At 40.2% G+C, this 144,179-nt stretch overlaps 1 protein-coding gene across 1 annotated transcript; it reads left to right on the top strand.

Moving 5' to 3' along the window:
• The first annotated feature begins 59,712 nt into the window (after positions 1 to 59,712).
• On the top strand, positions 59,713 to 104,762 carry GPM6A (glycoprotein M6A). Its single transcript, XM_080831008.1, has 6 exons — positions 59,713 to 59,900; positions 77,526 to 77,682; positions 93,076 to 93,229; positions 99,642 to 99,718; positions 100,259 to 100,324; positions 104,003 to 104,762. Exons 1-6 carry the CDS (start codon positions 59,860 to 59,862, stop codon positions 104,153 to 104,155), a joined length of 648 nt encoding a protein of 215 aa, XP_080687134.1. The 5' UTR covers positions 59,713 to 59,859; the 3' UTR covers positions 104,156 to 104,762.
• The last annotated feature ends 39,417 nt before the right edge of the window (positions 104,763 to 144,179 follow it).

The following is a 144,179-nucleotide window of genomic DNA, read 5'->3' as shown; positions in this document are numbered from 1 at the left end:
TTTGTCTCCTCCCGATTCCATCTTGTTTCATTTTTCCCTCCCTTCCCCTTAGGAACCCCGTCCCTGCCTCTCAAATTCCTCATATCAGAGAGATCATGTGATAATTATCTTTCTCTGATTGACTTATTGCACTTAGTATAATACCCTCTAGTTCCATCCACATCATTGCAAAGGGCAAGAGTTCATTTTTTTATGGCTGCATAGTTTTCCATTATATATATATGTGTACATTCACCACATCTCCTTTATCCATTCATCTGTTGATGGACATCTAGGCTCTTTCCATAGTTTGGCTATTGTGGACATTGCTGCTATGAACATTCAGGTGCACGTGCCCCTTCAGATCCCTACATTTGTATCTTTAGGGTAAATACCCAGTAGTGCGATTGCCGGGTCATTGGGTGGCTCTATGAAATAGTTGTCTTTTGATCTCCTATTACTACAGTTTACATTTCACACTCCCAAATGGGCATTCCTCAATCCAGCAGTGCTGTTTTTCTGTATTTTATTTTTAATTCTTCACAGAAAGATCTTGATGTATATCTCTATTGCTATATTTATCATTCTCTCTCTCTCTCTGTACTTTGGTTAATGGCTGAATAATTCACTACTACTGTAGCTATAGTTTTAGAAATACTCCCTAAATTGTCAACTCATATGAATTGTCAAATGTTTATTCTTTTCCTGTAATTTTTCTCTAATTTATAATCTGTATTTGAATTTTGATTTCAGTCTTGAAGCATTTAATATATTTCATCCATTTTAGAGTCTTTGGAATATATTTTTGTAAAATACCCTAGAGCTCTATAATGTGAAAAGATAGGAGAGTAAAATAGTCCCCCAAGACATGTTGTACTTCTTGTTTGTGCATCTTTACTCAGATGTCTTCTTATAGATCTTTGCATTTTGAGTGTCACTAATGTGTCATTGAGAATTACTTGGGAACTGTCAAAAGTTAAAAAATATACACATGGATCAATTTGGTTTGAGGAGAAAGTGGTTTAGATTTGGGTGAAAAACAGCATTCTTATATTCATTTCAGTAATATTCCAAAGAATAAAATCCCTTCCTTCTGAAAACTGGTAACTTCCCTCATTAAAATAAAATTCCTCATATTTTAGTAATAATAAATTTTTTATGACAAAGTGATGTACAATCCTGGTAAAACATCAAACGCTATGGGATGATATAAGACAAAAATTAACAGCCCCATTTCACCCTCCCCAAGCCCCAGTATTCATTTCTGGACAACCATCATTAATAAGTAATAGATTTATATACATCTATAAATTTTCAATTCAAAGGCTAGATAGCAGTTTCTACTCAGAGACTGCCAAGGAGATAGTTTTGGAAGTCATTTTCAAGAAAGGAGGAGACTTAGATTTGCTTCTAAATGAAAGAGATGCACTGTCTGTGAAAATTGACATGGATTTGGAAATAAAACCGATGTCGTGGCAGTTTAACGGGGCTGTATGGAAAGCCGATGGCCTCCTGGACACGGGAGGTGAACGGCCTGGCTTGTGTGTGGAGATTCTGCATATCCTGATCAGCCCCGTGGACGACAGCGGGATGTGCTCATTATCTTGTATTTATATATATGGACCAGCACTTTCCTACTGTTACAACCTCAGGAGCAGTCACCAAAGAACACTCCTTGTTTTTGTAAGTTTTTCCAGTGTTCCTATTAGCACCCGCAAAAATAGTCATTTTTATATTTGTATTATTTGTTTATTTAAAAGATTTTATTTGACAGAGAGAGAGAGCACAAGTAGGCAGAGCAGCAGGCAGAGGGAGAGGGAGAAACAGGCTCTCCACTGAGCAGGAAGCCCTGTGAGGGACTCGATCCCAAGACTTTGGGATCATGAATCTGATCCGCAGGCAGGTGCTTAACCCGATGAGCCACCCAGGCGCCCCCAAAATGGTCATTTTTATTTATTTATTTTATTTTATTTTTATTTTTTAAAGATTTTATTCGTTTATTTCACAGACAGAGGTCACAAGTAGGCAGAGAGGCAGGCACAGAGAGAGGGGGGAGGAAGCAGGCTCCCTGCTGAGCAGAGAGCCCGATGCGGGGCTCAATCCCAGGACCCTGAGATCATGACCTCAGCCGAAGGCAGAGGCTTAACCCACTGAGCCACCCAGGCGCCCCAAAATGGTCATTTTTAGATTTAATTTGCTGTTTACTCCCTCAGCTGATGCCCTCTGCGAGCATCTCCTAAATACAACTTCACGATTCTGCAGAAAGTAATTGTGCTAGAAAGAGACTTCACATGTGCAGTCACATGCACGGAGCTAAACCGGTGAAGCTCGCAGATTTGATTGATTTCCAGCCACATTTTGAGACTTTCCTCAAGTTACTTGCTACTCCGTATTGATTTTCATAAAGATGTTACTGATGAGAAAGCAAAATGTCTCTTTTCTCTTATGTCATTTCTTAGGTTTTTTTCCCCAGTTTTTAAGCAAGAAATGAGGTAAGCAAGAGAAAATATTATTTTTTGTGCATTTTGGTTTTATATCTCAGGCCTGGGCTGGGTCCCTTAAAGTAAATAATCCGTATTATTTAAAACACACAGTAGCTCTTGGAATTCTCCTGGTCTAACAGTTGAGGAAAACAGGTGTGTGGGCAGGTGAGATAGTGAGATGTGTCGCCTCATTCACTCCACTGCTGGGAGGTAGGGGGCCACCACCAGGCTGAGGCCTTCCTCCCATGAACATCACTCCTTCATTGACAGCTGCACTGTGAATTTTTCCGTTCTTTGGCTGTGGTTTAAAATGGAAGATTAGATAATGTGTTTGCAATTACATAATAGAAATTATATTTTATTTTGTTTATTTTATTATATTATCAGGCTTTTAATCTACTTTTTATTCTGTTCCTTGCTAATCTGTTCAAACATCTATAATCTGCAGATTTTCGTATTTATTTTGGTTTTATGAATGGTTCTCTGTTCAGTCAACCGAGTCTTACCTTGCTTCCTTTTTGGATACAGGGTTGCTCGCTCTCTTTGTTTCCGTAGCACTGCTTTCCTATGAGCCTGTATCGTTCTCTCAGATGATTTTTCTTATTTCATCTGTTTTTCGTGAACTTTAAAGTGATGGCATATAAACCAATTTACCCAGTCTCTAGTTGTGTACAGGTAGACATTTTGCTTCCTTGCTAAGAAATAGCCTAGATGGTGGGGATCTGGCATCATGAACATTCATTTTGGACCTGACCCTTACTACAAGCACCCGAAGAACACGGCGCATTGCCTGCTTGTATAATTGATCTGCACAGTGCGTCCTATGTTATTTATCCCTGAATAACAAATTTTAGTGCATAAAACAACAATAAACCTTGTTTTCAAATCCTGTAGTTCCTGCGGGCCAAGCGTGCGGGTGTTGGTTGACCAGACACTTCTGAATCAGGTTCTTTGGTGAGACCGAAGTTGTATGTCAGTCTATGGTCACATGCAAGAATGACAGGACTAGGACTCACTTCTGAGGTGATTCACACAGGCTGGTGCTGCCAAGTTGGTGCTGGCTGTTGGCGGGAAGCCTCCGTTCCTCCCTGAGTGCCTCTTTCTCCTGGACTGCGTGTGTGCCCTCATGGCTCGGCAGATGGCTCCTCTCTTGGTGCCTAGAGCTGCAGTGTCCTATATAAACCAGCCGCACAAGTGACACGCTGTCATGCCCTTCTAGTAACACAGCTAAGACCTGACAGAGTGTTGGGGGAAAGCTGTGTAAGGGCATGAATGCCAGAAACGTCACTGGGAGCCATCTTGGAGGCTGACTCGCACACACCCCAGAGTAAGGCTCCATTATACTTCCCCAAACCTATTGATTGCCCCATATTTGCCTTTATTATTTTGCTGTTGTTTCTTCACCAAATAAATAATATTCTTTTTATTCTCAGTGTTGTTCTCTATGCTATAATCTCAATTTCCTTTAGGAGGCCAGTATCTTATCATAGGAGCAATTTATTTTACTTTTTCTTTTAGTACTTATCACCCAGGGCATATATCCATATCATTTCCACAATGATGTGAATAATTACATTATTATATAGGATATTTCTGCCACACTCGACAGATGTTCCACAAATTCATAAACCTAGCTCTGAGGTTTTTTTCTAGATTACATATTCTTTGCCTATTATGTATCTAATGCTTTGGTATCCCAGAAACAATTCGAATTTATTTTTTCCCGCCTTTTGGTTCTACAAGCTATCCTGTCAAATTCAGTGAATGATTTCAACATATCCTATTCTCATAAGCAAAGAATTGTCATTTATTTGCAATTCTTGTCCTCATATAGAACATGAAACCAGTTACAATGCTTTATGGAGTTTACCTTCTTAATACCTTTCGAGATTGCCATATGTTTCCCATCCCTGTAGCGGTGGCCAAAACTGAAATCTTGTCACCTCTTACCTGGACTATGTCATTAATCTCCTAAATGTTCAGCCTTTTTCCATCTCCATCACAAATCCTCCCTGCAGTGCTCCTGCAGACCGCCCTTCAATGGCTCCTCATGAACTGGCAGCATAAACCCTACGCTCTGTTCTTCTTTAACTCTTACTGCCCCCTTCATCCCATCTCTATCTCCCATACCTTCCAAAACATCCTGGACCCCCATCATCTGAATAACTTGAAATCACCAGGGCACCAGACCTCAGCTCCTGTGATAACACGCTCAATCCTGAAGCTTTTCTCTTCTTAATAACCTTCCCTCATCTACAGAACACCAAGAGCTTACCTCTTCCAGGAAAGCTTTCCTTAACTCACCTTAAAATGGACACCTTCCTTGTTTGTTTTGTTTCTTAAATTCCACATACGAGCAAAATCATATGCTATTTGTCTTTATCTGACTGACTTATTTTGCTTAGCATTGTACTCACTAGCTCCATCCGCTTGGTTGCAAAGGGCAAGATTTCATTTCTTTTTTTATGGCTGAGTAATATTCTGTTGTGTATGTATAGACCTCATCTTCTTTATCCATTCATCAGTCAGTGGATACTTGGGCTGTTGAAACAAAACACATGCACAGAGGGGGAAAAAAAGAGAGAGGGAGGCAAACCAAGAAACAGATCCTAACTATCACGAAACACTGATGGTGACCAGGAGGAAGGTGAGTAGGGGAATAGATTGAACAGACGGTGGGAATGAAGGAGTGCATTTGTTGCGATGAGCCCTGGGTGATGTATGGAAGCGTTGAACCACGATATTATATCCCTGAAACTAATATTATATTGTCTGTTAACTACCTGGAATTTAAATAGCAAGTTAATTTTTTTTTTTAAATTGACACCTTCCTGTCCTTAGTTTTCTCTCACGATAGCCTGAAAACCCATTGAAGTCAAGGATTATGACTAGATTTTTCCAGATCTTCTGAGCTTGCAGTAGTGACTGATAAGAGAGAACTCATCAAGTAAAATGGTAATGAATGGAAAGAGAAATTCATTCCTTTGACCTAGGTAGATGGATTACTAGTCTGTGACTCATTCAGGAGCACTCCATAATTATCTACAATACAGTAGGTTGTGTGTTAATGGTAATTTCAAGAAATTGTTTATTGGGTTTGCAGAGAAGTAAGTACCACTAACATTTGATTGGAAAACACCTATATATACAATTTTGAATTAGTTTCTTTATTACTACATTGAACTTAAGGAAAAAATAAATAAACCTTTTTAGTCCCCTGAACCTCGCTAATTGAAAATGTTAACTATTGGTTATATGGGTCCAAAATTTCATTTTCAAACTGAACATTCTCTTTTGTTTCTTGAAAGCTATAACAGAAATTTTTTGTCTAGTCTTCCTGACTGCATCTGAAACCCCAAATTTTGATTATGTGGCATTCGTGTAATTAGAGGGAAGAAAATAAGAATTTATTTTAGCTAAGAATGCCATATTTGCTTTTTACATTTAAAATATTTTCAGTGCATTTATCACACTGCCCACCAGAAAGCCACATTGTTTTCTGTAGTATCATTATTCTTTTCCCCCCATAACTAGAACAAATTGTATTTTTCTGAATCTTTATGTTGTTACAGAATGAGAGAACTTTGAATTTAAAAAATGTTAAATGTTTTATTTTGCTCTTACAATACTGTAACGTTCTTTTACACAAAAATTTCTTTTTAAGACTTTCTTCCTATGTCTCTATTTCTTGAGACACTATTAAAAGTGCCTAAAAGACAAAAATATGTGTGTACCTGTGTGTGCATGATATATACACCTTATCCTCATCCTTGTTATCCTTATCCTTAGATTTTTTTTTAAATCTTTTATCCTTAGATTGTTTTTTCCCCTTTAGATTCTTATCCTTAGATTTGTTAAATCTTTTCTGCTTAGAAATTACTTTGGTGATTTGAATGGATTGCACTTTCCATGGGACACTTTTCATGGGGGCTAACCTATGCTTTTTAATACCTTGTACCTTCTTCTAAACCAAAGGACCCTGTAATTGTTGTTGCTATTGTCATTTTAACCAACTAACTTGAGCACGTCAAGGAGATTTTGCTTCGCCCACTTTGATTCAGGCACGTATCTATGCCTCTAACCAAACATAGTATTGTTCAGCTGCAGGGCACTGAGTGTTCTGCTTGGAATTAGCAGTGGGTGGGAAAGCTTAGGACAGAAAGAAGTAGTTGAAATATCTGCTTAGTAAGAGATATGGAGAAGTTGTGAGTTGCTAGTAGTTTTAATAGAGAGATTGGATATAGAGCCTTCTAGGGGAAGGAATTGGTGTAAGCAAAACCCCAAGAGGAAAACACACTTGTCTCTTAATAAAAGTGGACCTAACTGGTATTTGGGTATGTGTTGGGGTATAATTGCACAGCTTAGGGAACAATGGGTGATGGGTTACCTAAAAGGTACTTGATGCAAAAGGCAAAACATGACCAGACTGTTGGACATAACATAGGTCCTTGCAAAGTAATATGTGTTTTAGTTGAATCATACACCAAAATAGAAGTAGAATTTTCAGACAGATAGGCACAGTGCATAGGAAAGTAGAGAAAGCAGAATTTGGAAGACCATTTAAGAGCCTGTTAGTTTAGACATGAGAGGGCAAAGAGTTTGCTGTAACATAATGAAGAATTAAGATTTAATTTCCTAAGAGTAAAATTCCTTATTTAGTGAAGGGAATAGGATAATTTGGCCCTTGAATAAGATAATGTATGAAGGCAAAACAAATTGTTTCAGAGTTTATTTGTTCAGGTAAAACTATACACTGGTCAGATTTTCCTTTAAGATGACATTCCTATTTTGGGGCGTCTGGGTGACTCAGTGGGTTAAAGCCTCTGCCTTCCGCTTAGGTCACGATCCCAGAGTCCTGGGATCGAGCCCCACATTGGGCTCTCTGCTCAGCAGGGGGCCTGCTTCCTCCTCTCTCTCTGCCCGCCTCTCTTCCTACTTGTGATCTCTGTCTGTCAAATAAATAAAATCTTAAAAACAAATAAAAAAACCCCTAATCTTACTCCCCAACTTCCCTTTGTTCCTCAGTCCTGATGACAAGTTGTCTGGGAAATAGGAAAATTCTGTAAAACAGGGAATCATTAAAAAAAAAAAAGGCATTCCTATTTCAAAATAAAATAAAAGAAAATGGCATTCCTGCTTTTATCTGTGAAGCATAATTATCTCTAGTCCATTTCACTTTGATATTTTCCATTTGAAATCTGAGATAAAACTATATTGTATCTCTCCAGATACAAATTTTAAGAGCCTGACTGTTATTTTGTTCAAAATCCCTTTCTAATCATTTAGAACAACTTTCTCCTAATAAATGTAAAACATTGCTGGATATTATTTTTAGCATATATAAATATACTTCATGTTAAAATTAATCCCTTTTTATGGTTAGGAATAGCTAGAAGATTCTGAGCATGGAATATCAGGTATTAATGATGTTGAAACTCTCTGGGATTGTTTCATTTAGGAGGATGAAGCCGTGGATGGTAAGTCTGGAAATGAGTTCGTGTCTATGGGTTTTAACTTTGTGTCCCGTGTGAGAAATGCGGACACTACGTTTTAGTCCATGGAAATGCTAATGGAATTGATTAAATGATACTTTCCAAAACTGTCTGTAGTTGTTAGCGCATGGCCAGGCATGATTCTTGCCTTTCTAACCGCTGGTCTGACATGTGCAGATGGACATGTGACATGTGACATGTGTGCGGATGGACCCTTCATACAGCTTCATGAAGTAAGCTGTTGCCTTATCTCATTGTCCAGATGAGGACCTAAATCCATCTGAAGAAAAGAAATATAACCAAGCAGGAAAGGCTGCAGAATACAGTTTATAAAACCAGAAGAGATCTTTGTCCTTTAGGCTTTATTTTCATGTGAGAAATATATAAGCAGGTAGAGGGAGATAGATTTAAGGGCTGTTTTCCTTAATTATAATGTGTCAAAAGTAAATACTCCTGGGAGTTGAGGACTTGAAACCAAACCTCGAATTCTCTCTCTCTCTCTCTTTTTTTTTTTTAAGATTTTATTTATTTGAGAAAGAGAGGGCACAAGCTGGGGGCGGGAGGAGGGCCGAGGGAGAGGGAGAGGCAGACTCCTCAATGAGCAAGGAGCCCAACACAGGCCTCAATCCCAGGACCCTGAGATCTGAGCCAAAGGCAGACACTTAACCGACTGAACCACCTAGGCGCCCCAACTTTCAAACTCTTGGAAAACATCTTTTCTGCCAGGCTGTTTCTTTGGCCTAATCCTTCTTTGTTGGAGCAGACTTTATTAGAGCCTACAGGAAGGATCACTGTATTCTGCTTGAGGAAGCCAGGAGGGCCAAGTGTGACTCATTTTGAAAGACAGGTGGACGTCAATCACACAAGCGTGGGAGAACTCCAGGTAGGGAGGCCGTGTGTGTGAAGGCACAGGCTTGGAAGTAGGCTTATCCAAATCAGGGAACTGTTCAGTATTCTGTCCACTGAATAGTTTAGACTCTGCCCTCGGGATAGCAGGAAGGTCAAGGAGGACACTAAAGAATTTCACAAAGGACATTTGGTATTTGATAATATTTGCCTTTTAAGTCATCATCCTATACTGGTTAGAAGGTAGTTACAACCTGCCTAAGAAATGAGGAGTAAAGAAATGCTCTTCTTCAGCAAGAAATGATCTACACAAATGGCAATGGGGTGGAGAAGCAGGGACAAATCAGGAAGGGTTTCTAGGTAGAACATTGAATGTGGCATGTGGGAGCATCAAAATGAAGGAAAAAAAAAAAAGATGACTACATAGGTTTTAGCAGCTGAGTACTCCCTGGTGCCATTAAGACTGAACCCAGGATAAAATATGCCAGGGAAAGGGCGCGAACATCATAGTGACTCCTGTACCTCTTTATAAATACCTCTCCCCCGTCCTTTCCAAGGCTAACATTTGCTCTTGCCTTTTATTTCTGACATTGGCTAAGTTTAAGAACTTATTCCCCAATTCTGTCTCCTTTCTCCAGTGTTTCTAAATTTTCTCCTTTCCCCCATCTTATAAAATATGAATTCATGGGATGCCTGGGTGGCTCGGTTGGTTGAGTGACTGCCTTCGGCACAGGTCATGATCCCGGAGTCCCGGGATCGAGTTCCATGTCAGGCTCAGCGGGCAGTCTGCTTCTCCCTCTGACCCTCTCCCCTCTCATGCTCTCTCTCTCTCAAGTAAATAAATAAAATCTTAAAAAAAAAATGTGAATCCATTTTCCCTGAAGTGTAAAAAGTAAATGCATTGCCATTTGTAACCGTGGGTCATTGTCCATAGTATAACTATAGGTAAGATTATGTCAGTTCTATTTTCTCCATAAAGATCTCCCTAATTAATACAAATGTTTTTACTATGAACAATACCACTCAACTCTGCAGAGTTTGAAAAATTTGCTGAAGGTAAAGCTGTTCATATTCAGTATAATATTGTTAGCTCATATGGTTAGATTATATGATTGGTGACTGAAAAGAAAGAGGACATTTTTTCTACAGTTTGCTTGGACAATAAAATGCCATTTCCAGGTTTTAAGGGCGAAATTTGAAAACTTAACATTATGTTATTGATTGGCTCTAATTTCCATATGATTCTTATTCCATATTTTCTAAAATGTAATGATTTTATATAATCACTTTATTTGTCATGATAGTGCATCTTCCATGTGCCCTTTGATGCTATATTCTGTCATACTCTCATATTCGTCTCTGACTCATCACAAATTTTTTTCTTATTTTCCTGAATTTAAATTCTGTTAATGTATTCAAGCATTGGAATCAAAATTGTTTGCAAGACAATAGAAAAAGTCTTTTCTTACTCCCCCTGCCAGTCACATCATCTCAAGCCTCCCATTTCCATTTCGTTACAATGTAATCTACTGCTGCTACTCCCAAGAGTGCAATACGTCTATTTCATTTGTGGATCATTGATGAATTTCCCTGAAGATTCTAATCACTATGATATTCCATTCTAGATTTCATTCGAAACCATTTAAAGAGCTTTAATTAAGAAGCTGAACTAGAGAAACACAAGCTCTTAAAATAGTATACGTATGATTTTACAACCTCCTGTATGTTATCATGTTGATTTTGATGCTAGCATTTCTCAAGATCTCCCTTTTTCAATCTAAGAGTGCACCTGTACACATAAAAGTCAGGGCTTCTGGGAGCCATAACTCACATGAAATTTGAGGACCAAGCTTTGGTGTAGAAATAGGCACACCTTTGGATAAAAGTCAGGAGAAGAGTGTTAAGAGGAGTGTAGTTTTAGAATCTGGCCTTTATGCAGACTGAAATGGCCAAGGCTTTGAGAATTCAGTCCATTGGCCAGGTTTCCAGTGGCTCATCCTAGAGAATTTAGTGAGATCAGGAGAAGGCAGAGGGCGTAACAGATATTAGAGCAACTCTTTCATTCTCTGACCACACATGCTGGCATGTTCGTTGCAGGGAAGTGGTCATCAGAACTGTCTCCGATTCTTGCTGCCCTTTCTTCTGCCCCAGCAAGAAGGGTTGTTCCTCTCCAATTGGGGCTATTCAAATTGACACCTGATTTCTTTGCCACAGGTCTTGTCCCAACTTAAATCCATCATCTGCATGGTGGTGTGGGCTCTCTAAACTATAAGTCTGCTGCTGTCACTCTCAGAATAAATAAAACTCAAGCCAGTTAACATGAGGAACCCCTCTGCCACCCCACCTTTGAGTCCCTATCCCCAGCCTTTGATTCCATCTTTGCTCCCTTTGCAGTATGCACCCTGGTCATACGGGAGGTGACGGTATTTCTCTCCATGTAACATGATGTTTCTGGAATGCTTCGTCTTTTTAGTCATTGTGTACTCTCTGCCAATCTCATCTTCCTTCACTTGAAGGAAGTGAAGTGAGTGATAGGAGTAATAATAATGCAGGCATCCCCCCTTTTTTGGTGAATTTTGTGAACTGCACATCCGTGTCATCTTAGAAGGAAGACTGCAGTCTCCCCACCAACTGCACTGAAACTCTTGAGGCAGGGCTTGGTCTTACTCATCATGGTACTTCTAGCTCCCACCCCAGGGCTTGGCACATAGTGTGGGCAACAAATGTTTGTCGAACACAATCAAGGAAAGCTCATGTTTTTGTTTGTTTCCACTTGCTAGTGTGCAAATTAAGCACCCTCAGTACAATGGGAGCTGCAGCTGTTTCATTTATGGAGGAATCAACCCAACAAAACACCCTTCACCTGCTTCATTTTTCAGTAAAATTCCCCAGCTGACTGATGACTAGTAGCCTTGGGTCTCTAAAATGAACCCATTGCCCGTACTCTCAAGCCATGCTGTTTCAGAGGCAAACAATGTATGTCAGAATGGCGGACTGAGCCCCCAGATACTTCGTGTACATTGTAAAGAACCTGGCCTTTCATGTCTTTTCTTATTTTTCATCAAAATACTCTCATGGATGATATCTTTCCTGTCTTCGTCTTTGTGGCTTGGGCAGTAGGTCACACAGAAGGGAAAAGCTCTTTGTGCTTTACTTTCAGAGAAAGGGAATATGGAAAGAATAACTGAAGTCCTGGGAAAAATGCTTATTTTCCTGTCTTTTTCTCTTATGCTGAACAATTCAGAGTTCTCTACAATAAGAATACACAAATTGTTTCAGTTCCTCCTCTTCACTCCCCCTCCCATGCTCAAATGAAAAACTCTGACCAGATCCTTAGACCAAGAAGCAGAGTATATATTCAATTTCAAGGAGAAAGAATTTTCCCCTGAAATGTTTTGTGTTTATGGACAACTTCCCTTCAAGGCTTTGATTCTGTTTTTTAGAGAAAAGTGAATGGGAGAGAAACTACCATCTTTCTAGCACATAGGATGAGCCAGGAACTGTTGATCTCATCTAATAATCAAGGGCTTTTAAAAATAGTACTAGATTTTTCAAAGTTTCTGTTACATTGATTGTGCTTTTTATTATTTCTTTCCTTCTAATTTCTTGGGGTTTCATTTTACATTCTTGTTGTTGGTTTTTAAGCTTCTTGAGATGAATGCTTAGCTCATGGGCCTTCAGTTTTTCTTACATATTTATGACCATAAATTCTCTATGACAGAGATTTCATGCATACTGAAGGTTTTGAGATATGCCCTCTTTCATGATTGTTTATTTCAAAATATATTCCAGTTTCCTTTTTTGTATCTCTTTTGGTACATGGGTGATTTGGAAATATATTGCTTAAATATAACATATTTTGGAACCCACCCCCCCAGTTTTAACACAATCATTTGTAATTTAATCCCACATTGGTTAGAGAACATGTTACATTTCAATTTTTTTGACATTTGATGTAACTTACGTTAGTGCTTACTTTATAGCCTATGGTAGCAAATATTCTGTGTATATTTGATAAGAATGTATCTTCTACAACTTGCGGTTATATTACTAAATATATGTGAAGTTGGTCAATTTGTTAATCATTTTTATATATCCTTCTTAATTTTTTGCCCTTTGGTTCATTCAGTTACAAACATAGGTCTGCTGAACTCTTCAACTATTATTCTATATTTGTTTGTTTTTCCTTTAAGTTCTGTTAGTTATTACATTACCTGTTTGATGCTATTTAATTTGGTGCCTAGAAATTTAGAATTATTTTGTCTTCCTCTTGAATCAAATCTTTATCATGGGGACTTCTGGGTGGCTCAGTCAGTTAAGCGTCTGCCTTCAGCTCAGGTCATGATCTCCAGTTCCACGGGGGCTCCTTGCTCAGCAGGGAGCCTTCCTCTCCCCCGACCTGCCACCCGCAGTTTGTATGCCTTCTCTCTCTCTCTCTATCTGACAAATAAATAAGTGAAATCTTAAAAAAAAAATCTTTATCATGTGAAATGTCCCTCTTTATCTCTAGCAATAACTGTTGCCTTAATATTTACTTTGTCTAACACCAGAATTTCATACAGCTTTCTTTTGTTCAGTACTTTCATGCTATACTTTTTTTCTGCTCTTTTATTTTTCATCTTCTGTGTCCTTATACTTAAAGGATTTTTTAAATTGTAAGCAGCATATCATTTTTTTTCCTGACCTTTGTCTTTAAATCAAAGTATTTAGTCCATTTACATTTATTTTAATTAATAATATATTTAGGTCCAGATTTACCATTTTACTTTTTACTTTCATTTGGCTTTACTTCTCATTCTTTTCTCCTTTTATCTAATTTTATATTAATTATGTTTTTTTAAAAATGTCTTTCATATTAGTTTAATTTTAATTCCTTTTAAAAATTATTTTAGTGGTTCCCTAGAGAGCATAACATGCTTTCTCAAGCTATTTGTGTCTACCTTAGATAAACCTTATACAGATTTTCAGACTTTGTACTATAACTTGTATTACTTTTATTTATTTCACTTCCTTTGTGCTATTGACATTTAATTTAAATGTACTTATATTTTAAATGGCATAAGTTGTTATTTATCTTTAATCAGTCAGTATTCATTTAGATTTATCCACATATGTAGCCTTCCTTCTGCTTGTCCTGCTTCTATCTGGCATCATTTTCCTTCTGTGTTTTTATGTCTTTAAAAAGAAAAAAAAAAACCTCTAGTTTGTTCTCTTTTTTCTGCTTTTGTTCCTGACAAAATTTTCTTTTCTGTTGGCACTTTAATCCCTTAAACAGCTCATGTCTTTGGCTTCCATCACTTATATTGTGAAAACAGCATATTTAGGGCTTTCCTTGATTCCCCTTTCTCTACGATCTTGGATGCCCCCCCCCAACCATGATTGCTTTGATTACTCTTAGAAGCTTTCCCACATATGCTTTCATGTTAGTTTTTATATTTATGTAGCTTTCATGTTGTTTTCTGCAGGTCAGTTATCCTAAGAGCAGTTTTTGTAACTGGAAACTAACATCCAGTTACTCAGTCTTTAATATACATTATCTTACTTGTCTATTTCCTAATGTCCACTTTCATATTCCTTCCTCAATAATGGATTTTGTGAACATAACTTCAATACAAAGAGAACTAAATAATGTAGAGAAAAATAGATAGCATAATCCAGTAGCTTGGAAACAAATATTTTAAAAGTCATTGATAAATCAGTGTATTATTGATGTACATTGCATATCTGTATCTCAGTTTCATTAGTGATTCTGGGTATTTAATTTAAATCTTCAGAAAGTGAGACATGGTGCAAATAGATCTAATCCATGATACAGCAGAGCATTTGCAATCACTCTGGAACAGACAACTCTCCTTGAAGGAGTAGAAAGAATTATTTTATATTGTGGACGTACATGGTTTGACATCAGAAAAACTTCCTATCCACTTCATAGAATGAGGAAAGTGCAACACTAGGATATTATGAGTATTTGGGTACTTATTTGTATAAATACTCTTCCAGTTAAGTCTACTTCAGAGGATAAGTTTTATACATGTGTTGCCCCCACATATTTTATTTTTAAAAACTCTCCAGAATATTTTTAATAAATGATAACTGTAAAATATTTTATCAGTTTCATGAACACATGATGACTATAATTAGAAAAACCTACTGCTTGCCTCTAACTCTCTCTTATTTTTACTGTTTCTTCCATAAATGCTGCAACCCTTATCATCAATTGCCAAGACTTATCACAAATTTACTAATGACTTTTCAGGAAAAAAAATGAAGACTTCTTGCTTTGTTTTATACAATCATTATAAGACAGATATGAGAAACATTAAAATGTGAGATAAATTGTCCATTATAAAATTGACAAGTTATGAAATGTATTAAGTGTCAGCTAAATGCTGGTTAGCATGCTAAGCACTGAAGACAAGCAGATGAATGAGACATACATCCTAACCTGAAAGAGTCTATGGCCTACGTTAGGCATCAGCAGTCAAGCCTATAAATATAGCAATATGATAAGTGCACTGGTTTGGTATGTCTGAAATTCATGGGAGCCTGGTAAAAGATGATGCTGTTAGTGATGAAAGGTCATGCACTCCATATGGAGAAAGTTAGGGATGTCTTCAGTTAGCTGCATCCTCAGATATGTACTTTAAAAGCTAAGAGTGGTGGCACTGTGGAAAATGGATTGGAAGTGAGCCATCAGTTTTATGTTTGAAAGTCATGTAGAGATGCCTGGGTGACTCAGTTAGTTGAGTGTCTGACTCTTGATTTTGGTTCAGGTCATGATCTTGGGGTCTGGTGATCAAGCCCTATATCAGGCTCCATGCTCAGTGGGGAATCTGCTTGAGATTTTCTGCCACTCAGTCTACCCACCCATGGTCTGTCTCTCTCTCTCTCTCTCTCTCTTTCATAAATAAATAAAGAAATCTTTAAAAGTCATGCAGGAGATTCTTTGTAGTCTGAAAAAAGGCTTGTATGAGGAAGAGACAAAACAGACATGGTTTTAAAGGGATTTAGGAAATTCAAATAGAACCTGATGACCGTAGAGATAGGAGATGTAAAAGGACAAAGGGAAAGTTTTTATCTTTTTTAACTTGTGTTTTTGTGTTTGTAAACTGAGTGGTTTTGAGTCCTATCAGTTCTTACAAGGAAGAGCAAAAATAATATGGTTTTGATTATGTTGAATTTAAGGTGCCTGCGGATATGTTGGAGAAGTAGTCCTACAGTCATGATTGTTAGGAGACCACTTAACACTACAGGGCGAAATTTGGGAAGTTAGAGCAAGTGATTTACAAAATTGTGACAGTGGCTGAGGTTGTAGAGGAAAAAGCTGCCCCTGGGACCATGATAAAACATGAGAACCAGCAACTTATGTAATAGAGGAGCAGAAGGGGACATGAGGAAGTGGGGGGGGGGGGATGGAGAACTGGGAAGGAATGGTGCCAGTGAGGAAGGGTGAAGAGAGACCCTCAAGGAAGCATGGTCAGTATGTCTGTATGGTAGGGAATGTCAAGTAAGAGAACTGGAAGGCTTTGTTTAGATCTGGAATGTGAGTGACTATGAGTGACCTCACTGAGAGCCATTTCCACAGAATGACCAGGTGACTGCAGATCTTTTTTTTTTTTTTTTTTTTTGAGATTATTTATTTATTTATTTGGCAAGCAGAGATCACAAGTAGGCAGATAGGCAGGCAGAGAGGGAAGGGGAAGCAGGCTTCCCGCCAAACAGAGAGCCCAATGCAAGGCTCCATCCCAGGACCCTGAGATCATGACCTGAGCTGAAGGCAGAGGCTTAACCCACTGAAACCCACTGAGCCACCCAGGCGCCCCGACTGCAGATCTTGCAGCATCAGATTTGAGAACTGGGACAAGAACGGGAGTAGAAGCAATGAGTGATCTTTCAATAACGTTTATTAAGCAGTTGCATTCCTGACCATGGAGTGAGGATAAACACAGAGTCTGGGCCTTCATGCGTGAATCTGCCCATACTTTTATGCTCTCATACTGTCACATTTGCTAGTGACATTTAGTGGCCTGCTTCTACAGCGCCTTTCACCGTTTCTTTAGTACCACTTAAAATGCTACCCTTCCAGCTTATTTTGGAAGTCCTTCACATTTGACGCCATTTGAAGGAAACACGAGCATGAAGTAAACTCTTCTAAAAGCTAAAACCATAAAATCAGTTATCGTAAAACAACAGAACAAAAATCTTTTCTTCTCTAATAGCTGTTATCTCTCTGCATGGATGTATACATGAAGCAAAATTCAGTCACCTCCGGAATGTTTCTAGGGTTCCAGATATGTCACTTCCAAGTAATATATTAATGTAGTTTTTTCTTCCTATTTAGAGGCATTCATGAGGAATAAATTACAAGGAAACAAAGAATGAGAGATTTTTTTTTCTCCTGGAGATGTTCAGAATGGCACTTAACTTACTGGTCTTTAACACTAGGATCTTCAAAGGAATCCCTTTTAGTGGTTCTAACTAAAAATGCTAAGTTATTTAAATTCTATCCATAATTTGCAGGAAGTGCTGATTCTGCACATATTTAAATAGATATAAGATACCATAAAAATGTGTAGTGGCAGAATCTTATCTATACATTACTTTTGTACATTACTTTTATTACTCAACTAGCAATTTCAGTTTTTCTATTTTAAGTTAAATATATTACTTAATAGAGTGTGGTTCCACTGGCCATTTTTGTAATATTTGAGTATTTGATTACATCAGGTGCATCAAAATATGTTTGACATGGTAACCTAAAATTATTAATGTTCCTTCTTACTTCCCTATTAATGTTCCTTCTTACCTCCTTAAAATTTAACTAACTTAACTAAAAACAAACAAAACTTGTGTTCTAGAGGCAAGATGCTCTATATATTTATCTTAGCACACTATAGATCAAATACTATTTACAATTTTTTAGGCTGTTTTTGAAGTTCTTCACTTTATATCATCAATTTTCTAGCACATTTTTAGGTAATTCTCAGATTCGTTTAAGGAAATAATCAGTAACAAAACTTTTTTATTTTTATGAAAGGAAAATACAAATAATTTAATAATTTCTACAAGTTCAATTCTTCATACACAGAGGGGAATTAACATGTTAAAAGGAAAGGCTTAAGAAACCATGGTGGCCCTAAACTACTAGAACTCATACAGCAATTCAGTAACACGGCAGGATACAAAGTCAATGTACAGAAATCAGTGGCTTTCTTATACACTAACAATGAAAATACAGAAAGGGAAATTAGAGAATCGATTCCATTTACTATAGCACCAAGAACCATAAGATACCTGGGAATAAACCTAACCAAAGAGGTAAAGGATCTGTACTCGAGGAACTACAGAACACTCATGAAAGAAATTGAAGAAGACACAAAAAGATGGAAGACCATTCCATGCTCTTGGATCGGAAGAATAAACATTGTTAAAATGTCTATACTGCCTAGAGCAATCTATACTTTTAATGCCATTCCGATCAAAATTCCACCGGTATTTTTCAAAGAGCTGGAGCAAATAATCCTAAAATTTGTATAGAATCAGAAGAGACCCTGAATTGCTAAGGAAATGTTGAAAAACAAAAATAAAACTGGCAGCATCACGTTACATGATTTCAGGCTTTACTACAAAGCTGTGACCACCAAGACAGCATGGTACTGGCATAAAAACAGACACACAGACCAGTGGAACAGAGTAGAGAGCCCAGATATGGACCCTCAAGTCTATGGTCAAATAATCTTCGACAAAGCAGGAAAAAATATACAGTGGAAAAAAGACAGTCTCTTCAATAGATGGTGCTGGGAAAATTGGACAGCTATATGTAGAAGAATGAAACTCAACCATTCTCTTACACCGTACACAAAGATAAACTCGAAATGGATAAAAGACCTCAACGTGAGATAGGAATCCATCAGAATCCTAGAGGAGAACATAGGCAGTAACCTCTTCGATATCAGCCACAGCAACTTCTTTCAAGATACGTCTCCAAAGCCAAAGGAAACAAAAGCGAAAATGAACTTTTGGGACTTCATTAAGATCAAAAGCTTCTGCACAGCAAAGGAAACAGTCAACAAAACAAAGAGGCAACCCACGGAATGGGAGAAGATATTTGAAAATGACAGTACAGACAAAAGGTTGATATCCAGGATCTATAAAGAACTTCTCAAGCTCAACACACACAAAACAGATAATCATATCAAAAAATGGGCAGAAGACATGAACAGACACTTCTCCAGTGAAGATATACAAATGACTACCAGACACATGAAAAAATGTTCATCATCACTAGCCATTAGGGAGACTCAAATTAAAACCACATTGAGATACCACTTTACACCAGTTAGAATGGCCAAAATTAGCAAGATAGGAAACAACGTGTGTTGGAGAGGATGTGGAGAAAGGGGAACCCTCTTACACTGCTGGTGGGAATGCGAGTTGGTGCAGCCACTTTGGAGAACAGTGTGGAGATTCCTCAAGAAATTAAAAATAGAGCTTCCCTATGACCCTGCAATTGCAGTACTGGGTATTTACCCCAAAGATACAGATGTAGTGAAAAGAAGGGCCATCTGTACCCCAATGTTTATAGCAGCAATGGCCACGGTCGCCAAACTGTGGAAAGAACCAAGATGCCATTGAAGAATGGACGAATGGATAAGGAAGATGTGGTCCATATACACTATGGAGTATTATGCCTCCATCAGAAAGGACGAATACCCAACTTTTGTAGCAACATGGACAGGACTGGAAGAGATTATGCTGAGTGAAATAAGTCAAGCAGAGAGAGTCAATTATCATATGGTTTCACTTATTTGTGGAGCATAACAAATAACATGGAGGACATGGGGAGAAGGAGAGGAGAAGAGAGTTGAGGGAAACTGGAAGGGGAGGTGAACCATAAGAGACTATGGACTCTGAAGAACAACCTGAGGGTTTTGAAGGGGCGGGGGGTGGGAGGTTGGGGGAGCCAGGTGGTAGGTATTAAGGAGGGCACGTATTGCATGGAGCACTGCGTGTGGTGCAAAAACAATGAATACTGTTACGCTGAAAAGAAATAGAAAAGAAAAAGAAAAAAACCATGGTGGCTTCTCACACTGGAAGAAACCCAATGACTCAGGCTTCCAATGGTTCATAAAAGCAGTTTTTAAATACAAATATATTTTAATAGTTTAAATCTTTTTCTACTACCTTAAGAATTAACATGTGATATTAGAGGATTATTTACTTATAAAGAATACAACTCATAAATTGCATTAGCTAAGAAAAAATTTTCTTTATGTTTTCAGAACAGTTGAGCTGTTCTATCAATCTTTGTTTTTCATATATAAAAAATTTCCCCAGTGCATGTAATTAGTACCTTTCAGTAGCACTTGATTCTTAATTATTATTAGTTCTCAAATTGGAAATTGCCAGAATTAAACTTCAGGCATTAGTGATATGCAAGCTTAGAGAGAACATTTGTTTCTAGGAATAGACTGTACTTTTGTGTGTTTATAGAAAATATGGCAAATTTTTATGCCTGAATCATTCTATCTGCCCATAGATATTTGAAAAACTACATCTAATTTGTTATCATTTATAATTGAATATGTATTTTCTTGGCAGAAATACATAGTCCAGATGACTAAATGACATGACATGAAATTTCGGGAGAAAAATGAGGTAAATGAGAAAAACAGCTATACAAATTTTTAAATTCAGGCAAAGAACTTGGAATAATTAGGGATGTATGCTGTCAGATGAAAACTAAAATAAAATATCTTCTATTCAGCACCTTGTCAGCCACAGCTGTACTTTTCTGGAATGCTCGCTTTAGACTTACACCAAATGCTCTTTAGTTTCTTAGAACAAGATATGACCACCTCCACAAATTATGTCAGTGTTGTAGTTAAATGTTTTTTTCACGAACGCCAAGGCTACTAGGCTTCAAAAATAAGCCGTGAGTTTTTAAAACTAAGGTTTTCAAAATCAGTCTGATACCCAATCCACCTATAACTTTGTGTATCCAAAACAAATAGCAGATGGTGTGTGGGGACGGTAGGAGGGTAGAACACATCTGAAATGAAAATTCATGGAATTTCTCGGACTTAATCAAATTATCTGCACATTAAATTATTTACAGTATGCACACACTGCTCCATTTTAAATTGAGAATTGCATTTTTAACAAATTATCTTTGCATTTTATTTATTTACCGAAGGCTACTTGTCTAGCGCAGAAGAAGCTTTTAAAAATTCTTGGATTATTCTCAGAGCCCTCTGTCTTCCCATCCCTTTTGGCTCTGTCTTGCTCTTTTCACTGTCTCCTCCAAACACCTCCAGAGACCCTGTAGGGTAGAGGAGAGCTGAGCCCTTTTTGGCGGGATCGGTGTCTGTATTTTGCTCGTTTGGGATGTTTCAAGGAACGATGTGGAGGAGATTTTCTATGAACAATAAGACGTATTGACAGTTTCAGAAGAGCTGTCAGTGGTTGCCAAAAAGGAGCAATGAACAAAGCAGCTGGGGTTTGAAGTTAGGTGGGCACAGGTACTTCGGCATTTGAAAGCACCACACCAGTGAGCACCTCCTGCCTCATGCCAGGTTCCTGAAATGCTGGGTGCCCAAGGGAGCTCTAGCACTCATACTACTGGCCTACAGTCCTTTAAAACTCTGAAGGATGGTTTCTGACCTTCTGATTAGTGTGCTGTCTCATTTAAGTAGAAACAGAAATACCAGCCTTCTAGAAGTCCTACCAGCTATCCCTGAGAGATCATCATAATCAAATCATGTATTTGCACTATTAAGATTCTTTTATTATATTTAATTGGCTTTAAGATTTCTCTAATATATAATTTAAAAGGGCTTGCATTAAATGTCTCCTCTTTTGGAATTCTTTATGGAATGACTTCTTAATCATATTTGAAAATGAATTTTTCCTTTCTATGGTAGAATTTTCACAAAACAAGAAAGCTGGCACTAAAGAAACAGTGTGTTATTTGTTGTGCAGATTTTAAAATAAAAGGTTTGAAAATTTGTGGTTAAAATAATTGAATAGTAAGTGAACTGTGAGTGTAGCATATCGACCCCCTTAGCCACACTGCTTGAAAATTGCTTTGTAGATCTTGTTATTAAGAAACGGAAATTGACAGCATCTATTTTTAATATTTTCCTAGAAGCAGCATATGCCAATCTTAGAGGCTAAAAGTGAATTTATTTTGTGTTTTGTGCTGTTTTTTTCCCCACCTCAGAAAAAAAAAATCAAAGCAGTTTGGGTTCGTTTATTTCCTAAGTAATATTATATGGGGAATTTGGATTTCAGTGCTCATCCTCCCATGGATGAATTCTAGTTTGCTTATATATGTGTTATTTGCATAATAGTTGAATAAAAGACTACTTTCTGTTGTTTTTCTCATGATGATGGAAAGTCATGAAACTGTAATTTGTCTTAAAACATCAATGCCTCACTTCTCAAAGAGGTACTGTACTGATTTATTTTAAAATAAAATATGTAGAATGATACTTAAACTTAAATATTGAGAATTTGCCAAGATTAAATTCTCACTCATTCGTTCATTAAACATCTGAGATAAAAACATAAATATTTAAAAATATTTAAGAAGGACTGATGTTTGCCCTCAAGCAGTTAAGATTCCATGAATATGAGGGACCAGGGGGAGTATGGGTTCCAGTCCCTGCCGTGCACCCCACTGGGGCTCTGAGACCACAGAAAAGCTACCTAAGTTTTTTGCGGTCCATTACAGTCTGTTCCCCTGATAAAAAACAAGGGGGAGGTAGATGGAGTAGGAGTGAACTTGATCATCTGTACCAGTGTTTCTGACACTGGGAGTTCAGTTTTCATAAGCACAGTTCGATGACCCCTCCTAGTGGAACATACGTTATGGGTAATGATGTGTCTGGAGAACTCTGTGCTCACAAGCTACTTTCATGTTCAGATGGCTTTTAGGAATCGCAGCTGAATTATCTGAAGATTGAGTTGAAAATAGCTTTGGCATGTTTTCCATAGAGCATTTCTTGAATCTTGTCGCTTGGAGCCAAAGTTATTGTTTTGAGCAGCCATTTTGCAGCTGTGAGGGGAAATATGATGGAATAATGAGTATTCCTTGTTTGCATTTGGCCTGATGCAAATTTCAGGTAATGCATATTAATAATACAAGTGTACAAATTGGGGAAATCAGTATCAATGCCAAAGGAGGAGAATAAATTATTTTCTCAATGAGTGGCTGTTGTCAGTTCTTCCTGGCTGGTTTACCTTGTGGAAAGCTGATTGCTTATTTTATTGAATTGCAGTCTTTTATTTTTATGGGGTTTTTTTATATTAAGATGGCTAGTGCTAGCATGAAATATTCATCATAAACAAATAACCTTTTTACAAATGGTACATGAAGATACAGAAATGTCAATAAAAATAAGACAGCACTAAGGTAATACTTAGAAGTAGTAAAATTTAGTAACTTGATTGCTAAAGATGTAGAAGTTAGAGAGTCAGTTACTTCATGATATAATAGAAATTCAGTATAATTTTAAATGAGATGATAAACAGATTCAAATGTATTAAAATTTTACTAACCAATCAGAAATGAATGTCCTAATATTCACAATTTTATTTTCTGTTTCCTCTCACTGTTAGATTTTTCAGAGGCTAATTATTCACACTAACAATTAAAGTGGCTGATCTCACTAACAAATAATGTTGCTTTCTTTGTAGACATTACTTTTGCTTAAAATGATGCTGGTTAACACAAAGTATTGAAGTGCATATGTAAAACTGAAATTAGAAGTCTGCATTATAATGGGAGCTGGAAAACTTTTGCAGACAAGGTTTTATTTCAATTTTAGATATGCTTTTCAAGCTCTCGGTCAACTCTAATGGAGTCTTTTCAGCATTTCCAACTGCTATGAACTCCTGTAAGCCTGTTCTGATCTCTTATATATAAAACATAAATAATGATCACATTTGTTGACTGTTTCCTATATGCCAAGTTCAGGGATAAGGACTTTCATTTATCACATTATTCCCTCATGTAACAACTTCTAAGTTACGTAGCCTTTCATCATACACCCAGTATTTGAAAGACCTGGTTACGTAGCATAGGTCAAAAAGTTGAGGGTCGTATGGTTATATGGTTCTCTTTTTCCACCACCTCTAGGGGGGCAGAAGGGATCTTTCCATTTTAATATAGCCCGGCTAAAATGTCATCGTTGACTTTGTAGGGACAGACTTCCAAATTATTTTTGAAGTGTATCAAAATAGGATGTTTCTCCAAACAAAATTTTTGATAGGGGAGCTTCGTAGGAAAAGAATGTTCTTCTTTTCGTGACCATCAGTGATTACCTACTTCTAGCTAGTCTTGTCAGTTACTGTAGAGTTTAACACCAATGACCAAGGGCAGAGGCTTATAAACTGGTTAGTTCTAAAAGACTGACGTAGTGAGGAACATGACGGTAAAAACATTACCTGGTTGTGTGGTTGTGAGATTGCTAAAGAGACAAGCAGGTCAGATTTCCAAATCTCCAGCATTATATAGCCTCCCGTGTTTTTCCACACTGATTCTCTCTCCCCAGCTCCCGAATCATTGCTGTGTAATGACCTACCTGATACCTCACACGGTTCTCTTATCAATAACACAAATGCAAACATGTCCAAAAAGGGATTCACTCTTTTCTAAAACCTGTCCTGTGCACTGATTTCCCATCTCAGCTGACGGCAAATGCACTCTTCTGTTTGCCCTGGTTAAAACTTTTGGGGGTCACCTTGGAATTTCTTTTTCTTTGTCCTTTCATCTATTCCATAGTGAAATCCTGTAACTCTGCCTTCAGAATGCATCCAGAGGTGACGTCTTCATGCCACCACCAGTTGCCACCACCAGTTGCCACCACCCTGGTCTGATCCACTCTCGTTCTCAACAGCACAGCCAGAGCAATCCTTGTCAAAATTCCGTCAGACGATGTCCCCTCCTGCTCTGTACCTTCCGTTCTCTCCCCTGTTCATGCAAAGTCAATGTCAAGGCTCCTGCAGTGGCTTCAGGGTCACTTGTAATCGGGCGTCCTAACTCCCGGGGCCTCATCTCCTGCTGCTCTCCTAGTCCTGCTCTAGCAACAGCGGCTGGATTGCTCTTCCTTGAATAAGGATTCAGGGCTTGCTGGAACCGCCTCTTCGGCCTGGGGCATTGAATCCTCCAGGGACGCACAGGGCTTAATGACCCGGTCAAGGGTCCAGGTCTGTTCAGCTCTTACGCTCCTTTGGGACCAAAGCTGAGCTCCTGCCCTGGCCACACTGTTTTGTCCTGGGTCCTGCACCTGCCTCACTCTTAGGACCCCACCCTCATGCCACTCTCCTTTGAATTTCTGTCATTGCTCTTGTCACATGTCAACCCGCTTACTGGTTTTTCTTAATTATGTTTTCTTCGTTATCGTTTATCATGTCTTTGCTCCGAGGTAAGATCCATGGATCAGGGATCTCTGTGATATTCAGCAATGGAATCCCAGTGATTAAGATGAGGCCACCGATAAACATTTGCTAAAGGAGTGCAAGAATGTTAGAATGATTTTTTTTTAATATACTTTTGCAGCAGAATCCCACACTCAAATTTTTCAGGAAGCAATGTCAGTAATAATCTGAGAATATTTAGTTGATGTGGTTAAAAATAGTCAATTGGAGGGTTTTCTAGATTGCTTTAGGCAGTCTCAGGGGTAGCAAAGTAGGCTAAATCCCACGTTGTTTGCTCCCTAGAAAACACTATCTCAGGCTACCTGCCAGCATCCTTTCCTCAGAAGCTCCGTTAAAATGTGACCTTCTGTAAAGAGCTCTCCTTTGCCTCCCATCCTGTTAGACCTAACTGTTCCGTGTTGTGCACCAGCTAATGCTAGGGGATAGCAGTGACCAAAAGGAACAAAAATCTGGGCTTCGCTCAAGTTACATGGTGGAGGTAGGAGACAGACAATTAAACAAAGGTCTCTGGAAAGTTAAAAAATTAATCGGAATGGAAGGAGGCGAGATTGTTCCCCAAAGCCAGAAGATACACAGTTTTAATGGGGGGAGGTGTCAGGGCCACTCCCACTGGGAAATCACATTTGCAGGGGACTCGAAGAGCAGGCAGAAATTGGGGTGTTGAAATCCAGGTAGAGGACCTCAAGTGAAAGGGCAAAGGTCCAGTGGGATCGGGTGCCCTGGGCTCAGGCTGGCTCGAGCTGAGGGAGGTGGGGAGCAGATCAGCGCTGCGGGAGCAGGCGGAATGACGGTTTGTTGTGCGTATGTGTGTCTTGCTGAATTAGGAGCACCTTGAAGATAGAATCAAAGGTGGAGAGCTGAGTATTCAGTAAACACTAGGTACTCAGTAAATGCTGTTAAATATTGACTAAAACTTTTCTCTCGTGCTTTCCTTTTCTTGTTTGAAAATTTAAAAATCAAGACAGCATTTGCAATAAATAAGTGTGTAACAGGCACACATCAGTCGTAAAATATTGTCCTTAAAACCATACTTTTTCCTCATTTCACATTCATACCAAAAAAATGCAAAAAAGAATTAACATGACTTTGTGTAAATATAAACAGTAGTGAACATTCAAATTTCTTGAAGTCCATTTTTAGGTAATGTCATTTTGATGAATATTTATAACCATTTTTTGTCATGGAGCCAGGCGCTTGATAATTTTCATTAAGGAAAAATCATTTTCATTTGATGGGCATCACACCTGTAACATTGTTTGACTCTAAAACCCACAAATGTCAGAATTCTCTCCTAACAAAAGAGACTTGCACATTTATCTTGATATTAACGCAACTTGCATATTTATTCTTGTTTTATCTTATTACTACTGGTTGATCGCTCTGTCTTTTTAAAAAGTGATGCTGGGGCACCTGGGTGGCTCAGTCTGCTAAGCGTCCACCTTTGGCTCAGGTCATGATCCCAGGGTCCTGGGATCAAGTCCCACATCGGGCTCCCTGCTCAGTGGGAAGCCTGCTTCTCTGTCTCCCTCTCTTGTTCCCTCTCTGTCTGCTAGTCCCCCTGCTTATTATGCTCTCTGGCTCTCTCTCTCTATATATATAAAATAAATAAATAAAATCTTGTAAAAAGGTGATACCAGTAAAGCTTATTTGTTAAAATAAATCTGAAGACTGCATTTTGCTGGAATCTTTCACTTGGTAAATTTAGCTGTTTAAAGGATATTCAAGATTTGTTTTTATTTCAACAGCAGAAAGCCTGTTTTATAAAGAAAAAAATATCCTATATTAGAGTATTTTAATTATTTTTAAAGAGATTTTTTTTAAAAAGCCTGGTATTATTTTCCCTGTTTGGTGCACCAGGAGACAATCATTTGGTGGAATAACAGTCATTCTGGGAAAATAAGCAAGATGGAGCCTCATAGGTCAAGACTCTCGTTTATTTACGTCTTACAGATGCTTTCTTCTAGAGACCTTTCTGGAGACAACATTCTTTTAGTCTCAAAGAACCTGTGGGTGAAATCCACCAGACTGAAGCTAGAAAGAGATGTGACTGCCCTGATGTTTTTATGCTGATCTATTTTTGAATGATTCTCTGTACACTTGTTTATCTTTCAGACCCATTTGTGTGCTCAGACTCATAAATAGTTCCGATGGCTATTTGGAATATAGGCTCCTAATTTGTATTCCACTTTTGGTTAATGATTTTTATTTGTGAAAAGGCTTACAGTTGGTATCATATATGCATTCATTAGATTCACAGCTTGATTCGTGTATTTGTCCTTCTCGGGGACTAAGAATGGGCCACTTAATAACAATAATTAGGACTAACAACGCCTTCTTCTTGCTTCCCAAATTAGATAGAGTTTAGGACCGAATCTGAATATAGCTACAGTCGATTCTCCCTTTGTATGACCTCTAAGATTTTAAACTCCTAAGATACAGGCCCATCTGTTTTTTCGTTTTCCTGTTTAGCCCACATTCACTTTCACACTGTAAGTGGTTGGAAGATATTTTTTCCAGAAAGACTAAGCATTGCTATTAATTCTAGAAATTCAAAATAGGCTGAAGGAATGGAAAAATCCAAAAGGTTGTACTTTGAAAAATAATTAATTACAAGTTATGCTAAGTGACCCATATAAATATAAAATAGAAACAGTGTTCTGAACAAAGATAAATATTGTTTCATGACATTTATGAAGTAAGTATTCAATAATTGCTTATTGTCTTACTGGAAGGCATATGTAATATGAAAAAGTCCTTATAAAGAAATCATTCTTAAAGATAGAGGTAATGGGGTACCTGGGTGACTCAATTGGTTAAGCGTCTGACTTTGGCTCAGGTCATGATCCCAGGGTCCTGGGATCCAGCCCTGTGGTCATAGGGCTCCCTGCTCAGCAGGGAATCTGCTTCTCCCTCTTCTTCTGTCCCTGCTCTCCCACCCCGCCCTGCTCCTGCCTTTGTTCTCTCTCTCTCTCTCTCTCTCAAATAAATAAATGAAATATTTTTATAAAAAGATAGAAGTTGTAAAGTAAGAAATAGTCTACCCACTGTAAATATTACCACAGTTTTTAAAAGCAAGGGACCAACTACATTTGAAATAATTTAATGTAAATTGAGGAACCTTGAAAACTAGCAAAGAAGATTGACAATCATATGTAAAACCAAAGACCGCTGCACGTTCGTGCATAGGGCAATGACCAATAGAAGGCCATGAAGGGTATCAGTGGATGACTTTGATGTGTATCCGAAAAAGAACAACTAGATGCAAGGGAACAGAATTTGATTCTGAGCCATAAAGCCAAGTAAGAATTCAAGAGTTACAAAGTTAAAATGGAAATGGCAAGGAAATGTTGAATTATAGAAAAAAGATTTGGCAGAAATTAGTAAGATGACCTGGTTTCAGATTGAATATGGACAACAAAAGAGGGATTTAATCAAAATACACTTTACTATTTTTTGCTTGAGATAATGGAAATCAGTTTGAAGGAGATAGTAAAAGTTCGGTGCTGCAAATTTGAGTATGAGAACATCAAACCTGGCACGTCCTATAGGAATTTAGATATTTGGGATGAAGGATTAAGTAGGATTTCCATTAATAGTATTTTGATGAATGACAACATTTTAATCTTCTAAACTTAACACATTCTCAAACTGGAATTAAAATACCATTCTAGAGATAGTTTAAGTTACTTTTTAAGCAAAAATAAGTGCCTGTGCCTTGTCCCCACTACATTCTCAAACATGCAATCAGGCTAAAAAACTATGCAGATCCAAGATTTAGTCTTTAACCTGGATCTTTCTATCCTATTTAGTTCATGGTTACTTTTAAAAATAACTTCAACTGTTTAAATAGCTTGGCTTCTCAGTGTTTTTGTGCCTTTTACAAGCAGCATTTTTTTCATAAAGAGGAGACGTTATACGGTGAAACACCATTTTGCCACTGGGCGGTACGCTTGGAGAGGGAAGTCGCACGTCGGTTTCACTCATCAGTCTCTTGCCTGACCCTGCGTGGGTCTGCCACTTGGTAGATCTGGTTTGTGTTTTAGCTCTGCTAATGTAATCTGTGTGGCCTTAGGCAACTGAGTGCCTCCCTCTGTGGCTCCGTTTCCTCGGGTTACAAAATACAGATAGGAACATTCTCATGTAACAGCTGGCTTCATAGATGGGAAGTCGCTTCAAAATTCAAGCCCATATATATATGTAAATCCTAGCATTACTGCATAGTATTTCTCTGAGAAAGTGACAAATTAATGATGACTTCCAGTTACCAGAGGTTATATTATAGAGAAACCGCAGCAAGCTCTCTGGGTATCTGCTCGTGCAAGGCAACGTTAAATTGCAGCATTAAACGTTTGAGTTAATTACGTAAGGCTAATGTTTTCATGTCAAAGGATTCTCTTTGTGTACGCTTTTAAAACACAGGGTGGAATATTTCTTAACTGAAGTAATATTCGTGCATTCCTTCCTTGAAACTAAAGTAAATTCTCCCAATCTCTTGCCATTTCAGATTCTATAGTTAAGCTTAATGGAAAAATATGCATGTATACACATACCTACGCGTGCACACATGCTCAGGGAAGAATCTGGTCCCCTCTTTTAAAAGGTATGGGCATTATAACATTTGAAAATTCAGGGACGCCTGGGTGGCTCAGTTGGTTAAGCAGCTGCCTTCGGCTCGGGTCATGATCCCGGCGTCCTGGGATCGAGTCCCACATCGGGCTCCTTGCTCCGCGGGGAGCCTGCTTCTCCCTCTGCCACTCTGTCTGCCTGTGCTCTCTCTCTCTGACAAATAAATAAATAAAATCTTTAAAAAAAAAAAAAATAACATTTGAAAATTCAGTGACTAACTCAAGTTTAAATGGTTAATTTCTATCAATTGAAGGAGGAAATTTGAGTCTTTTAAAGAATATTTACTTTATTTATTTATTTGTCAGAGAGAGAGAGGTAGGCAGAAGGAGAACCAGGATCCCTGCTGAGCAGGGAGCCCAATGTGGGACTTGATATCAGGACCCTGGAATCATGACCTGAGCTGAAGGCAGACACTTAGCTGACTGAGCCACCCAGTCTCCCTTGAGTCTTTTTAAAAACAAGTGTTTGTTGAACACATGATCGATACCAGATTTTTCTAGATGCATAGTCTCATTTAATTGGGATCATCATATACCCCAGCTTCTTGGGACAGTCCCCGTTTATCCAGCATAATTTCAGTTACTTCTTGTTGTCCAGAACTAGTTACTAAGAGCAACTTCTCCCCTTTTATTCTCAAGTGTTCTGAGTAGGAAGATATATTTTATTGTCTCTTACATTTCATTCTAATACAAAAACTCTGACATGGGTATTTCATGTAAAGAGAAAATAACAGTGTCAGAAAGGGCAGGTAGCAGGTATAAATTCACATTCCTGGTAAGCAATCTTAATCTCAGAGCACATCCAGGCATTCCCACTCCTCTCTGCTTTAACATTTCTTTCTTTTTTTTTTTTTAAATTCGTAGAAATGTTTATTTTAGTATCATTTATCATAATGAAAAATTAGAAATAACAGTGATCAGTGGTAAAGAATTTGTAAAATAAATTTTGCTTTATCTATATACTGATGCAGCCATTAGAAATGGTGAACTATTTAATGACATAAAAGACCATTTAAATTATAAATAATTTTATCATTTTATTTTACTTTTTTTCATCACAGTAAGTGTACTCTGCTTTAACATTTCTGATGCCTAATGCAGTCCTATCCAGCATTCAGCATGGTATTTTATTGTATATGAAAGTAAAACTAAGTCTGAGGTGCACATTCTAGGATTTGCATTATGGAAGCATAAGAGATTAAATTAAAGAGAGTTTAGTTTTTCATGCCTTCAATATGCACATTCCACTTTAGCTCTCCATGTATCTTGTTTGTCCTACAAATGTGCATGTTGATTCTCATGTCTGCACTTTCTTATGTTTGTATGCAAATCTGTGCCATGTGTAAGTAAAGTCTTGGTTCTTTTTTCCTTTGTTCTTGTTTTTGTTTCTTATTGTTATGAAGAACAGATAAACATTTGATTTTACAGATCTTAGTATAATCATAGGCTTACAATGACTATCAATCAAAATAAATTGGTGTTATTTATAAAAAATATGTATTTCACTTGCATGACCTTTATTGGTTAAGACCCTTATCCTCACTTTAGTAGCTAAGAAAAGAGAGATTATTCTGATAGTAATGGTTTTTAAAATTTGATCAGTGTGTTGGTATGTAATACATGCCAGGCACTGTCCCAGGTGCTGGACATACAGCAATGAACAGAGCCGACAAGAAGTCCTTATGAATCTTACATTCTAGAATCATACAAATATGGAATTTAAGGAGGACATGTGTGGTGATGAGCACTGGGTGTTATACACAACTAATGAATCATTGAACACTACATGTGAAAATAATGATGTACTATATGCTGGCTAACTGAATAAAAAATACATAAATAAAATAAAATAAATAGTATGCTACAGGTAAACTAGAAGGCAATAATCACTGTAGGAAAAAAGAGACTGAGAAATGGGGAATATCCGAGTTTGGATAAGATTAGAAAAGATGGGCCCTACTGTAAAAATAACAGTTGAGCAGATCCTTGAGGAGATTAGATATCTCGGGAAAGAGCAGTATAGGCATGGGGAACAGTGGTGCAGAATTTCTGAAATAAGAGCATGCCTGTCATGTTTGAGGAGCAATCCACAAGGCCAATGGGGCTGGAGCTGAGGGAGTGAGTATTACCTCAGTCAAAGAGAAGGTCAGAGAGTAACAGATGTTGAACTTACGAGGGCTTTGGACCTTAGCAATTAGAGTTACCCTGAGTCTACGGGAGAGCCAGTGAAGGGTTTTAAGAAGAGGGATTGTGTGGTCCAGCCTGTCCACAGACTCCTCAGGCTGCTCTCTTGAAAACAGAGATAAGTTGTAATAAGTAATTGTAAGAAATAAATTGTAATAAGTAGTAAGTAATTGGCCCTCCTCAGAGTGCTTTTAGTATTCTTCAGTTGTTCACTCAACAAATATTTATTGAGCATTTGATTTGTGTTGGGCCTTGTGCCAGACACCAAATACACAACATTGAGCAAAAACCTGTTGTGCTTTCCCTTTGTGCAAAGTGACGTGACTTACAGGGTCAAGCACATGCTTGGGACCACATTCCAGAGGAGTGGAGAAGACCTTGTCAGGAAGGTAAGGGGATGTTGTCTCATGAAGTAACCATTCAGTGGAGAGATCACAGAGGTGTAGAAGTGAAGTTGGTGCAAGTGAAGGTGCTGTGTGTGTAGAGAGAGAACATTCCAGACACAGAGTGGTCAGTATACGGACAGGCCCTGGGTCAGAGATGAACTCAGAGTCCAGTGTTGGCTACATCAAAAGACAAAAATCCAACTAAGTAGGAGTCAGAGAGTGAAGACTTTTGAAAGTCAGGCTAAGGATTCATCTTTATCCAAAGTTCAAGAACATTGTAAGTTCCTCTAAGATAAAAGTCATTAATGGGTTATAAAGCCAAGAAGAGGCATAACAATTATATTGAAACAGATTATTTTTGTAAGGTTTTTATTTATTTATTTATTTGACAGAGAGAGAGGTCACAAGTAGGCAGAGAGGCAGACAGAGAAAGGGGGAAGCAAGCTTCCCACTGAGCAGAGAGCCTGATTTGGGGCTCAATTCCAGGACCCTGGGATCATGACCTGAGCTGTAGGCAGAGGCTTAACCCACTGAGCCACCCAGGTGCCCCGAAACAGATTATTTTGATTGAAGGGTGTCAGGATGGCTGAATGGTCTAAGGTGCCGGACTCAAGCTCTGCTTCCCTGAGCTGGGATTTCTGGAGTCCAGATGGAGTCATGAGTTTGAATCCCACTTCTGACCCATCATTTTTCTCCTCCCCCTAATTTTCTACACGAGGATATCGATCTGAGCAGTCTGCATTTAAAAAAATTATTTTGAGGGAGATGTGCCAGTGGGGATGTAGCAAGACCCATTAAGGGTGCTTTCGGTCTGAAAGAGAGAGGATGGCAGAAGGGACTGTCAGAATTTAGAACCTCTGCAGAAAAAGATAAAGGTGAAGGCATAGAGGAAGAGAAGCCAGAGAGGCAGGGAGCACACCAAGAAACCAGACAACTCTTGGGTCTCCCAGCTCAAGTGAAAGAAGTGTCGAGAAGGAGGGAGTGGTAGTCGGTGGTCTACCAGGGGAATTGCAATGTGGAGAGAACACCAGCAGCTTCCAGGACCCTAACCCAAGTCAAGTGCACGACGAGGCAAACTTCTGAGGGCTAGGAGATGGGTGGGAGGTCAGAAGGAACTAAATCATAGAGGAAATACAAACAATGATATGTGGAAACATGATCATTTGTAGGTATTGAAGGTCTCTACAGCACAGCTAGCAAAATTCTAGTGGCAGTTGAGATGGTAGTGGTGGCTGCCATCTTTACCTGCATTCGACAAGCAGGAACTGACACCACGGAGATGTAAATATACAAAGTCCCAAGAACGGTAAATAAAAAGGCTGAAAAACAATAAAATGGTAAACAACAAAAAGAATAAAAAGGCTGGACTCTGGCTTCAGATGCTCTATATTCTGTTCAAAATAGTACCTGCCAAAGAGCTTTTTGGTGAAGTTGTTGAATAATTCTTGTTTGGTTTGGTTTGGTTAATGGTGGATCACTTTTAATTTGTGTTTTTAATGGGAAAGACTTCATTGTTCTATTAGATTCTCATGGAAGAATAATTGCGGTCCATTGGCATGGGGTTCCCGGGTTTTATGCTTTAACTCTACCCAATAGTATTTCTAAGTACCTACCTATACTTTAACACCCGACTCTTATTTGTGATGATTTATAGTAATAAATCAACTGAGTAAATGCATTAGTTGCTCCAATACTATGGGAAGTATGAAAGAAGTGAGATTATCCTGAAATTGTTTTAAATATTTTCTAGACAACCCCTGTTAGAAGTTTTCATAATTGTATGATGAAATTAATAGATGAAATGAGTGGATAATTGGTAGATCACAGCATGATGGTTTTCTAATCATTTAATTATTAGACACAAATCCATAACAAACCAGTCCACACTAGTTTATCCATTTTCCCCAAAGACCTACTCATGATACTCTGGCAAATGAGTTCTTTAATTAAAAAGACTGAAATTGTCCTATTTCTTATCTCTGTCATGGATTTGTCTCCAAAAGTTTATGATATTGAATGAGTAACCGACAAAGCAACTGTGTTTTTCCTTGTGTTTCTTTCTACATTAAATTTAATGATTTTTTTTCATTTGCAACATTAGAAGATTATTGACTGTTCTTCGTCTCTTATAAGACTTCTCAGTACAAGGAACCTGTCTTGGTAGCACCTTATTTTTACATCTGCCAGATTGCTTGTTTGAAGCCTAGTACTGTTTCCCATTTTGTAAATAAATCATTCTTGAAAATATGTGTCATAGGTTTCAAGCAAGTTATCTGTCAATGATATTGATAGCATAATGTCATTCGGTACTGTTTTCATTTCCTTCAGTAAAATGTAGTTTAGAATTTCTGCAGTTTGTCCACTTTTGATTTCAGCATTTTGTGGGGGAGATACTAGAAGTTGGGAGGCAATGGGGAGATTATTTTTTCTTACAGAATATTAAGGTAGCATTTTTGCATTTTTATTTGTGTGCCTTCTTCCTCCTCTTGTTGTAAATTATATTAATTCTTTGGGATTTTATATACAGGAGCAAAATTCTAAAGAAGTGCTAGAATATAGGTAACCAACATAGAATGAAGATTAAAAATATGAAACTTTAGGATAGCTGCCTTACTAAATTAGCTCTTTAGATAGCATGACCTGCTTTTAAAAATCTGCCTCAAGCCACTTACAAAAATATTTATTAGGATACATTTAGTTTGTGTCTTCTACAATATGGAACAATACTTCTGGGGAAAGGAAAGACAGTCCTTAGGAGTTTTTGATAAGAGACTTTCAGCAGCATTTTTCCTTAGGGACAGATATATAAAATGATTCAACTAAATACACACTCTGTTGCTTTAGCACTCAACTGTGCACTAGGTACATTAGGAGAAAAAAACAGGCTATTTGGAAATCATGATATGACCCATGAAGATAAAATTGGCAATATCCCTATGACATATTTTACTATAAAAGCTAATGGTTTTTAATTATGTTTTTTGTGTTGACAAACTAAATTATGATTTTGAGGTGTACATCTAATGAATTGTTAAGCATTCATTTCATTAAAGTTATAAAGATGGAAAGTAGCTATTTGTTTTGCAGACTGTCCTGTATGGCAGGCAGCAAATTTATATTTTATAATATTATATTCTTCTATGTGCTTTTATTATGTTTTTGAATTATGGACTGTGTCATTTAAATTTGCATAAAAGTGCAATAGGGACCAAAAATACACTAATAAAACACTCTTCATTTGGATAATATAAAAATGACAATGGCACATTAAAAAAAATAATACAGCACCAGTGTTTTCAGGCTAATAATGATAAAAATAGCTTATATTGGGGTACCTGGGTTGCACAGTCGATTAAGCTTCTGACTCCTGGTTTTAGCTCAGGTCGTGATCTCAGGATTCAGAGACTCTGAAGATTCCCTCTGCCCCTTCCCCCACTTGTGCTCTCTCTCTCCCTTTCTCTCTGAAATAAACAAATCTTCAGAAAACTAGCTCACATTTATTAAGTTCTCATCATGTGCCAGACCCTCTTCTAAATATTGCTCATGTCTTTTAATACTAAGTGCTAAATTAAAAGCAAAATAAAAATATTTTCAAAGCCTCTTCCATGATACAAACCTTGTTAAGGTACAATTAAATACACTGTAAAATAAGATTTAATATTTAGGTAGGTTATTCACTTTATAAATCATCATGTGTTTCTTCTATAAATTTAGATAATTCCATCCTACATCATGGAAATGTTCTGTAAACAGAGCAATGCTAAAAGAGAATGCTAAGCAGGATGTCTTATTATTCATGTTAATGTAAATTATCTTATTTTTATGTATGCCTTTTTGAGAAAACCTTTATATTTTCTAGAAGCTTCCATCAGTCACAACTTTTTTAGACAGGAGTCACAAAGAACTCAGACCTCAGAAACAGCTGGCAGTAAGGGGGTGGAGGGGGAAAAAGTCCAGGCAAATGATGAGAACACGCCATGTCCAAGGGTTTCACAGTCTGACTAAAAACAACAGGCTAAGGCAGGGGATGCCTGGGTGGCTCAGTTGGGTAAGCGTCTGCCTTCAACTCAGGTCATGATCCCAGGATCCTGGGATGGAGCCCCATATTGGGCTCCTTCCTCAACATGGAGTCTGCTTCTCCCTTCGCCTGCTGCTCCCCCTGCTTGTGCTCTCTGTCTCTAACAAATAAATAATTAAAATCTTAAAAAAAAACAAAAAACAAAAAACCAACCAGTAAGCTAAGGCTGGCCAACAAAACACTTTTAGAACCAATGCCAATTCAAATTCAATAACAAGGGGTCACTTTTTGAATTCTGCATATGAAAAATACATTATGAAGTTAGGGAAAAGAGGTAATGCTGAAAAACAGCATTGATCAAAGCTCAGTACCCTTCACACAATCACCTGCTTTCCTTGTTTTCATGCATTTTCTCTTTCTGTCGATTTTGCTACCATTTTCCCACAAATGAAATCTGGGAGTCAACTCCAAATCCTTCGTTTTTCAGGCTGATGCTGTGTCCCTCAATTTTCCCCTTCGTTACTCACCTTGAACACATCCTTTCATTTCTTCTTCTGTAGCTGCCACTTCACAAGAAACCTTCATTCCTTGGTGGTATGTGCTCTGTAATTTATATGCTTAGTAATACTAATTAGTAGTAATATTCTAACAATTTTACCTTTACTCCAATTCTTTCTTCTCCAGTACTTTTTGCACCAACAAACTGAATGATTAGCCTCATTTATTAAACCAACCCAATAACCTGCAAGGTCTCCCAGGTGCCCATTTGATAGCTCTTGATGCACTAAACTCGTGCTCCATTTGTGGTCAAGTCTCTCTTCCCTTAAGGTGTAAACAAGTATCCGTTTCCTCATTCTCTGCCTCCACTCCTTACCCAGCATCCTCTGCTTGCATTGCTTGTCATGTTACTCTTGCCCAGAATGTCCCTGTGGTCATTCTCTTCCCTGACTCAAATTCCATTCATGCCTCAAACCCATATTTAATCCTAACTCCTATACTTAACATTTTCCCAATATTTATATATTAAACACATATAACATATCTTGCAATTACCTCACAGGGTCTTGAAAGGAAGGTATATAATCTTTTTCGGATTACATGGGTGTCTGTGTATGTGTGTTATTTTTCCCGTTATATGCATTAGGTATTCTGCGCACATTATCTGTGTTTTCTTCTATTCAATCTACCAAAATCATATAATCTACCAAGGACAGGGAGAGATGGGTTAAAATCTTCCACTATCAATGTCTTTTTTCTATGTTATTTCATATTTTTATCATGCTCACTTTCCTAATGTTGGTTATTTCTTTTGAAGCATAGAATATTCCTCTTACATCTTCACTGTGGGCGTGACTCACACAGCGTTACAAAGTACACTTTTTCCAGTTGCACCTAATGTTTCCCTTCACTCTTTCCCCTTGAATTCAACCAGCTTGTTCGTTGTGATACCTGGTTCCCCCTTGGCTGCACTGAGGGAAGTGTGAGAATTTGTGTAGAACGTAGATACCGCTGGGGAACTACACGAGCCGTCAGAAGAAAGCATTCATTTCGAATATGATTAGATTTGAAAATACACATTACAGACAAGTGTTATTGTTGTGTATAGATTATTTTTGGGTGGAATGATTAGAGCAGTATGTTTTGTTCCTCTAAAATTTTTTTCATTCTTGTCAGATTTGGAAATTCAGGAAAAAGCGACGACTTTTCCTTCCTTGGAAAGGTAGCGAGCAAGCAGCAAACTGCTTACCAGGCAGGTGGCACTCGGGATCCCAGGCTTGACAAGGGTTTCATGATTTTCGATTTCATTTTTTTTTAAAAGATTTATTTATTTGACAGACAGAGATCACAAGTAGGCAGAGAGGCAGGCAGAGAGAGAGAGGGGGAAGCAGGCTCCCCACTGAGCAGAGAGCCCGATGTGGGGCTTGATCCCGGGACCCCAGGACCATGACCTGCACCGAAGGCAGAGGCTTTAACCCACTGGGCCACCCAGGTGCCCCTTTCGATTTCATTTTTGCTTTAAAGTAATTTTTCCGTATTTTGAGGGAGTGTGCTAAAAATCTAATGAAACCAAGATGTAACTATTTGAATGAAGTTATTAATAGCTTTTTAAAGATTTATTTACTTATTTTAGAGAAAAAGCGAATACACTTGGGGGTAGGGGAGGGGCAGAGAGAGAGGGAGACTCTCAAGCAGACTCCCTGCCTGACACTGAACTCAGTGACTCTGAGTTTGTGACCTGAGCCGAAATCAAGAGTGGGACACCCAAACGACTGAGCCATCCAGGGGCCCCTTTATTAATAACTTTTAAGAAAAAAAAACAATTATTTCAAGTTTTTGCTAATCTATTAGGATCTCTTTGTCAGAACCATTCACTGCATTATACATAAATACCAGAATTCATTATAATAATCTGAGTGGATCTTCCCCAGGGGCAGAACTTGTAGAGCTAGAAGTTGAAACAGTATTCTGTTTTAGAGTTTCCTCTCCCATTATCAAATAATGTTACATTTTATAATGCTTTTCAATAAAATAATACACTAGATTATTTCTTGTATTTTTAAGCATGATATCAAATATTTGAAAACTAAGAAAATTTAATACTATAATACAACTTCAAACCCTGCTCCTTGAAAGTCCTCTAAAATTCAAAGCTTTATACTCAACCAAAATGTTACCCATTGCCTTTATAGAGGCAGATAGGTGAACAAGTGACAAAAATGGACCGGAGTGACCTCATCAAACCCCTTCATCCTCCCAGAAGCTTCCCAGAGAAGGGTAATTCGAGAAGCCATGGATGCTTCTGTAAGAGAGGTCATGAGTAGATGTGAAGGGCAGGCCAGTATCCTGGGCTCCAGAGGCATTTTCCCCCCGTCCCCCTGCATGTGGCTGTGGGCCTGCCAAAACCCTTCTTGTCACTGGATACTGGGTCATAAGGGGGTTAAAACCTTCCAGAGTAATCAAAATACTCCCTTTTCTTTCCATGTCCAAAATACATGGTTAAAGATTTACTGAGCATTGGAAAAAGAAAATCAAACCTACTGAATTTTTTAAAAAGATTTTTAAAAAAACATTTTATAACCAGAAAAGAGCCTTAGAGACCCATTCAGTCCCATGGCTTGTTCACAATGTGGGAAGGTTAAGAGGTCTGCCCTGTGACCTGCAGCAGAACTCGCTTAGCAGCTGGTCTCTAGTTCCCTGCTCGGAGCTCTTTGCCGTTGAATATTTTTTTATTAATTATTTTTATTAATATATAATGTATTATTAGCCTCAGGGGTAAGTTCTGTGAATTATCAGTCTTACACACCTCACAGCCCTCACCATAGCACATACCCTCCCCAATGTCCATAACCCACCACCCTCTCCATCCCTCACCCCAGCAACCCTCAGTCTGTTTTGTAAGATTAAGGGTCTCTTATGGTTTGTCTCCCTCCCCATCCCATCTTCTTAAGTCGTGTTGCTGCTCTGGCCTACCACAGAGTAATTTAGAATGTATGTTTGAAATTCATTGTTCTAAACAGTAAATGTATCTGCACCACTTTCTGCCGACAAATACAGTGTTTATGGTGACAAGGAGACTTTTTGTGTCTTTTTCCCTAAACGATCAGAAGGAATATTCCATACTGTGGGGCTGAGTATCTCGGCCTTATGCTTACTTCTGTTTGTTGAAATACCTGCCACGTTGATCAGATTGGTGGCCGAAGTAGTTGGAGAATGGAATTGCTGTGGATGAACTGTATTGCTAAATTTGTTAAAATCTCTAAATAATATCATAGCTTTACAAACGGCTGTGCCTTCTTTTCTTTGTGGTTGTGGACTATAAATGCAGTTTTTAAGATGAAGCTATTTATGTTTATGGCTCTGGATTTGATCTTGAGCTTTTGAATTTTACATTTGACTAAAAATATACATATTGAATATAGTTTTTATTGCTAATAAGAAAAAGTAATCACTTCCAAATACACTGGAATGTGGAGTACTGGATATAAGCTCTGCATATTTTTAGCAACTTCTTCCCTGTTGACTGTGAATTCTAGGCTTTTACTTTGTCGTGGTCAGCACAGGCTTTTATGAGTACGTAAGAGGATATTCATTTAACAGCTGTTAACGGAGCAGCTATTGGGGATGAATTTACACTCCAAACGGAAGAGACAGACAAAAACAATAGATAATACAGACAAGTGCATTTTATACGATGTTCAAAGTTCATATGTGATACAGAAACACAGAGCCGGGTAAAGGGAATCTGAAGTCCACATTTATGAACATGGGGAAGACAGGATACAGTTGGTCACGCGGAGAGTCGGCGTAAAATGGGAGCAAAAACTTGAAGGACTTGAAGTCAGTTCAGGTGGTATCTGAGCAAAGCGTGTTGGCGGCAGAGAGCATAGCCACGAGGAATGCCCAAGGCTGAGAGGACGCGGGGCCTTAATTCCCCGGCAGAGGCAGGGAGGAGCAAAGGAGAAGGGGAGGTCAGAGGGACGATGGAGAACATCAGGCAGGGTTTTTAAAACCTTTGTAAGGATTTGGGTTTTAGTCCGAAAGCAATGAAGAGCTATAGCGGGTCTTGAGCAGAGCACCCGACCCCAGGGCTTGTCTGGTTCTGTTCCCATCTGACCCTCAAGCCCGCTCAATTCTACTGTCAGTGCATATGGACTGTTAATAAGTGGCATATAGAATGCACAGTACATTTTTAATATGATTTTCTTTTTCAGTATTAGAGTTCCAAATTGTTAGTGTTGATGTCTGGACTCATAGGTAGACATTCGGTTAGTTTATTTTTTTATTTTACTTTAAATAGGTACTACATGTGTGACTCTTATTTGACCAGTAATAATCAACATTTAGTAACTTCATAAATAGTTTAAATGACAAGAATAGCTCCCTCTTGTTATTTTACATTTCAAAAGCAACCCGACTACTAGATGAACGTTCCATATTTTCTCTCTCTCTTTTTTTTAAGTTTTCATTTTAATTCCAGTAGGTTAATCTAGAGTGATATATTAGTTTCAGGGGTATAATAGTGATTCAGCCATTCCATACATCACCCGGTGTATATACCCCACATTCCAGTGTATTTGGAAGTGATATACTTTTTCTTACTAGGATAATAAGAACCTCATCATATTTTCTCTTCATTTAGGTCATAAGTGATTAAAATACAATAAGTCTACCAATTCAAATTCTGGAACTCTTTGGTAAAAATCAGTATTCTGGCCAGACTCCTCCAGAAACATCTTTTTTTGCTTTCCCTTTAGTATTTCAGCATATATTAAATTTTCCAGGAGGTAGACCTCCTGATTGGGCAGCTACATCTAACTTAGTTTAAAAGTCAAATATGTGATTGAAATGGGAGTCACAGTAATGCTGAGAAAAGAGGAGGAAGCAGATGATGACTTTATTTCCATGAAGCGTTTGTCTGAATCAAACATAAATAGAGTCCAAGTCCCCCCAGACCCTTGCTTCCCAGTCATGAGATATCTGGTCAAGGCCACTTTTGTACTATATTTCACCGGGATAGTCTTCATTCCATTCCATACTTCTGGTCCTGTGGTTTCTTAAATGAAAAGAAAATAATCTTAGAGTTATATGTCATCTTTGTGTAACTCAACAGCAGCAGCGCTAGTTCTTGTTTAGAATCTCATTATAAGAATAAACTATTAGAGTTACCGTAAGCATCTTCTCCCAGAATATTATCTGCAAACAATGATAGGATTTTTAAAATATTGCTATTGTAATAGGAGAAAGCAATTTTTATGTATTATACATCATGCATAATATAATTTTATAAATTATTGTATGCAACTTGGCCGCATTGCTAAAGAAAATAGAAAAAAAATCATACCACTGGAATATATTGTTCACTGTCATTAATTAAAACAATTTTGAATGCCTCACCCTAATTACTTTCTCTCACTTCCAAGTTCAGTCTTAGCATGAACATTGTTAGACACGTTAGAAAGAAATAATCCTTTCAGTTATCTAAATTTGATCATATATTACCTTCGCTGCCTGAAGTGTCAACAGTTTTCATCATGAATATAAAATACTGTCTTGCATGTCTAAATCCCAAATACTGTGTTTATTTAGCAAGCAGTGTCTTTAAGGATATCTAACCTAGGACTTTCCAATGACTTAAGAAAACCATTAAGCTAATGAGTTTGCACAGCAGCTTTAAGGATAATAAAACCAATCCTGTACCCTGTAAGACCTCTTCATGGAGTTTCTTAAGTTCAATTTTACCTTTTTTTTTTAAGTTGAGAGGGGACAGGAAGAGCAGAGGGGAGGGAGAGGGAGAGAGAGAGAATTTTTTTTTTTTAAGATTTTATTTATTTATTTGACAGAGAGAGATCACAAGTAGGCAGAGAGGCAAGCAGAGAGAGAGGAGGAAGCGGGCTCTCTGCTGAGCCCAGAGCCCGACACGGGGCTCGATCCCAGGACCCCCGGGCTCATGACCTGAGCCGAAGGCAGAGGCTTACCCTACTGAGCCACCCAGGCGCCCAGGAGAGAGAATCTTAAGCAGACTCCACGCCCAGCATGGAGCCATATGCGCCCTTCAGTCTCGTGACCCTGCGATCAGGACCTGAGCCAAAATCAAGATCTGAACACTTAACTGACTGAGCCACCCAGGCGCCCTTTAAAACAATTAAAAAAAAAAAAAAACAGACACTAGAAAAGTTTAAGGAACTGCTACTTGTTGGGAAAAAAAGGCCAGAAATGTAACACGGTTCTGTTATGACTTTCTGCAGGGTCTTTTCATCACACCTCAGTGATGACCGGTCATGACCAAAGACAGAAATTACTCTTCTTTCTTTGTATTGTGAGCTATATTCCTAAGGTTTCCTCGGGTTTAGCTCCACCTTTTGATTCTACTGCTATGACTCCAGTATATTTTTTTTCCGATGTAGTTTGAGTTGACAAGATGTTGAAGTTGAAGGATAAAAATTTTGATGGGTGAAGTTGACTCACATGGGTCCCAACGCCTTGAGAAACAGCAGCAGATAGAGAAAGAATGTAGGTCCTTGGCTGTTCCATGCCCGCTGTGTTCATGAGCCAGACTCTGGGTGACATGCTGCACATATAAAACACATACATCCTAATCCCTCATCTCAGAGGCTTATTCTCAAGTCACAGACAGACCACAGGACAGGAGTCCTCATCCAAGAGTAGAGTCTGTACTCGAGATCATAAAAATCTACTGTTGTATTCAATGTAGCTGCCATTTCCGTTTTTGACGGGCATTCTGTTAATTTTGCAGCAATTCTTACTTTTACTTCACAGCCGCTAGAGGTGACTGGCAGGAATGGAAAATGAGCTTTGTGTGTATTCATAAAATTCTCGGGATTAGTAATGTGAAAGAAGAAGATTTATGTGAAGTGCAGGTTTTCCCACATGGGCTGAGCTCTCTTACAGATGCGCCCTGCGGCGAGCACAGGACAAAAACAGCTGAAATCTAACACGTTCACAGGCTGCTTTGTAGGCCTCTTATCTCTCTCTAAACCTGTATTTTTTAACCACCACTGTCTAAGAGTCACATGGGATATGATCAAAAGAAGCAAAGGACATTAAGTATTTGGGATATGGGACAAATTAGTAGGGAGTGAAAATCACTGTAATAAAAACACAGTGCATCTTTATTTGGTGATGTGGGAGCTCATTCCAATTGTAATAGAGGTCACAGAATGACAGGCTTAGGCATGGCTCAAATAAAATCAACATTGTCTGTACAACACGTAAAAAAGATTTATTAGAGACTTTGAACTAATACGTGCCTGTCCTTTAGGGAGTGGAGCATGTCATAATAGCTCCTCTGGTGAGAAGGACAGGGACGGAAAGGAGGAATATTGTTCTATTGATTTAAAATATATTTTAGCTTTTAAAAGACTCTGGTGCTTGAGAAAAGATAGTGGTTACAGAAATGACATTTCTATTTTGAAATGCTACCATTTTGCCTATTTCCAAATATACATCACACAATTCAGATGCCCCTAACAGTACTCTCAGACCACAGAAGAGACTTTTCCTTCTAACATATTGTGACAATTTGTTTGTGACTCATTGTGAAGAAATAACTGTTATGTGCCCATTTTTGAAAATTCCGCTGATGTTCATGATAAAACAGCATAATGTGATTTTTTCTGGAGGCGATTTGTTTTGTGCTGTATTCCATATATATTTTGAAATAACATTTTGACTTAGGAAATGTTCTTCAAAATATTCTTATCATTTTGATGCTTCAGAACATGCCTTTACATTTGCCTCCTGCCAAATTTTTATTGATTGTAGTAACTATGAAACAGAAAATTTTCATATCTGCCTTTCTGAAAAAAAATCATCTTTAAATTGAGAATAAATGTGTAAATCCTAAAATGCCAGATTGCAGTAAAAACCTATCATCATGTTTAGAGAAATATGGTTTTATCCACAAATGTCATAGTGAATTTCCATGAACTGAATTAAACAAGTAAACTTTCAATAAGTAATTCATGCTGTCTTTTAAGAGAGAATTTATATTTTTTATTTTCCAAATTTTCTTTTACAACTTTAAGTTATAATTAGGAATTATTTTGCAATTCTTTTAGTCACTAGTTTTTATTTTTTTATTTTTATTTTTTTAAAGATTTTATTTATTTATTTGACAGACAGAGATCACAAGTGGGCAGAAAGGCAAACAGAGAGAGAGAGGGGGGAAGCAGGCTCCCCTCTGCGCAGAGAGCTCAATGCGGGGCTCGATCCCAGGACCCCGAGATCATGACCTGAGCCAAAGGCAGAGGCTTAATCCACTGAGCCACCCAAGCACCCCTAGTCACTAGTTTTTAAAGTTATATTTCTATTTTTTAAAATGTGTTCAAATTCCTTAATTTTATTTTAAATATACTTCAGTTCTATTTAAAGGATAGGCATTTGATCATGTCTATGAGTGTGCTAGTGGGTGATTCTTTCTTTGCTTTTTTTACTGGAATTTTGAAAACTGTGAACAGTACATATTTTTAGTGTCATATGGTTTAAATACTGACTAGTAGATTTTTCATTTTAATACTATAAATGTTATTCATTCTTCAATATTAGTTTTAAAAATTCATTTATTCTTTTATTTTTAAAGGAGCAATATAATAAAAGATCAAGACAATATGTGCTGATCACAATATCACAATAGGTGCTGATCATAGTTAAATTTTGCATGAAGTATTCAGAAATACTTCATTGTTCCCCCTTAAAAGCTAATAAATCCATTGACTTAAGAATTAACTTACATTACATATAAACTCTAATTTTATTTTGTAAAAATCCAGAGTATCTGGCATAATGGCATAAGCAAAATATTGCTGTTTTTTATGTTGTTAATGTGGTTATAAAAAATTTCTCAGTGATTACGAAGTTCAAAAGCATCTTAAAATTGCCGTGGTCTTAAGGTTCGAAGATAGCAGCATATCAAGACCCTTGATCTGGAATCCAAACTGTTATGTTTAATTGGCGCAGTTTTACAAGGTCTTATATGTTATTTAATGTTAAAAATATAACCTCATAATGCTATATTGCTTCCTATAAAACACATAATGCCTGTTTGAAAACAGAATGCCTTATTACACTGAAAATTCTTGGCAATCATTGCAGCTCCTTCGTGATGTGCAGGAGATAGTTAATTTTTTTTTTTTTTTTTTTTTTTTACAATATGTGGTTCAGCATATTAGCCAAGAACAAAACACACACCCAAACTGCGTAATTCACATGGGGATAACTTATATATTTTTATGTAAGCAGCATATCCCAGTGACCCTACAGGACCCATTTTATCACCAGTTTTTCCTTTCTTCTTAGTTTTCTTGGAAAAGATGTCTATCCTAAAGAGTGACACTTAATTTTTAAAATTTTATTGCCCATCTACATGTAATATACGGAAATGACAGTTAATAGCAGTGCTACTTTGCTATAGTATAAAATTCCACTGAATACAAGTGTTGACAGTCTGTGCAGTCTCATCATTAGGGACCATCAGTAAGTACTGATGCGGAAAAATGCACAATTAAGAATTAAATATTTGTTAATAAATGATGAGCTTTAAGTTATGCTATGGTTAAGGGATTCTGCCTTATCATTAATGAATACACAATTTCCACTAGACTTTTTTCTTATTGAAAATAAGATCGGGGCGCCTGGGTGGCTCAGTGGGTTAAGCCTCTGCCTTCAGCTCAGGTCATGATCCCAGGGTCCTGGGATCGAGCCCCGCATCAGGCTTTCTGCTCGGCAGGGAGCCTGCTTCCTCCTCTATCTGCCTGCCTCTCTGCCTACTTGTGATCTCTGTCTGTCAAATAAATAAATAAAATCCTTAAAAAAAAAAAAAAGAAAATAGGATCCTCTTTCATGAGCTACAAAAAGGATTCTCTGGAAGGAAGCAATGTCGACTGTGAGGAGGAGGAGCCTCAGATCAGTCAAGTGCAAAGTCTCATCTTCAGGAACTGAAAGCCGGCAAGTGTGGCTGGTGTGGGGGGGCCACGTGGCGAGTGGGGATAAGGATGCGGGAGAGATCTGGAGCAGAGCTCCAGCGTGTAAGGAAAGCATGAAAACTGTAATAATGGAGAAACACAATGGAAAGCCAAAGAAGGATTTTAAGGTAGAGAGTGACATACTTTCATTTATGTTTTGAAATATTTCCTCCAGCTTTCGAATTAGTGATACATGAGGCAAGATAAGGAATAGACCCATCTAGGGAAGCATAACTGCTTCTAAGAAAATATATCTTGGGGGGCAGGGAATGAATGTATCTTAGGCAGTGCATCATTTTGGAGCAAATATTTAAAAAGAGATTTCAAAATTGTATAAAATTTTATTGAACAGCAGTAAGTACTTTGTGATGAATAATTTAAAAAAAATACCATCCTCTTTTCCTAAATTTGTTTGCTTTTAGAGGTCGGTGACTTTTACTTTTATTGTCAATGTCGTCATCAGCTTTTTCTGCTGGGAATTTAATAGTTCTGAAGTTCTTGGGGTCTTCTGTGAACTCTTTCTCTACTGTTTTTGGTGTAGAAGTATGTGTTTTTGTTCTGTTTTTTGGAGAGTCATATTGATAATCCACAGTTTGGTGTGACTATCAGGGCAGAATTTTAGAGACAGACATATTAGTTCAAGTGCAGGCATTGCCAGGTATGGAGCTATGCTGTTAAATGATGAGCATCCTAATCCCAGTTTTTCCTTCTACAAAATGAAGATGATCCATTACAGGAGAGCTTTTGAATTATCTCCCCAGCCAACCTGCATAAACATTCTTTACATGTTATACAGAAAAATAAGCTGATAAAAACAAGAGATATGAGACCAAAAAAAAAAAAAAAAAGAAGAAGAAGAAGAAGACGTAAAAATAGTGTTGTAACCAATATCCATTCCCCAAATATGTCCCGTGGTAGGAAATTTTCATGATTCTGACATTTTGTCTGCAGGGTGGACATGGTGGAAAGTGTGAGGAAAATGACCTCTTTTTGACCTGCCCTAGTTGTTTGTTAAGACAGATTTTACAATTAATTTATTTGTTCAGCAAATAATTGAACACCTACCATGAGCAGGTATTACTGTAGGAATGGGGCATATAAAAATGAACAAAGCCGGGGAATCTTTGAACTTACGCTTTTCACATTTTGCTGTGGAGCGTCAATAAACAAAGTCAACAAGTGAGATAAAGGATAGGTTGGGAGCTGATGAGTCAGCGAGGAAAACAAAGCCATCCATGGGGTAGGGAGTTCCGTTTCAAACCTGCTAATCTTGTGGCCAATTAAAGATGGCTGCAGGCGTTTACCACTCCTTCCCTCCACGGTTGGAATCCACTTCTCAGCCTCCAAGAATCTGAGCTGTTGGTGATTTCTTTGAGAGTGAAATGTGGCAAAAATGATGCTCGGCCATTTCCAGTCTCAGCCTTTAAGAAGATTGGAAACGTCTGCTTTCTCTCTCTAGGAAAGTATGGCTTTGATAGAAGCCATCCATAATGTCCTCACCATGCTGTGAGACAGCCCTAAGCGCCACTGGGAGAGGCGACTTGAAATGAGATGTCCCCAGGGCGTCCTTGGCTGTTCCAGGCACGCTGGTGGGAGCACCAGACTTGCAGGCGGGGAAGCCATCTTGGATGTTACCTCACTCAAGCCTTCAGACGACCTCCAGCACCATCCACATTTTGGCCGCAATTGCCTAAATGATCCCCAATGAAAACTGTCCATTTGAGTCGAATAACTCCATGACAGATGTGAGAAATTATAACACACTGTTGTTTTAGGCTAATGAATTTGGGGGATGGCTCATTAGGCACCGATGGATAACCCAAAAAAACAAACAAATAAGCAACATTTGAACAAACTTGAAAGTTGTTGGGAAACCAGCCATGTCCACAGTTAGGATAATCGGTCGACTCGTTACGGGGAAGATAAGGGGTTTAACTGGGTCTCCAAGCATCATCTGAACAAGATTCTACAAGAACCTCCCAGGTGTCTGGAACTCGGAGCAGTTCGGCGCGCCACTTCTTTTTCCCTTGGGGACGGCTCTGATGGCACGTGAGAGAGCTGTCTCCACCTGACTGCGCTCACCCTCCGGGCCTTATTTATCACGGCGAGAGAGTATGGCTCTCGTCATTATTGAAGCAATTAACTTTTCTGCTTGGGGAAATATGCTTAATTAATCAAAACACTCTTGCTAAGTCATGTTGACCAGCACGGAATGTTCTGTAATCAGCAATATCGTTTTTGTTGGTTTTTTTTTTTAACTCTCTGAGTCATAAATGTTAATATTGTAAAAATTTCCATAATAAAATGATTTCAGAAAGAAAAATGTTATTATTCTTCTGGAAAGTCCACACTACATCGGCTTTCACGTGTTTTTCAGTATTGACCCACAATAATCTTTTGTAAAATTGCCTGCATGTCATCATACTTCCCGCATCGGGTTGCTGTGGCAATCACTCAGTCAGTCTCTTAAATTTTTTTTTAAATTTTTTTTTAAGATTTTATTTATTTATTTGACAGACAGAGATCGCAAGTAAGCAGAGAGGCAGGCAGAGAGAGAAGGGAGGAAGCAGGCTCCCCGCCGGGCAGAGAGCCCGATGTGGGGCTCGATCCCAGGACCCTGGGATCATGACCTGAGCCAAAGGCAGAGGCTTTAACCCACTGAGCCACCCAGGCACCCCACACTCAGTCAGTCTCTTAAAGGCGTGGCATATTTCTGATGCATTGGAACCTCTCAAAAAATGCTTATTGATGTCATTTAGTTATAAACTCCATCCTTTGTTTAATAATCTGTTCAGAATTCTTAGAATAAATCCTTCTTAATCCCTGTATTACATGTGTAGCCGTGCCACTATCAACTCATCTTAAAACACATTAGTCACGTCATATGACCTTTATACAATTCTGCTGGTTTCTATATCCTGCTACGTCTGTATAGTAGAACCAACTGAAGCACTGGATAAAAACAAAGTTTTCAAGGGAGGAAATCTCCAAAATCTGCATATTCTTTTCCTCTTTCAAGATATTCTTTTTAAGGGGCGCCTGGGTGGCTCAGTGGATTAAGCCTCTGCCTTCGGCTCAGGTCATGATCTCAGGGTCCTGAGATCAAGCCCCGCATCGGGCTCTCTGCTCAGCAGGGGGCCTGCTTCTCCCCTCACTCTCTGCCTGACTCTCTGCCTACTTGTGATCTCTCTCTGTCAAATAAATAAATAAAATCTTAAAAAAAAAAAAAAGATATTCTTTTTAAAATTGGAAACTGATTTAAGTACAGGTTTGTATCAATGACTATAATATCTAACTTCAAAACCTGTCATTTTAGTTTGATGTCTTGATAATTTGTCCTGAAGTATTCAAATGTTTAACTCTGTACTTTGTTTAACCCAGGAATATATTTAAATAAAATGTTAATTAAAATTTTAATAACATTTGGAGATTATGTGGGCTATATTCTAGAATGCTTTAAATATATAGATGATCATGTCATTAATTAAAGGGTTCACCAAAGTCTGTCTGCTACAAACTTTGCAGTGTAAAGCATACTCCAAGAGCATAATTTTGAGCTTTTATGTTATTAGATAAGATAGATAAGCCAGGCTGTGATCCTGGTTGCTCTGATTGGACACTTAAGATATCACAGTACTAGATCCTGAGAAAGAATATTTTTGGAAAAGTTTCTGAAAAGGTGCTAACAATTTCTAATTTTATTTCTCACTAGTATGGAGGCTCAAAAAGAGTAGAGACCATGGTTTTTTTGGTCACTCCTGCACACTCAATGTATATAACTAGTAGGTGCTCAAAAAACAATCACTGTGTTTGATAGAGTGATTCAGTGCCCATGCTGCTAATAAGCTCTCGGGGGAAAAAAAAGGTGTGAGTTAGTGAAATAAACTTAGTATAGGCAAGTCGTGATGTAATGGTGACTGTACTGTTTCTGTCCAAGGGACATACTTCCTTGCATAATAGGATAGGAGAAAGTCAGGTTGGCTCTGTGCCACCTACATCTCCACAGACACTTAAGGATCCTAAGGCTAAACTGAGTTGTTACACGTTTTCAGCACCCATCCTGTGAAAAGTCATTTGCTTTAACTTAGTGTGATAAGGTCACATTTCCCTTGCATGTTGATGACTTAGGTCTAAGACCCTTATTGGCCATGAACCCAGTAGCTGTAACTAGAAGAGCTGTCTTGGCCATACAACCCAACCTCAGCCTCTCTACTCTTTGGTATTGGCGTGGTTGTGGGGCAGGCAGTCGGTTGTGGGGAGGTAAGGACTCCACAAAGGGAGTTACCCAGAAAGGAAAGTCCTATCACTCTGGAGACTCATGTTCTTCAATTCTAGGAAACTGTTTTAGAGTGTCTGATAATTTGTTAATCTTCATTTTCTCTGTTTTTCACGGTGAACCACATATTTAGATGAGAATATTGGACTTCCTTATCTGATCTAAGTTGCCTACCAGCAGTATGGTAGACTAAATGACATGAAAAGCTTTGCTGTTGCAAAACAATTTTTAAGATGGTGGAATTAATATGTGTATGGATTTAAAATGGACATATTTAAAATATAGATGCAATCAGAATGTATTTATTCATATTTGTATGCATTGGTATTCTGGCAAGAGAGTAAGCAGAATCCTCAGAGGCCAGAAAAAAGTAAAAGCAGTTCAGGGGGATAAGCAAGATAGCTTTGAAGCCGCCAGGAAGTCTCTAGGGTCATTTTCATATTCCTGGTCTCCTTGGCTGTACATGTGGTTGCCGGGTAGCAGAGGTTAGGAAACAGAGCCTGAGTTTTACCCAAGGCGTGAAGTCAACTTGGAATACATAGTATAAAAAACCAGGACTCTAAAAGGCTTTAGTGGAAGACTGAACAAAAAACAAAACAAATAATAAACATAACAACAACAATGACAAATGTCCTATTTAGGACAGTAAAGAAAATTACCTTTTACCTTGCTTGGGTTGGGAGGGGGAAGTCCCCCCACAGTTTGATCCCACAAGCCAGCTTTCTTATACGTTTGTGACCTTAATTTCTGCTACCTTAGAGAGACTGGAAAAACCCAGGCTTCCTTTAAAGGAAGTCACCCGTAAGCTCCAAAAGATCTCTATCCTACAGCTCATGTTTTCTAACAATGATGCCATTAAGACACAAATAATAAACTAAAAAAACAGAAAAATCTCATATATTGGGGAATTAAAACAAAAGAATCAGAGGAAACAAGTACATAAATAAATTTTGTATCAGAAAGAATCACAGTACGCTTTAGAAAAGTCTTACAACTAAACAGTAATAAAAGGATCACATATTAGAACTTGTGAAATTCACTCAAGTAAAATTAGAAGGGACTTTATCTCCTTAAATACTTTTATTAGAAAAGGAAGACCAAAAATTAATGAACTCAGCAACCATCTCAAGACATTATGAAATGTATAGCAAAATATACCCCAGTAAAGTAAAATTAAAGAAATAATTTCAAAACAAATTAATGAAACATGAAACAATCAAGCAAAAAGGCTTGTTTGAAAAGAATAATAATATTGAAAAACCATTGGGGTTTTATTATGATAGTTATTAGTACTATTTGCTAAGTAGTCAGGGCCCTCTTTCTCTTGGGAACATGGTACTTTGTGTTCTTTGTGGTTGAGAGGGAGGCGTGTTGACTCTGTCTAGCCATTGGACTGGGAATAGAAGTGGCACCTGTCACTTGCAGCTCAAAATATTTAACTGGTGAGATTCCCTGATGTTTCTTACTCTGAGGTTCTGATGGGCAATGTTCCAGACGATGTCTCCTTTCTCAGCCTGAGTTTCTGAGTGGGCTCCAGCGGCCAGAGAGCCCCACTACTAACCTGGGTTAGAAATATTGTAGCCTGAATGGAAAAATAAAATGTTATGTTTAAAATTAATTGAATTTTTTTTGGTAGCAAACATGGAACATGCAACAGAGGCATCCTGACGATGCACTTTTCAGAATAGGGGAAGAGAGAAGCAGAAGAGAGACAAAGGTGGGGAGGCGGCAGGGGGAATGGAGGAGGGGAGGGGTGCAGAAATGAAGGAGGGGAGGACATTGAAATCATCAGAGGAGACAAAAGGAAATATGAGCAAGTGATGAATAAATCAAAAATACTGTAACATGAAATTACGTACAACTTGACTGTAAATTTTAAATCTTATATAAAATGTCCAAATGCCTATAAAATTGAACTTAGTAAACAGACTTAAAAAGAAATAGAAACCTTGATGAGTTCCATAACCATTAGCAAATTAGATCAGTAGTTAAAATTATTCCCACAAAGTACATACATATTCTGAATGGTTTTACTAACTAGTTCTACCAAATATTTATGGTGCAGCTAAAGCTGATGCAAACAGCCCCACAATCCTAGAGTATGGAAAAAGGAGGTCACTTTATAAGACTAGGATAAGCTTGCTTCCAAAACAAGAGAGCAAAAATTAGATGTCGGTCACATTCATTATATTCATTAACATAGATATCCCTATCCTCACCCACTACACTTTTAGCCTCATTTTATATTCCATTGTTTCACCTTCACTCTATTTTACCACCAGTGGCTTCTTAAAATTTCCTCAGATACTCTAGTCACACACCTGCCTCAGGACACTAGCATCTACTTTTTCTGTCTGAAACATTCTTCTTGGATGGCTCCTTTCTCTCCTGCAGGTCTTTTTTAAAATGTCGTCTTGGTTATTCCTTTCCTGAAAAAACTGAAATCATTATTCCCATGTTCCCTATGCTTTCTTCCCTGTTTTGGTTTTTTCTTTCTGCACTTTTCACGATCTCAAATATATTATTACTTCTGCATCTTGCTCATTGTCTGTCTCCTGCTTCTAGGAGGCGAGCAGAGCTTTTTGTTGACTTCCACAGCTCTGGCAGTTAGCATACTGCCGGGCACCCGGTGAAGACTCAGGAACTATTTGTGGAGTGAATTGATAAATGCAAAAGTATTGAACAAAATGTTAGCATGACGAGTTCAGCAGTGTATGAAAAATACAGTATGACTCAGTTGGATTTTTCTCAGGAACGCTAGTTTAAATTAGAAAAACTTAACTGAAATGGCAGATAAAAGGAAACAACAAAATTATTTCAACAGATGGGGAGAAGTGTGTTACCTCTTTAACCAATAAACCAGCAACAAACATCACACTTAATGGTAAAACATGGCAAGTCTTTTCTTTATTATGAGGAACAAGAAAAGGTACCCTTTTCTCATTGTTTCTACTCTCTGCATTGCATTTTATCTGACAGAATAAGCCAATAGAAGGATAAATGTAAGGTACAAATAATGAAAAGAAAGCAAGCTCAAAACTTTCACAGATGATCTGATTATCAACAAATTCAGAGTAATTCACAGAATCAAAATAATCCAGAAGACTATCAAAAGAATTTGGCAAAATTTCTAGATACAAAATCAGTTTATAAATACCAATCAGAATCCTAATTAGTTAAATTGTGGAATCAGACAAACTGTTTCTGAAATTTTCATGGCAATGTAGAAGAGCCATTAATAGCGTGATACACATGAAGAAGATGAGCAAATGGGGGAATTGTCTCCACCACAAGTGAAAACATATTGTAAGGCAGTGTGACATTGGCCCAGGGACAGACCAGGACACTGGTGGACCAAAACAGACAGCCCCTCAATACACCCAGACCTCTCGGAGTACTTGGTGATGACCAAGGTGTCGCTGTAGCTCAGTAGAGAAAGCATCAACTCATTGGTAAATGGTGCTAGGAAGTATTTATGAGTGAATAAATTGTCAGTCTCATTTGTCAGTCTCTTTTCCAGAATCCACCACTGTGTCGCTAGCCTCTCTTCTCAGTTGCTTATCTTCCAGGCTCTTTTTCCTTTACATTCTTTCCCCTTGACTTATCTTGGTGCACTTTGTGGAATGAGCGAAGGCAAAGGCTTGTGTTTACTTCACGATGTTTAAAGGGGAGTAAATTAATCACGTATCTCCTCTTTCTGAAGAATATGGAGTATGTCAAGAACTTCTGGGTTTTTTTTTTTTAATTTTTATATTAGGACAAGTCAGTGTGTAACCCCACTAAATATCAGATAAATGCTAATGTTTAGAGTGTATTGAAAAGAAAGTCTTGTAATTCCTTTGCTATTCTTTTCTTTTTTTAAAAAGATTTTATTTATTTATTTGATAGAGAGACAGTGAGAGAGAGCATGAGAGGAGAGAAGGTCAGAGGGAGAAGCAGACTCCCCGTGGAGCTGGGAGCCCGATGTGGGACTTGATTCCGGGACTTCAGGATCATGACTTGAGCTGAAGGCAGTTGCTTAACCAACTGAGCCACCCAGGCGCCCAACTTTTTTTTTTTTTTTTTAATAAGAAAGTAAAGGCATAGTGTTCATTCATTTGAGAAAATGTAACCCGGAACTAGTATGTATGAGACGTGCTTCTCTGTGTATACTGGTAGTGTCTCCTGGATAGCATGTCAAGTTCCATGTTCAGTGTTTGAACCAGCAGCTCTACCTGAGAATCGGTGGCCTATTCTCATCATATCTAGTCTTGAAAGTGTTTCCTGTGTACAGTAGTCTTTATTGTTTTTAATAGAGATTTTCTCAAGAAACGTATTTTCTCCAGTGCCAGCACTCCACTTACGGCGCTTTCACTGATAATCATTAAATGGAGTGGTTTCTCATCTCGAGGTGCAGTAGAAACGTGGTGGTGGGGGGCAGCCGAATCCTCAGCCTTAAAGGATGATTGTTGGGAGCATGTCCTGGGCCCCAGAGCCCGGTTGCCATGGTGATTCTGCTGCTCTGCCAAGGCTGTTTCTCACTGTGGGTGGAAAGAAGTTCCCCTGCCAGCAACTATGTGGGATTCTGGCAGCTGGAGAGAAGGCAGAAATGCTGCGCTACCTCCCCAGATGGGAGTTCTGAGTCTCCTTTTAAATGTAATAGGCAGCTCAGGCCCTGTGGAGGACGGGGAGGTAGTTAGGAACTAGCCCGTTACAAGTGCAAAATGTGCATGATAAGATTCTGCAAATTTTTTATTTTGAGTGGAAGCTTTGCAGAGAATCAGGACTCCAGCTGACAGGGTGTAGCCTGACTTGGCAGTGAGGGAGGGTTAGAGGAATTTGTATTCGTCAATAGGGTTAATATAATTCTGAGGGATTTAAATGGCAGCGTTTAAATAGGGAGTAAAAGAAATATTGCCGTTTAATTTGGAGATCTTGAACTCATTCGGAAACGCCGGTTAACTGGGGTTGTCAGTTTGGGTTTCCGTAGTATTGAGATCTCATGTTTTTCTAAAAATAAAAGGCATTACTATAACTAATCCTTTTGACTGTGACACTGATAACCACCACCCGCCTCCCTCCCCTGAGATATATGGGGTCTAGGTAACCAGGCTTGCTTCCATGGGGGTCCTAGTAATGGTCCATCTAAACCACAACAGAGAAAATGTGACATAAGTAGAACCTGACTCTCAATCAGAATTCAGACTGGCAGAATTAAGCAAAAGTCTTCAGCGGCATTTTGGTGATCATATATAGGCTTCACATTTCCTTTGCCCCTGGGCCTCATTCTGATTTTATTTTTGCTTTGTTAGAAGCTTTAATAAGACCCAGGAGAGGTAATTCTTATCTATGAATTTAATGTTTGGACTTTTTTCTTTATATTTAAACTTCTATTCTGAAGGCTTTGTTGATTACATTAATCTGGTTTTGACACCTCGGTGCCTGCAGAAGTCCCACGTACCTATATCGAATTCTTCCAGAATAGTAGAGGAGAGAAAGCACAAAGGAATTAGATTTGAAATCATCGGGCTGTTTGGGGGCACTTACCAAAATAAGGGTAACTCCTGTTTGTGTTGGTACCAATTCTGTTTCTTATTCTTTATTTTTAAATAATCAATAAGGTGAATTTTTTACAACATGGAAAGACAAAGAATAGTTCAAAGATTTTTCTGCTATCCTGTTAACCTCCACTCAAAACTGTGTTCAGTGATATTCAGAGACCGCACACTCTGGTCTCATCCATCTGCTAGCGAAATCTCTTCGTATCATATGAAGTGTCAAGCTGTTCTAACCTTTTCTACTTCCCCACATTGTGTGTGTGTGTATGTCAGGGAAGGAATGTTCAGGAAATGATTTCCTGTACTAACAATTGCTGTGGTAGTGAAGACATGTTCAGGTGTCTTTTTTTGCTTCTGGGGCAGATGAGGTGAACCGTAATTCTTTCACGAAGGCCAGTTCCAGGGGCGCCTGGGTGGCTCAGTGGGTTAAGCCTCTGCCTTTGGCTCAGGTCATGATCTCAGGGTCCTGGGATGGAGCCCCGCATCGGGCTCTCTGCTCCGCGGGGAGCCTGCTTCCTCCTCTCTCTGCCTGCTTCTCTGCCTACTTGTGATCTCCGTCTGCCAAATAAATAAGTAAAATCTTAAAAAAAAAAAAAAAAGAAGAAGAAGAAGAAGAAGAAGCAGCCCAGTTCCAAAGATCAGTATGAAAATTAGCAGGCTGGACCACTCTCTAAATATAAAATCACTTCACACAGGGACTTTACGGTGGTCGCATGCATTGTATGCCACTATAAACATATGCATTCTAGATAAAGTGCACACAGATCTTCCTGGGACTGACTGAAGTACAGTAAATAACAATCCGTTTTCCAATTTCCTTTCTTTGTTTCTGCAGAAAGGAAGAGCCAGGTAGGTAGAGAGCTTTTGAGAGGCTTTAGCATTACAAAAGGAGATTTGATCAAGAGTTTCCAAAAGGAGAGGAGTAGGAGGAAATCTCTGGAGTAGCATATGTAGAGTGGAGGGGGGGGCGGGGAGGACGACGACACAGACACACACAGGGGGACGGAGGGGACACTGAGATCATCTGAGAAGTTGCTCTGAGCCTCGCAGCCCCTTACTGAGGCTTCCTTTCTCCCCAGCAGCTGGTACAGAGTACCTCGTCAGTATGTCTTACTGCAAAACATACACACTTAAGCATCTCTAGTTAAGCTCATGGAAGATATCTAGCAAATTCTGACACTTATTTTTAATATGAACAACCATGCTTTTCTGATGTCGTAGACTAGAAAGCTGTCTTTCAAAAGATTAATGTGACAAAACTTTAAAAAGCAAAAGTGATTCCTGTAGTCAAAGTATTTTTGAAAACCATACTACAACACAATCATCGTTAATCTTAATGTAGTTAAAGGTGTGTCTAGTAGTGGTAGCCCGGACATTTATTGAGTGGTTAGTCCATGGCACGCACTGTTTTATGGATTAGCTCACTGTAATGTAATGTAATTTAAATGACATTTTAATTGTAATTTAATTGTAATTTAACTTACAAATTAAATTTATAATTTAACTTATCATGTTTAATACATGTAATAAATTTATTAAATGCAATAATAAATTTGTTACATTTATTAAATGTAATAAGTTTATTACATTTAATTTATTATATTTTATAACATACATTGTCATATCATACAGTCATAACATACAGTATGTCCTAACATAGTGTCATATTAAAAGTTTTGGTTGTACAATAGAGTAATTGAGCAGTTCTGTGCATTACTCAGTGCTCGTCATGACAAATGCACTCTTTCTTCCCCAGCACTTCTTCACCCATACCTACCCCCTCTCCCCTCTGGTAATCACCTGTTCTCTAGAGTAAAGAGTGTGTTTTAGTTTGTCTCTTTTTTTCCCTTTGTTCATTTGTTTTGTTTCTTAATTTCCACATATGAGTGAAATCATATTGTATCTGTCTTCCTCTGACAGACTTATTTCACTTAGCATAATACTGTCCAGCTCCCTCCATGTTGTTGCAAGTGGCAAGATTTCATTCTTTTTATGGCTGAGTAATATTCCATCGTATACATATGCCACATCTTCTTTACCCATTTATCTATCAGTGGGCACTTGGGTTTCTTTCATAATTTGGTTATTGTAGATAATGCACTATAAATGTTGAGGTGCATATATCTTTTTGAATTAGTGTTCTCATATTCTTTGGGTAAATACCCAGTAGTGTGATTACCTACTTAATGCTCACAAGAATTTTTTGAGGGGAATTCTTACCGTCACCCTTTTACAAATGATGAAATGAGAAGCATGAATTTGCCAAAAACCACACAGTGGTAGAACAAGGATTTTACCTGTCCTGGTCTCTCATTTTTCAGTATCCTTCTCATTTTTTTTTTCAATTATGTGCTATAGCAAGAAGTAGATTTCATATTTGAGTCACTACGAAGGTAACATAAATTAATATCTGAACTCAAAAGCCTCTCAAATGATTTGCTTTACTACATGCAATGTGCTTGGATATTTCCTAGTCTGTTCTCTTTCCCTCCTAAAAACTGCTGAGCAAAGTTCACTAAATTGGGTTCACAACAAACAGGTTTTGACCCACTATTTTTAAAACACTGCTAAAAGGAGATCCATAGAATAAATGTCATTGAAATAAAAACAGAAGCAGATGAAATTTGACAGCAATAAAGTCAAGACGGAATGCTGTGGGTGCACGTGGTGAAGATTATTACAGGAAGTCTGGGTCAGGACGGAAGGGCTTCTTTTCGTTTGTGGGTAGAAGAAGAAGAAGACTTCGAGGGAATTAAATATCCTCTTCTCTGTGGACAATGGGTTTATAATTAAGGAACTTGAATTTTCTACCCTCCAGGGCAGGCTGGTTGCGCGTGTTGACCTGATACCACCTACGAATGCAAATATGCTTTCCTATAAGGCTCACATTTTTCTAAGAATTAATTAGATGGAGAAACAGTATTCATTCCTAACTCTTTTCCATTGGTCTTCTGCAGGGTGTTTTGAGTGCTGTATTAAATGCCTGGGAGGCATTCCCTATGCCTCCCTGATCGCCACCATCCTGCTTTACGCTGGGGTTGCCCTGTTCTGTGGCTGCGGCCATGAAGCGCTCTCTGGAACGGTCAACATCCTGCAAACCTACTTCGAGATGGCGAGAACCGCTGGAGACACACTCGACGTCTTTACCATGTAAGTCCCTCTAGCACCGCTTCTCGTGTTGAGAGTATGTTCACGTTGCTGTGTGTCGAACAAATAGGGAGGCAGTGTTATAGATGAAGAAACAGATACCCTGTGGTTATATACACGCATCAAGAGAACATTGACCTTTACCATGAATCCAGGACACAGAGCAGAAGATCGAGAGGCAGCTGAATCTAGACTTAATTTATATTTTAGTTTGACTGTCAAGTTTTATCAGAACTTTAGTTACCCTTAGGTGGAATGCTTACATTCTGTCTGATCTTCCCATCTGAGCAGAGGCTGTTCTAGTAGAACAGAGCAGAGAATAGAGATCAGGGCCAGGTATAAATGTAGACTCTGCTGCCAATTCTAGAAAAATCACCAAAACTCTGTAGGTGCCCTCACCTTTTTTTTTTTTTAATATTTTATTTATTTATTTGACACAGAGAGAGAGATCACAAGTAGGCAGGGCAGCACACAGAGAGCGAGCAAGGGGGAAGCAGGCTCCCTGCTGAGCAGAGAGCCCGATGTGGGGCTCGATCCCAGGACTCTGGGATCATGACCTGAGCTGAAGCCAGAGGCTTAACCCACTGAGCCACCCAGGCGCCCCTGCCCTCACCTTTTTAAAAATGTTAATTCAACATTGGGTATAGTTTCATCTTTCTTTCCCTGCCTCCCAGAAGTCACGTGAACTTCCTAAGAGGTCTTGGTAAATGGTTCTTATTAGACTTCTGTTAACGACAAATCATCAGTAATATTGAGCAGGTTTGTGGAAGCCTAATTTATGCTTAAAAGGTACATTTCACTCATAAAATGCAAACTCCTGGGATCGCTAAACTTTAATATTTTTTAAAAAGTAACTCAAACATAGTCTGGAAGTAAAAGAGTTTTCTGCTCAAGTTTCAGTCCTTTATTTCTTAAGATCACAGAGAACTAATGTTTAGGATTGAATTTAGCCCCAAATAAAGTCCCAATTCAGTTAATTTATTCAGTGATGCAATGCCCACAGAAAGAAAATAGCTCATTTGTACACTGTATTTGATAATCCCAGCCAGTAGTCGACTTCCCATTTCATTGGCCACAGTAGCATTTATGGCCCCTACAACCTCTTGCATTTATTTCATGTTTCTTGATACTGTGCAATTTTGTAATATTTTTCATGTTGCTCTATTTTGTCATTCTAAGTAAATTCAGTGTCCTTCTTAATTTATATAGACTTTTCCTAGAGTATGATGGGTTTAGAGTTAACAAATCTCAGTAGTTAATATGGCTGGTGAGAGTGACTCTGCCCTTTACTCTCACAACTCCATCAAAAAGGTCAAGGACATGTGTTGTTTGCCCAGGGTCAGTTCCCACTGAGGTGGTGTAATTACAACCCAAGACGCTACTCTAAGACAACACTTGGTCAACCTGCACAACTTTCTAGATGGAAGATAACTTTTCTCCAATTCCAATACCAGAAAATACATCATATTGCTAAATTTTTAAATAACCCATCCCCTGCAGACAGATAATCTTGAATAAAATATTGCTCAAGATTATATTTATTATTTTATTAACTAAAGTTGCTTATTTCTTTTTTTTTAAAAGGATTTTTTTTATTATTTGAGAGAGAGACACACAGTGAGAGAGGAAACAAAAGCAGGGGCAGTGGGAGAGGCAGAAGTAGGCTTCTCACTGAGCAGGGAGCCTGATGTGGGGCTGGATCCCAGAACCCTAAGATCATGACCGGGAGCCAAAGGCAGACGCTTAATGCCTGAGCCACCCAGGCACCCCTAAAGTTGCTTATTTCTATGTAAAGAAAAGGGAAACATGGTACACATTTCTATGATGTAATAGAGCAAGAATTTCCTACTTTGCAGAGTGGATGGCCTGTACCCTTGGACAGAGTGCATAGTAAAATTTTGTGGAAAAGGAAATATTTATTTGAAATATTTATGTTTATCTAGAATACACTGGCACTTAAAATTTGGGAAAGATTGGCCATGAAGTAAGAAATATGACAAAGCAGGTGTGTGAGACAGAGAACCTCTCCCAACATGGTTATTGAGAGGAGAAAGGAGTTGATGACCCACTCGGTTAAGAACATATTATTCAGGGACTCCTGGGTGGCTCAGGCATTAAATGTCTGCCTTCAGCTCAGGTCATGATCCCAAGGTCCTGGGATCGAGCCCCACATAGGGATCCCTGCTCGGCGGGGAGCCTCCTTCTCCCTTTCCCACTCCCCCTGCTTAAGTTCCCTCTCTCTCTCTCTCAAATAAACAAATAAAATCTTAAAAAAAAAAAAAAAAAAAAAAGAACTGAGATTATTTCAAAACAGTCCCTAACTCTGAAGTACCAATTTAGAGTTTCAGAAATGTCAGTGACTAATGGAAATGAGTTAATGGCAAATTTTAAAAACTATAACCTAAAAAAGACAAAGGAATTATACCAGTTTCTTTGGATTTCCCAGTGTAATTTTATTTTAGAGATTATTTTGAAAAATTACCATCATTCATTAAATTAAATTCCTTAAACCCTTAGCAGACAGTTCGTCAATTTCCATTACATTAGCTCTATAACATGGATTGATCCTTGGAGGTTTGTAGGTGATAGTCGTCATTTGGAATATGATTGAACGATCTGAAAATGCTTTGAATTATTGCAGGTTAGTTTGCAGAGATCCCTAAGAAAATGATTGCAAGGATATATTTTAATGTGATAAAACTGACATTTTCTTTTTAGTTTTAGCTCAGCCTACACTGGACAAAATATGTTTTCACTGTGCATTATTTTAAGCTACCACAGATGTCCTTAAAATCTACAGATTCTCTATATTTAGGCTATATCCAAATTGCTAACTTTAGATATAGAATAGAAGTTTATAAGAAATCATGAGTCTAATAAATGACATGAGATGATTGTACACATCTATTAGAAACCAGTTGTCAAGATACTTATTTGACATTTAGACAGCAGACTTTAATAGATCACAGAATTCTACTAAAGCTCTGAAGGAGTAGTGTGTGGGGGAGTTCAGAAGAGAAATCAGAGATCATATGCTTAATTTGGTACTTTTACCTCTGCTCTGTCCCATTGGAAGGTAACTGTGAGATTAATAATGCATTTTTGGAATGGGGAGCATACCGTTTTGATTGGAATAAAAGCAAGTGCTCCAATTATTTTTATATTTCAAATAACTAAAATTCTTAAACAAGGCCTTGTGAAGCTACCAAAGGAATTCAGACTCTCTCCCTGTCAGCAAACGGTTCATGAAAACAGAGGGAAGATACGCACCATAAACTACTAGGTACCATTGGTGCCAACTGACTACATTCAAATATTTACGTACAGGTTTAGAGCAAGTAGAGATTATCCTAAGGGATGCTGCCTTTCAGGGATATCAGGGGACTAGGTAAGGTGAAGGGGAAACAGAGGGCATAAAATAAGGAAATACAGAATAGCGGAGGCTGAGAGATGAATTTGCAGACAATACAGCTTGCTTGGAAATGAGCTGAGGTAAGTTTGGAAAAGAGTGTGTAATAGAATGGAAAGAAAGCACTCACTGGCCAATTTTAGTCATTTATAATCTGTTTTTTTCTCTATAGTTCACATGCTTGGTTCAACCAAATTAGGCACTCCTGTCTCATTTCCTTATAAAGGAAAAGAAGCTTGTTTACTAGATACGTGAACTAAAAGATAAAACCAATTGCCCAAACCTCTACTTTTCTTCCTGTGGTCGTCAGAACCTGAGGATTCCTTCGTTCTTTATCTCAGCTTCTCTGTCTCTGTCTCTTTCCCATCTTCTGTCCCTTAAACACATACGCATATCTCAACATGGTCCACAGCTCCTTGTCCACAGGAAGAAACATGAATTCAGGCACAGTGAATGATGACGATTTCATTTCACTAAGCATCTGTCTGTATGCAAAACTGACTTCCCATAAATAAATCTGCATATAAGAAATAATATTATAAATACATGTAGGAATACTCTCCATTCTCATGCAACATGTGTTTTGGGCATAAAATTCTCAATACCTTTAGCCTTCTCCAGAGGAACGTGACCCAAGTGATGTCATCCATCAAACCGTTGTGTCATGTTCCATTTGAGAAGTGGACATCCCCATAGAGACTAGAGGGAATTTCTCAGATTTTTGTGACCCACCGATATACTTTTTAGTATCACTCTGTCCCTCCTCATTAACTTGGTTTCCAAAAGACTCTTCATCCCTTTCAAGTCTGTGGTCCTTTGTTGGCTCCAAAGTGTTATGACAATGAGAGTGTGGCCCAGCCCACTGCTTCCCTTACAGCATAGTCTTACACTCCGAATACAATTTTTTCTAGATTGACACCTCCTTTCAGGCCCACTCCACTCTGGTGAGAGTTCCCTGCCCCACCATTATCTGCTATATGGTGAGGAGATCATTTTCTGATCTGTGACTCAGCCTTTCTTACCTGAGAGCCCCTTGGCAAGGTATTATTATGTGATCTGTCAGTGTCTTTTGGCTGAGTGAACAAGAAGCAGGAGATGCATTTTACCTCTGCAGAGCAGATTCATAGAGGACAATGAAATATGGAAACTGGTTAGAAAATTAGGTCTCAAATGATCCAAACCACTAATTTTGCTAAGTGACTTGGCTTCTTGAGTAACTGTCTGGAAGACCGAGCAAGAGACAGTCTTATTCACAAATACTTCCCCCTGTAATTTATTAGACGGGGATTATGTTTGGGTTTTGACAAATTATAGTGAGGGTCTAGGATCTGGTACCCTTGATTTCTAGAGTGAATATATTTTATTTTCAAAGTTTAATACTGTTAATTGAACTTAATGCATCAAGAACTGAGGTTACTAGATAATGAATTCTTTGGTATTGAATGCACACATAAAAATTTATCTCTGTTTGCCTAAAGCAAAAGCAGGCAGTAAGTGCAGATAAAATAGACAAACTGATTTTGCTCTCAGCTTCCCTTATGTAAATCTCTAAATCTGCTTGGATACCCTCCCCAATGTCCATCACCAGCCATCCTATCCCTATCCCCCCCCCATTCCCAGCAACCCTCAGTTTGTTTCCTGAGATTAAGAGTCTCTCTTATCATTGTCTCCCTCCCTGGTTTCATCTTGTTTCATTTTTATAGGGAAATAGTTTTTGACTCAGTGTAAAGAACTTTCCAAAAGTCAAGAGTTTTCTGAAGAGTACTTGGTGTGCCTTGGAATGTACTGATTTGCCTGAGAACAAAGGCATTCAGACAAGGCTGGTAATGAACTTGCAGTTCTGAGATGCTTACAACCTCTAATTCTCTTGTTAAGCCTTAGTCTTTATTCAAGAGCAACTATCTTAGTGTTTTTGCCTGCTTTGCAAATTGGGTTATTGTGAATAGCAAGTATGGAAACATAGTCAAAACTTATATTTATTATATTTCTATGTTTTTGTTTTCAAATATGCAGATGTCATTTTTCAGGCTAATCTTTTGTCTAATTTGTTTTTTAATGAATTCACTTATTGAGCAAAAAATAGTGGGTCATATTATGTGCCAGTTACTATGCTAATCCTTAGGGATTGAATAGAACAAGACAGATTGATTTTCCTCAAACCCTGACATGGGAAAGATATGTTAGCAAAGTGCTGTCTACATCAGGCTAAACAGATAGGAATCCAAGAATGCTAGATTCAGTACTTAAGCTGATCTCCAGGATGCATCAGGTTGAGAAGTAGAGGGAATGGAGAAGCTACAATAATTAATACTGTAGAGCACGGGAATAAAAATATATATGTATCAAATAGACCAGAATAGAGGGAGTAAAAGAGAATTAAGTGTATATAAGTAGTTATAAGTACATTTAAAATTATGTCTCTATTCACATTTTTGCCAAGACTTTCAGATAAATTTAAAATTTAAAATTTAAGAATAAACTAATTTGTAGAAGCTAGAAGAAAAATATATTGGGTTTCATATATCGTGGGGCAAGAAGTAACTAAGAAATATCAGATATCACAAAGGAAAGTATATATGGATTTGATATAATATAAATTAAATTTTACTCATTGAAGGATTACTTTAAACAAAACCAAAGATACAGAGAACTGAGAAACATATTTACTACTTACATGACAAGAGGTCCTGATTTTAATAAAGACAGAGTTAATTCAACAGCAAAAGTATACAGTTTGCCATGGAAAAATAGTCAAAATATAAAAACATTTCATTGAAGAATACAAGTGGTTAACAGCTTGTATAAGTAGTAATACTAATACAACTACTACTAATTATTAAATGTTAAATATTAAATACTACTAAGTATTAAATACTAATACAACTAATAGTAGTAGTAGTAGTTCATCCACACTACTGAAAAAAGAAAATTAATTAAAAGGATGCTGTTGTCTTTACTGTCAAATTATCAGAAAAATTAAAATGATAATACCTGGTATCAGGAAACAGAGAATAAGCCCCCTAACTTGTTCTCAATGCGTTTTTTGGTGGTTTTGTTTTGTTTTTTTGGTTCGGACTTTCTGGATATCACATTGACCATACATTCCTTACAGAGATTTACCTGAAATGATCATTATTACCATGCTCTTTGTAAGGTGGTGCATTAGCTTCCTATTGCTGCTGTCACAAATTAAAACAAATTTAATGGATTAAAAAGGCACACATTTATTCTTTTTTTTTTAATAGCTCTGGATATCTGAAGTCTGAAATGGTTCTTACTGGGTTTATTGAAATAGGCTGAAATCAAGGTATTGGTAGGTTGTGTTCCATCTGGAGGCTCCAGGGGAGAATCTGTATTTTTACTTCTTCCAGCTTCTAGAGGCCACCTGCATACCTTGGCTCGTGGCCCCCCTTGCATCTTCGAAGCCAGCTCTGTAACACCCTCAGGTCTCGCTCTCTGAATCTGACTTTGAGGCTTCCACATCTTCCTTTCACTTGTTAGGACTTGCCATTATATTGTATAATATATATTGTATTGTACCCTGTTAAGACAGATGACCTCCAAATCTCAAATTATTAATTGAACCACGTTTTCCAAGTCTTATTGATGAAGATAACAGATTCACAGTTCTGGAGATAAGGTACAAACATCTTTGTGGGGAAGGGGCCTTTATCCTTCCTACCACTGGGTAAAAGTAGTAAAGAATTGGTAAAATATATTGTGATGCCTTCAAATGATAGAATGTGCCATAATCTTAAGAAAATATGTTGATAAAATCGCATAACATTTAAAATACTCATAGTATATTGGCCAAGAATGAAGTTTGTAAAACAGCATATAAAAATCACAACCGCTGGAATTAATTATAATTCATATTAATATTAATATATATTATTATATATAATTATATGGGAAGAAACTGGGAGGATAAGCAGTGAATAATCTGATTTTCTAGTTTTAATTTTATTTTTTTCTACAATGGACATATATTGATTTTAAATCAGTAAAACAGTTGTTATAGAAACATTGTCAAATTTTGAAGTTCGCATCCAGGGTGCACCTCAGTGGCTCAGTCGATTAAGCATTTGCATTTGGCTCAGGTCATGATCTCAGGGTCCTGGGATTGAGCCCCACATCAGGCTCCCTGCTTGGGGGGTAGATCCTGCTTCTCCCTCTCCCTCTGCTACTCCCCCTGCTTGTGCTCTCTCTCTGTCACATAAATAAATAATATAAAAAAATAAAAAATAATAAATAATAAAGTTCGTATTCAGAAAGAAGGTTAAGTGCTTTGGGTGTATGGACAGTTGTACCATCAATAACATAAAGTGTGTTAAGGGGAAAAGTAATTTTAGAGTATTTATTTGCAATTGTGATGAAGTTGTTATCAGCTTAAAATATATTAAGTATGAGATGTTTTATGTAAGACCCATCATAACCTCAAAGAAAATATTTTTAGAAAGTATACAAAAGAAGATAAGAAAGGAATAAAACCATGTCAGAAAAATCAACAAAATAGAAAGGAAGACAAGAGGTAGAGACAAAAAAAAGCTACACAACAGATAGAGGACAATTCAAAATGGCAATAATAAGTCCTTTCCTACCAATAATGACTTTAAAGATAAATGGGTTAAACTCCTCAGTCAAAAGACATAGAGTGACTGAATGAATAATAAATAAGATCCAAACATATGTGGTCTCCAAGACAATTGCTTTAGGTTTACAGACACACATAGGCTAAAAGTAAAGCGTGAAAAAAGATATTCCATGCAAATAATAACCGAGGGAAGGGAGGGATGCCCATACTTCTATCAGTCAAAACAGACTTTAAGTCAGAACCTGTCAAAAGAAACAAAGAAAGATATTATATAATGATAAGTGGGTCAGTTCCCCAACAATATATATGCATGCAACATCAGAGCACCCAAATATTTGAAGCAAATACTGACAGACCTGAAGGGAGAAATGGACAGCATCCCAGTAACAATAGGGGAATTCAGTATTCTACTTTCTGTACTGGACAGAACAAGCAGACAGAAGATGAATAAAGAAACAGAAGAGTTGAACAACACTGTAGAACAAATGGGTCTAACAGACTTATCTAGAACATTCTATCCAACAGTGGCAAAATACACATTCTTCTTGAGTGCTTGTGGAACATCATCCAAGATCAATCCCATGTTAGGTCACAAAACAAGTTTTAGCAAATTTAAGAGACCTATATCCATACTGATATCACCTCATTAACAATAGAATCAAGAATAAAATACTTAGGAATAAACTTAACCTACGTGATGAAATAATTTAAAGAAGCCACAAATAAATGTAATGATATCTCATCTTCATAGACTGGAAGATGTAATATTGTTAAACTGTCCATACTACCCAAAGTGATCCACAGATTAAGTGCAATCCCTATCAAAATCCAAATAGAATTTGTTACAGAAATAGAAAGGGTAATCCTAAAATTCAGAGAGAGTCACAAAGGACCCAAAATAACCAGAACAATCTTGAGAAAGATGAATAAAGCTAGAAGCTTCACACTTACAAGGCTACAGTAATCAAAACAGGGTGGTCGTCGGGCGCCTGGCTGGCTCCGTCGATTAAGTGACTGCCTTCGGCTTAGGTCGTGCGGAGTCCTGGAATCGAGTCCGTTGTTGGACTCCCTGCTCTGAGGGGAGCCTGCTTCTCCCTGTCCCTCTGCCTACCACTCCCCCTGCTTGTGCATACGTGCTCTTTGTCTTTCAAATAAATAAATAAAATCTTTAAAAAAAAAAGAAAATACTATAGTAGTGGCATAAGACACATATGGACTAATGGAATGGAATAGAGAGCACAGAAAGGAAACCTTGTACAGGCAAAATGGTTCGAACAAGGGTGCCAGCACGCAAAGGGGAAAGGGTAATCTCTTCAATAAAGAGTGCGGGGAAAACTGGATTTTCACTCGCACAGCAATGATACTGGGCCTTTACCTTACACTGTAGACAAAAATCAGTTCAGAGTAGATGAAAGAACTAAATGTAAGACCTAAAATTATAAAACTCCTAGAAGAAAATGGGGGGATACTTCATAATATTGACATTGGGAATGATTTCTTGGGTATGGCACCAAAGCACAAGCAACAAAAGCAAACATAAGCAAATGAGACTCTAACTTAAAAGCTTCTGTGCAGCAAAGGAAATAATAGGGTGAAAAGGCAACCCGCAGAATAGGAGAAAATATTTACAAGCCATACCTCCAATAAGGGGTTAATAGCAAACTATATAGGAACCCCTACAACTCAGTAGCAAAAAACAAATAACCTGACCTAAAATGGTCAAAGGACTTCAATCCATATTTCTCCAAAGAAGAGGTACAAATGGCCAACGGGTATATGAACAGATGCTCAACATTACTTGTCATCCAAGAAATGTCAGTCAAAACCACAAGGAGCTGTCTCCTCAAAACAGACAGGACGACCATTATGTAAAAAACAAACAAAACAAAGAATGATCCAGCAATCCCACGTCCTACTTATCCAAACGACTTGAAATCAAGATTTCAAAGAGAGATTTGCATTCCCATGTTGGCCGCAGCATTATTTGCGATAGCCAACGTGTGGATACTATCCAAATGTCCATCCACAGATGAATGGGTCAAGAAGAGGAGGTTTATACACAGAATGGAACATCATGAAGCCGTAAAAGAGAAAAAAAATTCCTTTATGTGCTCCAGCATGGATGAACTTGGAGGACATTATGCTGAATGATAAGTCCATCACAGAAGGACAAACATGGCATGATTCCACTTACATGAGGTACCTAAAGTAGTCACGCTCCTAGAAACAGAAAGTAGGATGGTGTTGGCCAAGGGCTGGCGGGGGGAGAAGAACGGAAGGCTGCTGTCCACGGGGTTGAGACTTTCGGTTACACAAGACGAACAGGTTCTGAGCACCTGCTGTGCGACACCATGCTGAGGGCTAATACTGTGTTGTACGCTTAACTGAAGAGGAGAGATCTTGTGTTATGTGTTTTTTGCCTCAACAACAACTAATAAAACATGGATATTCTTCATCACAACTCTGAAGATTCCAGAACAGCTTCAAGTAGTCTCTAAAAGTTCTGATTTTTTTTAACTGAAGTTGGATCGGATATGCATATCTGTCTAACTCTGAGCTGGGAAATCACTCACCTCCCACTCTGTAAGACACTGGTTTAGGTGTTTAGGAAGAAGCAGCCATTTCCTGACTCTGAGAAGAGGTGTCCTACGTACTAGCAACTTGTCTGCATTACTGTCAAACTGCCATATTCGAATAGTCTGTAACATTCTCGTGCATTAGACAATATCCACATCAGTTTAAAGGAGTCCTTACAGATGAGAAATATGAAAGAAGTAAAGAAATAAAGTGACTGTATGAGTTTCTTGGGTCTGCCGTAACAAGCTCGATGGCTTTAAACTACACAACGTTATTCTCTCACGGCTGGGGAGACCGGAAGTGTAAAGCCAAGGCTGAGCGGAGCTGTGCTCCCTCCTGAGGGAAGATGCTGTTCCTTGCCTCTCCCAGGCTCGCTGGTTGCAGGCGTTCCTTGATTTGAGGCCCCGTTGCTCAAATGTCTGCCTCCATCTTCGTGTACCTCCTCCTTTTCCGAGTGTCTCTCTCAAAACTCCCTCTGCCCCTCTCTCATAAAGATACCTGTGACGGGGACGCCAGGGTGACTCAGTCGTTAAGCCTTTGCCTTCAGCTCAGGTCCTGATCCCAGGGTCCTGGGATCGAGCCCTGCATTGGACTCCCTGCTCAGCAAGAAGCCTGCTTCTCCCTCTCCCACTCCCCCTGCTTGTGTTCCCTCTCTCGCTGTGTCCCTCTCTGTCAAATAAATAAATAAAATCTTAAAAAAAAAAAAAAAAGATACCTCTGACTGCCTTTAGGGCCCACCTGAGTATTCCAGGATAAGCTTCTCCTCCCAAGGTCTTTAACTTCTCACCATGCACACCAGAGAAGGTAAAATTCACGCTTTGCCATAGGAAGTAATATTCAGAGGCTTCAGGGATTAGGAAGTGAATATATTTGGAGGGAAGCACTTTTTCATGTTTTCTTATTTTTTTAAAAGATTTTATTTATTTATCTGACAGACAGATCGTAAGCAGGCAGAGAGGCAGGCAGAGAGAAAGGAAGGGAAGCAGGCTCCCTGCCGAGCAGAGCGGCCCGATCATGGGATCATGACCTGAGCCGAAGGCAGAGGCTTTAACCCACTGAGCCACCCAGGCACCCCGGGAAACATTTTTTTAACCTACCACAGTCACCAATGTTCTTTTTTGCTCTTGCAACAGTTGCTACCTTTAAAAGCTTCTTCTAAGTATGAAAATATTAAAAAGGTCTAGCAATACATGAGCACAGTAAATATGCCTATATTGTTCTTTCTGGAGGCACACTTTTTTTTTACATTTGCTTAGCACTTTATTTCTTTTTAAGTTTTTATTTAAATTCCAGTTCATTGACATACAGTGTAATATTAATTTCAGGTGTACAATATAGTGATTCAACTCTTCCTTACAATACCCAGTGCTCACCACGATATGTACTCTTAATCCCTCCGAAGGTGGACTTTTCGATAAATGATGTTAGGACAACTGGATAACCTTTTCTTTTTTCTTTTTCTTTTTTACTTTTTATTGCTTTTACTTTTGAACTTCTTATCTTTGTAAGTAATATATGAATACCTTGAGTTTTAGCCAAGCAAATCCCTGACATCATATTATGTCACCCCAAAATACCCCAATATATGTCTCCAGAAGAGGACTTTTAGGAATTAGTATACAAATAATGCTATTATAACACTGGACAAAATTGACAACACCATTTCGCTCTTTGATATCTTAATTAATATGAACCTATGTACATGGCTGCTGCTAACCTCCCCATCCCCTGGAGAGTCATCCGCATCTGAGAGTTTTTCAGTATTATAGCCATTTTGAAAAAGATAAAATTAGATCCAATTCTTGCACTACCTAAAGAATAAACAGCAACTTGATCAGAAGTCTAAGTAATAAAATGCTAGGATATATGTGCCAGAAGAAAACATAGTTCCAATATAACCTGGGTATAAATAAAGGCTTACAACTATGACTGAAGTCCCAGTGTACCCAAAGAGAAGACAGGTAACTCTGACAACATTGAAGTTTCTGTTTTTTAAGTGACATAGCAAAATGGCACAGGCGAAGTCAAAAGACAGATGGCAAACTAGGAGGAAATATTAGCAGCATGTGTTATAGATAAAAGCCAAATATCCCTAATATGCAAATCTTATAGATAAGAGGGCACGAATCTTATAGATAAGTGGGCAAAAGACATGACAATTCACAAAAAGATAAATGTTGTCTATGATCATAGAAAAAGATGTTCCATTTCACTCTTACTAAGATAAATACAGCAAAACTCTACCATACCAGTTATTACCCATCGGTTCGCAATAACTCAAAAGCTTGACAGTAGAGTCTTTTGTTGAGACTCTGGAGAAAGAGCCTCATACATCGCCGTTTGGGACGCAGAAACGGTACAACCCTTACAGGGAGGAATTGGGCCGTTTCTGGCAAAGCCACATGCCTTCACTTTTCAACTCTTCAGTCCTTCTACCCTAAGTATACACTATCAGCTATTTTAATGCATTTGTGCAAGCTTATTCGTTGCAGTGTTATTTGTAATTGCGAAATATTGATAACTACATATGTGTGCATAGAATGTGGGGTAAATAAATACATAGATACACTAGGACTACCATGAAGCCATTGAAAAGAATGAGGAAGGTCTCTGTGAACTGATACGGAGTGATTTTCAAGGATATTATTGATTGATAAAAGCTAAGTGCAAAAGAGCCTGTGTATATGCTACCTTCCATGTAAAAGCAAAAGGAAAATGAATACGTACACACACATACACACATGCTTGACTTCACATTAAAAAAACACACAGGAAGGATAGCAAGGGAGCAGTGAACAAAGAACAGGGTAGAAGGGGTAGGGGAGGTCATGACCCTTCTCTGGGGTATCTTTTTATACAGATTGGACTCTTGGCAGCCTGTTAATGATATCTTATATGTTCAAAAGTGAGATTAAGTCGATGTGGATGGGATGGAGAACCTAACAGTGAAACAAGTAGATCCCCACTGCATTTCAGTGAATCCCATAAGCACAATGAAGGGAAGAAAGAAGAATGAATTAATCCAAGTAATTTGGAGACTTAATATTTCACTACATACTTTTAGTTTTGAGTGAAGGGGTAGGGGGTTGGAAATATCCTAAATTCTTTTTAAGTAGGTTTGATTCTTTTAATACTTTGGATGAAATAATTGGTATACATTTATTATGAATCGAACCAAAGAATGTGTTATTCTTCAGAATTAGAATTTTCACTAGGGAAGAAGGTCATACAAATACACAGTGGGGGAAGGCAACAAAAAAACCCCGTGGGAGGGGCACCTGGGTGGCTCAGTGGGTTAAGCCTCGGCCTTCAGCCCAGGTCATGATCTCAGGGTCCTGGGATCAAGCCCCATATCGGGCTCTCTGCTCAGCGGGGAGCCTGCTTCCCCCTCTCTCTCTGCCTGCTGCTCTGCCTACTTGTGATCTCTCTCCCTCTGTCAAAAAAATAAATAAAATCTTTTTAAAAAAAAACCCGTGGGAATCAGTTGGATTTGGAAATATCACTATGAACTCGAGATTTCTAAAATTCGTATGTGTCTGGTATGCAGATGTGTGTGTATATATACATAGATACATGAATGTACATGTTTATGTCACTGTATATATGAATGTGTGTGTATAAATGCATGTATTTCCTTTTTTTAAGATTTTATTTATTTATTTGATAGAGAGAGAGAGATCATAAGTAGGCAGAGAAGCAGGCAGAGAGAGAGGGGGAAGCAGGCTCCCCGCTGAGCAGAGAGCCCGATGCGGGGCTTGATCCCAAGAACCTGGGATCACGACCTGAGCCAAAGGCAGGGGCTTTGACCCACTGAGCCACCCAGGCATCCTAAATGCATGTATCTCCTGTCTTGGTATGCTGAAAAGACCGAGAGGCAAAGATACCGCAGCAGCAATGAGTATCCCTGTCTTGTCTCCAATACTACCGCTCATTAAAAGAACCCAGGCTTCAGATGTCCATCGACAGATGAATAGATAAAGAAAATTTGGCACATTTATACAATGGAATATTATGCAGCCATCAAAAAATGAAATCTTGCCATTTGCAACGACTTGGATAGAACTAGAGGGTATTATGCTAAGCAACATAAGTCAATCAGAGAAAGATAATTATCATATGATCTCACCATATGTGGAATTTAAGAAACAAAACAGAGAATCATAGGGGAAGAGCGGGGAAAAAATGAAGCAAGATGAAACCAGAGAGGGAGACAAATCATAAGAGACTTTTAATCATAGCAAACTGAGGGTTGCTAGAGGGGAGAGGAGTGCGGGGGATAGGGTGGCTGGGGGATGGACACTGGGGAGGGTTATGTGTTATAATGAGCACTGGGTATTATATAAGACTGATGAATCACAGACCTGTACCCCTGAAACAAATAATACTTTATATGTTATTTAATTGAATTTGAATTAAAAAATAAAAAACAAAAATAAATATATACACGTTAAAAAAAGGAACCAAGGCTTGTCAAAGAGATGCCTAATTTGAGGGTGGAGGGAGGTATGTACAAAGGGAGGCTCGGTCCTCTTGCTCTGTGAGAAAGTAAGGAATACGTTTCAAAAAATGATGGGCGCATATCCCAAGGACATGGGAGCCGCTTTGGAGATGCCCACTGGCCAAGGCTGGAACAATTTGAGCACCAAAATAATTAAGTAGAATAGTGGCTTATACACTTTCAGAGAAAAAAGCAGACCTCTTTAGTCCATATCATGAATAAATAGACAAATAAACAAAAAAATAATAAAAGGGGGGAAAGGGAGGGCTCTTGCTTACGTCAGAATATCTACTGCCAACTGGTAAACGTGAACGAGTCCTGCAGTTAGATAATGAGCCTTTTGTTAATGTGGTAGGAAGATTGGATTAGTCAAGACCCATCAAGGACTGCTCACACTGGCAGGAAGTTTTAATGAAGAACAGAATGTTTGCGTGGTCCGTAAGTGTCTCCTCACAGATCACTTGTTAGTTACAAGGGAAGCAGTAGCACTTGCACAGTACAGAAATTGGACGTCATCTGGGCGAGATGATCCAAATCAGCATCACCACTGAGGGGCAGATGCACAGAAAATCACCTTTATTATATTCTAGCCATGAATGAGTCATCTGAATCTAATCATAAGGAAACATCAGACAAACTCAAAATGAAGAACATTCTATCTAATAAGGAGAGAGCGGAATTATACTCCTCAACAGGGTCGGTTTCATAAAGACAGAGAGGCTGTGGATGTGTTCCCGGTTAAAAGAAAGTAAAGACAGGTGGCCAGAAAGGCAGTGCTTACCCCAGACTGGATCCCACATTGGGACACAAGATGCCATAAAGTTCATCACTGGGTTGACCCAGTTGGTAAAACTGGACTGCAATAGTGGATTTGACACAAGTATTATATCGATGTTAGACTCCCTGAAGTCAAAAACTATACTGTGGAGAATTTCTCTATGTTCAGATGTAATTCTCCAGAGACAGGGAGAAACACAAGAAAACAATGAAGTAAATGAGGTAAAATATTACAAAATAGATAAAGGATGTATGGTTTTTCTTCCCACTGTTTATTTTCTGCAACTTCTTTTATAGAAAGAAATTATTTCTAGATAAAAATGTAAATATATTTGAAAACATGTCATGTTAACCTGAAAGTTTTATGGAGAAGCCCATTGAACCAAATTCTTCAAATTCCCACCTGTAAGTTGAAATCCTTCATATGCCTGATAAGCTTACATGTTCACATCATCAACCTCATTGCCCTCAACAAGTAAAGTTGTACAATATTTGGATTTTCAGACGGTGAGAATCAGTCACTAAACAATTGCCCTGGTACAGTGAATGTTAACAGGCTCTTTTTACTCTTTTTACATGCAGCAGATTCACTTATGCTAGTCCCTGTAGTCTCTTAAAAATATTGTCATAGCATCAAGAGTTTCTAAATCTCCATCAGCGTGATCAAGCTTTCTATTGTCTCATTTGCCCCCTTGTAAACAGTCAGCAGGATATCTCCGTCATTTGCCTCCACCGTATGTACTCCATTCATACTCTATTAATGAGAGGAAAGAGAAAAAAATAAACTTGACAATAAGAAATACAGAGCAGTTTTCTTACTCAGGGATGTCAAGACTGTGAAGACAGAATGTTAGCTGACATATATGCCTCTCCACATAGCATGGCTACACAAGTAGCTTTCTTTCTAGAAGTAGGAAGATGGTTAATTTATGGTTTTTCATTCCAAAGGGCTTTGGGGTTCCCATTTAATAGGTAAAATAACAGAAACATCCGTCTGCAATTTATAGATGATACATGTGTCTCTCCCTCCGCCACCTTTAAATATATGGACACTGAATTGTGAGAAAGGAAAGCATACCTTCCCATTCCTCCATGGTATTATGCCCAAACTGGGCTCAGGCCCAATTCCATATCCGAATTCTGAATCCATTAGTGGTTCTGCCTAAAAGGCTCCATTTTTCAAAATTATAACTTTTCTTTAAAACATAATGTTTTCATTATTGACATTGTTATCAGCAGAAAATATTAGCGATTGTTTACAGTAAGTGTGGAATAAAACACAATTACAGTGTGCTCTAAGAAGAAAAATATGAGGTGGTCATTTTATTGAAAATGGCTTCATTATTAACCATGAAGCTTTCTTCCCCTTTTGTTATCAAAACTCACTAGTAGATACGTAAATCTTTTATTTCACACTTTGTCAGAATTGGAGAAGTTATCTGATGATGACCCTATTTCAGCAGCCTCCTTTAGCAGTGGGACTCGGTGCTTACCAGGACTGCCTTGGCATGAACCAGGGAAGGGGAGGCTGGAAGGGAAGAGGGGGAAACGAAGGTGGGAAGCGCTGTCAGCAAATACTAGTAGATGCAGAACAAAACATATATACAAACATTAGGCCCATAGAGCAAAAATGTTTTTAAACCCAGCCTCCCTCATGGACATAAATATTCTGTAGCTGTCATTCTGAAGGAGCCCTGGGCACGTGAGAATCAATTGCTGCCAGTCAGGCGGGAAGAGTTATTGAACTAAATCCCTTTGTCTCTTCTCCCCCAGGATTGACATCTTCAAGTACGTGATCTACGGCATCGCAGCTGCCTTCTTTGTGTACGGCATTCTGCTGATGGTGGAAGGTTTCTTCACCACCGGTGCCATCAAAGATCTCTATGGGGATTTCAAAATCACCACTTGCGGCAGATGCGTGAGCGCCTGGGTATGTTATTTGTCGGTGTTCAGGGTTGAATGTGGGTTTGTGTCAATAGCACACAGGTGTTTGTATTCATCTGCCAAGAACGAAAGTATTTTTTTTTTTTATCACAGTAACATTCCCTCTTGTGACGGCGATCTAAAATCTTAAAAATGTTATTTTCTAAATTAAGATTATTCCGTGTGAAAATTCAGCTGCAAATTCTCAAATCATATGCAACATAACTGGTTTTTGTTTTAGAGGCAGCAAAACAAAGGAGATTGATTCGTGACTTTTTTTTCCCCCAAAGGGCTTTGGGGTTCCCATACAATATTTAGAATAACAGAAAAAAATCCATCTGCAATTAGGGACAATATATGTGTCTCTTCTCCTTAAATATATGCCTTTGCATTTTACTGTAAATTTGAGAGAACTGTACTATGTAATTTCTGTTTAATATGACATAAGGTAAAAATTATACCGTTATATTAAATTATCTTTTTTTTTCTTTTTTTTTTTAAAGATTTTATTTAATTTTTTGACAGACAGAGATCACAAGTAGGCAGAGAGGCAGGCAGAGAGAGAGGAGGAAGCAGGCTCCCCGCTGAGCAGAGAGCCTGATGCGGGTCTCGATCCCAGGGTCCTAGGATCATGACCTGAGCTGAAGGCAGAGGCTTTAAACCACTGAGCCACCCAGGCGCCCCATTAAATTATCTTTTAAATCCTTACTGATACGATATTTAATGGTAAATCAAACTTCCAACCCTATTCTAGAGCTAATGCAACGCAGACAATGCATGTATAGCTGTTAAGCACAAAAGCAGTTTAAAAATTAAGGGTAATATAGTTGAAAGTACTTTTGCATTTTTATGCAGAATGATTTCCCTATAAAGAAATGTTGGAACTCCCATCATTGACTAACAGGTTTCTCTTTCTTTTTCAATGTTCTATAGGAACGTCTACTTACCTTTCATATTAAGTGAGAGGTCTCTAATAAGGAATGAGATAGTTTATTTCAGTCTTACAGGAAAGTTTGAAAATAGCTATTACCCACCAAACTTCTGTTGGTAAAACCAAAGTTTTACCAGCTCGTAGCAAGTTCTGTCATGGTGCTTAGTATCAGAGGTGATAATCATCTGAAAATACTTGGCCCAGTGTTACGGGAACCTGGAGTTGTCTCTGGAATCATTGCTTGTAAGACTCATTTCTTTCCCGGAGTGATGCTTACTGTAATAATTAAGTCTTTAGGACTAGTAATATCAAATTACAGATCTGGAGGAAGGTAAGTTAAAGGTCTTTGATTCATTTCAAAAATAAAATATGACTATTCTGTGAGCCAGTTGTCAGTGATACCTCAGCAATTTCTCTATTAAGAAAGCAAGTTGTGAGGGGCACCTGGGTGGCTCAGTGGTTAAGCATCTGGCTTCGGCTCAGGTCATGATCTCGGGGTCCCTGCATCGGGCTCCCTGCTCAGCAGTGTGGCTTCTCTCCCTCTACCTCTGCCATTCCCTCCACTTGTGCTCTCTCTCTCTCTCTAGCTCTCTGTCATATAAATAAATAAAATCTTGATTTGAGGTTCATTTATATTCTGCCAAGAGAGTACAGTGATTTCAACTAACCATAGGCTTTCCCTCCGGTTGGGTCAGTACTGTTATAACACCGTGTGTGTGTCTGAGCATGCCCCTAACTCCTCTGGATCAGTTTACTCATTTACAGCATGAGGTACTAGATCATCCCTAAAGCTCCTTCCAGCTTAGAGAGTCCATGATTCTAAAACACGATTCAAACAGTAGAGAAAAAGGACTATGCAAGCACGTTTTTACCCCTGGGGAGCAATACTGTGCAGGAAGAGTGCGGTTGCTTCTGCTGCTGCACTGAGAATTTTAAACTCAACGCTGTGGGATTGGATGCCGAAGTCAAATATGGCAGAAGAAAACGGACCTCTACGCAGTTAGTAATTGTCTGCTTACCCTTCAGACATCCCAAGGATATTTCAAATAAGAAGGTTTAAAGCTCAAACCCGAGCCCCCTTCCTTTCTGTAACAGTAACAAGTGTTCGTCAGTCCCGCCCAGCAGACCAGAGGGCCGGCAGCAGCTGCTTGGGGTCCTCCAGAGGCCATACAGGAGGGAGTCAGGCTCCTGAGACACCCCAGCCACTCCTTGAGCACCCCCTTTGCCGCCTGGGAATGAGCGGACCCCCGCAGAGCGCTGGCGTAGCGAGGGCCCAGCTCCACTGCCTGGAAGCACAGGGGGGTGGGACCTGTGACCCTCTCTCCCCACAGCACACCCACCTCGCTGGACCCGCTGGACTGGCGGTCACAGGGAACGGGGAGGCAGTCCAGTCACCCTCTCCAGCTACCCATCTTCCCTGTTCTCTATTTCCACTCTGCTGCTTTCTTTTCATTTGTAGGTCGATTACACCTTACAGTCTACTCTGTGTTCTATGAGTCACCTGTTAGCCTGCATTATCGATCTTCCTTCACGTTAAAAATGTCCTGTTGATGCCGCATCAATGCATTTCTTGGAATACTGGATAGTATTAAAGGATGGAATACTTGTGGATGTTTGTTTGGTTTGGTTTGGTTTCGTTTCGTTTGGTTTGCTTTTTTTTGCAACAAGCATATGAAGTGAAAAGCTTCCAGAATTAGTAGTAAAAGAAACTTGTTATTCCAGCCCTGTTTCTCTACGTTTTCTAAAAAGTAAAATGGTTACTAACTGAATCTACATCAGCACAAATGTAGTTAATGTTAAAGCAGCATTTTATCACTGAAGAGAGGATACTAATCAATAATCTCTTTTTTTCCCCATTTTATTTTATTTTATTTCTTATCAGTGTTCCAGCATTCATTGTTTATGCACCACACCCAGTGCTCCATGCAATCCGCGCCCTCCATAATACCCACCACCAGGCTCACCTATCCTCCCATCCCCTCCCCTCTAAAACCCTCAGTTTGTTTCTCAGAGTCCACAGTCTCTCATGGTTTGCCTCCCCCTCCGATTTCCCCCAACTCCCTTCTCCTCTCCATCTCCCCATGTCCTCCGTGTTATTTGTTATGCTCCACAAGTAAGTGAAACCATATGATAACTGACTCTCTCTGCTTGACTTATTTCACGTAGCGTAATCTTCTCCAGTCCCGTCCATGTTGATACAAAAGTTGGGTATTCATCCTTTCTGATGGAGGCATAATACTCCATTGTATATATGGACCACATCTTCTTTATCCATTCATCCATTGAAGGACATCTTGGCTCTTCCCACAGTTTGGCGACTTGGCCATGGCTCCCATGAACATTGGGGTACAGATGGCCCTTCCTTTCAATACATCAGTATTTGGGGGGTAAATACCCAGTAGTGTAATTGCAGGGTCATAGGGAAGCTCTATTTTTAATTTCTTAAGGAATCTCCACACTGTTTTCTTAATGAATGCTCTTGAAAGCACAACTTGATCTGCATTATGGGTTTCCTCTCACACAATATCAAGACCAATTCAAGTTCATTTCAAAATTTTAAATGCGATCCTTCGAAACCCTGAATGTGAGGCACATAAAACATAAAAGCACAGTATTAACCTTTGTATTAGGGTAGCACGTGAAAAGTTATTAAATACTTGAAGTAACAAAATTTACTTAAATTAAATATTAAATGGCACCAGGCTGAGTATGAGTCAACACATGTTATTTGATACATTAAACCTGAACTAAATAAGTTTAGTGAATATAGAAATATTTCTTTTTTTTTTAATCTTTTTTTCTTTAAGATTGTATTTATTTATTTGACAGACAGCGATCACAAGTAGGCAGAGAGGCCGGCAGAGAGAGAGAGGAGAAAGCAGGCTTCCCAGTGAGCAGAGAGCCTGATGTGGGGCTTGATCCCAGGACTCTGGGATCATGACCTGAGCCGAAGGCAGAGGCTTTAACCCAGTGAGCCACCCAGGCGCCCCATAGAAATATTTATTTTCTTTGAATTTCCTCTCCATTAAATATTAAGCCAAAAATATATTTATTCAGTTGCAACTGGGGAGGCATTCAGTGTCTCACATTTTGAAATGTGGGCGTATGTATTGTGTCATCACTAAGTGTTCTCATTTCCCAGAATTTCCTAATTACCATTATGACACCAACATGGATCTCAGAATCTGTCTATGCTTGTTCCGACACTTTAGATTTTTTTTTAAAAAGATTTTATTTATTTATCTGACAGAGAGAGAGAGAGATCACAAGTAGCCAGAAAGGCAGGCAGAGAGAGAGGGGGGAGAGGCAGGCTCCCCGCTGAGCAGAGAGCCCGATGTGGGGCTCGACCCAGGACCCTGAGATCATGACCTGAGCTGAAGGCAGAGGCTTAACCCACTGAGCCACCCAGGTGCCCCGACACTTTAGATTTTTAAGCCCAACAGTTTTGAAGTAATAGAATTCTTAAATGTACTATTCTCTGTGGAAATTCCTATATTTGTTTTTCATAAATCTACCAGCTCTAGACTCAAATAAAACAAGAAAAACTTTAGAAAATATGTGTATTCATTTGCGAGGGCTTGCCGTGACAGAGGTACCACAATGAATGGCTTCAACAGTGGAAATTTATTGTCTCACATTTCTGGAAGCCAGAAGTCCCAGGTCAGGGTGTTGGGAGGGTTGGTCCCTTCTGAGGCCACATGGGAGAATGTGGTATGTTGCTGTCATCTCTGGTGTCCCAGGCTTCTAGAAGCCTCACCCCCAAAATTGCCCTCGTCTTCTCATGGTGTCCTCCCTGAATGCTTGTCTGCGCTCAGCCTTCCCTGTCTCCGGGACTCCTGTTGTATTGGATTAGGGCCCTCATTTTTAAATTTTCTTATCTCCTGTAAAAACCCTGTGTCCAAATAAACTCACATTATGAGGTACTGGGGGTTGGGACTTCATCACATGAATTTTGAAGAAAAATAACATTCAGCTCACAACAGCATGCTGCATACAATGTTTAAAGCAGCAAAATTAAGCAGTAACTATTGTTAATCTCATTGTACAGGTGACAAAATGTTTTCTGTTTATTTACTTTTAAACACCTTTCCCGTTAGCCTCCGATGCGTCTATATTTTTGGCCACAGCATTTCAGACACGTGTCTGTAAGACATACTCTCTGTAATTACTTTTAAATCTATTCAGTATGTCATGACTCATCGTTCATTTTCATGGTTTATAGTCCAGTTTTAATAATAAGTGCAGTAATAATCATGGAAAGTGTTTGCTTGGTGCTGTCCGCGCCGGTTGCTGTAGAATGCGCTTTGTGAAATACTAGACATGTCGGGCCGCAGACAACTGTGTGAAGTGGAAGCTTGTATCACTCGCATTTCCCAGCTGTGGGAACCACCACTTGAAGACCAGTGACTTACCTGGCACGCAGCCCTGTCCTTAACCTCCTGGTCCCTCCTGATCAGGATTTGCCTCGTCATTTTATGGTGCATTTGGGCTAATTTCATGGAATAATTACCTGTTTGGGAGGGTCTTTTGTAACTCATCAGCCCGCTCTCTGTTCTACGTTTGGGAAGATCATTCACCGATGATTAGAAGTCCTTCCTTGCAGCGATGCCCTCATTTTGACCTTTGCTTTTATCCGTGGTTGTGAATTATCTCTTTTTAACAATACAAGGATGCTTCGTGGAACACAGAGGAGCTCCACACTGTGAGATACTTTTCTGTTTTGATGACTGCCTGTCAGGAGTCTTAAGGTAACTTTCTAAGTGAAATTGTCATCAAGGAACTCTTCATTCTAGTCTCTATCTAAAATGCAGTGTCTTTTGAAATTAAATTTAAGAAAAAAATAACATTTTTGATCCAAGACTTGCCAAGCCAGAGTTCCTACAGTAAGGCCCGTGTTCTCTAGGCTATAGCTAACCAGGAGAAGGCAAGGTCTTTTTTTTTTTTTTTTAGATTGTAACAGTACACTGTCACACTGGTTTCTCAGTATGAGGGAAAACAAAACACCTTGGGCATAGTGGTAATATCTGGAAATAATGTGCTAAAAAGCACCGCATTGTGGAGGAAGGAACCAGGGTTTTATTTGCCACATGTGTCCGAAGCAGCTCCCATGCAGGGTTTCAGACCCAAACTGTAAATAGTGGGACAGGAGACGAATCCCAGCCTTTTCACATACTAATGATAGTATCACATCAATTATGGGGAAAAAGAAGATAAACCTCATTCTTTTCAGATGTTGAGCATACAAGTTGACAGAAAATTTCAGTTAGCCTCATAAAATGACAGTGACAAAACGAGAGTACCTGTTGTGAAATGTAAGAGCTTCTCATGTTAGATTTTTAAATGCAAGACACTTCTGGCCACCGGAAATGAAATTATTTTTTAAATGGGTTCCATTGATGTTAATGTGCCAGGTATTTCCATACACGTAATAGTTATTTAAATAGGCCACTAGGCTAGGGATGAAATAACCATCATGAATTACAATTGGTCTTTTAAAGTATTGTTTGGGTAGTGGACCCCTCTCTTTTCCAACAAGAACTTTGTGCCCGCAATGCTGGAATAATCTGGATGCAAAAGATACTTGTTTTTATATTTGTTTTTAGGATAAAAGCAAGAGCTATATATTTTATGACTTTGCCCTTAAATCAGTAATATTATTCAGACAAAACATGCTTCATCACATTTTTTGAGACTTTAGTTTCTTTCCCTGTTTTTCTCATTTTGAGATTAACTTCTGTAGTTTATGTTGCTTTGTGGGGAAACTAAGTACCTTAAGGATATAAAAATGTAAATGTTCACTGAGGAATTACGACACTTAGCTTTATTATATGGGGATCCTTGGTCAAAAAAACCATTTCTCACACATTGGCTATATACTTGATATTAAAACAGCATTCACTAAAAGAAAGTGTCCTCTGCAGTAATATTTGCGGGAAAATAATGTATTCAACTAGTCCAGTGATGCTTTTATTTTTAAAATTATTTGATTTTACTTGAATTCTGTTTTGGCTTGAAAAAGGAAAATCTTGGGGCATCTGGGGGGCACACTCGGTTAAGCGTCTGACTCTTGATTTCAGCTCAGGTCATGCTCTCAGGGTGGTGAGATGCAGCCCCACATGGGGCTCCTTCCTCATTGGGGAGTCTGCTTACGATTCTCTCTCTCCCTCTCCCTCTGCCAAAAAAAATGAAAAAATCAAAAATAAAAGTAAAGTCTCTTTCACTGACTATTTTGAGGATTTCTTACATAGACTGAGGTGCCATGCTGGGCGCTGCTAATGGGAGAAGCTACAGAACATGCCCCTGCCTCTGGGGATTTTCCAGTCTAGTTAGAATAATCAGGCGACTTGTACACATGCGAAGCATAATGATGAACAGGGACACTTACTGTGTTTGCACAGAGAAAAGGGGATTAATTAAACTGTGTTGTTGACCAGTATGTACCTGAGGCCTTGTACAGTGCACATCCTTGACACACGGGAAATTTCAATTACTAATGAACTGATGAGTAAAAGTGGCCCTTAATTTGGGTTTGGAAGGATAGAAGGACATTCTACAGGCAACCTGGAGGCTGAAAATTAGAACAAAATGTTTAGGATACTGCAGTTACCAAGGTGTTATATCCGGCAGGTGCAAAATCCTAATAGATTGTATATTAAGTTCTGAAGGGTTTACATTTGATTTGTTCAATGAATGAGACCAATGCAAGTTATTAAAGAAGAAAACATTACTGTTAGCATATTTTAAAATAGATGTTGGTGTTTAGAGCAGTTTTAGGTTCACATCAAAATTAAGTGGGAAGTGCAGAGATTTCCTATATCTCCCTGGTTCCCACATATGCACCACTATGAAAATCCCAGAGTGACCCATTTGCCACAACCAATGAACCTGAAGATCGCAATTGACATTAGTTCACTCTTGGTGTTGCACATTCTGTGGGTCTGGACAAATGTATCCACCACTATAGCACCCACAGACTAGTCTCACTAAAAACCCTCTGCACTGCACTGTTCATCCCCCATCCCCCCAACTCCCAGCAACCGCTGATCATTTTCCTGTTTCAATAGATTTACCTTTTCCAGAATGTCATACAGTAGGTAGCCTTATCTGAGTGGCTTTTTTCACTTAGTAATATGCAGTTTTAAGGTTCTCTGTACATCTTTGCATGACCTGATGGTTCATTTCCCTTTGGTACCGAGTGGTGGTTCATTGTCCGGATGGACCACAGTCTGTTTATCCATTCACTGACTCAAGGACATCTGCATTGCTTCTAGGTTTTGGCAATGATGAACGCAGCTGCTATACACGTAGCCAATCATTTTCAGAACAATTTTCTGATCACTGCTTGTGCCTAGGTAGTTTGGGGCCATAATGATGACAAAGAAGATGATGATGATTGCATATTTTCAAGCTAGTTTACATAATAAGTGACATAAGTTTTTTCTGCAGCAAACTTTATAGGGCGTGCTTTCTGGAGCCTTCTGAGTTCAGTATTGTTAGTGTTGCTCCATTTTGCATGTGTGGTGATAGCATGTCCTGGTATCGATCTGCTTTTCTTCTACTCGGTATCGTTTTGTTTTGGATTGTCGTTCTCGACCAGGGGCTGTTTTCCTCACTGAGCATGTCGAGAAGCAGTGGCTGGTCACCGGCTTCTGGTGGCCTGCAGTCGTGCGCAGAACAGGCCCATAACAAGGAATTTGCCGGCTTTCCATGGTGCTGAATTTGAGAAGCCCTGGTTTAGAAATTTGGTTCATATCCAACGCCTCGTGCCTCCATGCGTTTGGCTGACACTGGCATAAATTTCTGGCAAATCATCCCGACTTCACCTTTTCTTACTTCAGGCGCGGTCCCCTGAGGAGCCTAAAGATGACTGTCAGCGAAGTCCTGACGCCCTGTGTACCCCCGAGAGCTTTACTGATCCCAGGAGCGCAGTGGTTCTTCACACTGGATGCCCGTTAGAATTGCCTGCAGAGGTTTTTAAAACTAGAGGTAGACTCAGGGGCACCTGGGTGGCTCAGCTGCTTAAGCATCCAGCTCTTGATTTCAGCTCACATCGTGATCTCCTGGGTTGTGGGATCAAGCCCCGCATCAGGCTCTGTGCTCAGCGGGGAGTCTGCTGGAAGCTTCTCTCCCTCGGCCCCTCCCCACACTTGCTTTCTCTCCCTTTCTCTGTCTCTTAAATACATAAATAAGCATTTAAAAATACATAGATGTAGATGCAGTGTGCATGGGCAGACCTGAGTATCGCTCTCTCTCACAGCTGCCAGATGCTCCCCCTGTGTGGCCAGGGTTGAAAAACACTATCAGAGGCTGTGCTCTCAACTAATGTCTACTGGTCTGCCGTTTCGTCACGGTGCATCTGGGCTCTGAGCTATTTCTGTCTGCCTGGTGACTATAGCTCAGGACATGGGATTGCATATTTTAAAGTTGCTAAGAGAGTAGGTCTTAAAAGTTCTCATCACAAGAAGAAAATTTTGTGACGTGTTACGGTGACATGTTACCCAGACTTACTGATTGTGGTGATCATTTCACAGTGTAGGTAAATATCGAATCACTAGGTCATACACCTGAAACTAATGTACTGTTATCTGTCCATTATTCCTCAGTTAAAAAGAAAAGTAACTTATTATTATTAACTACTTATTATTACATATTATTTATAACAATTATAATTATATATTATTTATTATGAATGCTCAGATGACAGAATATGTATCTGTCACAGTACCAGCAATGAAAAGCTAGATATAAACATGATAATTATGAAATATTTTATTACATACTTTTTTTTGTTACCTAGTATTACGCTTGATCTTTTTTCTTCTTCTTCTTTTTTTTTTTTTTTTAGTTTATTTGAGACAGAGAGAGAGAGAGCACAAGCGGGTAAGAGGGTCAGAGAGAGAGAGAGAAGCAGACTTTCTGCTGAGCAGGGAGCCTAGTTCAGGGCCGCTCCCAGGACCCCGAGATCATGACCTGAGCTGAAGGCAGATGCTTAACCGATTGAGCCACCCAGGCACCCCTACACTTGATCATTTGGAATAATTCTTCAATTTGAGTAATTATCAGATCCCAGGATAAAACATTACATAGGAAGAGAGAATTGTATTTATAGCTTGTTTAATTTGGATACTTTCGTGACCACGAACTTCTGTTCCCTGAAATGTAACAGGTTTGCGCTCAAAATTCAAAAGTAAGGTCTTTTGTGCCTTTTTTTAGAATAAAACATATAAATTAATAGTCATGAAAATACTTTCTCGCAGCAAAGAGTTCCTCTGTTAGCACTGAGCTCTGTTAATTGGCTCGGGCACTGCAGCTTGCCGAGGAAAGCAAGTGTGAGTCCCTGCAGTGGTTTCCAAAGTTGCGCCTTCTGTCGCCCCATAAAGTAGCAGCAGTCACAGAGTCCAAAGTGTTCAGTCTACTTTGAATCTAAACCTATTGAATTATAGGTCCCATTCGACAGTGAACAGCACCTTCAAAAGAAGCTTTTGAGAAATCCCCCGGGACAGAAAGAAAACCAAGATAGAGAGGATGTAGCCAAAGGCATGCTGATTGCCCTCCCAGGGACTTCCGAGTGGCTTTTAGCCGTCCAAAGCAGTGTGCTTCAAGCTGCCGTATCATGTTCGTTGTTCTTGAGACTATAAATTAGCCTTGGATCTACAATTGCAAATAATGAAAATGTTAATAAAGAGGGCTTTTTTTTTTCCTCCAAGGAGTTCCAGTAACAAGATTTCTTCAGTTTTGGGGTGGTTTCCAAACTTTCTAGAGCCTTTCTCCTCTTGAGTGGGAGCCTGCCTTGAATAACTTTCCCAGACTCAAGAACTTCTTTTTACTTTCTCCACACGTGAAATGAAATCTAATTCCCTTATTCTGTATAGTCCTATCATTCAGCCAAAGCATATATTTTTATAGGCGTGGCGGTAATCACAATACTGCTGTCTTGCATAAAAATAGCTAATATTTTGTCTGTGCTTCTTACTAGCCCAGTTCTGTGCTAAATGACTTTTATGTGCTACTTCCTTCCAGCCTCACTAAATCACATAAGAGCAATTTAGCAGGTATTCTCATCTTACAAAGGCAGACACAGCAGCATAACGAGCAGCCAGACTCCATCCAGCTCCAAAGCCTGGGCCTTTAATCAATGTGCTATAAATCCCCCTTTATTGCTAAATAAATGTGACATTTAGGTTAGGGACACTGTGAGTGGCATGTTGGTGCTTGATTATCAAGTGGTCAGTCTCTACCCACTTACAGAATAGAGGCGAAGGCTGGGAAGTGGCCAAGAATGGAAAATGAGTTTCATCAGCTCCTACAGATGAGCAGTGTTAGAAGTGAGTGGGCGCTGGTGCGGGGAGCATGCTAATCGATGCCTGGAGGTTTAGCAGACCTCTCTCACCTAGGGTGGGTGCATCAGGCCATGACAGCAGAGGATTTCCGAGCCGGCAGCCACACTGCCCAGGGAGCTTCCTCTGCTGACTTGCTTCATTCCAATTCCAGAAAAGAGGAGAATAAAGGTTACCCAAGAAATACTTCCCTTTCTCTCTGGTAGAGTCACACAAAATGTTTACCATCGGCAATCAAGTGTGTTTTAAGACCAGATACTGTCTAGATTTCCACATGGAATATTTGTACTTTCTCTAATGAGAAAAACAAGGGGGACGTGTTTCTTGCTTTCTCTGAATGAAATCCTCAGACATACCTTTACACATCTTAGGCCCTCATGAAGTATTTGTTGAGCAAGACAAAAAAAAATTCTAAAAGTGATATAAACTTTGATAGTTCTATTAAAAGAGTAAATGGCCATTAAAGGACATTTCCTTGGGGGAACCTAGATAGCTCAGTTGTTGGACACCTGCCTTCGGCTCAGGTCATTATTCCAGGGTCCTGGGATCGAGCCCCGCATCAGGCTCCCTGCTCAGTGGGAGGCCTGCTTCTCCCTTTCCCATGCTCCCTGCTTGTGTTCCCTCTCACTATGTCTTTCTCTGTCAAATAAATAAATAAAATCTTAAAAAAAAAAAAGACATTTCCTCCAGTTCCTTCGGTGATTTAAAGAAGTTAATATTTAACAGGTTTTATTTTCCTACATTTTTAGACCAGGCTTTGTTTCATCTTGGACAAAAATTTGTAAATATGTCTGCCAGATCTCAGTTTAAGGACATTGCCAGGACAGATGCTGGCTCTCCAGACTCTCCAACCAGTAGTGGTGAAGAGTAGAGACTCACAGGAAGTCAGATTTGGGAGGAGATGAAGCAGTGTTATTAAAAAGTGTGTGTTTAATTATGTTCTGTGTATCTGAAATCCTATGACACTTGCCAGATTATAGGAGACAGGCTTGATCTCAAGTCTCATTGACTTTATCTTGGCCCTTTTCTTCTTTGTTTTATAAATTCCCTACTACCCTTACTTCCAGTAATTTTCTGTATTAATCAGAACACAACTTTAATAAAGATGCACAAGCTCTAACATCACATTGACACCAAGTTTGTCATCTTTCTAAAGTGTGAGAATTACTGAGTTTCACTTGTTGGAGATTTCACTGAAACCATAAAGTCTCTCTGTAACGCATCACCAAAGGAATTAATTGAGTTGAATAAGAGATTTAGTTTATTTGAGTTGAATAAGAGATTTAGTTTCATTCCGTGTATTTATTTTATTCTGTATTATCCTTTTGAAAATGTGACCTGAGGTGTTCAAGTTAAGCCTGAATATACTCCTCTGTTTCTCTTCCAAAGTCTTCTTCTAGAAGGTACCTTTGAAACCCAGAAGGGAACTAGGTGTCTGTAGAAACTTAGCTTTTGGTGTACAAAGACTACGATTCAGACACTTTCAAAAAGAATCCTACTGCTGTATGAGCTAATAGACTATGTTCAAAGGATTAAAAATACAATTTCAGGGGCACCTGGGTGGCCCAGTCGGTTGAGCATCCAACTCTTGGTTTCAGCTCAGGTCATGATCTTGCAGTCGTGGGATTGAACCACATGTTGGGCTCCATGCTGACCGTGGAGTCTGCTTCAGATTCTCTCTCCCTCCTCCCCGGCCCCTCTGACCACTAGCTCACATGCGTGCTTTCTCTCTCTCTCAAATAAATAAATAAATCTTAAAAAATACAATTTCACCCTTATACTTATGTTCACGTGTGCTGGTCATCCCATGGTCTGAGTCTGATTATGTAAATACAGCACAATCAATAGGAAATCTTTCAGAAGATGCCACTTTTAAAACAAGTCATACTGTAATGTGCACAAACTCAAAATGCGCTGTGTACAAAGATAAAGAGGGAAGGAGGAGTTATAAAATTTGGAGTGGATCTCTCTCAGGACGCAAATTCAGATCATTGTCGGGGACACGCAGAAAAGCATATGCCAACAGAACGCATCTCTTTCCAACTTCCAGTTTTGATCTGCAGATACAGTTAAGGGTAGTTGGGTTGGGAGAAAGGGAAGTAAAATTGTGTCCGTTTGGGGGACATGTACAAATATAATCATGAACAACGAGGCTGAAGGTGAGACAGCATACTGCTACATGAGTTACCTGGGAGGGTGACTCGCTGTAGGAGTATGAGGCCCACCAAGCGGGGAGTTCCTTGCAGTCCGAAAACTGAGTTCCCCACCCATGCAGCACCAGGCATAGAGCACGAACTAATGCACGCTGGTGGCTAACCTAGTATTTGTGGATTGAAAGAACAAATCAACATCTGAATCAACCATTGAAGAGTGGGTAAGAATGTAGTTCTAAAAACTCTCTCCTGGCTTTTTTCTTCTTTCATGTTTTCTGTGATTTGCTGGAAGATGACTTGCTAATCCTGCAGGAAGGGACGTGAGTGATGGCCAAGAAGGCTGTAGTCTCCCTCACAGATGCAGGATTCAAATGACAAGAACCAGATATTGTAGCAGAACAATTCCTACAGTAGTGACTTTCTTCTTTAGCTACTTTTCAGGGATTATCTTGATTTTGGTCTGTGATATATGAGTATGATTCGTTAATGCCATGTGACATAGGGTAAGGGAAGGAAAAATAAGATGAAAACAGAGAGGGGGACAAACTGTAAGAGACTCTTAACTCTAGGAAACAAACTGAGGGTTGCTGGAGGTGAGGCGGGTGCAAGGATGGGGCATTAGGAAGGCACGTGTTGTAATGAGCACTGGGTGTTGTACACACTGATGAATCACTAATTCTACCTCTGTAACTAGTAATACATTATATATTAATTAAATTGAATTTAAATTAAAAATTACATTAAATTAAAAAATGCCATGGTACAGAATAGTGGGGCAATTCCCGTGAGGCTCTCTGCCTATCATTCTGTTTCCGGTTGGTGTTTACCTATGAGGACACTTCATATAATAAATTATTCCTATGATCGTGGGAAATATGCTAATGAATCCAGTGACACATTACTTGCATTGAGAAATATAATCATCTTGCATCAACAGGTGCATTCAAGCCTGCACTTAAACCTCAGGGCATTGTGACTACACCTGTTCTTTCTCAGTTACCTCTAAAATACAGTTGTTAGTGCAAGTGTTAGCTTAGGCCATTCAAGGTGTGTATTTATGGAGACAATTTTATATGTAGATGACATGGATTATATGTAGATGACATGTTGATAAGGAATGCGAAGCGACATGAATACATCCGTGTTTTACCAGCTCTTCATCTCTCTACCAATGCATGCATCTGTCTTTTTATTCAGCATCTAAGTCATGCTTGAGCTAAAAATCCGCTCAACCTATGCTGAAACGAAGTCTCTTATTCAGTTGTAGCTGGACACATAAACAGCCTTTTTCTTCATTTTATAAATACTAAAAATATCTCTGAAACAAGCAAAAAAAAAACCACCTTTATTTTCAAACTTAAAATTACATTTAACTATGTTTCTATAGCAAAAATAAAATCAATCTTCTTGAAAGAAGACTTCAGAGTTAAAAGTTTATAGAAATCACTGAAAAGGAGAAGTACACACTTTTATCATTAATACTAAACTGACTTGAGAATTACCACCCTTACAATATTACCTGTAAACCTGACTGCGTAGCTTCCATGTTTATGGTACGAACGGGGTTCATTTAGTTGTAACATAAATTTATTGACAAAATTCGACCTTTGCAGAATCCCCTGTAAATATACCAGTTACTGTTTTCTAAAGTCTAAAGAAAGAAGAAGGAGGAGAAGAAGTGAGGTGAGATTTTTGAGACAAATACGTGAGTGAAACGGACATTACGATGCCAGTGGGTTCTTTCTTCCTTTGTTGCCGGCGCCTCTGCCGCGAGGAGGGTTTCCAGCAGCTTCTTCCTGCTGGAATAACCCATGTTCATAAGCATCTCCCAGCCTCCCGGTGTACTTCCCGCAGTGTCACGATCACGTGCTGAGCACGAGGACACTTAACACCTCAAACTGGATTTTGTGATTTAGTCGCAAAATTCTTCCTATCCAATAGATGACGTGTTTTCTCTCTCAACTTTTTCTCTGTTGCAGTTTATTATGCTGACGTACCTTTTCATGCTGGCCTGGCTGGGGGTCACGGCTTTCACCTCTCTGCCCGTCTACATGTATTTCAATCTGTGGACCATTTGCCGAAATACCACCTTAGTGGAGGGAGCCAATCTCTGCTTGGACCTTCGTCAGTTTGGTAGGTAGACCTCGAACTAAAGCAAGGCCTCGTGCTGTTTGACCTCAGTGACTGCCTCTGAAATACTGCCGGTGGCGTTGGAACCATCATGACTTGATGAGAAATGGATACTTGAGAAACGTATCAGAGTTTTCACCTTTAAGACATGCTTTTTAAGATTTAAATACGTAGGAATTGAAGAATGACTGGAGGTTGGTCTCACAGCAAGAATCTGTGCACGTGTGTGTTTGAACAGACTATCAGGTTGGATTTCCCGGAATCGGCAATATGAAATTGTGATGTCTGTGTCCCCACTCCTTTGTGCTTGTCCAGACTTGCTATGATGCTCGTATCTACTCTATTCTCCCATGACAAGCTATACGATTTGTGAAGTCTGGCGTGAAGATCGCCTAAGAAGTATGTACTTCACTGACTTCCAAAATAAGGCAGAAAAGCTTAGCATTTTATAAGAATGGAATCCGAGAATATTAAACCAATCGATAGCCCTCTTTGGTTACTTTTGTTTAGGGCTCACTGTGGGCTTGTGATACACCAACCCGATTCTGATTGTCTTGTCCATGTTGACTTGTTTGATGCTTACAACGGTTCTGTATGGTGGACACTATTATTATCCTCTTTGGTGAGGATGAAGTTCTTGGTGAGAGGACCACAGAGGGAATATGGGCAGCTGTTCCCCTGGAGAGGTTTCAGTACTGGAATCATGTCCCCCATACGCACAGGAAGGGAAGGCGTCGGCAACAGCTGTTGGAGGTCATGAGGGAACAGCAGTTTGGAAAACATGGCTCTGACTTCAGTCCCTCCCCCTCTCCGTGTCTTCCTCCTGTTCCGCTGATCTGAAAAGTGGGAATTGGAAGAGAGGTGACTGGTCTCTCAGACATGGTTGTCAGCTAAAATACAGGTCACCTAGTGAAGTTCCAATTTCAGATAAACAAGCACTTTTTTAGTACAGCCTGTCCCCATATTGTATGGGACACACTTATAATAGGTATAAACGATGACTGGGATTAAAGACGCCCATTGAACCTTAGCACCGTTTACAACATAGTTACCCAGATTTATTCTCATTTAACTTTTCTCCGTGATGTGGACAAGAGGGCACTTTTCAGACGTCATGCAACACTTTACATCACATACTAATTTTTTCTGTTTGCCCTTGATACGAATCTACTGCCTGCATGACATTTATTTGCCTTCCAGATTATATGTCCCCAATAAGAATCCTGGACGTACAGGCACAGTCAATTTATCGAGGGGCATGGGCGTAGAAAAGGACACTCCCCCCCAGGTCTGGATAATGATCAATACAAACGTTTACTAACATCATCAAAACAGTGATTGGGTAGAGAAGAACATGCTATAAAGTGATTTCCCTTATTTTGCAAAGTTGCCTCATTACATCTAGATGGTGTCTTTGCTCTTAGGCGATCAAGGTCTTTGAACTGCATCATGGGAACTCTGGTCACATAACAGCTGGGATGTCTGCTTCGTCCCTGCTTGCATGTCCCTGTTCATTCCCCTGCATGTGATAAATCCGTCCACGTCCTACCGATCTGATGGCGAGCACAGCCGTTATGCAGCTCACACAGTCGGGGAACGTGAAGATGCTTTGTCCCATTATGGTTTGCCATATTTCAAAATGAGTCATGAAATAATTTGACTAGCAATTTTAATTTTTTAATGCTTTCTAAATTATTTCTGTTGTCCTTCGATGATAGGCACAGCAATTTAATGACATTGAATGTATGAAGGGTTTGTCTTAGTAAATTTTTGTCAGAAAATGTTAAAACTGATCCTCCCCACCACACACACCAATAATATCATCTAGATCCAGAATTTAAAACTGTGCTTTGTTAAAACCCAGTGATTCAGCGAAACTCCCTCAACCATAGGGAGAGACTGGTCCAGAGCAGGTGGACTCTGGGTGGGGCTCCTTTAGCCTTCTAACCAGCCCTCCCTCTCGTCCAGCGTATCCACACATTGTAGCAGGAGCAGCCTGCTTTTATCTGATTTCCATACAGCCCTTCTCAGTAAAATTTCATTTAAACAAATATTTATTTAGCTTCCGTTATGTGTCAGCACTGCTCAATTTTGAAAGACAAAAATCTCCATGTCAAAAAAGTAAGATAAATGAAAATTTGACAAACACTTAGATCATGGATCTGGCCCATCAAGCTTTTTCTAGAGAAGACACCTGTGACGTAGGAACATTGCATTGTTTGCACAAGATGGAACAGAGGACAGCGTTGAAGCTATCAGTCAACGGCGTTTTTGACTTTAGTCTACTCTGTTCAAAAGGACATTCTATGTTAATATAGAAACTAGATATGTATGCTATAAATAGGAAGGCTTTTGTGTGTTTAGCCACGTGTCATTGCTAATCAGTGAACCATATTCACTTCTGTTAAATAATTCAAGAATTTATTTGGTCAAATCTTGGCTACATTTTTCTTGTCTAGTCCATTCCCCTGCATAGGCATTCCTACGTTAGGCTACCTGTCCAAGGGGAATTAGGTTACCAATGGAATTAAGGTTACTAATCAACTGATGTAAAAATGGGGCAATTACCCTGGATGATCCAGGTGGGCCTCGTGTAATCACAGGGGCCCTGAAGAGTGGAAGAGGCAGAAGAGAAGAGGCCAGAGAGAGGTGACCTCAGAAGAAATGCACATTTTACTCAGAGAGATGCCTCACTTTGAGGACAGACAAAATGGGCAAGGAGCCTAGGACAGTGTAGAATAGAGGAGCTGGAAAAGGATGCTTCAGGGATTCTCTCATCTTTAAGATTAGTCATGTAAATGGCAAATTATTTGGAAATTCAGCATTTATATTTCCAAGTAGGGAGTTAATTTCCTAACACCCTATAAGGGTTCGTAGTGTCATTACACTTCCTCCTTCTGCCTACGTCCACCTCTGGCTTGCAGTTTCCTCCCTAAGGGTTTATGCCCCGAGCAGTGGTGCTTCGACCACCCAGAAACCTCCAAGAGGCTTTTTATTGCCTTGACGAGGAAAGTAATAGGAACTGTGCACAGGGTGCAAGTTTTTCCTAGTTCGGACACAACCAATTCTTAGAAAGCCAGAAATATATTACTTCAGTTTAACCAGCTTAAGGGACATTAAAAAGCAATCGCAACAAGCTATAGAGAAAGCTCACGGCTGCACCTCTGACACATGAAATTCGTACAGTTTGCCCTCCTTGCCGTGCATTCCTGCTGCTTCCCTTGTACGATCCTAACTTGTTGCTTGTTTTTAAGAAAGCGGAAATGTCATTGTGTATATTTCAGTGGAGGACTCTTCTACACTGAGTGCAATAAATATGCGTAAATATACTCACTATTTAGAAAAATGAGTAAATCTGAAAGTTTGCTTCTTGGGGGTTAGGCCAGTTTGGCCCTTCATTGACAGAGACCCACGAATCCAAATAATCAAGGTTTGGGGTTTGCATGGCAACATAGCTTATGGACACCTTCTCATGTTCATAGTTTCCTGTGATGCAGACGTGGATTGACAGACGATAATTAACTTGCAGTATGTCTGTTTGTGATATATGGTATCTGTATCACCGATGTCTTATATACAGATGCGTTTTATGTCAGGATTACTGGAGGCTGAGTGGAAGGGCTGGGTTACAGTATTTTAAAGGTGGTGGAGGAAGATTTAACTGAAGAGCCATTATTGGATGGATATGAGGGTCACGGGAATATTCATAGTGGAGGGAAGATCCAGGCAAAGTTACCAAAGCAGCTCCATGCCTGGCATCTTCAGAAAACCCCAGAGAGGCCAGTGTGGCCGAAGCAGAATGAGCAAACATGAGGGATGGATTGGGATGGAGTCTGAGAGTCATGGAACGTCGTGCTGAGTGCGTGGTAGGACGTCATCCATTTAGAGACTTTTATTCTGAAGGGAGTAGAGGATATTTGCGGGTTTGGGCCAAAGAGAAGCAGTATCTCCCTTACCTTGTGGAAGAATCGCTCTGGCTGCCATATAGAGAAGGGATTGTCCCAAGAGGAGAAGGAGGGAAACCAGTTAGCACTCTTGTCATAGCCCTGAGGCGACAGAGGGAGGCTCAGGTGGGTTAGTGGCCAGAGAAGTGGAGAGAAGTGGTCTGGTGCTGACTGTACTTTGAAGATTGGGGCTGCAGAAGGTCTAGATAGATGGGCATGTGGGTTTGAGAGAAAAAGAGGATTGAAGGAGGAATGTAGTTGTCACCAGGACCACTGGGAAGACTGACTTGCTGTCACATGAGCCGGGAAGCCTACAAGAGCTTGCTTGGGAGGGAGGCAGGCAAAGGAGACCAGAGTTCACTTTTGAAGATGTTGTAGAGACTTATTAGGAATCTAAACAGAGTTGTCAAGGGTAAGAAATAGGGTCTATGAGTCTTGATTTCGGGAGGGAGGCACACGGCTGGCTGAACGGATTGAGGGGCTGTTGATAATTTGTAGTGAGCTCTGAGACTCAGTGAGATCCGCAGGGGACAAAGATGACAGGTGTGCACACTGGGAGCTCCCGTGAACGAGGTCCTGGAGAGGGGACCTGTGAGAATCAAAACCTAAAAACAAGAATCTGTAGGGGTGCCTCGGTGGCTCAGTGGGTTAAAGCCTCTGCCTTCTGCCCAGGTCATGATCCCAGGGTCCTGGGATCGAGCCCCACATCGGGCTCTCTGCTCGGCATGGAGCCTGCTTCCTCCTCCCTCTCTGCCTGCCTCTCTGCCTACTTGTGATCTCTCTGTCAAATAAATAAATAAAATCTTTAAAAACAAAAACAAACCAAGAATCTATAGATTTGGGGATGTAATGAAGACGAGCATGAAGGAGAGGGAATCAGCCGCTGCCTCCAGCCCTGCCAGTCACTCAGGAGAAGAGCGGAGAGTTTATCTTTGATTTTATTTATGTGGTGGTCATGGCTGATTTCCATGGAGGGTTGAGGCAGAATCTGACTGGAAAGGTGGAAAAAGTTTAAGTAGAAAGGAAAAGAAGGGAATGGCAGACAGCGTACGTAGTTAATGCTTTGGAGTTTGGCTGCAAAGGTCAGCAAAGACATAGGTGGGGAGGTGTGTGCACAGCGCGACGTACGAATGACGTCTGTAGTGGAGCAGCCTGCAGAAGCATGGCCTTTACTGGGAAACTCTCTCGATGATGATGGTTTATGAGACGCATCTTAAGGGCGTCTTATCCTCCCCCACCCCATGTCATCTTGGCAGAAAAGAAAGGTCCCAGAGAAGCATGTCTGCATTCGATGGACCGCAAGTAGATTACGTTTTGAAACAGAAATAATTGCACAGACTGTGGTAAGGGCAGAATGGCAGCATCTCCATCGAGAGTGAGAGCTGACCGTGTACCCCAAAGCCAGAAGATGTGAAGAGATACACATATTAACATTAAATAAAGAGACAGTAGTGCTAAAAGCTTAGGGAATAGTTCATCCTGAACTTGTGGGGTTTTTTTCCCCTTTATGTGTATATGTTTAATGCTTCAGTAGTTCTCAAAACAAAATTCAAGGCCCCTTCAAGGCTAACCCGTATCGCTTTTCTGTAAAATGAGATCCGTGGCAATGTAGCACCGATGTGCTTGTTAAGGATGCAGTTCTCCTGGTAAACACTCTGGTTTCTGATTTCACAGTGCTGTGGTGGGGTACAGAAATGCACATTTTTGAACATTCCCCAGGTGATTCTGATGCCGTTGGTCTGTAAGCCAACTGGAAGAAGGGAGAATGTGAGCGAAATTACAGGGTTTTTTAACATTTTTTTCCTACTGATAACACTCTTTTCAATATTAGCAGAGAGAAATCACTCCTTTGGGTGATATGCTTTTATAGACTAACAGAAGCTTTGTACCAGCGGAATGAATTTGGACCCACACTTCAGCATAGTCTGGGACATAGTTATCAGAGTAATTGTGATGGCTGCACCATTGCATTAACGGACCAAGCCACCCAGCTGGCTGCGATCGAATCCGGAGGTTCCCGTGGCTGGGTCCGGTTGAATTCAGATCGAAAATGTTGTAAATTGCTTGAGGGCTAAATGGTTTTTTTTTTTTTAAGATTTTATTTATTTATTTGATAGACAGAGATCACAAGTAGGCAGAGAGGCAGGCAGAGAGAGAAGGGGGGAAGCAGGCTCCCCACTGAGCAGAGAGCCCGATGCGGGGCTCGATCCCAGGACCCTGAGATCATGACCTGAGCCGAAGGCAGAGGCTTTAACCCACTGAGCCACCCAGGCGCCCTGAGGGCTAAATAGTTTTGATCTTCCATTCATAATCCTGGTTATACTTATTATCTAGCTATAAAAGCTGAGAATGTTTTCATTATACTGTCGCATAAAATGGAACTTGCTTAGTTTTTATCAGTATAAGATTCTTTTTCTCCCTCTGGGCTCTTGAAAACACTTATAAACTAAGCTATAATTTTCTACATGTAGGGATTGTGACAATTGGAGAGGAAAAGAAAATTTGCACCGTCTCTGAGAATTTCCTGAGGATGTGTGAGTCCACTGAGGTAAATGTTTTTAAAGCTGTTTCTGTTGTCCGAATTTTAGCTTCATTTTGGTAGTTGAAAAAGACGTAATTAAATCTCTATTGAATTTTCCCCTTTTCACCTAAGGAGCAATTTTACTTACAGTGATGTTATGCAGGGGGACTGGAGAATAAATACGAATGAGATGCTCTATTTCAATAAAAATTATGACAAATACATACTTTCTAGAAACTATCATGTTCACAAAAGTTGAACATGTTACCATTATGTTTTAAAAAGATAATGTAGCCTTAAATAGTTAAAATATTACTGAAGACCATCGTTACTAATGACGATCTCATCTTTGTAGTAAAAGTATAGTAAAATGATGCAGTTGCAAAGACTTAAATAATTTGCAGGAGAAAAGATACTGTAACATTTTCAGATTGAGCTAAGGATGTATCCTAAGTGCACTTTTGTTAAAGATGTACGTAGTTCTTATGCATGAGGCGGCAGCGGTCCGGATCTCTCTTCTGCTTGTAACTCGATGCCTGTTTTGATTCTCTGTGGTTTCCTTTGCAGCTGAACATGACTTTCCACTTGTTCATTGTGGCACTTGCCGGGGCTGGGGCCGCGGTTATTGCTATGGTAAGACCTTGCGCTCTGGGGCTTGGTTTTTTGATTTGAAGGACAAAGCGATTTATTTGTTGAGATGAGCTTTTATCTCCAATCCTGAAGTCCATAGGAATTCTATTTATTTTAATATCAGTAAAAAAAGGGGTGGTAGGGGGACCAGGGAACAGTGGGCAAATAAGTAAGTGAAAAACAAAGCTTAACCTGAAAAAGTATTATTGTACATTAGAGGTAATATTTGGGAAGCAGTTTAAGGATTAGAATACTCAGTCATATCAGTAACATTAACAGAAATAAGTCTATTCATCTGTGTCGCAGATATTAGGTCCCTGTTAACATAACAGATCGTCTCTGGACCATATAGGTCTGTATCAGTGTAATATTCTAGGTAATCTAATCAGTCCCTTAACTTCCTTTTCTCCTCCTGATTTAAGGACATAAAAAAGCCATATGGAGTCACTTACGGAAAAGAGATTGATTTATTCTTCTTAACACAGATATCAATAGTTTCCTGTTATTTCTTTGATATCTACATTTGTTCAGAAATGCTAAGAGCACGTTTTTTAAGTCAGGCTTTTACTGAGTTTTGAGAATCTACAGTGTTCCAGATTCTGTCTCTTCCTTGGTACAGTTTGCTCCTGGACGTCCAGAGACCAACAGCGGACAAACACTCAGAGCATCAGTAATAGTTTTCGCAGCCAAGCGTCTGCCGGTCCTTATTTTTGCATCGTAGTATACAAAGTAATGATACAAAAGTAAAGTAGTAGAGAGCTCTAGAATGTTCCCAGTAACCTCACAAATACAGCCAATTCAGTATGCAAAGATGATGAATTAATTTGGGTTTATTTAATTCCTTCCCTTATGGTGCCAATACACTGTCTGAGTTTTCAGATATTTTGTTAATTTAGTATCATGCTCATTGCTCAGCATTTCAGATACAGCATATAAGCCTCTACATAGGAATTTTATTTCAGAATGAGGAGCTTAATAAGATCATGGTGGCTAATTAATTGGAGGGGTCACAATTAAGACAATAAGCAAGGGCTTTATAGTCTCAGCCTAAAATCAGGTGCTAAGATTCACCCTGGAGAAGCAGGACATGTTCTGGGCACTGATAGTCCAAGCTCTCGTGGTCCCAAGCAGGATCCAGTCCGGCCGTGAGACAAGAGGAAACATCTGTTCATACACACATTCCCGTGCGATGGGTAATTGTTAGGGACTTGTGTGTGTTTGTTCGGGCAACAGACTATTGTGTATAAGAGGTCTATCAAAGCACTTTTTGTGAAGAGAGAGGTGTGTGATAAAGCATGTGTTCGCATTCGCTACGTGTGTGTGTGTGTAAAGCTATAAAAATGCGTACCGTTAGGCATACATTAGTAAAAAGTACTTGTGTAAATGAATAATATACCTAAATGTCCCCAGAAATGCTTACTCTGAAATGATTCTATTATCAAAAAGATCTTAAGATAATAGAAATTCAGATGCTCTGTATTTCTTAAGGAATCTGTGCTTTGCATAAACTCAGATACTAAGTTACAAATAAATTTTATTTCAAGCTATAAGAGTTTAGAATATTATTCTTAAGTACGAGCATCCTTTTGGCTATCTAAATAAATGCATAGCATAAATTCCTTAAGAAATAAATAACATCTAACTACTGATATACATTGGTATTTCCCACTCATTAGCTCTGACAGTGGTTACGATTTTAGGAGACAGGGCGAATATAACAATAGTTATTGCTTCTGCTCCTGGTACTAATATTAGTTCCAGTAGTACTGTTATTTGCTCATAATTTCTTTAAGCCTTGCTCTGTTGAAAGCACACAAATACATTCAACAGTCATAATATAGCCACTGTCATTAACCTCATCCCCAACTCCTTCAGCACTCGAAGTACACTACCATCATTACTTCCGTATTAGAGATGAGAAAATTGAGATGAATCCTTCTCTACCAAAATATTTAAAACGTCATCTGCAATTTAAGGCAAAGATGGTAAGAATTTGTGCTAAGACTAATGTAATCTACTCCATTCGATTTTTCGAAGGCGTTAGAAAGTTCTGTAGACGCTGACAAAAGGGGTCTTCTTGGCTTTGTGCCAGGTTCTGGGGACCGCTGTCCACCTGCCGAGAGACAGTCAGAGCCTGGCAGCTGGTGTCCCCTAAGGCCAGAGGAAATGTCAGCACTACTGGAAAGTGCCTATTTCTGAACTAGAAAGACGCTGAAGCTCTTTTCAGTGTTTCACTCAGACATATTTAGTAATAATTTAGGGGTTATATATTTTCAGGCTTTAAAAGGAAGGTTTTTATACATCTCAAAATATATTCATTCGTGTGAAACGTATTTTGAGTATCCACTACTTGCCAAACACTCTCCACAGCACTTGATATCTTCCGAGCAATGCAGTACGGTCCCATGTGAACTTGGTCATGTCTGTAGCCTCTGTTCAGTCCTCATGGATGTGGTGATGAAGCCTTCACCATGGAAGTGACAGACAACAAGAGTACAGCTCACAGCTCTTGCTTGCCTGTGGCTTACGATTTCCACTACACAAAATGCAGAATTTCAGAGGAAACAGAACATTCTGAAAGTTCTTACTGGTATTCTTATTGGTCTGCATCTTTTCCCATATTGCCGTGTCAAAATTGTCTTTTTTTTTCTTACTGCCTGTTGACTACCTTAACATATCACAGCAGTCTCCATTTAGAATTGACTTTGTGTTCATGATGTCTATCTGTCCTTTTCTAAAACCATTCCACCTCCTGTCTTGCAGTGTACTCTTGGCTAATCAAGTTGTTAGTGTTCTATTTTACTAAATTATGGACAAAAATATTGCCCACCCTTTAAAACTCAGATCAAGTAAATAATTAACAATGTAGTTTCCCTTTCATATTCACCCATCAAAAGCCATCATTTGGAAAACTGCTTTATCTCTCTCTATGGACTAGGAATGAGGTAAAGGGAGAAAAACAAACAAGTGATCTCATAGCTGAGTGCTTTCAAGTCCAAACAGGAACTTCATTACTTGAGTAACTATGTTACTCGAGATAGATCAGAAGCTTCCTTGTAAGCATGCACTCTTCTGGCTGTTGTGAATGTATGCAAACCTACAGAATCCATATGGCACAATATTTGCTCTCCTGTGGTTTGCAGTCTAAAGGAAACTGCAAAATTCAGCTCATGGAAAATTAACTTGACAATTAAATCTGCAGATTTATTTTGAGGTCTTCATGATCCCTCTTTCTGCTGCACTCCAGGCAATAACATAACCTCCCATTAATTCTAAGTTGTTTAGACTCAAACAGTGTAAGAGACCATTTTCTGTTATGGACGGAAAAGCACAAATACACGATCATGAGGTGTATAGTATGTTGGTGTGGGTAAGTGAGGGCAAAATGAACAGGGAACATCACATAAAGATTAAGAATCAATCTTGGCTACTCCAGACGTGAAAAAGAAGGAGAGAGCGAGGTTCTGAAAGAAAGGGAGCTGAGAAGCCACTGTCATGTAGTCGGAGACGTGAGAAGGAATAACAGATTTTTATTGTTCCTGTTCCCGCAGAAGTTCTGATTCCGTCTTATGAGTGCACACATCCTATAAGCATATAACGTGAACATTTCTTTCCTGATAGCAAGGTGTAATGAAGACGCTGAACAGCCTTCCAGTGTAAATTATTTCTGTCTTTGATCAGGTTCACTACCTTATGGTTCTGTCTGCCAACTGGGCTTACGTGAAAGACGCCTGCCGGATGCAGAAATACGAGGACATCAAGTCGAAGGAGGAACAGGAGCTTCACGACATCCACTCCACTCGCTCCAAAGAGCGGCTCAACGCATACACATAAATAAGTCCTTCCTGCCCCTCCCGCCATTCAGATGCATTGGTGTTTGACGAAGGGCCATCCAACCACCCAACCTTTGGAGAACTAAAATGGAAGTGCTTCTCATCAACGATGATGCGTAGGGTGACTTAGGAATCACCCGAACACCATTCCTTGCTGTTTAGCACTTCATTTCCTAATTGGTTAAATTGGTGTGATCAGATCTCTTCTACAAGCTCCTATCCAGCCTTTTCCTTTTTTAAAATTTCTCAAACTCATTAATAGTGCTGTCAGATTGGAGATACTAACATTGTCAGATGCAGACATTTATTTGATTTTTTTAACCGCTTCCCATGTGTTAATACAGAACACCTTTTGCATTATTTCTTATGTTTTGAAAAGAAAAATAGCTTTTTATACTTTTTAGTTTTGATTTCGGTAACTAGTTTAACTACAGGTAACCTTCAAAGGGACCATTGTACATTATGAACAAGAGACAGAGATGGTATCGTTAACGACTCTTCTCAAAATCTGGAAATCCCGTCTGGAGATCAGCGGCCACGTTAGTACGGGCCCTGGTTCATGTTTTCATCGATCTAAGGTGCAATTTCTAAATTTGTAAGAGTAGGTTAAAAAAAAAAAAAAGAAGTGCTTCTTATCTTTGTTAACATTGTATTTTTTTTCTTGATGTACTTAAAAGGTATTTCTCTCTGATTACTCATGTTTATGTTGTGAGCACGTAGAAACAGTGATGCTAATGCATGGCTAGTAGCCTTCTTAAGATTGTGACACCAGACTTACCTTTTAAAGCTTAGTATAGAGACAATGTTAATGGAAATACTGTGAACTCTTGAAGAGTGATCTCTTTGTGATTTAAGCAGCGGCTGGATTGGAACTTTTAATATGCTAATGTGGAATATTAATTACCTTTGCGAAGGTGGTATATTAAGAAATAAGCACAGTAAACCCTCAGAAGTTGTTTTACCTACTTTAAAAGATTTTAACGGATTGCACCTCTGTAAACTATCCCTCCAATGTGTATGATATATTTGAAAAGGCTTCCATTAATATAATAGCTTTGCTTGCAGCCTTCCAATCTATGTTGGTTTACCTGTAGTGTTTTTTAAAGTGTGGTCAGAGGCCACTCTAGAATGTATCCCTTCCAAGTGTAGTGAGATATCTGTGTTTTTATTTGAAGTAAGTCATTTTAACCAAATGTTCATTCATAATCATTTATAAGAAGTACCTATATCAAAGGAATAAAAAAAAAAAGCAATCAGTATTACTGGACCAAAATTGGTGTTTGTTTTAACCTTGACTCTTCTTTTGATTCTTTCTAATGCTACAAGAATGCTGTAAAGTGTCTTTTAAAATGATGTAGCCTGACAAGACATTTTTGTCAGTGTATAAAAATTAGGTAGTATTGTGCACTGATTTGACCATTGTGAAATCTTTTCTCAGTGTAAGTGCATTTCTAATAAAATTTATGAGTGAAACAATCTTTGTACAACGACTAGTCATGCATCATCCGTAATTTTACAAGTTCTTGTAGTAGGTAGCGGGGTATTACTAGGGTTATCTGTGGCATGATTATGCATTCTGTAGTATAATTTAATTAATTTGGAGTTTTGCTTCCTTTTTTTTACACGTAGATGATCTTACTGGTTCAACCTTTTTCTGATATATGCAGTATTACAGATATTGAGCAAAAGTATTAATGGGCTTCTTTAAATTCTATATTATAGTGTTTCAGTTCTGTGTCTTAACAGTTTGTGATGATTTTTAAAACTGTCTTTTAAACTTATGTAATGATGTTGATGCTTTCGGCTTTTTTTTTTCCTGGTATTAGAGTTTGTATTTTCACAAAGAGTGCTTTGTAGCAGGCATTACAATTAATCTGTTTTGTACATAAATGTGCCAACAGCTTGATGGTGGCGTTTTTGAAATGTAGAACAAAGTGCTTGCAAAATGTAATAAATACACTTGTGTACTTTGTGTACTTATTATTAGTTTCTGCAGTGTTTTTTTGTGGTTTTTTTTTTTTTGGTTTTGTTTTGTTTATTCCTCTTTCCTATGTGTGTGCACTCTTTCCAGACGCACTAGACGCTGTCTTTTTAGGATGCTTCTTAGCTCAGTTGAGCTGCCCTCATACTGAACTCAGAATTCTGTGTATGACACACAGCATAGGGAGGCCAGGGAGCTGGGGAGAGGGCAAAAGTGTGAAGGTTTGGAGGTTATTTAATTTAGCAGAATGATAACAATTCCCGACTTAATGCGATTCCCTTGCCTAATTTCTGTTGTTTTGTGTTTTCTTTAGAGCTTCCTAAACTAGTAGAGAAACAAAAAAGACTAATTCAATTCAGAAAGAAAAATGATTTCTTGGTTCGCTTCGAAATTTCAAGGTGAGAACACTTACATGAAAAATATATATATTTTCCAGACTCTTTGTTTATTTGGGTTGTAATTTCTTCTGGCCAAACTAGAAGTGATGGCGGTTTAAAAATAATAAAACAGTGATAAATAAAAATCTTAATTTTCACTAGGCCTAAGTAACTGTATTAGTCTTCAATTATTTATGTATTATTTTAAGTAATTATTATAAGTGCCTGAAAATGTCAGGCACTTAGGTTACAAATTTCTACAGTTATTATAAGCAGATCTGGACAAAATATCTTAGGTTTTAAGAAGTCACTTTTAAGAGAATCCCATTATTAAATAAGAATTTAATTATTATTAATAGCTTAATAATTATTAGTAAATGACAATTTTATTCTTTTTAGTGTTTATGAAATTCTTCACATAGCAACAAGAAAATAAAGAATTATATGTTGAAGATTATCAATGTGAACAAAAATTTCACAAGAGAATATTTTTCAAAGAAGCTGATCATTGTAAGATAATTATATTTTTAGAAAACTTAAAAGTCCATTTCTGTTTGTAAAAATACACATTTATCTTTAAAGCAAGTAATTTCCCTTTGGGAATTTTTTCTCTCCTAGCTTTGTGGAGAAATAAATTGACACATAAGCCTTTTGGGAACTATAAAGCTAATGTGAAGACTGAGGAAATTACTCACTTTGAGAAGAAATTGTGTGTCGGCCAGCTCTGACGTGGGTGTAATCAGTTTACTTCCTCATGTAAAAACGTAGAAATAGCAGATTCTGGTTTATTCACTCAAAGATCAAGTAAACTTGACTTTTGTGTTATTTTTGCCTTTTAGACAAAAGAGAAAGATATCATTTAAAAGTATATTTCACTTAAGTCGTGCTTCACTTAAGTTTACATACGCTGAGCATGATGGGACTTGAATTAAGCTATCATACCTTGAGAACACTCTGGTCGTTTCCTGCGAGGTTTTCAGGTATCGAATCATCTGAAGTTCCTGAAGGCAAGTCTATAAAAACATTGCTAGCGAGCTCACATGTGAACCTCTTCCTACTGGCTTACATAAGCCGCGGACCTTGAGTTTCTTCTCGCGAAAGTAAATTTACCTCTTGGATCATTTAGATTCTTTTGCCCTTTCCCACAAAAATCTGACATTGAAAGTAATTGAAACGAATGTAGAAAATTGAAAAGAATGTAGAAAATGCGGTAAGTTGAAACAATGCAATAAATTGATAAAATTTATAAATTGATAAAATAAAAACGCAATAAATTGAAAAGAATGTAGAAAATGCAATAAGTTGAAGTGTTAAGTTCAGTATTAAATGAATCACTGAAATACATAAAATATTAAATGAAAAAATACCAAAATGAAATAAAATTTACCTCAGCTGCTGTATTTCTAACCTGTGGAAACCCTCATAGAAGGAAACACCAAGCAAAAGAAAACAAACAATAGGGGGATACAAAATAGGAAAAAGAAGAGATCCAAGTAATCCTGCTATGAGACTTGGAATAAGAGGGAGAAAGAAAAGTCCGGAGTTAATGGAAGATATAAATTGCGGTGGGGAGGGGGCATTTAAAAAAAGAAGTAAAAATTACAAAAACCAAAGATGACAGACACCAAGAAGAAACAGCCTGCAAAATTTTTTTAAAAAGTTTTTTAAGTGAAAAAACAGCTGAGACCACAGCTTTTCTTCAGCATTGTCTGCCCTCCACTCCATGTACTTGAGCAAACACTCTGGCCTCCAGGCCTTGCAGGATAGAACACACTTCCCACCCCCAACAGCCCAGGACCCGGCGCTAGAGGTGCTGGTCCCACGAGGTTGCCCAACATCGCTGATCTGATTAGAAAATGGGAAAGATGTCTGGGTTTTTTTAAAGTGGTGTAATTATTTGCTTCTTTCTTGTTTCAACAATTATTTTTGTCTCCTGGGGGCCACCCTGATGGGGACAGTGGTGTCCCACGACAGATCCAACTCTGAGTCAACCCCTCTGAACCGTTTCATGTAGATTGCAAGGTGCCGTGATCCAAGAAGTGCCTGGAAGGCTGGAGCTGGGTGCATCTGTGTTTGTCACATAGGATGCTGATTGGGTGTAGGTAAGCCCCAGATTTCTTTGATGGACTTTTTTGGCATATCTAGAAAGTATTGATACTCTATTCTCAGAAGGATTTACAGAGTTTCACAAAGAACATTCTCATTTCAACATTCCTTTGTTAGTTGATAGGGCAGAGAAGGTTAATTTACGGCATCCGGTAAAAATACACATGACTTACTTCTGGGCTTTCAATTAAGGAGCATTTAGAATTGGCAAGTTCCTTGGTTTTTTAAGATCTTTTTTTTTAATTTTTTTATCACTGTCATTGATTAATCTCTATAAGAAATCTGTTAATCCCTTGAAACCTTATGTATCACACATATTACAATCTCATCAATTAAACTGTGAAAGATACAATGGCAGCCTAGCCCTTCACCAGATAGAAGGAGAGGATTTGCAGAAACAAGAAATGGATTTTAAGGAATTATGACATCATTTAAAGGAAAGATTTAATAATCCAGCAGATTACTTTAACACAAACTGGAAGTACTGCCCCTTCCGAACCTCCCATTCACCTTCCCACCGAACGATAGTACACCACTACCACACAATACAGCACAAAGCTCTCCAGCCTTTGAGAGAATAAGCTACCCTCGCTTTTCTCTCCGTAGACCGTATTCACAACGATTCCTGTGTTCATCATCTTTCTTAGTAGTTGTGAGTAGCATGGGGTCAGGTCTTCAAGAGACGGAGCAATGTCCTGCCTGAGAACGGAATGATAACAAGCCAGTAGTCTTCCTGAATTATGCCTTCCTGGTCTTAAAATAGTTACACATTCCAAGCCCCCTGAATCATAACCTAGTCAGTAATACACCTGGTAGATAGGAGACAACAATGTAACAAATGCAAATGATATAAAAGTCGTGTTGTAAACATAGAGTTACGGTATTTATACAAGTCAACACAACTAATTTTAAGATTTTTTTCCCCTTAACTTCTTAATTTCCACTACCTAACATCCAAGATCATCAGGTAATTCTACATTTCCACAAATAAAGTATCTAATGATTTATATAAAAAGTATAAACTTAGTGCTTGAAGTAACAACAACAAGTGTGCACTAAGCCAAGCGGAGACTTCAGATGTTAACGTAACACCTTGATGAAGCACTTACAGGGTCGGTACTTATTTTCTGCGCGCCCTCTGCCCCGCTCCATGCACTCAATTTCTAAAACTCATAATTTCCAATAACTGCACACCATGTATATCTTAAATTTTATGCATTCCACTTCTGGCTTCTGTTTGCTGCTTTTCCTGCTCACGCACCCCACTGGGACCATGTATCCATTGATCTTGTTGTTTTTATAGCCCTCATTCCCCTTATGTCATCGGGCTTCTTGATAACTAGCTTATATGACGCGATCCCTCATTGCAGTCACTCCCTTGGCAAGTCCTCATCCCCTCTGACCCTGTGTTTTCCTTAAACTCTCACAGTAAAGTGCCAGCGCTGGTTTAATTCATCTATCTGTCCACCTTTGAACCCGTGTCCCTAACATGGCTGAAGAGAACCACAGCCCGCCCAATTTCACCCATGTTAAGATGCGCCCTCAGGGCTGTCAGTAAATCGACTCCATTTTTCCTAGAACAAGGGTTGGCAACTTTTTTAGTAAAAGACCACATAGTGAATCTTATAGGTTTTAGGGGCCATTTGGTCTTGGTTTTGTTGCAGCTTCTTATCTCTGACATTGTGGCGTGAGAACAGCAATTGAAGTATGTAAGTAAGTGGTCATAGCTGTGCTCCAGAACAACTTTGTTTCCAGAAACAGATGGTTGCCCATAGTTAGCCCGAGGGCCAAAGTTCGCTGATCCTGCTCTCTGAGCATTATTCCGTTTCCCCAGATGGTTACTGTAACATAGCTTTCTCGTACCAGACTTCTCGTCAAACACTTTATTTCCATCCAGACTTAGAAATTGCTTCCTATATCAGAGGGAGAAGTGAGAGATGCCCAGAAGAACATCTCTGTAATTTCCCATCACTAGTAATCTGTATTAATATGTACAATGTCTGCTTTTTCTCTTTTTAATGTGGACGAATTACTCATTGCTCAGGCCAAACACACTTGATATATTCAAGATCCCATCTCATCTGCCTACTTCAGGGGAGGCATCACTCCAGCAAATTTTCCCTCTCTTCAGCCTCTCCCGAATCACCCATTTTTCACTCTCTCAGGCTCACCCCAGTCATGAGGCAAGCAAACAACAATAACAGAAACCAAGCCCCCTCTCTTGATTCCTCTTCTTCCAGCCTATTTCTCTGTTCTCCTTTGTGGCTTATCTCTATGAAAGAGATGTGCAATCCCCTCCAATTACTCCCCTGTTGTTTCCTCTTAACCCCCTTACCACGTGTCCCTTGAACTCAACACCCTGTGGAAATTAGTCTTGTCAGAGGAACACATGTCATCCGATTGTGAAATCAATTCCAGTGCTCCGTTCTCAAGTATCCATTCACTTTCTCTACAGCCACTGGGATGTAGCAGTGGATTAAATGTAAAAAATCTTTGTCCTTTTGTGATTTATCCTCCGATTCAGGGAAACAGACACTAATAAAAGTAAATCATCCCGATATAAAGTATTCTTGAGATGAGAGACGCTATGGAGAATAATAAACCAGGTAACATACTCAGGGGGGGGTTATAGGGTTGGGCTGGGGTAGAGAATCTTCACAAGTTTTATTAGAAAGATAGCATTTGAGGAGCGCCTGGGTGGCTCAGTGGGTTAAGCCTCTGCCTTCGGCTCAGGTCATGATCTCAGGGTCCTGGGATCGAGCCCCACATCAGGCTCTCTGCTCTGCGGGGAGCCTGCTTCCCTTCCTCTCTCTCTCTCTGCCTACTTGTGATCTCTCTGTCAAATAAATAAATAAAATCTTTAAAAAGAAAAAAAAGATAGCATTTGAGTTAAGACATGAAAGAGTTGAGAGAGTAAGTTGTGTAGCTGTCTGGGAAGGAACATTCTGAGCAAATGGAATAGTTGGGAAGAAATTGTTACTGGAGGTAGAAATGAAACCAGGGAGGATGAACAAAGGGAAAATAATTAAGTGAGGGGATGAGGGAACAAATTGCTTAGGGCCTTGCAAGACCCTGGCTACTTCTTACTGAACTTGGAAGCAGTATTTGACACAGTTGGTCATTCCCTCCAACTTGATGTGCATTCTTCAGATGGATTTCAGGAGGCTCATGCTCATGGTTTTCCTACCAGCTCCCTGGCTCTGCCTTTTTAATGTTCTTTGTCATTCTTCCTCAGGTATATAATCTTCTAATATTGTAATCCTGTTCCCACGTCTCAGTAAACACCCTCTAATCTCATGATGGGAAATACCTTCTATAAACTGATGGCTTAAAATTTATCTTCTCAGTCCAGAATCTTCCTCTGAAATCCAGACTCATTCATCCTAGGGTATCGACATGTTCCCCAGGCTATCTAACAGACCCCTCAGATTTAACAGGTGCCCAGTTGCAGGGCTGATCTTGTCTCAAGAAGCTGTACCTTCTCCGCTTCAGGAAAAAAGGCCATACTTCGGTTTCCTTAGACCCAAATGCTAGACTCCATTCTTGACTCTCTCTCTCTCATGCTCCCTAGGAGTTACACCTTCCAAATGTATCCAGAAGACGACCTTCCTGACTTCCACTAATCAAGAGACTGTTGTTTTTTTGCCCTGATTATTCAAAGACATTACTGACTGGTACCCTTGCTTCCATCCCGTTCCTTCCCTTTCCAACCATCTCTGCTCATCCCAGCAGTGCAAAGAATCCCCTTAAAAATGAAGGCAAATCAGGTCACGACCTTGCATCCATCCCTTGAAAGCTCTGGGTACCTTAGGAGACTGCCGTCGATTCAGGGCTTCCCGGGGTGGGGTCCCCTTCATGCTTCCTCCCTCTAGCTGTTCTTGGCGGGATTCGGTTCTCAGTAGGCTGTGCTCTGACACCTCACCTCTGCACAGGAGGCTGAGGGAACTTCCAAGGTGTTGGAAGCCCCCTGGTCTTTGTTGGGATGGTACGTTTGGTTTGTCAAAATGCATGAACCTGTACACTCACATCCGTGAGCTTCCTTTGATGTACATTGTGAATCCTGATGATGCTTCAATTAACAATCAGATTAAGCAAAATTAAAATCAGAAGAAGAAACAGAGAGAAAGTTGAGAGCAGCTTTCTGCGTTCAGATCTTGTTTCTGTCATCGTGATCTTGGAGAAGGTAGCAGTCTCTTTTTGTTTGTTTCCACATCTGTAAAACTGAAATAGGATAAAAAGGGTACCTACTTCATCAGTTTTGCAAAATAATCCATGTGAGGTCACTGACAGATGGTGAGATCATTACCTTACTCTGTGTCTTCAATAGCAAATTATGTCAACGTGATCATTGGATTTGGGGGCTGAGAAGGACCACATCGGTCATTTGTTAATTTCTTATTTATAAATAAACAGACTCAGAGACATTGGATGACTTGCCCTAGAACATACAATAATTTATCTAACCACCTCATACTGTATCTCGGGCTTTCTGTTATGATTCAACTGAGTGAAGCGTAGCAGAAGTGGGAGGCACCATGCTTTGTGTCCGGGATTTCTGCAGGACTTTGGGCTGTGTGTGTCACCGTGAACATGAAGCCCCCCTTAAGAAAATTAAAGGCACAGTATAACTAAGTATATTAAACTGATAACAGCTTGTTTCATATTATAACTATTTTCATCGACATCTGCCCAAATGACAGTTTTAGCAATTTACCATTTTCCCATCTTGTTCATGAAAAAAGGGGAATCTATGTTTATAATCTTATGCTAAAAAGCAAAACAGTTGGCCTTCTATCATAGGCTTTTTTATAAAACCAGTGTTTTAAAATTAGTCATAGTTAAAATGGCAAAATTTTGACCAAAAAACCAGAATATCTGTATTTGAAGGAAAGATTTCCTTCATTATGTGGTACTTTCAATAATAATATTCTGTGAAGGAGTTTGCTGATGATTACAGCCAGTTGTGGCTAATTAATTCACAAGTGATTATGTACCCGAGGGATATCTTTTTAACTGTTTATAAATAGTATTTCGTATTTCAGCCCTTAGATTAAAAAATATCACAGAGGCCTAGGAAGAGTCTTGTGTCTTGGACCAAAACCCTTGTATAGTTAGGGGTCTCATAATTTCAGATTTTTCTTATTAGAGTAATAGCTTAAACCTCAAACATTTCCAGTGATGAGCACATTGAGATAAAAATATGAGTTAGTGTGTAATCTGATGTGAATGTAACATAATTTTAAATGGGAGCTTCCTTTTTTAACCTTTTTTTATTCTTCATACTTCAACATATCGCTGAAGAACCACTCTCAGAGACACAGTGGGCGTGTGACTACTCTGTATGCTGAGATAAGCTCATGCTCTCTCCTGGGCATTGTAGTACAGTAGCTCAACCTCTGTGATCAGTTATACATAGGTATATGTATTTCCATACTGTCATCATATCTACATCTTTAATAACCCTTTCAAATGTCCTGAGACATTTTTATCACTTTTTTGTAATTATCTTCTAGAATTTATATCCTAGGAAACTGACACTAGTGTCTTTCAATGACCTGCCTTAGGGTAACTTTATAACTGATTTGAGAATACAAACCTTAGTCAGCAGGTTAATATACTATTTTATTGTATTTCTGTGTGTATCTCATTATTTTCAATTCAAATTGTGCTTGAAAGAAAGTTTACGGTGGCTGGTGAAGTTTCTTTGGTGTACTTTATAGCTGCTACTTGAAGAATGAAAACCAACCCAAATGGTGTGCTTTTGGGGCAAGCTCACCATTTGACATAAAATATTTTCCCTGAGTAACAGTAAATAAATTACCTCGGGAAGGGGTTAGGTCTATGGTTCATAACACCAGAGCTACTTGGACGTATGTTTTATTTGGTAGAACTTTGCCTTGGCCAAGGACAATAGGTCATGAAGGAATATTTGCCTACAAGCTTTCTGAAAGTATGTTGGCTTGCCTGTTTTGCTTTTAAATATGTTTACTTATTTACTTATTTAATGAGAAATGTGGCCCATCAAACGGTTCAGTTTGTGTACATCTTGATTTTTGTTTTATAGCTTTAGAGAAACCTCTGTATTTGAAGAATTCTATGACAAATTTCATCTTCAATTATATTAAAGAAAATCTCTAGGAAGAGGAGAGGGTCCCCAGATACCAGAGGGTCCCCAGATGTAAAAAAAAAAAAAAATATATATATATATATATATAAAATACAATATATATATTATATATATGTAGTAAATATGTATCTATGGCTTTCCATTGCCTATCTGGCTTTGTAAAATGATACTGTAAAAATTCTGTCAATTTTCTCCCAACAGTTGAGTTTATTCCCAATTGTGATGAGGAAAATGGACACAGCGGTCCTTGGATGCAGTTAATCTAATCTCTTAAGCTGTGAGAGTCTCTGAGAGATTCAGGATAGGCCATCAGTCATGTTAGATTTTGTACTGAATAGGTAAGAGATGACTGGACGTCAAAGGTTAGCTCGCCAATCTGGTTTGACCATATGAGTTGGGGTGAACAAGGGAAAAGAAACTCAAATCTTTGTCCATGTTGCTTTATCTGTAAGACAGGAGAGATAACAATACCAACCTCGTAAAGTTTTAGGGAGTAACAAATTTTGCGTATATGTATACACACACAAACATACACACACGCATCTAGCAATCCACCAGTCCATTGATCCATCCATCCAACAGTGCATCTATTAGAACTTGGCTTAATGTAGGCAAAATGTATTTTAGCTATGAAATTATGTATTGGCTATCATTCATCATTCACAAAATATTTATTGAACACTTTCTATGAACCAAACACTGTTTTCAGGCTTGTATATACCATTGTAGAAAAGACAGAGAGTCTAGCCTTTTTGTAAATTTTATTCTAGCAGTGGATACAGATTCTTAGGTTAATTTAGGCAAGGAATGATGATACTTCTGATCATTGCAACAGCAATAAAAGTAATGTGAAGTAGCCAGATTTGGGAAATATTGCCAAGGTAGAGCCAGGAAGATTTCTTCAAAAAATGAGAAGTGTTTGAAAGAAAAAGAGAAAAGACAAAGTTGATCTTATATTTAAGTTTTACTTATAATTGCCAAAACTTGGAAGCAACCAAGATACATGGAGGATTGAGATGTCTTTCAGTAGGTGAGTAAATGAACAGACTGTGGCCCATCCAGACAATGGGATATTACTCAGCACCAAGATGAGATGAGCCGTGAAGCTCGGCGCTTGCCAGGGCCAGGGATGGGAACGTTACCTGTAAAGAGTACTTGGAGCTTTTCTGCCTTTCTTCATTCCTTTGGTCACTGTTCACAAATTTTCATAAGGGGACACGTGTCATAGTGCCTGGTTGATGGGTCGATTGAAGAACGGGCACTTGAATTCATTTCTTAAAGCTGTATTAACACATTGTCATAACTTCGGTGCCTTGAAACAATAGAAATTTATTTTCTCATACTTCTGGATGCCTTAAGTCTGAAGACAAGGTATCAGCAGGGTCGGTTCCTCCTAGAGACCGAGGAAGAAGCCGTTCCATGTCCTCTCCTGGCTTCTGGTGGCTGCCACCATTCTTGTGGTCACCGGCCTGTGGATATGTCACTCTGATTCCTGTGTCCCCTTCACATCAGCTCCTCCTCTGTGTCTTCCACCCTTCTTTTTTCTCATAAGGACACTTATCATTGGATTTAGGACCCACTCTAATCCAGAGTAATCTCCTTTTGTGATCCTGAATTACGTTTGTCAAGGCCCTTTTTCCAAATAAGATCCCATTCACAGAGTCTGGGTAGACCTATTCTGGGTGCTGGATTAGCTCAGGTTGCCATGACCAAATACCATAGACTAGAGGCTTACCAGGAGTTAGTTCTCTTGCCGTTCTGGAGGCTGGACGTCCTCGACCAGTGTACCAACAGGGTCAGATTCTGGTGTGGGCTCTTCCTGCAAACGGCCCTAGATCCTCGTGTCTTCACGTGACAGAGAGAATACTCTGGTGCCTCTTCTTATAAAGATACTAATCCTATTGGACCAGAGCTATACTCTTAGGACCTCACTTAGCCTTAATTATTTCCTTAAAGGCCTCATTGCCAATACAGTTGTATGGGGCCTTAGGGCTAAAATATGAATTTGGGGAGGGATGCAATTTAATCTATAGCAAGGAGCCACTGTTCAGCCTGGCACAGAACTGGTCCTTCCTTCCTCCTGTGCTGACCAGTGCTGACCGAGGCAGCCGGGACAGTCCCCTGCAGGCATCGACAACACGGACACGATTACCCCCCTTCCCCACTATGTGTCATCCCTACAATTTCCCTTAGACGTAACACGCTGATCACTGGGTGCAAATTATAAAGATGAAATACAGTGGTTTTGGAAACCTTGGGGCGGGGTTTGCTTATTTGCTTTACACTCTGGAAAAGTCCATCTGTGATACAACCTTACAGTCATCGTCATTACCCACGGTAGGAGGGTTGGCTTACTCCTTTGAAGTGCCACGCCCTGGTTCTGTGGGGCCCTCCCGGCACCGTCAAACCAGACATCCGTGAGTTAAACTGGTATAGGACATGTTTTTACTTCTAGCGGAAAAGCAATTTTAAGACTTCATAGCTGTACATCTCAAAGCATTTTTTTCCTACAATACAGGCCGTCAGTTCTTCCTATAAATATCTTTTCTTCCAATTGTCTGAGAGTATTTGAAGCAGAGATGAAATGAGCAGCAGGACGGGCCCTACCATCTTCAAATGAAGCCCTGCTCGAGATGGCTCGTTACCCCTGCTCCCTAACTAACTGGTTAGTTGTCTTCAGGCCAATAGCTGGTTATCTTCCCAAATATTTTCTTTTGCTTATTCTTACTAGTCTTTCATCTCTACTTTACTAACCAGCAGACACCCCCCCCCCATCATTACATTAGCACTAATGAGACTAGGCAACATCCTGTCGATATTATGTTCAAAAATACGTACAAATAAAGAATAAAATGCACGGACAAGAGTCCATTTTTTGGGCTTTCGCATCCAAGCCCTGGGAGTCTGAACTGTTTTTCTTATGGTGCTCGAAGAGCGTTCTCTGATTGGGATGGAAGTTGGTGAAGTAATCCCGTTCAGCATTCGGCTAAAGAAACCAGACATTTTTCACAAAATCACGAATACGACGTGAAGGCAGATTGAGAACTAAACGACTGCTGAATATGTTCCCTGCCCGGCTCCTCGGGGCTGTCTGCATGCGGGGATTTTTCTCACTCCATCTGCTGCCTGGCTCGGTGACAGTCCGTGGCCGCCAGCGCTGGGCTCACCAGCAAGGGGGCGAGAACGCTCCAGGCGCACGTGCACACACCTGATCTCCTTCTCCACCAGCCCTTGATCGGGTTACTAAGAAGTGAATAGATTCAGAGGAAATAGCTAATGGTGGGGAGATTTGAGGTAAATAGAGTTGAAGGAAAAGGAAAGGCAAATCCTACGTACTCCTCTGGGTTAAACTGAAATAAATCCACCCCCCCCCCCCCCCAGTATTTGGTGCCCAGGAGCCATCCTACAGCGTTATCCCACTAAGAGTGATGCCGAACGTAGACCTACTCCAGAATTCGCTTTTTCTGTTGCATCTCTTCTTTAACAAATTGTCTTCGGTATGATTCTACGGGAGTAACAGGACAGATTACCAGCTTGCCAGTGAGGGTGATTATGTCATCTCAGCCCACTCCAGAGCCTGCGGCAAGCCATCTTATCTAAAAGTTTCAATTACTTTGTGTAAAAAAGTCAGCTGGTAAGATCTGATCTCTCTGTATGTTAAATGCACTAATGAGAATTTTTTCCAAGGGGATTCAATGTCCTCTGCCTCGTTCTATGTGAGTTTCAAGTCTTAATAAATTACGGAACGTTAAGACTTTTAATAGGTTGTCATTTAGTCAGCTGTTTTGTTTTAAACTCCTTGGAACAGGGACTCTTTTGACTATATCTTTGTACCCCACCCAGCCCCACCCCAGAACTTAGCACAGTGCCTCCCAGAGTTCAGCTGAATCGGTATGAATGAATAGGTTTTACGATCTCAGTCTGTAGCTACAGTTTCTCAGGGGAAAGGAGGGACCTTGTTTCAAAATTGGGATTGAATCAATGATGTCACCCAATGGACTAAAGGAAATCCACCCAAACTGTAACCACAAGAGGAAACCATTGCTAAGTAATCCTCAGGACCCTTGCAAGTGCCAAAATTCCCCAGTTCTACCTGTGCCCTTCTTCCTAAAACAGACACCCATACAAGGATTTTGTGTAACACTCCATTGTCAGCTGTAGGCGGAGGGCTCTGGAAGGTGCCACTTGAATTGTATCCTTTATAGTTGGGATGGAGACAGAAACTCCCTCTCTCCCTGGCACTCCTCTCTCCAAAGTTAGGTGTGAGGACGAAGTAATACTCTTGGGCAACTGTAATTGCTTAGTTCTTGTTTGAAGATGTCTAATCTTCAAATCTTCAAATCTGCAGTCCAAGGAAATGTAATGACAAGTATTCTTCACGTGCCCTCTCCAAAGTGTATGGTCTAGCTTAAGAGACATGATGACTTGCCTTCAAAATTATTTCCTTGCGATGAATTAATTAATCCATACGTTAATTCATTCATACATGTTCGCTGATTTTGTCCTGCACCTAGGATGGGCAGGAGACGCTCCTAGCCCTCAAACAAATGGTAGATCTGCAAAAGGGTTAAGAAAGCCAAACAGCAACACAAAATACAGAAAGGGCTAAATCTACAACAGAGTAAAAGCAGGAAAGAAATGATCAGCTGTTTTCATTTTTCCCATGACACAGCCCATGAAATACCACTGAAGAGAGAGGGGATATTTGTGGAGAGATTAAGGAGGTAAGAATATACTTTAATCAATTTCTTCTCAAATCATGGCAATGTGTGTTATCTGCCTGTAGAGATCTGTATATTCACACACACACATATGTGTATATACACATAAAGATATTTGTATTAGTATCTCCGCTTAACAGATCGTAAAACCTGTGTTTGGAAAAAAAAAATAGTTACATCGAATGAATTGCTGATCTTTTCTCAGATGTGATATGATTATTTTCAATGGTGTACAGTTTCCCATTCCCTCTTTTTGGGGACAGAGAAAATGGCTGAACAGAAAGTCTGTCGCAGAGAGAATACAAGGCAGACTGAGTCCTTTTGAGAGGATTATCAGATGCTGACATCTAGTGGCTCTCGGGGCCCATCGCCCTGGAGCACTTTTAAGGACACCGCATACTTCGCAAGCACAAGTGCGCGTCCCGTGCCCCCAGGATAAATGCAGACCGAGGCCCCAAGGAGATGGTTAGGTGCCTACCGTGTAATATCTGTGTTAAGCTGCTGCTGATATCTAGACAGAATGACGAACTGATGAGAAACGGACATTTTGGGAGCAGTTTTACCCACCCCCTGTCTTGCATAAATCAGGAGAGAGCCTCCCCCCCATTTTTCTTGATTATGTCATTTATTGTGTAGGAGAATGTCTTTATAAATAGCTCTGCCACTTCCTGGGTTGGGCCTTTTGTAATCCGAAATAAGCCTCTCGTGGAAAAAATTCTTTTGACATTTTTTAACGCATCCCTAAATTTCCCATCTCTGCCTTGCTTTACCATAGGAGTTGGTGTTACATGTGCAAAAGTCAGGCTCTGTCATAGCTGGCATTGCCTTTTTGCTTGGTGTACTCGGCATTTTCTATACATTCTACAGTTTGTATTTTTAAGGATATGTGTTACGTGTAGGGCTATTCCGTCTGCAATTAACTTGATTTTTTTTTTCTTTCCTTCCTCCCTCCCTCCCTTCCCTCCTTCTCTGCACCTTATACTTCTAGTTCAATACTTACTGCTAGTACATTTCGCTAAGGCTTATCTAATTTGTTTTCCATTGATCAACATACATAGTAAAAACCTTATTCTAGAAAGCAGATTACAGTGAAGGCTTTCTCCACTCCCCCCCCACCCCCAATCTTGGCTTCTCTCCTCGATCCCTCTCCAAAAGCCATCAATTTAATGAGTTTGCAAAAAGCCTCCTGAGCAGGAACCCCCTCCTTTGCGGAATTACTCATTTTTTTTTCCCCAGGAGACTGCACAGACAACAGTTGGGTGACAAGAAAATGCAAAGTAATCCGCTTGCTGTTCTTATTCATGAGTTCTGTCGAGTCAAGCTGTCAGAAACCCAGAGATGGAGCGGCGGGGAGGAAAAAAGTACCAAGACAGATCGCCCCGCCCGTGGAGAGTGAGGCGCTGCCTCCGAGCTCCGCCTGCGCGGATCTGCAAGGACGGGCGTAGAGGCTCACCTGGTCGGCTGAAACGGGCTCCCAGGTGCGGCAGAGACCCCGTAAGGCGAGAGACGCCGAGAACCACGGCGCTCGTCTGCGGCCGCTGCCCTGACCCGCCTCGCTCCCGCCTCCAGACCTGCTCCGGCCCGGCACTCACCCGCCCACCACACCCCGGCACCCCCTGGAGGCCGATCTGGGGGTGGGGCCCGAAGGGACGCGCCTTCGGATCCCGGAACGGACGCTCCGAGGGGAGAGAACTCGGTGAAGTCAACCAGGATTCTGTTGGCTAGAATCCTCTCAAGACGGACTTTTCCCGAAGTTTATCCAAGCCTTTTAGGGGACCGTTTCGACTCCGTTGTGCCTAGAGAGCCCACAGGCGGGAGCACCTTTGTATCTTTCCCCAAATACCTTTACTATATTTAAACTATTTTTCAAAGAAAGTTGCTTCTATTACGTTTCTGTGTTGTCAGTAAAACTCTTTTGGCTTTTATAGAATGTGGAATCCAGCAGAAATCAAGAGAACGTTTTCTCTGCGTGCTGGTTAGGCAGAGTTCTACCCCCAAGCCTGGAACCTAGCTTTGCTGGGGACAAGGACATTGTCCTCTCTCAACAACTGATAACAGCTACTTCCTGGAAACCGAAAAGTCAAGTATCATCCCGGTCAGCCGTGCTTCTCTCTCTTCCTCAGTAGAGGATTTCACTTTGGGGTGTCCCGCACGCTGTGGCTTCTCCGGGGCCACCCATGGCCTATCATAATGCACGGGACAGGTGTGTCATGCCAGTCCACATGGCCGCCTGGTCTCTTGCTTTGTCCTCCTCTACCACTCCCTCTCCTCTTAGAGCCTGGGGATCTGGTGCCACCGGAGCCCAAGCTCCTGGGGCTCCTCTCAAGGGCACCCATGAGTGCTCTTCCAACTCTTCCGGAAGGGTGCCCGGAAAACAGTGTGCCGCCATCATTCCCACACATTCCTCGGTTTAATTTGGATGACAACTCAAATCGGGTCTTCCCTGGGAGTGACATTATTTTCCATTTTCAGAGTTATTATTTTGATTCTGTATATTATGTTTATTTTTATGTACATTAAAATAAAGAGAGAAATATAATGAACTATATGAAACACACATGCCCTCAGGGGCGCTGGCGGCTCAGTCCATACAGCGTGGGGTGCTCAATCTCGGGATCATGAGTTCAAGCTGCACGTTGGGCCTAGAGCTTACTTATTTTTTTTTTTTAAGATTTTATTTATTTGAGAGAGAGAGAGAGGGAGGGAGTGAGCAGGGAGAGTGGCAGAGGGGGAAGGAGAAGCAGACTCCCCACTGAGCAGGTAGCCCAATGCAGGCCTGGATCCCAGGACACTGGGAACATGACTTGAGCCCAAGGCAGAGAATCCCAGGTGCCCCCTAGCGCTTACTTTAGACCCACACACACAGGCCCTCATCATCCAGATTTGGGAAAGCATAATATGTCATATTTATCATTTAAAAAATAAATTAACACACCAGTTGAGGCAATCTCTTTGTTTTTCTTAATCAGAATGAACCCCTCCCCCCCTTTCTCTCCTCAGAATTAACTGCTACCATAAATAGAACTGCATCATTCCTATATAATTAATTTTTAATAGATATTTAAGACAATACAATTTTATTAATTTTATTATTATTAAATATCTAACAGCTATTTAATACAATATGTGTGTTTTTAACACAGAACCTAAGTTTGTATAGGTTGCTTTTTTCTTTCAACATAGTTTTAAAGTTATAGCCATGTTAACACCTAGCTTTAAGCAATTTACCATAAATGTTATTAGGTTGTTGTAGAGCTTTGGTTCATCCTATTAATTGGTACATAAAGTACCATGGTTAGAATACTACATATAATATTCTAACATTTATAACATAAGACCAATATAAGTATATTGTGATATATGTTTCCATTCTCCTGTTAATAAAGGTTTAGGTTTCCGATTTTTTCTCCTATGAACAATGTTACAGTGAATGCTAGTGTACACATCTCCTTGAGCAGAGCCAAGAGCTAAATCTCCTGTGACTGGGTGCTGAGACTATCCCAATTTACTAGCTATTTTATTATTAAAAGTCCCAACAGCAGAAGAGAAGAATTATCTTTTCTCCACATTCTTGGGTTGTCAGAATTTTTAACGTTTGCCAGTTAGACAGAGATCAGACAGAGATAAGGTGTTTCGCTGGTGACTCTGCGGATTAGACAGTTTTCAGGTGCTTATTGGCCCTTTGGGATTCTCCTTCCATGAACTTTCGGAGGTAACACCACACGGAAGCTCACCGGAGACCTGAATAGAGAAGCGGACCCGAAACCTGCGCTCCTCTATGAAGCCAGACGTGGAAGAGATTTGCTCGAATACACAAGCAGTTCAGCAGGTCTGAAGAGTGCGGTCGCGGGACCGCCGGGACCCGGTCTGCTGCGGCGGGAGGAGCTTCTCACTCTCCAAAACGCGGGGAAAGCTGCGTGGAGACCAGGACGCCGTCACCGTCACCAACGCGACAGGCCTGGGAAGGCAGGGGTTGCACCGAGGAACCTTCTGGAGCCGTAGGTCCTGACGTCTCTCTAGAGCTGCCTCATTTCGTGAGCTCAAACCAAGACGCTAAAATTGTCACTCCTATGAGGTCGGGCTTGTGAGACCAAGGGGAAAACGCACCGGAAAACCGGCGATTTCTCAGTGACAGTCGACCGCAACGTACACAACAATGGCCTGCGGGTCGCTCGTGTGCGTATTCCAGCAGGTATGACAAAACGAGACAAAGAAAACGTCAGTTTTGCCTCTGCCGCTGAAGGAATCGTACAGCAAGACTGTTTCCAAACGCCTCACTCTGCTGCCCTGGTCTTGCCAACGTCCCGAAGAAGTGTCGGATGGGAATTTTGGAAACAGGTTCTTGCTACTTTTAAATGATATTTATTCACTCACAGACATGTCTTCTAATCTATCCTCTGTCATAAGATACTATACTAGGAAAGAGGAATCACTTATTTTAGATAATTCAAGACTGGTGGTGGGGATTTGTTTTCTTCTAAAGTACTGCGGAGTGAAGAAGACACACAGCGCCGTCACCCCACGCAGCTGTAACCCGAGTGGCGACGGGAGAGACAGAGATGGGACAGAGAACTGCAAAGAAGGCAGCATGAATTTTCACAAAATTATTGCCCCAGTTATGAGAGTTTCCCAAGATTTCCCCCAAATTCCCAAAGCACACAGGTCGAAGGACTTCGGCCCACTCTTGGTAGGATAAAAACAAAGAAAAGACATCCAGGCATATGACAGTCAAACTGCGGAAAACCGAAGAGGATGAAACCTTAAAGCCAAGCGGATTTGGGGTGCGGGGACGTGGTAAAGTCAGGGGAGCGACACCGAGACCCTCAGCTGCATTTGCACAAAGCCGTGGAAACTGGGGAACGATAGTTTACTGGCCTGGGACAACTGCTCAACCTGGAATTCTTTACTCAGCAGGATAGCTTCCAAAAATAAGAGTGAAATGAAGATTATCTCTCCAGATGAACAGAAGTGGAGACTTCGTTTCTATTAGAACCGCAGTGTGTGAAATACTAACATAAACTATTTAGGTAGAAGTGAAATGATTCTAAACAGACAAAGTGCAAACTGCAGGCCTGGGCGAGGAATGCTGGGAAGGGAAGATAAGGGAGAAAATATGAAAAAAGTGACCACTTAGAAAAAACAGTCTTTACTGGGCTTAAAAACTCTGCTTCCGGTTTTGCAAGATGTAGAGTTAAATACTCAACAATAACAAAGGAAAGGGCAGGAGAATAAACAAAGTTAAATGCGGTAAGATTTTATGTTTTGTGGAAGGTGATGAAATTCTAACTTTAGGTAGACTCGAATAAGTCATGGTGCATAATCACTAAAGTAAGAACACATATATTATAATAAAGAGCTAATGGAGCATATTAAATGGGACAACAAAGAAAATACTCGAGTAATGTAAAAGGAGGCAAGAAAGGAGAATAAAAGCACAAAGATGACACAAATAGAGAACAAAGAAGATGGTAGAATTAAATCCAATTATATCAGAAATTAAATTGAACACAGAGTATATACTAAATAAAAGGATAGGTTTTCGGGCTGGATTTTTAAAAAAAAGAGTAGCAAGACCCAATTATATATCTTTTTTAAAGACACACTTAAACTATAAGGACACAGTTAAACTGAAAGTAAAATGATCAAGCATAATATAGCACAGAAACCTAAACAAAAGAAACCAGGGTGACCATTTCAACACCAGAGTCATTTTTTTTAAAGATTTTATTTATTTATTTGACAGAGATCACAAGTAGGCAGAGAGGCAGGCAGAGAGAGGGGGAAGCAGGCTCCCTGCTCAACAGAGAGCCCGATGCGATGCGGGGCTTGATGCGGGGCTTGATGCGGGGCTCGGTCCCAGGACCCTGGGATCACAACCTGAGCCAAAGGCAGAGGCTTTAACCCACTGAGCCACCCAGGTGCCCCCACCAGAGTCAGTTTTAGGCAAATAGTTTTATGACGGAGAAACAAGGACATTTTATAATAGTAAAAAATGAATTCAACAGCAAGGCCCATCAATCTTAAATGTACCTCATAACATAGCTTCTGTTCTCAGACTTAAAACTCTCCACTTCTGACACTCAGAAAATTCCCTTTTCTTTTACCTAGAACACATATTAAGCTTACGTCTGATTTTTTTTCCCATTATTTCTACCTTCGCATATGGTGGGGAGGGGTGTTCGCTCAGTAAGCCAGGCTTTTATAGTTTTACACACAACTGGTGTTTCAAACATTGGTACAGGATGCTTTGTGAGTGCCCATATTCTAGGAGGAGAGTAGGGCAGGGTCAAGAATCAAGTGACAATGAGTAATTTTACAGCTCAGTTATGCAAGAAATAGGATAGAGTTTTATGAACGTTGCTAATAATTAATTACACGTATATACAGGTAGAGATTGACAGGAGTCTTTATGTTTTAGGAAAGCTGGGAATGAGAATGATTCAGGTAAAAAGGAAGCAGGAGACAGAGTTCTTAGTGGTAGATGGGTAAAGCGAGGCACGAGCCAGAGCCACCAGGAAAGCAGAGCACAAGCCTGAAGGGGTCTCACGCTAGGGCGCAAACTCAAAAATGCAGCATTCTGCGGGGGCTTTTTGAATACAGCTACTGAGATAATTAAACTACCATTAATTTACCAGTTACCTTGTGTCTGGGAAGATGCTTGGTCACCAGACAGAGTTTCAAGATAGATTACTTATAGAGAAACTAAGTATCACCTTCACCGGATATACTAAATGGTTTGATTCAAACTGCGCAGTGATCACTGCAAGTTACGGCTCAGCCTGAATTACCCTCGTACCTACGTGGGAATTTTGGAGTGCCCTCACAATACTGCTCATGTTCAGATAGTCATCACCACCCTTGGACTAAAAATAACTCACACAATACAATATATTGATCATCATAAAATACAGCTTTGATAAATTTTGACAAGCCTGGTTTAAAAAAAAAGAACTACTGAAGTATAGAAATTAGTATTATTTTTTTTTTTTATAAATGAAGCCAGAAAACCTGCTATACTCTTCTCTATCTTCTGCCACCACTTAAAATGGTAGGTTTTACATCAGAAAGTAATCAGGTTACCTCTCAACTGATAAACATAGGCTATATCCTTACAACATATCAACTGCATTATTATCAGACCGAGTCTGGCTTTAGCTTGTGTTCGAAAGCAAGATAAAAATTACAGAAAACAGGTGCACCTGGGTGGCACAGTAGGTTCAGCGTCTGCCTTCGTTCGGCTCAGGTCATGATCTCTGGGTCCTGGGATCAAGCCCCACATCAGGCTCCCTGCTCAGTGGGGAGTCTGCTTTTCTCTCTCTCTCAAATAAACTCTGCCCCTCCCTACTACTCGTTCTCTCTCTCTAATAAACAACTAGAATCTATTTTAAAAATCCTGAAAATAGTTTCTCTGCTGTCAGTGATAGATGTGGCTTAGTTAAATGAGATACCAGTAAATACTGCTTGGAAAATGTGCCTTACTTCAGTCCATAGCGTTGAGAGGGTTATTTGGTCTTACTTATTTCATTCTTTTAAATTCACGGCCAAGTTAGCTAGAGCTCAGAGCTACTGTCCTCTTTTGGTCATATCTCTAAGAGTGATAGTATTTCCTATGTAGATGTGTAATTTCTATTAGATCTAGTAAGTCATAATTGGTGTTAAGATATAAATATCTTAGGTACTTAAAAAAGAGGGGGCTGCTGGGTGGGTCAGTCAGTGGAGGGTGCAACTCTTGATCTCAGGTCTTGATCTCAGGGTTGTGAGTTCAAGCCCCATGTTGGGCATGGAGCCTACTTAAAAAATAAACAACCTGGGTGCCTGGGTGGCTCAGTGGGTTAAAGCCTCTGCCTTCGGCTAGGGTCATGGGTTCAGGGTCCTGGGATCGAACCCTGCATTGGGCTCTACTCAACAGGGAGCCTGTTTCCCCCCCTCTCTCTGCCTGCCTCTGTGCCTACTTGTGATCTCTGTCTGTCAAATAAATAAATAAAATCTTTAAAAAAAAAACAAACAACCAAATGCTTATGTAATAAAAAGCATGTTCCTCAAACATGTCAGATAAGCAAATGTATTCTTTGGCAAATATCTGTCAAAGATCTGTCCAGTCTGAATGTCACTGAATTCCTAAGAAATTCGTAAGACCACATGGCTCATCACTAAGTAACCATTTGTGTAAAATAAAGTTAGTCTTCTTTCTATTGGATTTGTCAGCCAGATAATGCATACTTCTACTTAGAAAAAAACCCCCACATGAAAATGGTATTACGTCTCAGTTATGCTTGTCATTTTTGATACCTACAGTTTGTACTCTTATATCTGGGGTACGAAGATAGCTCACACGACTTAATAGAGCTCAGGCACAGAAATAAAAAGAAACATCTTTTCCAGAGCTTCGTTAGTGTAGCGAAAGCAAATGCCAGATTTCAAGGGAGAGGAAGACACATAGAGGCAGCCCTGGCAAAGCAGGCTTCGTTCAGTTCTTGTCTGGGCGACCCAACCATGCCTTAAAAAACATCTCTGCGGCTGCTCTTGGAGTCATGGGGCAAATGCATCACTTCCGTGCTTGCATTTTGTTATCACAAAATGTCTTGAAATGCCAGTTTAAGCTTTTTATTACATCTTGAAAGCTGCCTTCAGATGCCATGGGCACTCTTTACTCCTAAAGGTCATCGATAATCTCCGCAAATGCAGTGGCCAGCCCACCCTCCCGGACTCTAGCCCGGGGGGCTCCGTCGGACGCGTCCCCCCACCCCCTCCGCCCGCGGTGAAACCCCAGATCACCGGGGACGCGGCGCCCTCTGACCTCGTCCTTCCTCCTCGCGATGCCCCAACACAGACGTTCACAGGATTCTTCCTCCGGTTACACACCCGTGGTTGGGGCCCCTCCCCCCATTACTGTACTGAAGTAGAATCCCCGATGCCATGGTCTTGGGAGGTGGGGGCTTCGGCCGGTGATTAGGTCGTGAGGGTGGAGCCCGCAGGAAGGGTCGGGGCTTTTCCGGGAGGCGGGAGAGGGCGGGAGAGGGCGGGAGAGCTCGCTCCTCTCCACCGCGGGAGGGACTCCGCCCGGAGATGCCCACGACCCCGGAGCGCGGCTCTCGCCGACTGCCCGAATTCCGGAACTGAGTAAGTTGCTGTGGTTTAAGACACCCAGTCTTGTCTGTCTGCCTTCCCTCCTCTTTCTCCCCTTTTCTCTCTTTCTCTCTCTCTCTTTCTCACCTCTCTCTTTCTCTCTTCCTTCCTTTCCTTCTCTCTCCTTCCTTCCTTCCTTCCTTCCTTCCTTCCTTCCTTCCTTCCTTCCTTCCTTCCTTCCTTCCTTCCTTCCTTCCTTCCTTCCCTTTCTTCCTTTTTTGAACAGGTGCTGTGGGTTTAGCTGCTACTGTTCCTGCTCAGTTGGGCCGCGTGAAGGCGGTTCCAGCTGGAGGGTCCCCGACGCCAAGAGCGGTCGGCGCAGCCCCGGGAGCCGCCGCGAGGTGGCGCTGCCGCAAAGCTGCTCCGAGGTGCGGGCGCCGGGCCGCAGGGGGCGGCTTCCGGGGTCCCCAGGACCAGCCCGGGACCCCCCCTCAGGCCTCAGAGCGGCATTCCTCCGTCCGGGAGCCCGCCGCGAGGCTGCGGCCATGCGAGGGGCAGGGCGGTGGCCACCGCCGGGGCTCGGGTCCAGCCCGCCCGCCCGGCCGAGGTCAGCCCGAGGTCGACCCGAGGTCAGCCCGAGGTCGGCCCGAGGTCAGCCTGAGGTCAGCGCCCAGCCACTTCCGGCGCTGAGGAGGCCCCGGCCGCCCGGGAGGCCCGAGGACGCCCGGCGGGGACGTGGCGTGGAGCCTCCCGCCCTCCAGGTGGGCCGTCGCCGCCGGTGCCCCCGCGCCCCGGCGCCCCTGCCCTGGGCCCCAGCTCGCGCCCTGCGACCTGCCCGCGCCGGTCAGCCCCGCGGCTCTTGAGGACCCGGCGCCCTCTCTGCGGCGGAGTCGCACCTCGGGGACCCGGGTAGGTGCTGTCGGAGCTGTGGGTGCCGCGGGGCGGAGGGCAGGGCGTCGCGTCAGGTAGGCGGGTGCCCTGGGTGTCCCAGGGTGCGGGTGCGCAGCGGGGGGTGCGGGTGCGCAGCGGGGCCTGCGGGTGCAGGGGGGCGGGGGGCGCCCTGGCCGGGCGGGGGCAGCTCTGGGGAGGGTCCCATCCGCGGGGACCCTGTGCAGCTGCCAGGACCACCTGGTGGCGCCTCCTTGGCCGGGAGTCCGGGATACAGGGTGGGTGTCAGCGGGAGGCACGTACCTAGATACACGTGTGCGGTATCCTGGTGTCCAGCCTACTTGGGCGCAGTATGTGCAATGTTATATATATGCGCGCGCACACTTATATACACACCTCGTACAAACATTGTATATATCAATACATACATGTCCAAAAGATAGTGAAGTATAACGACGTAACTAGGTAATGTACACCCATATAAAATTATATAATATATAATTCTGCATATACAAAATACAGTATTATCATTAAATCATATATAAATTTATAATTTATAAAATGAGCACATAATATATACGTTATAGTGTATAATGTGTGTAGTGTATTATGTGTACATTAGTGTATTTTATATTTGGTATCTAACATCCATCACCATACACATGGATATATTTATATATGCTGTCTGTATGTATCACATATTTGTATACATTGTACATGTAAATTGTATATGAACAACATATATTTATAATTTTTAATATTTGATTTTACTTATTTTAAACAAATATATATTAAAATATAAATTTGATATATTTCTACTAAATTTTATTGAATAAATTGCATATAACTATGAATATTTTATATAGTTTATAAAAGTTTTATAATGGTACTAACGTCACTTTATACATATTATTTATTCATTTGAATAGTGTTATACATTACACAGACATCCTTAGACCTATTCTTCATGTATGACTTATAGTTTTGTGAAGGTGTTTCAGAGAAGTAACCCATGAGGTTTAAAGCAGGAAGAGGGACCACCCGTTGTCCAGCAGGTCTGTGATTAAGACGGGGGATCTCATGGGGTTTCCATCTGTTTACCTTCTTCCCACCGGACACCGTGGGGCGCAGTGGGAAGGACCTGGGTCGGGGCAGCCTATTGGTCATACATCCCTGCTGAGCCTTTTCAAAGCAAGTCCGCACGGGCAGCCCAGCAGCTTGGGGCTTCCCTGCTCCCAGCACCTGGGATTGTGGATTCTGCCCCCTCGTCTCTTGAAAGCAGCGACGGCTCAAGAAACTGCAGGATCCTGGGCCCAGAACCAGGATGAAACACCCCCAACATTCTGGCAGTCGGCAGACCTCACCGTGTGTCCATCCCCACGGGCTTTGTCTGGGGCTCGGTCAGAAAGTGAAGGCCGCCTCTAGACTTGTCTCGTAAAATAAGATCACCTTTACTCGCTTGTGGCATTTTACTTGCTCTTAATGGGGTCACCTCCTGAGTCGGCTAGATGGGTGTTCACTGCCCGGCATGGGCCCCCCCACCGCTGGGGCTCCTCCTCCACGCTCTGCCTCCATCCAGTTGCGGCTCCGTGAGGAAGTAAAACATGGTTAACGAGACACACGGGAAGCTGCCCGAGCAAGCACGGCACTTCTTTTAGAGAGTTTGGGTCTATCCTGTGTTCGAAGGCCAGATTTAACTATTCTGTAAAATGATCCAAGAGCTGGTTCTTCCCACCAGTAAAACTCGCTGAGAGCCGGTGCATTTTGGCAAAGGCTCCACCTCGTGTGGAAGTTGGGCGATGACATCGGGGCCCTCGGCGTCGACTCCCGCGGCTGTCCCCGGGAGGGCCGCTCTTCGCGCAGTCGTACTCGCGGCTCCTGGTCCCCGGGGGGGAAGCGACGACAGGAGGGGGTGTTCGTGGGTCCCAACGCGTTCGTGTTCATGCGCTCAGTGCGCGTGCCCAGACTTGCAAGGGTTCACATCAAGATGCCCAGTTTTCCTTTAGCTTCAGCAGGGGCCTCCAGGGGCTCTAACTTTGGAGAAAGCTGGAGCTTTCAGAAGGCTACCGAAAAGGAGCTCCAGGAAGGGCGAGCAGCTTGTCAGGAAGAGACGGTAACTGAGCTGGTCAAATCTCAAAGGAAGTTTTTCAGGCACCGAAATGTAATGAAGGACGTGATTAAGGCTCTGTGCTTCCTGAAGCTTCTCTGATGTTTGACACACTCTCTTCCTTCCTCTCTGCTTCCGTCTGTCCCTCCCAGCTGAGCTTCTGGGGATGGTGTAGGCATACTGTCAGGTTAGTCTTTTGGAAGGCGCCCCAAGAGACGGTGCCTTCAGACTCCCTTTAGGCTGGTGTGGAAAGGCGCATCAGGAACACTGTGTTGGCCTGAGCCCACAGCTTGGGTGCTCACGCGCCCCACCATGTGGGAGGGCTTCGGGACTAGCTCATGCTCTCTGCTCTCCCTGGAATTCTCCCTCTGTACTCGTACTCATGTGGTCTTTGGCCAACTTACTTGCGTGTGGTCAACCATAGCGTCTCGGTGCCGACCCATGATGAGAGAGGATGGTGCCCTTTGATGGGTTTCAAGCAGGGGGTTCCACGCTGCCCACAGTAGTGGGGAAGACTGGTGGGGCTGTCGTCTCCCAGAAGAAACCACGGGACGGTGTGCAGATGGCATTTGAGGATGGTGCCGGGGTGGGGGGCAGGCACGGTGTTTGAACTGTTCACCCAAGGATGGGGCTGCTGAGTCCTGCTGCAGCTCTGGCTCCCCTGGGGCCCCTTCTTAGATAGCCTCTGTCTGGGTGGTGGCCGCCCAGTCCGAGAGGGCTGCTTGAAGGAAGGGAGGGAGGGAAGAAGCGGGAAAAAAGGAATCTTTTCCCTGAACGCAAGTTTGCTCTGATAACTTACTTCCAAGCCTTAGCCAGCCCTCTAGTCAGAGGGAGCCTGATTTAGTGAAACGCTTCCTCAACGCTGTGGGGTTTTTTATGCTCTCTCTCAAATCTTCACATTACACCAAACAATTGGTACATGTCTTTGTGCATGTACCTTTATGTCTATTTTTATCTTTTTTTTTTTTAAGATTTATTTATTTATTTATTTGACAGACAGAGATCACAAGTAGGCAGAGAGGCAGGCAGAGAGAGAAGGAAACAGGCTCCCTGCGGAGCAGAGAGCCTGATGTGGGGCTCGATCCCAGGATGCTGGGATCATGACCTGAGCCAAAGGCAGAGGCTTTAACCCATTGAGCCACCCAGGCGCCCCTATTTTTATCGTTTCCTTGGAATAATTATTATGAATTTCAGAACCTTTTGTAGTGTACTGCCTAGGTGAAATTAAGAAAAGCATTTAACTACCTTGAGACATAGTCTCCTCATTTCTCAAGAGAGTTATGTCTAATTCATAGGGTTGTTTCAAGGATTAAAGGAGACAGTGCAGGACACATTGCATAGTGCCTGATGTACAGGAAGAGAGAACATGTAGCTCTGCATAGTAGAGTATGTGTGATGTAAATTATCAGTGCTCTTTTGGCAAAATGGAAGCAATTTATACTTCTAGCAGTGGTGTTTTGTTTTGTTTTGTTTTTTTCGCTATTTCCATTGGAAGAGACCTAATCAGAGTGCTTCGTATTACATGTATCCTTTATCATCGAAGGCAACCATTAAGGGATGCCCTCACCATGCTTCCGTGCAGGTCTCATTGGCCACACTCATTGGTGACATTCCACGCCTAAACCCGTGGGGCAGGGAATGGGGCCATTGTGATAACCTGCTGGAGTCCCTCCTGTCTGTCTCTTCTTGTGCAGATGAGGTCCAGGTTCTGGGATGTCTGTGTGGGGACATACGATTGCCTGGGACGTGGGGGGGGGGGGCGCGCTACAGTGGTTGAATTTATAAGCCGAGAGGGCTGTTTTGCAGCTGTTTTCGGGGTCCAGAGGAGAAAGAAAATGAGGTAGTGCCAGCAGAAGTAGTCAGTGAAGAATCCCGAGAGAGCGTGAGCGTGGAGCCCTCACTTGGGACAGGCCACAAGGGGAGGAAGAAGCCGAGGCCAGACTTCCGGCTGGATGCGTGTGATGCTCATGGTGGGGTGCCGCGGTATGAAGGGGAAACCTTTTGGGGAGAAGGGGACTAGCTTCGTTTGGGCCGTATAAGACCCGAATGGTCTCTCGGATGTCCAGATGGGATAGTCACCCTCATCCTTGCGGATACTTCTCAAGACCTCCAGTGGATGCCTGGAACCGTGGATGGAACAGAACCATGTGTGGATACATTGGTTCGTCCTCTGCCTGTGAGTTAAGTGCAGCCAGAGATGAACAACCACTAGTAATAAAACAGGACAATTATAACAGTACACTGTAATAAAGCCACGCGGGTATGTCTCTCTCCCTCACGGTATCTTACTGCCCCCCACCCTGCCTTCCTCCTGTGCTGAGGCGAGAGGATTAAACGCCTGCCTGGTGATTTGCTTGAGGGGGGGACACGGGTGTCGTGATGCAGACTTAGGGCTACGGTGGCTTGTGATGTTGTGTCAGAGGAGGATCAGCTGCTTCCAGACCAGACCGCGGGCTGGTACCTGAGACCGGGTGGGGAAGGGGACAGCTGTATGCAGGACGGGACTGTCCACACGAGCCAACGGCTCAGAGGGACGTCCGGGCTTCGGAAGGTGGACGTTCGGTAGGTACTGGGTGCAGAAAGTAGCCGAGAGCACCCAAGTGCAAGTTTAGTAAAGTGTTGCCTGGGAAGGAGTTAATATGATGATAGAAATTGTGGCAACACAGATAAAATGGAGATTTTTTTTTTAAGAAGTCTGGACATTTTTAGAGATTTGATCGATGAAGTCGGTTAAGAATTATGTATCCATCTCAAAATGTTCAAAATTCTACCTTTCTATAAAATGCTAGGTTTCACTCTTTCGCTCATCTGTTTTCCTGCATGGAGCTTGTCATGGTCTTGGAGCAAAGAGTGTCCTATTTCATCTGCTTTTCTGCAGCTACTTTCTTTCACTCAAGTTTTCATTTATTTTAACTAAATAATAACATACTTTAGGGCCTTCTTGTTGTTTCCAGAACATGCCAGTCTTATCCTGTCTTAGAGATTTCAAACCCACCTCTGATTTAGACACTCGTCCTCTGGATATTTGCATGGTTAATTCTCTTCTCGCCTTCAAGTCCTTGCTCAGAGGACTCCTTGCCAATCAGGCTCTCTCTTGATTACCTTTTAAAACTGCAACCCTGGTGTGCCTGGGTGGCCCAGTTGGTTAGGTGTCCACCCCTTGATTTTGGCTCAGGTCGCTGTCTCAGGGTTGTGAGATCGAGCCCTGCCCCGGGCTCCTCGTTCAGTGTGGAGTCTGCTTGGGATTTTCTCTCCCCTCTCCCTCCACCCCTCTCCTCTCTCTCTCTCAAAATAAAGAAATAAAATCTTAAAAACAAGCAAACAAACCTGCCTATGATTTCCAAATAACTTTTACCCAGCTGTGGTATTTTCTTTTTCCCAAAAACAAGCATCACCTTGTATTAAATGGGCCCATTTACTTCCATTATTATTATTATTTCCAATCTCATCCTCCTACATTATGAGCTCTATGAGGGCAGGGAGTTTGTCTGTTTTATTAACTGATGTGTCCCAAGGACTGTCCATCCCCTGACATATATCAGATACTGAATAAATAATTATATAATTACATGAATGAATATATAATTACATAATTACATGAATGAATTAATAAAATATGGGCCGATGTGCCGCATATCATCTGGAACCAAAGTGGCTTATAGGAAACATTTGTCCAAAGGCCCAGAACCAAGCACTGGTGGAAATCGTTTACGAGACCATCTGGTGGAAAGAGACTTGTGGTCTGACAGCGTGTTCGATGGTGTTAAGAAATGACCATCAAGTGTTTCAGTATGATAGCAGAATTGCAGTGGTGTTTAATCAAAGAGTTCTTGGCTTTCAGAAATATATACTGAAATTTTATGCTTAATGTCATCTCCAAGGTTGGCTTTGCAGTGATTACGTTGGGGACAGGTTGTAGGTAGAATTGTGGCAGAGGCCAGCGCGGCCCACGGTGGCTCACTGGATAGTCGTCACTCAGGGATGGATATGTGGGACTTCAAGGTCCTGTTCCCTCTGCTTCTGTAGATATTTGAAGCTTTTCAGAATGAAAAAAGATGATAAAAGACTGTAGGTATTAAATCGCCTACCTTCTGGTAGGATGAAGGAAAGGGATGTTCTTAAGAATGTAAAATTTATAGTCTATTTTTGACTATTCAGAAACTTCATACATCACCATGACCATGAACACGGCTCCTTTTTACTCTGTGTTTACAGAATGCAAATCAACAGAGTTCTCCTTGGCACAGAGCAGAGCCAGAAAAACTACACGAAACAGCAAAGGAAAACTCTACCTTATGCGAGACATGCTGATTTTTTTTATTTCAACTGGTGAATTGACCCTGGGGAGAAACCCTGTCTTTCTAAGTATTTAATTTTTGCATTTAAAATTGCTTACTTAGGAAAAAAATAAGTAAACACTTTATTTACATTTTGTAGTGCAGTGACTTCCCACTGGATTCCGCTCAGGCCAGGATCTATGGTATACAGATGTTCAGGCTGTGGGTGTGGTGGTGCAGGACACCCTTTCTTTCTTTTTTCTTTTTTCAAAAAAATATTTTATTTATTTATTTGACACAGAGAGAGAGACAGCAAGAGAGGGAACACAAGCAGGGGGAGTGGGAGAGGGAGAAGCAGGCTTCCCGCTGAGCAGGGAGCCCGATGCAGAGCTTGGTCCCAGGACTCTGGGATCATGTCTGGAGCCGAAGGCAGACGCTTAAGGGCTGAGCCACCCACGCGCCCCTAGAGGACCCCGGAGCAGCTTTGAGGAAGCCAGAGAAAGTGGCTTCACACACCTTTATGTGCTGCTACCAGCCCAGCCTTACTTTTCCCAAAAACGCTCTGCTTACTAGAACCTAATGAGAACGTTTGCCACATTGCAATGGCTTTTCATAGGTATCTATGCACAAAATTGAGACTGGCATGTCAGCCCAGATCTTTCTGTCTCTACTAAAGCTGGGGCGGTATTCTTTGATTCATTCATCAGAAACAATTAACCTCTAATTATATTGTATACTTGGAATTCATCCCCTCAGAGCTCTCAGTTTAGATGAATATTTAAATATTTATAATATTTAATATTAATATTTTCCCAAAGAATTGCATGGTTCCTTTTGGTGGGTTCTTATATTACATTAAATTTTCAAATATTTTTAGAAAACAGATAATAAAGTCACCCTGAGTCATAATCACAGGGACTTGGTCTTCCACCCCACGGAAGGACGGAAGAAAATGAAGGCGTCACGGGGAATCCACAGTCTCCTCGTGCGGGGAAGAACGGGAACCCAGCATCTCCACACAGGAAGGTGGGAAGTCAGTAGATCTGGGTGTTGGATCAGGTTCTTATCTGGAGTTTGTGAGATGTTCTGGCTGTGTGTTATGTGGTGTCTCGTTACGACGAACCCAGGCAGGAATTCGTGACTGTTACCAACAGTGTTATCTTCATGCTGTCACAGTTCAGACCCCCGTTTCTCCCGCATCCTTTAGGATTCTCTTGCTGTACAATTTGCATCGTTTCTAGTTCTGTTTTGTATTTCATCACCTGCCTTAGTCCTTACGCAGGATCTTTATCTTTTTAGGGTCTTGGTTTCTTTACTATAAAGTAACTTTGAGAAGCATCATGTCTTCAAGAGGTGTATTTTATATGATAATACCTGAACTGCCACCATTCGCTTGCTCAAAAGGAAATGATAGTAAGGATTCTAATTGTGGTGCGTAATGGTACTTTCTACATGGGTGATATCGTGAAACATTATACTTGTGTTGAATGGAAATTCTGTCCAGATTTGTATGTATTCTTCCCCAAATCTCTAACAAGGCAACAAAACTGGTTATCAGTCAAGACTTCACTGAACAGAAATGGGCATTATTCATAATTGGGAACATAAATTTTTAAAAAATAGTTTCATTACAAATGATAAGGCTACCTGAAGAATCTATATTAAAAATCTTTTATCATTAAAAAATACAGTTCTTGGAATGAACCCCAAGTACATTAATGGGGAAGATATAACTTTCACATAAATTTACAATTATACCCCTAAATCTTATCTAGAATTGACATCCTACCTTCCTCACTTTACCCTGCTGAATGAGGAACAAATTATGCCAGCCCATAAGGACAGTACTAGGAAAATAGAAGCTCACCCACTTGTAGTTGTTGGGCATGCTCCACGAGATCCTTTCTGACTTACAGAGTCAAATGCTCTTTTCTTGCCCGTTCACGGGCAATGCGAGAACCCATGGAAAGGAACCATGTAATTCTTTTGGAAAATATTAAACTAGTAAGTGTCCATTTATGCCTGAGTCCTGATTTCCACAAATGTGAGCTAACAGCCCACTGATTTGCTCACATTTAGTGGCATAACTACACAGTCCACTGGCCATCTGCTGTGGAAATGAGGTTGTTTAAAGCAAGCAGAGGGAATACACGTATGCCCAGGGTCAGAGCCTGAAGATCGCTCCCTAAGGAGGGCTTGGAGAGTCACCATGGCATTTTGGCAGAGGAGAAATGACAGTTGGATGAAATCCAAGGAGGAAGCGCCAGATGATTAGAGGATGGATGGTCACGTTTAGCAAAAATGCCCTGACCTTTATTTGCAGTGCATGACATTACTACCATGTCTAGAGATGGACACCAGGCCACCCTGTCATCATAGAGAAAGACAGGCAGCGCATGATAAATGAGACCCCGAATCTAGGGGGAGAATGCTTCGGAAGTGGGTTTCAGCATGGTTGGCGGGGAGCCGTTCTGTTGAGCAGAGGTGTTTCCCAGAACATCCCTGGATGTGGTTTAGAGGTAGGTTGCCAGATTTAGCGAATAAAAAGGACACTCAGTTAAATTTGAATTTCAGATATGATGAATAATTTTTCATAAAAGCATATGCCAAATATGGCACATTCTTTTTTTTAAAGGTTTTATTTATTTGACACAGAAAGAGAGATGGATCACAAACAGGGGGAGGGGCAGAGGCAGAGGGAGAAGCAGGCTTCCTGCTGGGCAGGGAGCCTGATGCAGGGCTGGATCCCAGGACCCCGAGATCATGACCTGAGCTGAAGGGAGACGCTTAACCGACTGACGCACCCAGGTGCCCCAATATTGCACATTCGTATACTAAAACATGTTCATTGTGTATCTGAAATTTATATTTAACCGGACATCCTATATTTTACCTGCTAACCCTAATCAGAAATGGATAATCACTGATGGGCTCGGACAAACTGGATTGGGTCTCCCCATCTCTAGGCTTCACCTCCGTGTATCCGAGCTTCTCAGTTAATATTTGTGTTGGTTTTCTATTGCTCCCATAATAGTTTGCCACAAATGTAGTGGCTTACAGCAACATGAATTTATTATCTAAGAGTTCTACACGTTAGAAGTCCAACTTGGGTCCTACTGGCTCCAATCGAGGCATCAACATGGCTGCGTTTCCTCGGGAAGCCCTGAGGAATGTCTGTTTCCTCACCTTTTCCGCTTTCTAGAGGTCACCCACGGTCCTTGGCTCAGGGCTCTCTTTCTCTGTCTTCTAAGCTGGTGATGCCAGGTCAAGTCCTCCCACTGGATCTTTCTGACCTTCCGGAGTCACATTTCCCTTGACTCCCTTCTTCTGCCTCCTTCTCCCACTCAGAAGGGCTGTTGCCATTACATGGGGCACACTTGGCTAATCCAAGATGCTCTCTTTATTTTCAGGTCATCTGATTCAGCAACTTTAACCCCATCTGCAACTTTCATTCCCTTCCCTTGTAACCTAACATATGTGCAGGTTCTGGGGATGAGAGCATGGATATCTCTGGGGGGAGGGCATTGTTCTGCGTACCACGATATTTAGAACACGTTTGTCTTGAATTAGGCAAAAATCTTCAAGCTGCTTTATCCCAAGTGAGTCTTTTAATTAGCTCTTCTCATTTTCTAATAGGCAAAGAAGGCAGATTGTACTTGGACCCATGTATCAACCATTCTACCTGAGTGTGTGTAGAATAGGGCAGTGCAGAATGTCCGTGGGCTAAAGCTCCAGCAGACCCACACCAAGCAACTTCATTCATTCTTTTAACACCATTTTTTAAAACAGTGAACTATGAAATCCTTGCACTGCACAAATTTCTGAGGACTAGCATATGAAATATAAGCAACAGTTCAACAAACATGAACCTTCAAGAAGAAAAAGCTAAAGCAAATTAACAGTGGGGACAAAATTCGCATTTTCTCTTGAAAAACTCATTACTAAACCTTTTTTTTTTTTTTTTTACAAGAGAACAGATTTGCACCTTTATTTATTTACTTTTCAATAAGTTTAAGTCCTGGAGCGCATGGCTCTTGTGGCCAGTGGCTTTAGCAGGACGTGGCTTCAGAATGCTGCAGGAACCTGCCACTCTTCCCAGGATTACGACGTCCTGTCCCCCACGTTTTTCTCTGGTTTTGTTTGGTTTGCCGCCAGGAGTCGCCGTGTTGTTCTTTGCTTTGGACACGGAAGCACATCTCTTGCCTGGAATGAATTCAGTTTCATCTCGAGCAGAAACACCTTCAATTTTATTTTATTTGATGATGATGATGATGATGATGATGATGATGATGATGATGTTGTTGTTGATGTTATGTTAGTTACCACACAGTATGTCACTAGTTTTTGATGCGGTGTTCCAAGATTCATTGTTTATGTACAACACCCAGTGCTCCATGCAGCCCGTGCCCTCCTTAATACCCACCACCAGGCCTTCAATTTTAAAAAGAGCTGTGTGTTCCCTCTGTTCTGGGAGACCCTGCATATAGTCAGCAAAGATGGCCTAGGATCACAGCCTTCCAGATGTATCTGTCATTGTAGGAGTCCTGGTCCCAGCCCAGCAGGCTCCAAGATGGCCAAAACTTTATTTATTCATTTATTTTTTAGGAGAGAGAGAGCATGTGCATGGAAGGGAGAGGCCAAGGGTGAGAGAGACAGAATCCGACTCTGGGCTTAATCCTGTGACCCTGAAATCATGACCTGAGTCATGATGACTAAATCGGATGCTTAACCCTCTGAGCCACCCAGGTGCCCCAGAAAACTCAATTTCTCGGTAGGCACAAATACATACATAGTCTCTGGTGTCAGAGGTGAGGTTGGTTGTATGTTCATGTGGGAAATGACTTGGAGAAGGTCCATTTTTAGCACTCTCTTCTATTAGTGTGATTTGCTCGCTCAGGCCATTCTCTGTGCCAGCGTGCTCTCCGTCAGCATCTAGACAGATCCTCTTCTCCTTGATAAAATTATTTTTATTATTTTCTTTTGTGATCATATGGACTTCAGGGGAAAACTCAGTTCTTATTTCCAGAGTCTTTAACCTAATTGATGTAAATCTAATTGATTTCAGGCTATTAAATTCTCAGCTATGTTCTCTGTACACAAGTGAATTTAGGTTATCAAGACATTTTAAAACTTATTCACTCCCCTCTTATACTTTTTTTTTTAATAATGTAAGTTTGGTGATAAGTTTCCTTGGCATATAATCTTCCTTAAATTACAACTTTTTTTTTTTTAATTTTATTTATTTATTTATTTATTTATTTATTTATTTGACAGAGAGAGAGATCACAAGTAGACAGAGAGGCAGGCAGAGAGAGAGAAAGGGAAGCAGGCTCCCTGCCGAACAGAGAGCCCGACGCGGGACTCGATCCCAGGACCCCGAGATCATGACCTGAGCCGAAGGCAGCGGCTTAACCCACTGAGCCACCCAGGCGCCCTTAAATTACAACTTTTAATGATAATAATTACTGCAATTATTAGACACTAGGAGCCACATTATATTCTAAGCTTTATAAGTACTCATCATGCAAAACCTATTGAAATAGGTATTGTTCATATTTTATTGAAGAGGAAACAGACTTTTATGTAACTACGTGATTTTACAACCACTTGATTTCAAAGCCTTCATCCAAATTTGAAAGGAGCCCTAAGGCCTGAATGCATTGCTCTCAATAATGACATAATACATGCCTCCAAAATGTATCACTGTGCTTTATTTATATAGTTATAATTTGGTAGTTTGCTCTTATACTGTTAATGATGATACTAATGGTTGCATTTTATTCTCTCCCACTTGGTTGCCAGGTGAAGATTTGAGAAATGTTCTTTGGCTTCAAACTCCCGCCTTCGTATACCTGCTCCGTGCTTCATGAACGCACAGCTGGTAAGTCCTCCTATTTTGTAGTCCGACAACACCCACCACGATAGGAGATTAATGGAATGCTAATGAAGATATATTAATTAATGAGTTAGAGATCAAAGACCTTCATGTTAACTACGTGTGTCATTAGTGCATCCAATCACCCTGGACCACTGCGTCTTTTATAAAGTGAGGGTGTAAGTCAGAGCTCTGGTGACAGGCAGAATAGTGGGCCCCCAAAGCTATCCCCCCATGCCTACTCTCTGGGAGTCGTGAACACATTAGGTTACAAGGAAAGAAGAATTAAAGTTTCAGATGGATTTACAGTTGCTAATTAGATGACCTTAAAGTAGGGAGATTATCCTAGATTATCCAGATGGGGGCGATGTAATGACAAGGGTCCTTTTGAGTGGGAAATGGAACGGAAGCAGAGGAGAGTCAGGGAGATGTAACTATGGAGGAAAATCAGAAAGTTGCAATGGAAGAAGGACTTGATCTTCCGTTGCTGGCTACAGAGCTATAAGAAGAGAGCCACAGACCAGTGATGCTGGTGGCGTTTGAAGCTAGAGATGGCAAGGACACAGATTGTCCCCTTCACCCAAAGCAACATAGCTCTTGATTTTAGTCCAGTGAGACCCGTGGTGGACTTCTAACCTATAGAAGTCTAAGGTGTGCCTCTTGTTTTAAACCATGTTCATGGTAATGTGGTATAGCGCCATGATGAAATGAATATAGCTCGTAAATTATAACCTTGAATTCTAACCATGATTACGTTCTTTGCCTTCTGAATCTGGTCACGGAGCTATATGAGCTCGCCATACATTCTGAATGGAGTTCAGGGAGACCGTGTACTTGAAGAAGCACAAACTTACTATAAATACTAGATACATAATTTCAAGTGGGCCCCTTTTTTGTTGATGAGGATGATGTTACACCTTTTTTTTAAAGACTTGTTTGAAAAACAGAACCAACTCCGATTAATACAACTGAAAATTACAGGCTTTGAAAAAATGAGAGGACATCTATTTCTATTTTGATCAATATTGTGTACTGAGTAGTCTGAAAAACCTTCTTCTGAAACCCTTAGAATCCTTTCTTATTGATTATATGATTAATTGTCCACATTTCCTTCAAGTAATTTCAGAGTTCTAATTTTGTGGTTTAACTTTGCCTTTAAGTGTAATTTATTGGACTTTGTTTTAATACATTGTAGGTGGTTAGCTAGTTGTTCCAATATCGCTCAATGAATAATTTCTTAACTGATTTCAAAATACAACTTTAACTTAGTATATAATTTACTTACTATTTTGACCATTTTTGAATTTTTAAAATTCCATTACTTTGTTATCTCTTTATGTTCTAACACAAATTCCACAGCATTCTAATTATTTTGGTTTTAAAATATATCAAATTCATTGTTAAATGGTACAGTTTTACTCAATTCAGTTTGAATGAAGCAAGTAGTAATCAGCAGATCAACAGTAAAGTTGCAAAGTAAGGATACAAAATCAAAATATAAAGTAAAGGTACAACATCAAAATACAAACGTCATTTGCATTTCTACACACTAACAATGAACTATCTGAAAGGGAAGTTGAGAAAACAATCCCATTTACGGTAGCATGGAAAAGAGCAGGATACCTAGTCATAAATTTAACCAAAAGTGCTGGAAACTAGGGGACATCAGTGAAAGAAACTAAAGACTCAAGTCAACGGGGAGATACTCCGCGGCCCGGGACTGTTGACGTGTTCGCGCCACCGAGGACAGCTGTGGATCAGCGCGGTCCGGATCCAGATGCCAGTGGGATTTCTCGCAGAAGTAGAAGAGACAACCTTAAAATTTGTGTGGAGCCGTGAAAGACTCATGTTTCTAACGAGCACCCCGGGGCTGCTGGCGGGGCTGGTCCAGGGACCACCGCCCGGAGGCGCGTGCTGCAGGCGGGCGAGCTGCTTGACTGCGCGCATTTCTGGAGGAAGGAAGGTGCGTGCGGAGGCCCGCGTGCCGTGCGCAGTCCCGCGTGCCGTGCGCAGTCCCGCGTGCCGTGCGCAGGCCCGCGTGCCGTGCGCAGGTCCGCGTGCCGTGCGCGTTTGCAGCTGAGCCGTTTCGAGGACTCGCAGCCCCAGCAGCGACAGCAGCCGAGCGGCTTGTCGTGTCTGTGTGGGGAGCTGAGAAGCCCTGAGAGACACCCCCTCTTTCCCAGATCAAGCACAAGACACACAGTTAAGTTTGAATTTCGGGTTTGAATTACTCTGCACCTCAGTTTTCTCGTTTGTGAAATGAGCGTAGTATATACCACGTATAATCTTTGGAAGGAAAAAAGAAAAAATCAAATCATAGAAGCAGTTCGGTTTTTTGTTTGCTAGTTTTTATTATGTCATGTTAGTCACCATACAGTATATTGTTAGTTTTTGATGTCATGTTCCATGATTCATTGTTTGTGTATAACACCCAGTGCTCCATGCAATCCGTGCCCTCCTTAAAACCCATCACTGGGCCAACCCATCCCCCCACCTCCCT

The sequence above is a fragment of the Martes martes genome (assembly GCF_963455335.1).
Source record: "Martes martes genome assembly, chromosome: 2".
In the NCBI taxonomy this organism is placed as follows: domain Eukaryota; kingdom Metazoa; phylum Chordata; class Mammalia; order Carnivora; family Mustelidae; genus Martes; species Martes martes.
Note: the sequence above shows the minus strand (reverse complement) of the source record. Positions and strands in the feature narration are given on the sequence as shown.

Excerpts from the sequence above, each read along its gene's own strand:
- GPM6A (XM_080831008.1), top strand. The coding sequence starts at position 59,860 with ATGGCGAGAACCGCTGGAGACACACTCGACGTCTTTACCAT. Across the intron at positions 59,901-77,525 it reads ACACTCGACGTCTTTACCAT|GATTGACATCTTCAAGTACG; the intron begins GTAAGTCCCTCT and ends CTTCTCCCCCAG. Across the intron at positions 100,325-104,002 it reads GGGCCGCGGTTATTGCTATG|GTTCACTACCTTATGGTTCT; the intron begins GTAAGACCTTGC and ends GTCTTTGATCAG.